The sequence below is a fragment of the Hemicordylus capensis genome, chromosome 5 (assembly GCF_027244095.1).
Source record: "Hemicordylus capensis ecotype Gifberg chromosome 5, rHemCap1.1.pri, whole genome shotgun sequence".
NCBI classification, from domain to species: Eukaryota; Metazoa; Chordata; class Lepidosauria; order Squamata; family Cordylidae; genus Hemicordylus; species Hemicordylus capensis.
The window spans coordinates 96,000,346-96,144,524 of NC_069661.1; the positions used below are offsets into that span (position 1 = coordinate 96,000,346).

The following is a 144,179-nucleotide window of genomic DNA, read 5'->3' on the forward strand; positions in this document are numbered from 1 at the left end:
ATTGAACATTTTTTCCATTGTTACCATCACGAAGGATCCTGCTTTCAGAGCAGGAAACTAGGTTCAGTGACCTTCACATTTTTCCAGTCTTACAGTTTTATTCTTTTATTAAGTAGAAGGAAAATTGGCTTAGGCTTCTGAATTCAGATGACACATGAAGAAGTTGTAAATGGAAAACTGTTCATATTGCCCATAGATTATTATTATTATCATTATTAATAACCCTTGCTAACCCCTGCTAAATGGGCAGAGAGACACTTGTTAAAGCTGTAGTTCTCTGATCCATAAGAAGGGAAGAACAACTGCCTCCAGTCAACAACAGCACACCATCTCTCCCATGGCTGCTGTTGGTGTGTTTATTTTTAGATTGTGAACCCTTTGAGACAGGGAACCAATTTATTACTAGCTTAACCCACGCAGAGCATCTGCATGCTAGTACTCGATTGTTCCCCTCACCCCCTGCCACAGCCCCTCTCACCTCAGAGATCTCTCCACCCTCACCTGAGCTGCACTCTTGCTCCTCCTCCTCCATCTGGTTGCTTCCATTCCCCTTCACCCCTCTTTACTCCATCCCCCTCACCCCTCTTGGTCACGGCTGCAGCGTTGCTGGCTCCTGTTGGTCAAGCTGTAGGCCCTTATCCCCAGAGACCTCCTCATCCAAGCCCCACTCCTGCTCCTCCTCATAGGAGCACCAGCAGCAGCGGTTGACAGGGCCCTTCCTTGTTACTGCCATGGCCGCTTGTTCCCCTCAGGCTGCTGAAAGGCCCAGGCCCATCCCTTGCCTGCTTCCCTCCCTCCGCCAATGGCCTCGGTAGCCCCAAACAGCAGCAGTGATTGACTGGGCCCTTCCTTGCTGCCAATAAGCACCACCATGGCCGCTCATTCCCCTCAGGCTGCTGACAGGCTCGGGCCTGTCCTAGGCCCTTCCTTCTTTCTCTCTTCTCCTCCCTTCCTTTTCTCACTTTCTCTCTCCTCCACTTGCTCTTCCCCTCTTTCATCCCCTCCCCTCTCTCTCTCTCTCTCTCTCTCTCTCTCTCTCACACACACACACACACACACACACACACACACACACCCCCTTCCTGAGTTAACAGATCCCTGTATTTATTTCAATTTCAATGTGGAATCCCCACTGCCCAATCACCACGGTGCTTCTGCTTGTGAACTCTCGCGTGAGTTGCCATGCATGGGATTAGCCACGGGTATGCCTTAGATAATTATATATATGAATTGTTTTTGTTTGGCTGTAATAAATTCAGTTCAGTTCAGTTCAATTCAATTCAAGTGTTCCTTTTGCTATGCAAACCTGTTTTGTTGAAAAGCAGCACATAAATATTAATAGCTATAATAATATTTATATACTGCTTTTCAACAGCAAAAAGTTCCCACAGTAGTTTATATAACAAAAGACAGGAGAAGATGGTTCTCTGTCCCCAGAGAGTTCACAATTTAAAAAGAAACACCGGGAAGGGACCCTATGCTGGGATGTCATTGAAATGAAGTTGATTGTAAACTGAGAACTTCTATGTCCATATCTCTCTTCCCAGGTTGTTGTTTTCAGCAGTTAAGTAAACAAAAGACAGCATGTTGCCGCCGTCTGCTGTCCACCCTGGCCAGTCTCCATCAGCCAGGCCCTGTCTGTCAGTGAGGAGGTGCTCATGGCAGGTCTGGGGAGAGAAATCGTGACTGACTTCAGGACAGCAGGAGGGGGAGAAGTGCCATGGGAACAACTGGAAGCCTCCAGCCCTTTCCTTAATGCCCTTTACATGGGAGCATTTTCCATGAACTTCTGGTGGTTCTTTGTGTGTGGTGTTTAATGAGATTTTGGCTACCAAAGTAGCAGATGGCTGCACAAACAAAAGACTGGGAACTTCAAGTTAAGCTAATGGGAAATTGTTTTGCTTTGTTTTTTTTAATCCCAGTGTGAACTTAAGCTAGAATATTTGAAAATAATCATCTAAGTTTCTTCTTGTGCAACAATCTCAACACATAGGAGACCTTCCTGCAACTGAGAGCATTACTAGAATGCTCACCACACACAACTACACACACAGACAGTTTCATGATCTTGTGGCCTACAGTTCATTTCCCCCTCTCTATACGTGTATGTGTGCGCCTGCGTGTGTGCACACGCCAACTGAGGATGCATCTGATGAGGTGGAATCTAGTCCATGAGAGCTTATAGACTAACAATAATTTTGTTAACCTTTAAGGTTACAGTATATATAGTCTAATCTATCTATGTGGTTGCTAAGAGTCGACGCTGACCTGATGGCACTTAATCAATATCTAGAAAAATGATTGAGAGCCACTGACTCTTGGGGGTATCAATTTTTTTTACAGAAGTTTCATGTTGTATAATAATTTGACTATAGGTACAGATGTGACCCAAATCATCACAATTGCTAGAAAAATATGTAAAACAGATGACTTTATATCATTTTCTCAAAATGGGGGACATGACATATGCCCCCAAATGATTAAGGCTCTTTCATATTAGTAGGAAAGCTGAAATTTAGCACAAATGTAGTCTGACACCTAACTGTTGGAAAATTCTGAAAACAAGACATTTAGGAACATAGGAAGGAACATAGGACACCATATACTGAGTCAGACCATAGGTCCATTTCGCTCAGTATTGTCTACACAGACTGGTAGCAGCTTCTCCAAGGTTGCAGGCAGGAATCTCTCTCAGCCCTATCTTGGAGAAGCCAGGGAAGGAACTTGGAGCCTAGATGCTCTTCCCAGAATGGCTCCATCCCCTAAGGGGAATATCTTACAGCTTCACTTCTAGACTCCCTTTAGTATGCAATCAGTGTGGATCCTGCTTAGTTTAGGGGACAAGTCATGCTTGCTACCACAAAACTAGCTCTCTTCCCATTTGTATGCCTCTGAATCAAAAATGGAAAACATGAAGTGTAGCCCCCAAAACGTTACATTCAGTATGAAGATGATATTTGTTACAAACATAGGCCAAGATCCCCTGGTGGCTAGAATTTTTTTTTAAAAGGGACCTTTGTAAATGTAATAATCAAAACTCAGGTCCTTATTGATGTATTGTTTATAGAACCCCCGAATCTGTGTTTCAACTAAAAGTGCCTGAGACAATAAACACAAAAGATAAAAAATCACAATGAGTTGTGGTTCAAGTTTACCTCATAGGAGAGGCTGATACTCTAGAACAGAGGAAGTAAAGACACACATGGGAGGGAAGCTGGGCTTTGACCTGAGTTCCACTATCCTTTTATATTCTTGAATTAGTTTTTGAGGCATTTCTAGTAGAAGCCAAAAAAGTACCTAAAGGTAAAGTTGTGCTGTCGAGTTGGTGTCGACTCCTGGCGACCACAGAGCCATGTGGTTGTCTTTGGTAGAATACAGGAGGGGTTTACCATTGCCTCCTCCCGCGCAGTCTGAGATGATGCCTTTCAGCATCTTTCTGTATCACTGCTGCCCGATATAGATGTTTTCCATAGTTTGGGAAACATACCTGCAGGGATTTGAACCAGCAACCTCTTGCTCACTAGGCAAGTAACTTCCCTGCTGCACCATTAAAAGTACCTACCTCCATGTTTATTCAGAAATCTGTCAGTGTTCAGTGTGCCTTACTCCCTGGTAAGTGCATAGCAGATTTCAGCCTTAATGGTGGGGACTTTCCTTCCTCCACTCTTCAAAAAAACTTTCCTATTGTTCTGTGTCAGGCTAAGCGTACAGTTTAACTGAAGTTTTTGTGGAGGGCAATATGTATTGATAAAATATATTCTGGAGAACTGTAAGAGAGGCCCTTAATACTCAACATGTTATAGGTTAATGTTTTGGTTCAGAGTAATACCATTATGTTTGTTCTGTAGTTGTATACGTCCTTCAGCATAATGGTTGAAAGCAAATGTTTTAACAGTCATACTTTCCAGAAGTTTGCGCACAAGTGGACACAACCTACTCAATCTTTCCCATGGACCTTAACACCCAAAGGAAGTTCCTGAGTTAGTTTCACCCAGCCAGAATCAACTCCTGTGGAGGGACTGCCTATGTCAGAGATCAGGAATATATTTTGACTGATGCCCTCAAAACGTTAAATGCAGAAAGACCAAATATGCTCACCAGAAATGAGTTCATTTCAAATATTATACCATGGTTTTAATGCTGCATTAAATTCCATAAAGTTTATTAGTCTCTGAGAAGAATCGGGTGATTCTCCTTTTCACACACACACACACACACACACACACACACACACACACACACACACACACACCCCTTATCTCTCTGCCAGTCATGGAACAGAGTGTTATCACGTCTAAGGAATTTAACAGCTGGGGAACATAGGAGGTTTTCATCTGTGCTCATTTGTTTATTTAACTGAGGATGGTGTGTTACACCAAAATGTCTTATGTTTTTTATTTACCAGCTTTTAGTTTTTCTTTCTTTTTGCACAGTAAAAGGTCTTTTTGTTGAGAGCTGGAGTTAATATGAGCATTGCATCGCTGACATATCGACTTGTCTGCATTAACACTTCAGGACACATTTAGAAAATATAGATTGTGAGCCCACTTGGACAAGGAACCATTTTCTCTGTCTTGGTTGCCCAAAAGGCCAAGGAAAGTACATACAGGAGAACCTCATTAATCACGGACTCATCATCTGTGGTTTCGCATATCTGTGGTCAGGTAACAACAACAACAACAACCTTAGTATATGCAGGACAAAAGGTTCTAAAAGGGTTAAATCCACGTATCCATGGGTCAGGCTGGCCGGAAATGACCTCATAGCCATTTTGAACCATTTGACATTGGGAGCCATTTTATGGCTCATTTCCCACAAAAAATGAGTTTTAAAATGGCAATCTGTAACCAATTTTTGGCCAATTTTCTACTCTTGAGGGAATTTCTTGACTGCTGGGGACTCACGGAGCATGGTAGGCCACTTCCCTCCACATTTCAAGGGCCTTTTATAGTATTTTTAAAGGGCACAAAAAGATTATTTCCGCCCGTGTTTCTACTGTTGGGGGGCATTTCTGGACTGCTGGGGACCCCTCAGCATGGCAGGCCACCTCACCCCCCACATTTCTAGGGCATTTTACCCTGTTTTCCACCCCACCCCCCCCAAATGGCAAAACCTGAGCAATTTTTGACTGATTTTCAGCCATTTCTCTCCCTGGGAACCTAACCCCCGCAATCCCATTGCCCCAATAACCCAGTATTTGTGGTTTCCATATCCACAGTAGTAGCAGAGATCAGAATCCCCATGAATACTGAGGTAATCCTGTAGGACTTTAGAGAAGCCTAAGGGAGCAAATTGACTCAACACCAGTCAGAGGAAGACTGGGCCTTAAGTACCTCTGAGTCCGGACTACCCTTCCTGGGCTTTACTTCCCTGCCTGGAGAGTGAAAGCTTTAAATGGATAACCTTCTGCCCGGAGTGTGGCACTCTTTCTCTGCTCTATCTGTTGCTGCCAAGTTTGTTGCCTGGACTGGTGTGCAGATATTGGGGGACATGATGATGGTGTGGCAAAGGCCAATTCCAGTGGACTTGGGTTCTCCATGCCTGCAGCACTTCTCAGTGGTCGCCTCTCCAAGCACCAGCCCCACCTCCAGCTATGGAGTTGTCCGCCAACAGGAACGCTGCCATCTCCCATCCCAGACTTATCAGCCTGTCAAGCAGCATAGTCACACAGGGGCATTCCCTCTTCCCACTCTGTCCCTTGCTTCCCTCTCCTGGGAAGCAGGAGGAAAAGGTGATGGGATGACAGGGCAGGCATTGCTTTGCTCTCTGAGAATGAAGCAACAATTGTTTATGTTCACAAGCACAAACACTCCAGGTGGCAACATAAGCAGGACACCTCATCACAGTACCAGGAGGGGGACAGATGGCTGGGGAGGGGGGTGCCTGAGGTTGGGTTTAAAAGGCAGCCCCAACCAGGGATTCTTGAGCAGTCAAGTTCTATTACCCCCCCACAGAAAGGTTGGGGAAAAGGGGCCCAGCCCCTTCTCTTTGGGGGTTTGCGGTCCATGGACTTACTCATGAGCAGGGCCGGCCAGCAGGATCAGCATTGCCGTAGCTGAGAAGGAAGATTCTTCATATGCGATGATGACAGATGCCGACCTGGGGTGGTTCATGCTCACTCAAGAGAGTGTCAGGCCATGTGGACACCCCCTCACGACTCATGAGAAGAACTGTCAGAGGGGAGGGAGCTGCCAAACAAAATCTCTAATCATGTGTGATGACAAAGCAACCCTTCTTCCACGGACTGCTCTCTCACAAGAGTGACATGCTATTGGGGCTCTATATCGAGCCTGCTTGCTGTCTGGAGGAAAGCCGCAGGGATGGGTACCCCAGCAACTGCTCTCTCTGTCTTGGCCACCAAGTAGCTGTCAAAGCATGTCCCCTGCTGGCCCATGTGCCCATATGGCCATGTGCACCCTTGCTTGTGCTCTGAAATGGCAACCCTGCTCTCCTAGGGTCTCTGGAAACCAGGGCTCCCTTCTCCGGTGATTTCCTGTGTTGGCAGATCTGCATCAGTGTAATGCTGGACCGAACCCGGGAATTTTGAATGGATCCATCCATGCACCCAGGGTCTCCCCTGTCTGCCAACGTGCCCAGGCTCTGACACATGGAGCATTGAAATCTCCTTTGGGTGAAGCAAGGCTTCACAGAGAAGCCAGGAGGGATGCAGTGCTTCTGTTCTATTGTTTACAATGCAGAGTTGGGGGCCTCACACAAGCGGGGGGCCCTTTGTTGGGTTAGCTCAACTTGTGAGTCTGATGGGAGACCTAGGGCTTACAATCCCATGGTCCTCCCCAGTAAACTGGCCCTCTCATGGGATAGAGGGATAGCCCACCAGCAGCAAGCTGCCAGTTGGGGCAGGAGTGTAGTTTGGACTGCATGGACTGCATTGATGGGGGGATTTCTTTCAATGGCAACCAAGGTCGTGGTGGGACAGACCCCCCCCGGGAGCATTTGCCCTCCCTCATATAGTTATCTCCTCCCAGGAAGTCATTTTACTACTATTACTACTACTATGAATATTTATATACTGCTTTTCAACCAAAGTTCTCAAAGCGGTTTACGTAGAAAAATACATAACACATAAATAAGATGGTCCCCTGTCCCCAAAGGGCTCACGGATACCAGCAACAGCCACTGGAGGGATGCTATGCTGAGGTTGGATAGGGCCAGCTGCTCTTCCCTGCTAAATATAAAGGAACCACTAGTGTAAAAGGTGTCTCTTTGCTCAGTTAGCAAAACTGAGCAAATTTTCCCTTCCCTTTCCTAACGGGGGGAAATAGTGCTCCACTCCCCTTGAATTAGTGTTTGTGTGGAACTCTTTTGGTGCAGGGCTCTTGGGGGGTGGGGCAATGCCATTGCTCTCTGAAGAAGCGCTGGCATGGCATGGCATTTAAAGGGATTTAAATGCCCATTCCATGCCAAGGACAGGCAGACCACTCTGAAAGTGTGCAATCGTGCTTGGCACGTCTTCTTCAAGATCGTAGCCAATTGTGGACGGCTTGCCCACAGTCCAGGCGTGGAGCTTGCTGGGATTGGCAGCAAGGAGGGCCCCCCCCCCTCCTGGAATCAGAGGTTGTTGGGCCATGATTGGACAAACATCTGTGATGTGATTTACAGTTTAAAATTGAAACTGCGGGTCCACCAGCTTCCAGTTTTGCGTTTTTTTTCTGAATTCGGCCAGTGTCTCACTCAAGGGTCATTACTGTGATTGGGTGTTGTGACAATCTAGTCCAAGATATTATCATTCCTTTTGTTGAAAAGTGGTATAGTAATATTATAGTACTAATAATTATTAGAGGGATTCTGACAAAACACATTTTTCACCGAAGAGAAGGCAGGCTATAGGAGGTGACTATCTCTTCATTTTTCCTGCCTGTGCAGGAAAGCCAGGAACTGTGGGGCTAACGGTAAGGAAAACCAGAGAATGGGGTTCCCGCTTTCTTTGGGACTTGATGCTCGGGTTGAAGTTCCAAATGAACCCAGAGGCCGAAAAAGGCGACTTGGAGGCGGAGCTAGAAGTTGTCTGGAGGCGGGGCTTGAGGGCTGGACTGGCATGTTGAACTCCTCCTCCGTCCCAAACAAGAGGCGCTGCTGTCGGCGATTGGTTTGCAAAAAACCCTGCTTGACGGGGAAGGGTCTTGCTGGACTGCGGTGAGTGGGAGAGAGTCTAGAAAGGACTCCGCAGCCTTTCCCCAGCATTAGCGCCAGCTGCGCCTCCTCCGCGGATCGTTTGGCTTCCTGACGCGGCCGTATCTGGAGCAAAGCAGGCAGAGTTTGCACTCTTCTCCTGATGTCTGGGCGCTAGTCGAGACGACGCTTGGCGGCGCAGGCAGCCTCACCTGGATTTTGTTTTCTTCTTTGCCCCAGAAGAGATGGAGCTTGCAGCGGGACTTGTAACCGTGCTCTTGTTTGCTGTGGAGCCCTGGCTGGTTTTTTCGGGTAAGGGGCGCGCTAGTCGGTGTGTGTAGGCGGGTGGATGGTGGGAAGCGAGCGCAGGCGGCTTCTTCGTCCCTTCTTTCTCTATCGGTGCTTAACTCGGCATTCACGGTCGGGTCAGCTATGCTGGGGTGAAACAGACCCCCCCCTCCAAACCTGGAGTAATTCCGTGGGATAGAGCGAGCCCACGGCTGCATGAGCAGTTTAGGGGGAGGCAGTGGGGAAGGGGCTGTTTTCGTAGGGAAAGGCGCAAAGAACCAGCTGCGATTCTGTTCTGCGGCACTTGGCGCACAGCCGGAGTTCACCAAACGCTCAGGAGCTGCAGTAGGAATCGTAGCGTGCCTGCTGCAAAGGATCGAGCTCCCTCCCGCTTAAGTGAAAAAGCCGCGGACTGGGTGTGGATCTGACTTCTCCGGGTCCCATGGAGATTTGACATCCCCGAGACGGGAAAAGTATGCAGACGGCCGTTCTCCTACGGGTTGATTGTAGATGCGTGATAAGTGATAACATTCTCCTTAATGTAGGTTGGTACAGGTTGTGAAGGTTGGTACAGATGAGCAAGCAAGCCCATTCCTGACGTGAAGGAGGAGCTTGGGCCCAGGAATGCCGCCCTTGGCTTGCTGTCCGACCAGAGCGAATGGGGCGCAAAGAGGCTGGAAGCCTCCCTCGCGTGCATTGCGCCTCTACGCTTGAGCAGTGAGCAGTCTGGCTTGGGACATGGAAAGCCAGATCAGGTGTTGCTGGAACGTTATAACGTGCCTGATAAATCCGTGCGAAAGCGAAGGGGCTGGATGTGATGGGGAGAGGAAGGAAGAGGCACGATGTGTGATGCGATGTACGTGGGGCTGGGAAGACTAATGCTGCGGCTGGAGTTATGCTGATATATTCTCTGATTTTAGTGTTGCTGGAGATTTGTTTCTTTCATTTGCCACAACTTACTTGTGGTGTTTTTGTGTGTTATTAGTTATTTATATTTTAATATCTAGATTACTCTTTATTTCTCCCCCCCCACCTTGAGCATTTGATTGAAAAGCAGGATATAAGTATTTATAATACATACATATTAATTGATTAATAATATAATTAAACATATTAATAATAATTAACATATTAAGTATTCTGAATTAAGTATACTTGTATACTGTACAGAGGCACTCTTACTTCTGGACTATGGGGCTGAAGTCCAGGGCCTCCACACCCCCTGGGAGTCCCCAAATTGACTTTAGTCTGTCCTGGGAGGTGTGATTTTTGCCCTCAGGAATCTATGTGTTAAAAAATGATGCTTAACTTGCATCGGGGGAGCCTCCGAAGGCCTTGAAGTCCAGGCTCCAAAATTACCTAGGTGCACCTCTGTGTATACTGACCCAAACTCGCATCTCTGGGTGGTACACATCATCCCTGGTTCCCCAAGATATCACACCATAGATTGAGGCCCCTTTCTCTGTTGAGATTTCCTGACACTAACACCTCTGTGTGTGGGGGGTGGGAAACATGTGCAAGGTGTACCCCATCATTTGTGAAGAACGTCTGTTTTGCTATGTGCATGCATAGAAGCAACCCCATGGCAATCACAACAACAAAGGAAGCGAGTGCATTCTTCACAAAGGTTATTGTTATAGTGGCTGTTATGAGGTCATCAATACCTTTGGTGTGCAAGCATAAGTATTTTGTACATGTTTTTCCTTGTGCAGAGGTGATACCTTTATGGAAACCATGTGTTGTGTGAAGTAGTTTCAAATGTTCAGTTCCTATCAGCTTTGTTTCTTGCCTAATCCCCCAGACAAATTGCCTCATTGACACTACAACTGGTGCTGTGCCATAGGATTAAAAGTCAAGAAGCAAAAAGAAGTGGAGACTACTACTTGTTTGATTATGCTAAATCATTAACACCATGAATGTTTAACAATTGTATAAAAAGTTTTTTAAAAAACACCGCCCAAGAAAAATGATCAAAAGCCAAGCCAAGAACACTTAAAGCTGCTTGAGGAAAGGAAGTTTGGGTGATCCAACTAATCATTAGGATCACAGTGAGAGTTATTCAGTGCCAGAGAAAATGACCAGTACAGCATAAATTCTAGAACTGCATGAAGCAGGTCCTTGGGGCACAACCTCTGTATTTACAGCAAGCTTGAAGTCTGCAGAAGGGTGTTTAATTTAATTATTGGTGCTAATAAAGTGGTAAGCAGTTAACTTCAAGTTAGCCTGAATTTAGTACTAACATAACATTTATGTTAGTACATATGTGTCATAGTAATATTAAATTCAGGTGCACTTGTCAGCAAACGATAGTCCCCTTGATACAGTCCTTAAATTTAAAAACCGTTTTAAAATGCCTGAGGCACATTTATAGCTAGCAGGCTATATTTATCTTTCCTGATCAGTTTGAGGCTGTATCCTTGGTTTTGCATCTTTATGTTAGATTAGGATTACAACAACTGTATTTCAGGAGAACAATCAAACAGAAGATCTCTAACTCATTTAAGATTTTAGCAGATGTCCTCTGTTGGTTTGTGTGGCTGTTATAGGAGTATGCCATAGGATTTTAGACGTTGGATTTATTTATTTATTTATTTATTTACATTTATATCCCGCTCTTCCTCCAAAGACCCCAGAGCAGTGTACTACATATTTAAGTTTCTCCTCACAACAACCCTGTGAAGTAGGTTAGGCTGAGAGAGAAGTGACTGGCCCAGAGTCACCCAGCAAGTATTATGGCTGAATGGGGATTTGAACTCTGGTCTACCCGGTCCTAGTCCAGCACTCTAAGCACTATACCACTCTGGCCTAAATTACTAAATAAGTAATTTAGAATTACTTATTTCAGTGCCCTGTCTATAAGGAGGCAAGAGTTAAATTTTTGTTCCTCAGTTTGTTTCTAATTTAAAAAATTGCAATTCTACTTGCAAAAATAGACTTCAGTAACAGAAAGTAGCTCAGCAGTAAGAATAAGGCAGATCTAAATGAATATGTGGGAGCCTGATTGTGATAGACTGTTCTGAAGAAAACAGCTTATGTGCTTATTTTCTTTCATTCTGTTCTGTTTTCTTATCTTATATGGTCAAGACAACAAAGCATTGAGTAACAAATTAATTAATATTAATGCAGCAACTATTTATTGCCTTTCTGATATGTTGGTGCTTTTTGAAGTGTTTAATTTATATTGAATTGTAAAGATAATATATTTTAAAATATTCAAAATGTTTCATTATTGCAACATGGAGTCAACATGCTAGTTTCAGTTTTGTCAACAAACCATAAAGCGGCGAATAAATAAAATAATATAAAATAAAATTTAAAAATAAAATAAATTTATGGCCAATCTTATACAACAATTTTCTCCATAGAAGAATACCATGAAGGAATTCATGGAGCGGGGGCGGGGGGGATCTGTGAATGCAACATTTTGCATGGCAATGTAACTCTTTTCATGTGAATTCTTTTACAGCTATTGCTGTATGCAGGAAAAACATTATGGGTTGTATACTAAGCTTTCCTTCCTCTGGAGGAAACTCCTTGTTTCAGAACAAGCAAAGACTCTGAAGTCCTTCCTTCAGAAAAAGGCTCCTCCTCCTTCTGGAGGGAGGAAACCTTAGGATACAACCCTATGTCAAAATCATTCTTTAATTTTTAGTTGATTCCATCAATATTGTCTGCCAGGCACTTGAAAATCTAGGTTAGCACATAATAAGGCAAAAAGAAAAGAAAAGAATAAAGTTGACGTTTTTCAGTAATGAAGGAGGATTTCCAATGTTACTTGCTGGTTACTTTCACATGTTAACAAATTTAAGTTTACAAAAGTGTCCTCGGGCTCTTTGTCCTGCCACAAGGGTGCTGTGGGTTGACACTTTAGATTAGCATGCATACAAAGTAGAAATGCTATGTTATTATTGTGTTGGTCTTACTACAAGTCTATGTAGTTGTCTAGAGTTTTTAGTCTATGTGCCATAGAATAACCCAGGAGTAGGGGTTTCCCTTCCCCTCTCTCATAATAGTGATCTTTAACAAAAGTTAACAAAATTAATAGATTAACAACATTTTATAACAGATTAGTTTCAACATATGAAGCTGTCTTCTACTGAGTCAGGCCATTGGTCCATCTAGGCCAGTATTGTCTACACTGACTGGCAGCAGCTCTCCAGGGATACAGACAGGTATCTTTCCCAGCCCTACCTGGAGATGCCATGGATTGAACATGGAACCTTCTGCAGGCAAAACAGGTGCTCTGCCTGAGCTATGGCACCATCCTCTGGGGGCATAGATGCAAATTAAGCACCCCATAAGCAATAGAATTTAAGTCTTCTATAATTCTCTGCTCGGATAACAAAGGAAAAGCAACAGGAATAGATCAGATGACCAAGCAGTTATACAGAATTACAGAATAATTCTGAGAAAAGTTAATTCATTTGAAGCATTGGGAACTTATGGTTGTAAAACATCTTTTTATAAGGAGAGATTTAAGTCATTCCCAAGTGAATGAGATCATCCTGTGAGCCAAGTTCACTTCATTTCAATGTCCCATATCCTTTAGCTAGACCTTGAAGTTAGTAGTGCAACAAAACAGGAACTCCACCCAACCTCTGTGAATTGCAGAGCAGAGTTGCTAGCTTATGACCATCTGCCCATTCTTCCTGTTATGACAGAGCTCATGGATTTTTCTACGATGTGTGAAAGGCCATGCTTTGTCTTTTGTAATTTAACCCTTTGAATTCATAATCCCTACATGGTTACATTGGAAGCTGCATTATACTGGGTCAGACCCTTGGTCTATCTTGCTCAATATTGTCTACACACTGATATCTGATGTTTCAGATATTTCCCAGCCGTGCCTGGGATCTTTTGCGTGCAAAGCAGATGGAGCTACGGTCCTTTCCCTAATCCATTGAGGCAATCAGGAATGCATCCTAAATTCATAGGTTACATTAAGTGTTATATGCCTTAAACAAATCACATCCCTACTGAGTGCCCTTTGACATATTTTGTTGTTGTTGTTGTTTGGTATTTTGCAGGCTCACCTGTATCACTGGATCCACCATCCCTTAGCATCCAAAAAGCTGTCCTTACTGTAACTGCAAATGATACACTACAAATTACTTGCAGGTAAGTATGAGGCAGGAGGACACCGAATGGCACAGCAGGGAAATGACTTGACTAGCAAGCCAGAGGTTGCCGGTTCAAATCCCTGCTGGTAAACACCTATATTGGGCAACAGCTATATAGGAATTAGTGATGTGCCCGGACCGGTTCAGAGGCCTCCGTACAGGCCTCCGGACCGATCCGGACACAGGGCGGTCCGGTTCGGAAGGATTGGGGTGGGGGGTTCCATTAAGGGCGGGGGAGGTTTTACTTATTCCTCCTGCGCCTTTTGCAGCCAAGCAGGGAAAGGGGCGGCAGGGAAGTATCCTGCTGCCCGATTTTGGAAAGGAGCCCAGCAGAAAAGGGGCGGCAGGGACCTCCCTGCCGCCCCCTTCCCCGCTGGGCTCCTTTTAGAAATCGGGCGGCAGGATACTTCCCTGCTGCCCCTTTCCCTGCTTGGCTGCAAAAGGCTTCTTAAATCCTTTTGCAGCCAAGCCTGGAAAGGGGCGGCAAGGAGGTATCTTACTGCCCGATTTGAAAAGAACAAGGAGCCAGCGGGGAAAGGGGTGGCAGGGAGGTATCCTGCCGCCCGATTTGTAAAGTAAATACGGCGCCGGAGTGGAGAAAGTGCAGGAGGGGCAAGTAAAACCTCCCCCGTCCTTAATGGAACCCCCCACCTCAGTGCCGGACCGCAGCTCCGCGGTTCCGTGCACACCCCTAATAGGAATATGCTGTGAAAGGCATAATTTCATAATAAGCGGGAGATGGCAGTGGTAAACCCCTCCTGTATTCTACCAAAGACAATCACATGGCTCTGTGGTTGCCAGGAATCGACAACAACTCGATGGCACATTTTACTTTACTTTAAGGATGAGGCACCCAGTTGATGATTGCTATATCTCTTTCATAAACTGCTTTCTTTCCTTCACACTTACTCTGGCTGACTTTACTTCCAGAGGTACATTATACAGGGTTAAATAAAATGAAGGAGACCTTGTGGAATCCAAGAGTGAGCCAAGTATTCCAAATGTCACCTGAGTCAAGTGTTTAAAGCTTAGGGTACAGAAAAGAAACTTTAGGGAAAGAAAGAAATGATGATTTTACTGAGCCCTTATGAAATGTATATGGGTATGAACAATTGTGTTCTCCCTTGCCTTCTCCTTGCATTGTATTAGAAGTAAGGGGTCAAAAAAGACTAAAAGCCAGCTGGTCCATCCCCAGACCCTGAAACATCCACTAGCCCACCCATGATAGATCAGTATTTATAGCTTACATCTCAATGTGCCACAAGCAGATGACGGGTATGTTGCAGAAAGGTAATAGTTAATTTGAGTAAGAGAATTGCAGTCTGCAAGTCAGTTGGACCATTGGTCCATTTTACTTAATGCCTAAGTCTCCAGGATTTCAAAATAAGAAAGGTCTTTGGATTGAACCTGGGACTTTCTGCATGCAAAGCATGCGCTCTACCCCTGAGCCAAAATTCTACTAGTATTTTTAGACAGTTCAGAGTGGCAGAAAATTATTTCCTGACTCTGGAAATGGCAATCATTCAGGGTCCAGCTACATATTCCAGGATACATTTGGCTGTGGCTGCTGCTCCATCTCTTCCTGCATTCCCCCCACAAAGTTTAGCTAAACAAGACACATGACATGATGTCACTGAACACAGCATTTCCCCCTCAGCCCTGGAATTGTCGGCCAGTGTCCAGAGGAAATGCTGAATATAATGACATCACATCACAAAACTTATTCAACTAATGTTTCCAGGGAGATGTGCACTGGTGGTGGCAACCTGTCATCTATAACATAGTTTTGGCCTAAGTGTCTGCATGTACTGGCTGATACTGTTTGTTACCACCCCCAACTTCTTTTATTTAGCAATAGCAGAAGAATTTCCTTTCTTTAGCAGAAGGACCTGATGCTCCTGAGGATAGGCACAGTCCAGCCAAACATTTTTAAGCTCTGTTATTTCAATGGGAGAGAGTTCAATATGTACTCAAATTTTCCATTGGAATTATTAAGACCTAAAAACACGTATTGTTTGAGGATTGTACTCCTGGTTTCCAACCTAAATTGTCAGTGGCTAGCTATTATCTATTAGTTCTTGTATAGCCTTCATTCACTGCATATGGGGGAGAGGGAGAGAGCTTCTTATTTTCTGAGTTCTACAGGATGATCTTTAATATTATCTCCATTCTCTGTGTCTGTTTCTGATTGAACTTGAATATGGGTAATCAAAAGTGGACATGGTCTCCCAGAGGTAGTCTTACCAGTTCTTTGTACAAGTGAGCCAAAACTTCTCCATCCTTAAGAATCAACTAATGGATCTTGGTTTATGCTGACTTCTTTGAAATTGAACAAAATCTGAAACCCACTTCAAACCTTGGGTTAAGATCTTGATTTATTTCAGGAAGTTGACTAGAATAAACCTAGATCAGTCCATTTGGATGTCATGACCAGTCTTGATTTGGCATAATGGTTTTAATGTCAGTCAAAGTAGAATTATGCTGAGACTTGTGGGCAGGGGAGGGAGGAACATGTACTTCTGATGCTTGGGAATAGGGATGTGCAAAAAATTTCGGGCACAGATTGATTATTTTCTGAGTTCTACAGGATGATCTTTAATATTATCTCCATTCTCTGTGTCTGTTTCTGATTGAACTTGAATATGGGTAATCAAAAGTGGACATGGTCTCCCAGAGGTGGCCGAAACGAGCAATTTCGGGTGAATCGGGTCTGAACCGATTCGGTCCGAACTGAATCACCCCCGATGTCCCCTGATATTATTCGGGCCCGGGCCAAATCACCCCTGATTCAGGCCCGAAAAATTTGGGTGATTCGGGCTGACGTCTCTTTGAATTTCCCGCCTTTTTGCCTCCATTGATTTGAATGCAAAAAGGTCTGATGTGATGTCAGGGGTACAGGGTTCTGTTGTTTCAGAGGGATTCTGAGTGTGGATTCTATGATAGCTAATGAAACAATGAAACACCATGAATCCACTCTAATTAGCTATCATAGAATCCACACTCAGAATACCTCTGAAACAACAGAACCCTGTACCCCATGGGTTAGAAACCCATGGGGGTGGTTGGCACCCTATGTGCAGTACACTACCACTCGCTCTGGGCCACCCCAGCACCCCCCAAGTGCACTTATGGGGCTGCTGAAAGCTCCATGCATACCCTATGAGGAAAAACCTTAAAGACGTGTAAACTTTAACAATTCCCCAAAAATCAGCCCTCTGCCCAATCACTCTAAAATTGGGGTGGTAGCCTCCACCCATTAGGCACTACCACCCCACTCTTTTTGCCCAGATCCCACGCTATGCCCCCGATCTGCCCCAAAGACACTAAAACTTCAAAAATTCCCCAGAAATCAGCCCTTTGCCCAATCCCCCTGAAATTTGGGTGGTAGCCTCCAACCATTGGGCACTACCACCCCACCCCACTATTTTGCCCCTGGGACCCATTTTCATACCCGAATCGATTCGGATTCGGATTTAATCCAAATCCGAACCGAATCGGGTGATTCGGGTAGCCCAGATTCGGGCACAGAACAGAACGGGGGTGATTCAGTTCGGGTCCTGAACCGAATCACCGAAAACCCAAATTGCACACCCCTACTTGGGAACATCACATGGAATCAAGATTTACAAAGGGAATCCAGAATGTTGGGGGGCAATATGCTAAATCATTGTAAACCGCTTAGAGAGCTTCCAGCTATAGAGCGGTATATAAATGTAAGTGCTATTGCTATTGCTATTGCTAAATATTGGAAAACTTTTATGAAGAGTTTTTGTGATTGTACACCCAGTATAAAGAAGCAAACATTGCTGCAATCAAGTAGTCTAAGGCTCAGTTATGACATAATGCCAAACCATAGTTAAGAAGTTTTCTCTATAGTATGGTGTGATGCCTAAATTGACACACCACCGTTTCTGATTAGCCAGCAAACCAGAACTGGAAACTGAGGTTTAACTTGCAAACTGTTATTTCTGATAAATCTTGTCTGACGATGTCTGAATTGACAAGCCACAGTCATTGCTCCATCTCTAGAGGCCCCGCATCATAGAAGCAGGAGAGCTGAGCAAATGGAAAAGTTCAGCCATGGCTTGCTGGTATGTTTGGAAGCTTAAGCCATGCTTTGGATTCTAAACTAGTTAGGGCAAGCCATGATTTAGCATGATGTTTGAATTCAGCAGAATTATTTCCGAATTCAGCAGAAAACAGATCTTCATAAAATTAAGGCTCAGAGTGCAGGAGGATTGGTGGATACGTGCATGTGCATCATTTGATGATTGGCAGCTGAAGAGGTGAACCAGACTCTATTAAAGACCATGAGGCTAGATCTTTAATAGGGCAGGACAAGCGTCCTATCCAAGTCTGGGAGCTGTGCAGGTTCCCATTTTGTAATTGTGTGCTTTTAAAAAACAATGTTGAAGCGGGGCGGGGAGGGGGGAGTGATCATTTGTGAGTCTGAGTAAGAGGGCTCCACCCTACCCAGCTGTTTAGTGTGGTAAGAGGCAAAGCCCTCTTACCCAGGGGGAGCCTCACAGATGATCCCTCCCTCCCTTTCTACCTTGTTTTTTAAAAGCACACAATCACAAAATGGCAGTGTGCACAATTCTTGAACTTGGGTAGGACCCTTGTCCTATTAAGGTCGCACAATTCTATTAAGAAATGTGTGAACCAGCCTACTGTGTCTGTGGGGGCTTCAGGTAGTTTGATTTGTGATGGTTCATTCGCACATGCAAGTTACTGCTTGATGCTGCAGTCATCAAATGATGAACATGCCTATGTGAACTGTTCTTCAGCAATGTGGGAAGAGCCCTTTAGAATTCCTTTTGTATCCTCATACCACTATCGTTTCCCCCCTAGTGGTGAACGGGCTTTGGAATGGCTTTGGCCTAACAACCAGAGCAGCATTGAAAACCGTCTATCAGTGACCAACTGTACAGATAACATCTACTGTAAGATGCTCATTCTGACAAAAGTCATAGGCAATGATACAGGAGCCTACAAGTGCTTTTACCAAGACAACAGTACAGCATCAAGTATTTATGTTTATGTGCAAGGTAGGTGTGTGCTGAGGTTTTACTCTTTTCCTGTTTCTGTAAAGGGACCATGCAGTCCCACGTACCTATTATGTTAGGTGAAAACAGACATTTCTTTATTTACAGAAGTGTTTATCCCCATAGATTACACTGAGGTCAATCTTCTCATGCAAGATAATGAGTGTTCAGGGCTTTGCATAGGGCTAGAACTGTGATACAGTAAGATCTCTGTTCATACTGTTGGCCTGGTCAAACTCCATTCTTGTTGCAAGCAGACCTGAAGATCAGTTGACACAATGTGGTTCTGGCATAGAAAAGCTGTGTGTATTCCACTGTGTGTCACAAAATAAATGCCACTTGTACTTGCCTCCTGCACACACTGAGGACATTCACATGGCCAGGTAGGTAGGTGGGCAAGGCTGTGCTTCACTTACCTTCCCCCGCAGATGATCACTTTAGAAGTCTTCGGTGCGCTGCTGCATGCCCAAACAATCCACACTGCTCTGCTGCAGTGCAGATCATTAGAGGCCAGGACTCCTCCCGGCCTCTGGGTATCCCACAGTGCCCCTCATGGCAAGCAATACCCCCACGAGACAGGCACTGTAGGCCTGTCACATGTTCCTGGCAGTCGGGTTAAGGGCGCACCAGCATTTTTAATCTCGGCTAAAAGCTGGACTTGAAAGCAGATCCTAGTGCTGCCCATGACCAGCCTAACTCAGGCTGGGCTGCCCTAGTCTGGGTTAGACCGGTTGTGAGAAGAGTCTTGTAGTAGGTTGTGCATACTGTGTATGCATGGATTTCCTAAACATATGTAATATCCATATAAGAAAACTATATTGTGTGAAGCAGATAACGGTAAAGATTGTGTGTTCCTTCTTCTCAGAAAGCATTGGTGTAGAATTGGACTGATGGTAGTGTGAAACAGGTGTCATTAAACAGTAACTCAGTTTCTGTTCTACAGAATTATATCTTAGAATGATATACATATTTGCCTAATAAAAATGGGCAAATACAAGTAAAGGAGCAATAGTGCTTGTGTCAGTGGAAAGGAACTCTGAAGCAAACAGCACTCTGGCATGCTTTAAATCAGGGGTTTTCAATGTTTGGGTCCCCAGACGTAATTGAACTTAGGAACATAGGAAACTGCCATATACTGAGTCAGACCATTGGTCTATCTAGCTCAGTATTGTCTTCACAGACTGGCAGCAGCTTCTCCAAGGTTGCAGGCAGGAATATCTCTCAGCCCTATCTTGGAGAAGCCAGGGAGGGAACTTGAAACCTTCTGCTCTTCCCAGAGCGGCTCCATCCCCTGAGGGGAATATCTTGCAGTGCTCACACATCAAGTCTCCCATTCAAATGCAACCAGGGCAGACCCTGCTTAGCTATGGGGACAAGTCATGCTTGCTACCACAAGACCAGCTCTCCTCTTCAACTCCCATAATTCCCAACCAAAAGCCACAGGGGCTGGCGATTATGGGAGTTGAAATCCAGTAACATCTGGGGACCCACACGTTGAGAAACCCTGCTTTAAATAGTAGTTCTCAAAACAGTCCATCACGCAATTATGTTTTTATTTTCATGGGCCACCAACAAGCCATACTCTTCCAAAATGTCACCCCTCCATTTGCTACTGCAACATGATTGCAATATCTAGCCTGTGGACGTATTCAGAAGATTGATGGGTCCCATTAGGCTTCAACCTGTCAATGAGTTTTATTTGTAGTCTCCAACCTATCACCATGATATAACTCATTTACATCCCTGCAGATGTATTTATTTATATTTATTTAACATATTTTTATACCGCCCAAAACGTACGTCTCTGGGCAGTTGTATGTGGTTGTCTGTCTGACTGTCTATCTGCAAAGTAGTGATACTAATTTTAAAATCTTCTAGATTTTACAGAGCTTCCAGATTACAGATCTCCATTTTTGACATCAGTTAGTGATCAGCTTGGTGTTATATACATAACTGGAAACAAAACTGTGGTGATACCATGCCTTGGATCTACATCAAACCTCAACATATCACTCCATGCGGTAAGTCTAAGCAATGTCTTCCTTTTGCCAGTTGTTCTTTGTTATCCTGTCTATCAAATTGACATTCCTGACTTCCAGAAAGCACAGCTCATTTTTGAAGTATAGATTAAATAAAAATGATATTTTATGGCACATTGTTCTGGCTTTGATCTATTGAGGTGTCTACCTTTCTCACAGAAGTCCATCACAATTTCCAGAACCAATGATGACCTTGGGTGCACCAATATAGTAAGGGCTGATATGAAGGTGTTCTTGGTCGCCACAAAAAATTGTAGAATTACCTTCCCTTGGAAGTTTGCCAATAATTATTTTCTGCAATCAATGCAATATCTTATTGCTTTCTTTGTCGAATGGGAGGAGGGAGCAGAAGTTGATTGTGGATGCAATCCAGCCAAATTGAAGCACTTTTATGCCCCATTGATTCTGGTGGGAGAGTTAAGGATATGCTTACAATCAGAAGTGCTTCACTTCTGCTTCACATGTATTTTTTTAACTGCCGAGTTTATATATTTTTCATTAGTTTTGCATTAATGCTGCTCCTTAGCTTGAGCTCCCAGGCAGGCTTTCAGGCAAGTTCATTTGAATATGGATGCCGAGACTAGATTCATTGCCTGATTGAACTGCTCCCTTCCATTATCCCTCACATTATTCATGTACGAGGAAGGAGGAGTCAGTGGTAAGAGAAGAGTATACAGAAGGGGGAAAGAGTAACAGAGAGTACAGTGAATGACTGGAACATCCTCTAGCTTGTGTTAAAAAATTCACAGCTATTAAATTTTAACTGGTTGTTGTGCTGATTTTCATACAGAAGTATCCAGATAAAATATTTGTTCCTGATGGTAAATCAATCACATGGGACAGTCAAAAAGGCTTCATTATCCCCAGCAGTTTAATCAGCGACGTGGGCATGGTCTTCTGCAAAGCTAAGATAGACAATGAAAGCTATCAGTCCGTGATGTACATTGTGGTGGTTATAGGTAAGACATATCATATCCTAAGGTCTGTAGACACCTAGTTGGTCACTGAGAATTTGTTTAGTGGAGGAAAAGGCAATATGGGGCTTAATGATGGGAAGAGCAGTGTGACTGCCTTGGTCACAATGGCTCTCAGGAGCTAAAGCATCACCCTCGCTATTCCTGGGACTAAATTCATATCCATTTGAATTGATGGGTCTGCCCAATAGGGCCAAGAGGGGTGGGGAAACACTAATGTTTAGATGAATATGGAAGAACTGTCACCCTGGTACAGGAAACACTTCCTGATTTGTTTTTTCATCTCCTTTTGCATTTTAATTGGGGAGATCTAGGTTCAAAGCTTACTTGGTGACCATGGGACAGTCATTCTTTCAACCTAATGTATTCCACCAAGTTGCTGTGAGGATAAATTCAGGGAGGGGAGAAGAACCACATTTGTCACCCTGAGATCCTTGGAGGAAGGGCAGGGTATAAGTGCAATAAATACATGCCTATTTAGGGTCATTGAGGAGAGAGTTTTGTAATCAAGTTTTGTAATATGAACCAATAATCAAGCCTAGCATTTTGCCAGCTCAGTGGCTTCTTTGTTTATTGTTAAGATGCAGTGGGAACTCAGTTTGTATTTCTATTAGCTTTCAGGATTTCTAAAAATCCTGAATGGAAAGGCTTATGCTAAGATGCTAATATTCAGCCTCAGGTGATAAGGATGTGCAATGGATGCTTATTGCTTGCCTATAAAAAAATTATTCACCATTATGTGTATGCTATGTGTACATTCAAAGATGTGTATATTCAGCCAATATATTCAGAATGGAATTGTGTACTGAGTGAAAAATTCAGCTTATTGAGAAACTCAGTTTTAATATTTTGTTAAAAATCAAAGATTTTAGTCCTTATGGGGGCAAAGATAGGTTGAAAGTTCATAGCCAATGTCTGCCAAAATCTGAGAATAAGAGAAATGTTTGGAAAAGACTTTCATTGGTCAGGGTGAGCTGTCAGTACCCTTTAGCGCCTTGCCTTCAGAGCCTATTTGCGCTAGAAACCAAATAAAGTGTGCAGATCATTGCATAATATGTACAGATAATAGAATTAAGCTTTTGTTTTTGCAGAATTCATATTACCATGGCATGAAATTAAGTCACCCATTCACCTGGAATTTCACTCTTGTGGTTGCCACTGAGAATGGAGGCATTTTTACTTTATTCAGCATGGTTTTCATTCACATTTTTGTTCCTGCTTTGTTTGTTTTTTCAGGTTATAAAATTCATGACCTCACAATGAACCCTCCTCAGCAAGTAGAGCTGGCCGCAGGAGAGAAGCTAGCTCTGAATTGTACTGCGAGGACTGAGCCGAATGTGGGGATTGTGTTTGAATGGGACTACCCATCAAGCAAGGCAATGGCAAACAAGGTAACTGCCTTGGAAAGAAAAATCTGCTTGACACAAGCCTCAAAAGACACTCCTGCATTTGCTTTTGAGCTTTCACAACTGCATTATGTCAGTTTGGGATTAGCAGCATCACATTTAGAATGTTTGCAGAATGACTGTTTGCTGTGGCTGGTGAAACAGCTTTCTAGTAGGACACTGGCCACCACTGTGGAGTGACTGAGGAGAAAGGGAGATCCTAACCCTTATAGGTAGCAGGCAGGAGATGTGGGTGGACCTTTAGCACATGCAAGTGTGCAGTTGATGACTAGCCAGCCATCCCCACTAATTTAGCAGTCTGAGCCTGCTCCAGGGTCAAAGAGCCAGTCAGCAACCAGATTGTTTCATGGTGCTGACTGAGGCATACCTGCTTCTACCATCACATCCTGACTGCTGTGGTAAGGCAGACATTTTCTTCTCCTCTGCCTACTCTGTAGTGGTGTTCAGTGGTTCAAGCTGGTGCACTGTGCAATCATCCGTGTGCGGCTCCTGTGCAGTTGCTGGAAATTGAAGACCTCTTCTAGCATCTGCCTAACCATGTGTATATACCATGAATGGAGGGTAAGAGAAGCAGAGCTCACCTGCTCTCATCCTGACATCCATGCATTGAGCAAGAGGGCCCTACACACATACAACTGTATGTTCTTAAGCTGTCCACATCAGTGGGAACCTGACATGCAAGGTTTGCACTCGTGTGTCAACCCCCCTTGCTGCTGTTCTGCTCAAGGTCTGAATTTCCAGGACTGGATAGCATGTTGGCATAGAGATGTGAAGGGTGGGGAAAAAAACCTGGAAAAATTAGGGGAAAAAACTATTTCCCCCATTTTTCCCTGAAGGACTTTTTTGTTCCTTACTGAAAGATTGGGAAAAAATTGAGTTAGCTGGTATTGTAGTTGCGAACATAAGAACAGCCCTGCTGGATCATGACTTGTCCACTTTGCTAAGCAGGGTCTGCCTTGGTTGCCTATGAATGGGAGACTACATGCATGAACACTGTAAGATATTCCCCTCAGGGGATGGAGCCACTCTGGGAAAAGCAACTGCATGCAGAAGGTTCCAAGTTCCCTCCCTGGCATCTCCAAGATAGGGCTGAGATAGATTCTTGCCTGCAGCCTTGGAGAAGCAGCTGCCAGTGTGTGCAGACAATACTGAGGTAGAAAGACCAATGGTCTGACTCAGTATATAGCAGCTTCCTATGTTCCTATGAAATATTTTTTTTTGGAATTTTGAATAAAATATTTAAGAAAAGGTGCTCAGATATATTCATATTAGGAAAAATGTTTTGGCCTTTACTCTCCCAAGCTTCTTGCTTGCTTCAGATTCTTCCCCTTCTGTAGCATGTGAAAGAAATTGGTCTATGTTTGGAAAAATACCAGATTAAGAAATAAACAAATGTGTGAAAAGGTAGAGAGGCTTGTCTCAATCCAGGCAATTTAGTTTCCATAAGTCATTAAGATGATAAAAATGAAGGATGAGAAGAAGCAGAAACTGATGATAGTGAAACCTACAAAAATGAGACTGATTAGACAAAGTTTCATGTGGCAAAACTGTATTCAATAAGTCTTCCCCACCCCGTTTTCTTTTTCTGAATGTCACTGCAGCAATGAGACAATAATTAATAAGGATGGAACCTCTGCAAGCATGGTGGAAACGAGGACATGGTTTGGGGATGTGTGGAATGAACATGTTCACCCCACTCTTCAATTGGTGGGGCACTGCACTGTATGTAAGCCAGTCCCCCCCACCCCCCGCTTTCAATGTTAACTTTTTGCCTGCTTCTCTTAAATAGTTTTTGACAGTTTATGGGATGCAGGGAAAATGCTGATGTTGAAAATAGAAGGAACTGGCTTCTTTGGAGTTCAGGAGATTGCAGTCCATTTGTAACAAAAATTAAATAACATTTAAAAGTAAAATTACTACATTTGGACTAATTGTCTGAATAAACTATACTTCTAAATGTAATATACCAAACATGACCAGTGTTATGAGCAAAACAGGTTATACATAATAAATGCTCCTAAAGAAACAATGTGACTTTAGACCTGTAAAGGGTGGTTTAAAAAAAAGTATTTCATATATTTCAATTTCTCCTCAAATTTCCATTTTTTTTTTCTTGGGGGTGGAAGGAAAAAGTCAACCCCCGCCCCAATCTTTGAAATTTTCTGGAAATCTTACATCCCTATGCTGGCATCGGGGCAGGGCTCAAAGGCATGGCCCAACTTCTTCCTTCATGCATTCTTTATCTGCATAGAAGCGCATGTAAGAAAAGAGCCTATGTGGTGCTAAGAAAGAGGGTGACTAGATGCCAAGGAGGATGAGGCTCTTGTGCCTCTAATAGTTGTGTAGATGAGGAAATGTTGAACTCTAACCCCCTGCAGTACTGTGACGTAACAAGCCACATCTATTGAAATTCCTTCTTCCACAGAATTATTTAATAGTTTTGCAGATAATTCTACAGACACTGGTAAGTCATTATCCATTGTTTGCACTCCTACATAAATCATTTGTGGCACATCAGCAGCCAGCAACCCTGTTTTCATTCAGCTTACAAAGACTTCTCTGCTCACCTGGATGCAATCCTTGCTCATGCCAGGTGAATGTTGTATTAAAGGCAGGAGGGTGCTATCCTCTTCTGAATCTCACCAACCCAGAGGGGGAAAGGTATATGTCTGTGAAGGGAGGCTGGTAGAGCAATGTTGGAATAAGCTACTTTGAATTCTGTTCTAGAAAAGGCATGTTATGATCAGGGATGTGAAGACAACATCAGGGGCTGAAGTGAAGAAGTTTGTAAGCACTCTAACCATAGAACACGTGACCTTAAATGACAAAGGCCCATACAGCTGCAGAGCCTCCAGTAGCCGTATGAGTAAGAGAAACAGCATTAATGTCATCATCCATGGTAAGGCATTCCTCTGGATTTAGTTCTGCTTTAGTTGTGATAAGGAGATATTGGGAGGGTGAGGAAGAGACACTGATTAAAATAACCCACCAGCAAAATCAAAATGGATCTGAAGCTGAAGTTAAAATGTTTTAATAATTCACTTTCTTTTTAATGACAAACTTCCTTTTTTGTGAAGTGGTTGCTTTGCTGTTGAAAGCAATGAATGGGAACAATGTAGACTTGGGGTGGAATGAGATATTACCAGAAACATAGGGCTACTGTCAAAATCAGTGGCCCTGCGTCTAGTCTGTTTTATTTATTTTCACCTTTTCTCTTACCACAGCTTCCCCTCACCCACAAAGATTCAATGTTCCTAACAACAACAACAACAAAATCAAATTTGGTCAATACAGTGGCTGACATCTGGACCAGCAGTGTGCTGGTCTAACAGTTTTTCCAGGCCTCAGGGACATATTTTTATGATGCACAGTGGGCTTCAGAGGGCAGGAGAAGTCATCAAAAATCATTCCTTTTCTTGTGCAGTGGTGCAGCCTTCATTTAGAAGTCACCATTGTTGCACTAGCACACTGCTCATCTGAATGTCAGCCAATACAATAAGATAAATGAAAATGAATAGTAATTAGAAATCCATAATAGCAGCAGGGTCCAATATTGTATTGGCTGACATATTTGATGACTTCCCCTTCCTAGATGTCAGCCACTATATTGACCAGATTTGATTTATTTGTTGTTGTTAGGAATATTGAATCTTTGTGGTGGGAGGAGAAGCTGTGATGAGAGGCAAAGTGAAAAGTGTATAAAACAGACTAGACATAGGGCCACTGATTTTGATAGTAGCCCTATGTTTCTGGTATATAGGAAGATGCTGAAAGGCATCATCTCATACTGTGTAGGAGATGGCAGTGGTAAACCCCTCCTGTATTCTACCAAAGACAACCACAGGGCTCTGTGGTCACCAGGAGTCAACACCGAATCGATGGCACACTTTACTTTACCAATAAAATGGAGCTTAAGTCTGGAATAACATTCACAGTGTAGTCTTAACTTACTTCCTGATAGTCCAAACTGATGCATTTGCTGAACCTCATTAGGGAGCAAGTTACATAATGAGGATTCCATAAATGAGAGTTTGATAATTCCAAGTGGCACCACTGAGAATTGCCCTGTCTCTTGTCCTTGCCAATCTGATATCAGATTGCTGGCATTCAGAATATCGCCCTTTCTGATGACCTTGCACTTAGCAAAGTTTGCATGAGAGGAGACATTATCTGAAATGCCCTCAGCCTAAGCCTTTTAAAGCACTAGAGGTCAAAACCAGCATTTTTAAGTTTGCCCAGAGAGCCAATGTCAATCTTTCAGCACAGGTATTATGGACTCCTTTCAGCTGATTTCCACTAACAGGCAGGCCACTGCATCTTGCATCCTGCAATTTCCAAAAGTCTTTTGAGACTGTAGAGTGCGTTTCAGTAATCCAGCTTGGAAGTTACCAAAGCTTTCATAACAGTGGCCACATCACCCTATCTAGGAGTAGCTGCAGCTGATGTATTGGCTGAAGCTGACAAACAAAACATTTTTTACTCAATGCCACATAGACCTTCAGATGTTGTTCCCAGTCCCAGAACACATCCAAACTGCACACCTGCTCTTACATAAGAAACATAGGAAGCTATCTTATACCAAGTCAGACCATTGATCATCTAGCTCAGTATTTTCTACACTGACTGGCAGCAGTTTTCCAAGGTTTCAAGCATGAATCTTTCACAGCCATGCCAGGGATTGAACTTAGGACCTTTTGTATGCAAAGCAGGTGTTCTACCACTGATGGGGATATGGCTGTATCCCCATCTAAGGCATCTAACTTTCAAGCAGAGAGCAACCCTCTCCTGAAGAGAAGAACAAATAACTCATAGATCAGTTGGAACATCCACCATTAACAGCTCCATTTTGTTTGGACTGAACTTGACTGTTATCCAGGCCACCATTGAGTCCAGTCCCATGTTCTGAGCTTCTACAGCCTCATCTAGTTTAGATGAAATAGAACTGTGTCAGCATACTGGTCAATATGCCATCTTTGTTGGAGATAAGGTTGAGTAAACCAATCAAAATTCAGTATGCCGATAACACTTTGCCTTAGTCTGTGGACAACATCTCTCAGTAATCAAACGCATGATGTGATTTTGGTATGCCACTCGTTTCCCCTTGTTCAGACCCTCCCATGGCTGTCAGTTATGCAGAGTGGGTGTGGGGAAGGCACACCATGATAATGTCACTTCATACTTTTTGTCACATCACTTAATGGTAGGGGAGAAAGGGGAAGTAAAGAGAGGGCCACTTTGTTTTTGGGCTGCTGTGGTACAATATGTTTCTCTTGTTTATCGATGCTGCCTTTTGCCTCCATACAAAATCAAATCAGAAAGTATACGTGTCTGGAAAAGAAGACATGACATTCATAGTTTAAAATGATTGCTTTCCTTTTTTATTTGGACAGAAAAACCTTTTGTCACTTTGGAGAAGATGCCTTCTTGGGTGGAAAAAAAGCTGAGTGAATCAATCAAAATCCCTGTGAAATTCACAGGGTATCCACCTCCAGATGCAAAATGGTAATTTTCAGAGTGTGTCAAATGGATGAATGAATATATACCCAGTATGCTATGATGGCTAGAGCATTTGATTTGGATGTGAGGAGCCAGATTAAAATCCCCAGTAAGCCAGGGTTGCCATGAGCAAATCACTTTTGTCTCAAGCTAACATCTTGAGGAAATTCTTTGAGTATAAAACATAGTTCTTTCATATACATTGCCTTGAGCTCCTCAGAAGAGAGGTGGGATGCAAATGAGGTGCTATATTTATTCTGTATTACTTTGCTATATTTAATATTTACCTATGCCTACCACATGTCTTTTTGCAGGTATAAAAATGGGAATGCTATTGCTGCAAATCGTACAATTAAACTTGGGTACTCCTTGACAATTACTGAAGTGAGCGAAAGAGATGCTGGGAATTATACTGTTGTGCTGACCAATCCTATTAACAAGGACTCAAAGAGACACACATTTCATCTGGCTGTGAATGGTAAGGTCCTCTCTTCCAAAATCCTTGTTTTTTCAGAGTGAGACTCAATAATGTCAAAAGGGTGAGGCAGGCCTTTTCAAGGAAGAACAAGGCAGTTGCTAAGGATGATGCAAACCCTTCCTTGACCCCCTCAGAAGGTTTTCTGCAGGGACAACTCCACAAAGCAGGCTTTACTGCAAACTCAACATTATCCCAAAAACCTGATGCAAAAAGGAGATTTTTTTGAAACTCCAGATATATACCGGGCTACATTCTAGCATGCAGTGAAAAACCTGAATTGTGTGTGAAGTGCTCTATGATAGCTTGCAGGGACTTTGGGGTAAACCTGCCCAATACATGAATATACAACTTCCTTTCCAGAGGAGATGTGAGCTAAAGGGCTTTAAAAGCCCTGTGTGAAAAACTTCCATGTCTTTGACTGCACTAGAAGGTGGAATTATGTTGCTGCTGCCAGTCTGTGCAACATGGGTCCCAAATTTTATTTTCCTAGGGTGGGGGAATGCTGAAGTTTTTGGTGGTCATATGTTTCTAGAGCACTTTCTAGAGCAGGTCTGTACAATCTATGAACAACCAAACTGAATGCTGCCAATCAGTTGTATATAAATACCTACTGGTTACCTCAGTAAGCCATAGGTCGTCTTTGTACTTCGCCATACCCGTTTCTGCAATCCCAGGCAGGAAGCAGATCAAGGCCTTATTGGCCACCACTCATGGCTACAGAGCTGTGTTCAGCTCGATGGATAATAAGTTGTATATGCCCACCCTGGCCTCGTATTTTGTTTTGCTCCAGCATCCTTCTCAGTTTGTTTTGGGAAATGTTTGATTTACCCAGTACTGCAAAAAGCATTTTTGTTTTCAACTTACTGTATACATATATTTGCCTTTGTGTCCTGCTCCTTTCCTGTTTTCAGTGCTTTTGCTTACACTGTTACATCACGAGTTCTTCCCCTGCTGTTTGCCTCACCCATCCTTCCTGCTCTCCCCCGACTGTCCTGTTTGGTTTCGCCCAGCAAGGTTTTCTCCTCAGTTTGGCTCTCAGGAAATACTGTTTTCTTGTCTATTGCTTAAAAAATAGCCAGTTCTTAGGACAACAGCTGCCCTTTTATAAAGTGGAATCTTAATAGTAAATAGAAGATGTTGGCTGGCCAATATCCATATAATATAACTTACAATAACCATATAACTTGGAAGACACAATGGTTAGTCTGGAGGACAGTTTCCAGAAGCTGCCAGGATGCTTAGGGAGGACTGTCTCACTTACAGCCTACCAAGGAGGTAGCAGTAGTAGGAGAGCTGATCTTGTGAGAGTAAACATGAATTGTCCCCTTTGCTAAGCAGGGTCTTCCCTGGTTTGTGTTTGAATGGGAGACTATATGTGAGCACTGTAAAGATATTCCCCTTAGGGGATGGGGTCTAGGTGGCCAGATTTGGCTTTTAAAAAGCCAAATAATGGCTTATGGCCCATTTGACCCAAGGGTATACCCCTTAGGTTCTGGCAACCCTGGATGGGGTCGCTCTGGGTAGAGTACCTGCATGCTTGCATGCAGAAGGTTCCAAGTTCCCTCCCTGGCACCTCCAAGATAGGGCTGAGAGAGACTCCTGCCTGAAACCTTGAAGAAGCCGCTGCCAGTCTGTGTAGGCAATACTGAGCTAGATGGACCAATGGCCTGACGGTAGAAGGTAGCTTCTTATGTTCCTCCTGCATGTTCCAAGCAGAATGCAGATGCTTGACAAAACCTTTGTTACAGTGCCAGGCAAGCAGCAAAACCAGGAGGCTCATCATTATAGTGATAGGCTGCTACTTCTGCCTCTTATAAGTAGCAACTGAATTTGTTGTCCTTCTAGTGCCAGGCAAAGGCCTTTTTCTTTTCCCAGGCCTCCCAGCATTATCAGCTAGCTGGCTTGTGTTTTGAGGCTTTATATGTGTTTTTATTGCTCTGCTGTCTTTATTTATGATCATACTTGTATTGCTCGTCTCTCAGTTTTATTGTATGATTTGTTAGCTATTTTGAGAGCCTGTGCTGAAAAGCAACTTAGATATTCCATCAAAAATAAATAATGCTATTGATAAACTCTGAGGTATAGCCACAGGAATCTGTACCACAATCACAACATGTGAACAAGCTGTTAACAGCATGTTGCTTAATCGTAGGTGTTCTCGAACCCGCTTGGAAGAGCACACTTTCTCAAAATGTCACTTGCAGCTGTAAGATGCCATATAAATTTAGAGCCAACACATTCCTTTATGGCAGCCTAGCAAAATACCTGTTATGACATCCAGGGTAGGGGTATGTGTCAGGTTTTGCGCCCTCCACAAAAGTATACCCCAGTTGAGCCCCTCTTCTTTCCCCCATAGAAATGAGTAACAGCCACTTGTTTTGAGCAGCCTTCTTCATTGCAAGGCCCAAGAGCCAGTGGTGACTCCCATTGACCCCAAATGCAGCTCCGTGCCTAATTGTGAAGCAGAATACTCTGCACAGCCCCTCTGACACTGCATGGAGGTGGCGGTTAACTCCACATAATGTTGAGCTATGCCCAGCACCAGGGGTCCACTAAGAGAGAAAGAGCCCTGTCAAGCCCCAGCGCCACCTTGAAAAGTGCACACTGTGCGCTTAGGAGTGTAGTTCTTCCCAGTGCTTTAGAAATCTGTGGCAAAAGCACTGGGGTGGACTACTCAGTGTTCAGTGTGTACCTTCCAGGGTGGTACTGGGGCTTGAGGGGGCTCTTTTTTGCCTTAAGGGAGCCCTACCAGCAGTGGACAAAGTGCAGCATCATGTGGTGGAAGCAGAACCTTCATTGGAGGCTTTTGCCAAAGTGGCTCCCACTTGAAAAATAGTGAAGATCACTGATTTAAAGAGAATAAATTAAAGGGCTGCACTCAAGGTCACTGCTGGAGTTGGGACAAAACCTCTTTTCTGCCCTGATGACCCTGCCATCATATATACTACTTTTTGTTTCTTGCCCAGCTGGTCTGAGCATGGTACAGAGTGTTGGGACTGCTTTATAGATAGCTAGGTTTCCACGAAGAGTACCAAGAATGAGATTCTCCAAAGGCCTTATTTTGAAGCACCTCCATCCCTCCCTTCAGAATCATGTAGTGCTCGGTCATACACCTATGAATCTTCCATCACTCATTTCAGTTTTACTCAACATGTGAATTGTCTCCATGAAAGAGTGAGGCAGTGGCTGGTGCTACAGAAGGCTTCAGTGTTCCCCCAAGATGTGCGCATGCACACACGTTTTGAAATGTCCACTCAGTTAATTTTAGATCCCGCTCCATTCTGAATGCCCATATGCACACTCTGCCTTGATACTGGCACCCAGAACAAAAGTTATTTTGTGCTCAGATGAAAAAAATTAGAGGGGGCACTGGTAGGCTGTATCAAAATACAAAAGCTCCATCTGTCATGTCTAATTGGTGATGACTGCTTCAGTTATGCAAGTTTAATCATTTAAAAGCAAGAAATGTAAAGCACAATTTAAAAATTTAAAAACAATATTCTAAAAACAACATTCAAAACAATTAAAACAATATCACTTAAAAGCCTGGGTGAAGAAATGTGTCTTTAAGGACTTTTTAAAGGATGTCAAAGATGGGGAGATTCTTATTGCACTAGGGAGCGCATTCCAAAGCCTCGGGGCAGCAACGGAGAAGGCCGTTTGTTTGATGGAGATGGATGGGTGAACTATCCTCATCTCCATAGACATCAGAATCTGACAGCATCATTGTATGGCTACTGTTTGAACCTGGACACTTATGAGTATTTCGGTACATCTGGCCTTCATTAAAAGTTCTTGCCTAGCGTTCAAGAGGCTGTTAAGTTCAAATCCCTGCCGGAGTGCTTCCCAGACTGTGCCTAGTAAATACATTTGTAGTCAGACAGGATCTTATTCACCCTCTAATGGCTAAATGGCCAGGTTTCGACCCCTCACAGGCTATCGCAGGCTGTTGGAAGGAAGTAATTCCATCACCACCAGACAGGTGGCCAAATTTTGTGTTGTAGCCCTCCATTTGCGGGCTTATGTTTGACAATGGGAAAGTAGGGGAGAGTCTTAAGGTCAGAGTAATTTTTGCAGGTATAGAGTGGATAATTGTATGTGGGCACATAGGTTCTGGGACCATATGCATATTAGCAGTAAAATTAACAACTCACTCTTCCCGAGCCCTTTAAATGTTTAGCCCCCCCAGGAGTTAGGAAGGCAATTGTTTAAGTTTTGATATGTATGTAATAATTTTATAAGTATGAAATGCTGCTGTCTCATTATTAGTTTAACCTGTGTATTTTTAGTTGATTTATATTTAGAAGGATTTTCTTAGTTTATTTGGTTTTATTGGTTGAAGTAGAAGTTTGATTGGTTTCTTTATATTTGTTTTAACTTTGTGCTGGTCATTGACCGAAATAAATATTTGATTTGATTTGACATTTGTAGTCACCCATATTGGGCTGCAGTGATACAGGGAAGTGCTGAAAAGCATCCTCTCATACTGTGCGGGAGGAGACACTTGTAAACGACTCCTGTATTTTACCAAGAAAATCACATGGAATGTGATCACTAGGAGTCGACACCAACTCGACAGCACAATCTTTCCTTTGTTTATGGCTTTAGAAAAGCCTTGAAGGTGATCCTCTGTATATTCCAAATCAAATATCCTTACTAAATAAGGTTCAGTTGTAAGAATCCACTATACAGTTCCTTTATATCTCTTATCTTTTTGCAGTCCCACCTCAAATCGGTGAAAATGCCCTTTTAGCAGCTGTGGATTCCTATAAGTATGGCTCCAGTCAAACCTTAACATGTACAGTATATGCTGTTCCAGCAGTGGCCAAAGTTCAGTGGTATTGGCAGTTTGAGGAAGAATGTACTTTGAATCCACGGTAAGTACAATATGACTTCCCAGTTATTTTGGCACTGACTCATTGTGCTGGCTGTTGTTCTGACATTGACTTCTAAAAAAACAATTCAGCTGCTTTACTATCCATCCTTTTCTGGTTTGAGTCCTACATATTAGAGATACTACCTTATCCTGTAAATCTGCTAATGATCCCCATGATTGGCAGCTGAGAGTGTCCTCTTTTGCGATGCCATCTGTGGGCCACATCAAAACACAGGGCACATGTTGAGGGACACTGATAGAACTCATTGGCTGACCCAGTACTGTGGACCTCCTTTTCCTTGGAGAGTTGCCCAAGTTCGAGCCCAAGTTCCTTTTGAAAATATTGGAAATCTGGCCTTGGACTCTAATAAAGATGATTGATTGATTGACTCCCTGGAAATCCTGTTCAGACCTACCATTGGCTTCTCAAATTTTGCTAGACATTGCCCACATGCTTTCTAGTGACTATCTTCATTTCCATATGGACTAGAAAGCTGCATATTTTAAAAAGGGGGGAGAGAAAGCTGGGATTCTCGGGATGCTGAATTTTGAATATAAGAATTCAGAATTTGTGTGCTTGTGTAAAATTCCAGCTTAGGACTGATCTGAATTTTCATGAAGTAAACATTTTAGTGCAAGAGGAAGACTTGGGCATGGGAAGGGGAGGCATGGGGCACGGTCCTGTCATGTTCTCCAGCCTCCCTGCTTCATTTCTTAATGTTCTTTGGTACCTGTCTGCTGTGCTTCTAAGCAGCTGCTTTGATGCTTTTTAATTATAATCTTCTTGCTAGAAACTTGATCCAACCAAAGATCATTTTATCAGTATGACAATATCACACCATGTAGTCAGTTAGACTTGGCTATGTGATGATGTTGCAAAACCATTTCATAGTGATAGTTCCTACTCTCAGTCTGAATGGGTAATTCCCAAACAATTTGGGATCCAGTTGGCAGTGTGGTGATATTAAAGCACTACACAGCCAATCAGATTTGGCTATGCATAACATCATAAAGCCAATTCAGAGTGAGGGCAGTGCTTCCTGCCTTTACTCTGAATGGGCAAATACTTTTGTCATGTTCTCAGTCCTCCCCAGAATTGTGTGTGTGTGTGTGTGTGTGTGTGTGTGAGAATTCTTTCATAAAAAGCACATTGCACAATTCTAATTGCAGATCATTCCTAGAATACAAATAGCCCAAAGTTTTTTCTCAATTTTATTTTGCTGAACCTTTTTACTGAAAGGGCCCCCTGGGACGGTGAAGCTGTAGAGTAAACCTAACTTTGGGCTAAAAGAAGAGTAGAGGCTGTATAAAAATATTCACTTCCATCTCTTCCTGGCAGTAGACACAACTTCCTCCAGCTCAGCTATGACTTTGTGCATTGGGAATAAGAGTTGGCAACATATGTTGTCACATACACATGGGTGGTGGATGACTTCCTTCACTTCACTTCTCTCCTCTCCTCTGCACTCTCAGTGGCAAAACTCACTGTTTTATAATTTACTGTTAAGCCTTTTTGTTTTGTTTTTTGCTTGAGACAGACCCCTGCGTTTCTGTTCCTTATGGCCATCCACTGTTGAGTGCGTCTTTATGGAAGTGTTCATCAGAGGAAGTGCTTTAATTGATGTTAGGGAATGATAGAAAGAGTCTCTGACCAAGGTCCTCCATACCACTTCCCTTATCTGAGTTTTATACAAGACCAGACTTCCTTTTAGGAAAGGGAAAGAAAAAGAAAAGGAGTCAGTTTTCCTGTTGATGTTTCAAAAACAACATCCACTATCTTCTTCCTTTGGTGCCTCATCACTTCCTGCATAAGGCCTAGCATCCTAGAAAAATGCTTTCAGGAGTCCAGTGATTTCTGTGTCACTCTCTGTCTTCCTTTTCAGCCAAATTAACACAGATTGTCGATTTCATGAATGGAGCTCTGTTCCCAGAATAGCTACTTCCCACCCACCCCCATCAGTATCCTGATTGGGTTGACCTCTTCAGAATAATGAAGGACCTCTAGATCCTTCATTATTCTGAACTATATCCTAGATTATCTCTAGACCCTGGGAATTTCTGTTTTCATATAGCAAAAAGGTGTATTTTAAGATTTCTGGCTGATGTACTGTGCAGTACTAGGCACATGGTGTAATATAACGTTTGTGCAGTTGTGTGAGAGTGCTGTTGTGCAAGTACAAGAAATATGCAACCTGAGTTGTAAGTGTGTGTGTATATATGAAATATGAGGCATCATTGTTGCGTAACTCAGGTTATGCAGTTTTTGCACTTGTGCAACAGTACCCTTGCATGACTGCACAATGTGCCACCATGTGTGTAACGCATGGTGGAATCAGTCATTGATTATACGTCTATTCTGCTTCTTCTTTAGAAAACTCAAAACAGCTTCCATTGGGCTCCCAATAGGCTCTAATCCAAGCATTACTTACCTTCTCACTAGATTAACTTCTGCAATGCTTTAGCATTGGCTGCTCCCAGATTACTCCCTGGGACCATAAAGTGTTTTCAGGCATACTCCTGCCCAGGGTGTCTTCCTCTGCATTCCATGAGCATATATTCGGGACATCTGTTAGTCCACAGAAACAAACAAAAAGGACACTTGAAGATGAACTTTCTGTTGTCTTTCTCTCTCAGGCAAACTGTCCTGGGGAATAATTCCTACACCTGTAAGAAATGGAAAGACATAACTGACAGAAGAGGTGGAAACCAGATTGAAGTAGTAAAAAACCAATTTGTTGCTATTGCCGGGAAAATGAAGGTGAGCCATCTGTCTTTGGTCCAATTGGAAATGCTTTTTATGTGTTTGAATTTTGAGCACATCTCATTTATTTGCTTATTTTGGAAACATAACCATGGGCCTTGGATACCGAACACAATTACATACTGGCTTGTCCACAGAGACACTTGCCTAATCTCCATGGAAACTAGTGACTTCTTATTTACATTAAATAGAAAATAAGTGTCTATAATATTTTTATCCTACTTTTCCTCTAAGGAGCTCTGGAAAGCATACATGTTCTCCTCTTTAATCCTCACAATAACCCTTTGAGGTAGGTTGGGGTGTGAGATGAGTTTCATACTCCAAAGCGATTTGAATCCAGTTCCACCATGTCAAAGCCCAACACTTTCACTGCTATATCACACTGGCTCCTAGATTCCCGCATGCTTACCTACACAGGGTTGTGGCTAAGCACCAGTATAGGCCTGTGATGGGGTCAGTCGAACTTGGAGGCCTGGCTTCAGATCTCACCTCTGTTGTAGATGCTTCTGGCTGGCCTTGGGCAAGTTACTCTCTGTCAGCCTAAGTGAAATGGAACTGAAAGCAGTGTACCTCACAGAGCTGTTTCATAGCAGATGCAATTAAAAAAAAGTAAAGCATTTGCAGATGTGTTTAACATTTTAAGCACAATTGTTACAAGTCCTAAAATGTGTTACCCCAGAAACCTGCATTAAAATGCATGATGCAAAAATTAGCAAAAACAAGACAGAGCAAATACAACAAAATTATGACAATTATATCAGTTGTATAATAATATTAATTATAATAGTCCAGTTCTGTTCAGTTTTCAGTTTCAGAACTGAACTGAAATTATAATAATTATATGTAAGTTATATTTGCACTTTGCAAATTGAAAAGTGTTTATAAATGTTAAATTGATTGCCAGGAGGTCCAGGACCAACAAACGGAAGCAATGTTTCACACAATGCGTGATCCACTTGTGGAACTCTCTGCCACAGGATGTGGTGACAGCCAACAACCTGGATGGCTTTAAGAGGGGTTTGGATAACTTCATGGAGGAGAGGTCTACCAATGGCTACTAGTTGGGCTACAGGCCACCTCCAGCCTCAAAGGCAGGATGCCTCTGAGTACCAGTTGTGGGGGAGTAACAGCAGGAGAGAGGGCACGCCCTCAACTCCTGCCTGTGGCTTCCAGCGACATCTGGTGGGCCACTGTGCGAAACAGGATGCTGGACTAGATGGGCCTTGGGCCTGATCCAGCAGGGCTGTTCTTATGTTCTTATGAATTTATTGAATATTTTATTATATTAAACTTATTTAATATTTTAACCCGGTTTGGGGGGTTTTAATTACTGCAATTGTTTAATTCTTGTTTTAAAATGTTTTAAAATTGTTAACTGTTGTCATATTGCTTTTAATTTTTGTTTTAGCTCTTTATTGTTTTAGTGGGTTTTTTAAAATTGTAAACCGCCCTGAGCCATTTTGGAAGGGCGGTATACAAATCAAAAAAATAAATAAAAATAATAAAATAAATAAATAAAAACTTAGCTGGACCAACTTCTTCGTAATCATGCTGAAGGATTGACCTCCATGATATTGAAGTTATGATGGAAGTGTTTTATTTTCAGTTTTACTTAATTTAAATACTCTGTTTACAATCTTCATTGTAGCAAGATGGCTGAGGAAAGTTAAACAATTTCACTTTTGTTTACCAGAATGGACAACTGGCAGGTCATATAGTTTCAGATGCAAACAGGTTGCCTAGAAGAATGGTGGGGTTGTGTGTGGTACTGGAATTTATAATTGCCTGGATAGTGACATGGTAATTGTGTGAGAGATGTTCAGCTGTGTAAGATTCATTTAAATCCTTTAGCATCAGTATGGCATGGAATTGCTTGATTTTCTCTCTTACAGACTGTAAGCACCCTTGCTATTCAAGCAGCGAATGTATCTGCTTTGTACAGATGTGTGGCTACTAACAAAGAGGGAGAAGGCGAGAGGATCATTCCCTTTCATGTTACCAGTAAGAATAGTTCACCAATGGCACGAGTGTTTTTTGATTAATATGTCTGCCACTGTTTCATTAAGCACAACAGTTTCTGAACCCTTCTCTACTGTCTATATGTAAAAGACACTTCCCAGTTGTATGTAAGACTGCTAGCACCTATGCACTCACTACCTGTTCAAAGTTCAGACCAGAGCAAATGTTTTGAAACTAACGTGTTTCTTTATAGATACACTAGTATTTGTAAGCCCGTTTTAATAACGGGCTCTAGTGTGGGGGGGGTGCTGCTCTTGGAGCCCAAGTCGCGACGGGGAGAGTGGAGAAGGGGAGGCTGCCGCAGCTCACCGTGGGTATAGACGTTGCCCGCCGCCGCCTCACCCGCACTGTTGCTGTTGCGGCGGCCGCCGCCATCAGGGCCAGTCGCCCCACCGTGACCTCCGCCACCTCGGCCCGCACTCTCCTCTGGCGTAGGCCGCAGCCGCTTCTCCTCGGCCCGCCGCTTCTCCTCCTCTCAGCCCTTTCGCCGTGGCGGCGGCCGCCGCCATCGGGGCCAGTCGCCCCGCCGCCGCCACCGCCGCCTCGGCCTGCACTCTCCTCTGGTGTTGGCAGCGGCCGCTTCTCCTTGGGCCACCGCTTCTCCTCCTCCCGGCCTTCTCGCTGTGGCGGCGGCGGCCGCCATCGGGGCCAGTCGCCCCGCTGCAGCCACCGCCACCTCTGGCCGAGGCCACCACCTCGCTAGCACTCTTCTCCGCTTCTCCTGCTCCAACATGGCCGCCCGTGTCTGGGCGGCCGTATCTTTTTGGGCCGATCTGGGCATGCGCTCCGCGCATGACCAAAACGGCCCAAAAAGACACGGGCAGCACGGCCGCACACTTTAGCCTTTTATGATATAGGATAAGTGCATGCACACACACAAAAGATATCCGATGATTGTTGTAAATGCGGAACTCTTATGATTTTAAAAATAGTGTTTAAACAGTTTTTAAGCTGTAAACTGAACTTTGAACACTACCTATTTTGACGTTTTGTGAAAAATAAAATGCCCTAGATACGGCACAACAGGAAATGAGGTGATTACGTGTGAAGTCGTATTAAAGCTGACTGCTCTGATTTCAGTGAGCAAGATCAGAAACAAATTTCTATTCCTGGATCCCCCCTCTTACATGATGTGTAGAAGGAACCTAGACTCATCTGTGGATATGCTCTGCATGCATTGCCAAGCCTGTGGCCACTGCTGGCAGCTCTGACAGTGCTGTGTGTGTGTGTGAGGGAGAGGTGGTGGAGGAGGAGGAGGAGGATGGAGTATACGTAGTTTAGACTTTGTGCAAGGAAGGGGAGATTTGATGACAGGCCAGGCAGTTAAAACTGCAACAAATTAGAATTCTAAAGTGGTAACCAGACAGTAAGTGTAAGTGGTGTACTTAGTGCCTGTAAAGTAGTGTAAGTGGTTGTCTGCCTGTTCCTGAAGTCAGAATTATAGAGGTGGAGGGCCCAATTCACCGTGACTACTTTGGGCACCTGAATATTTATGAATGATTTATTAGGAGGGTGCTGAGTTTCCTAATGTTTAATTTTTAACTTTTGAGTCCTTTTTTGAGTAATTCTTCGCTTGCATACTATACCGTTAATATAGTTTTAAAGAGCACAAATTCAACTTGATTCTTGATTCCATGGAACTTTGTATTCGGTTGTACACAGAATGAGCATAAGACAAGGAGAAGGGGATTGGTGTCCCTTTGTTTTCCAACTGATAATGTTACCCTGAATGTTCCAGTATGACATCTGCTGACGGTAATGATGGCTATGGGCATGACTGATGCATTCTCCCCTAATAACCTCATTCCCTTCATAGGAGGCCTTGAAATTAATCTTCAGCCCAACATTCAGCCTACTGAGAAGCTCAATGTATCCTTGCAGTGCATGGCCGACAAGCTCACTTTTGGAAACCTGTCCTGGTTTAAGTTTAGGCCTCGTGGCTCAGTGGCACGCCTGAACGGACTGCCCATGTCTGATTGTAAGAACCTGGATGCTCTTCAGAAACTGGATACTACAGCTGCACGTGCCAATGGGGAGAACATTACTCTGGAACTCCTTCTCCACAACATTTCCCTCCAAGAGAGTGGGGATTACGTATGCATGGCCCAGGACAAAAAGACCCAAACACAGCACTGCCTTGTCAAACGCCTCACTGTTCAAGGTAATCCCGTGCTATGTGAAAACAAGGCAAAAGATCTTATATTGTGATAGGTGTGAACAGCACATTGTCTTTGGGCTGTAAGTGGCCTTCAGTGGAGTTTCGTGTGTAGCTTATAAGCTCTATCCATAATCTTGGGAGTCCCAGAATAAATGGTTTTTTAATGAAAGTTTTTCTAGTCGTGTTGGTTTGTAGATAGCAGCTGAGTCTGAGGTATATAGTCCCAGAAGCTCAGCAAACAAAGAGGAAGATGAAAAGAAGTACTTCTTAACACAACATATAATTAAGTTGTGAAATTAATTGCTTCAAGATATGGTGAGGTCAGTAGTTTAAATTGTTATTAAAAGGGATTAGACAGATTCATGGAAGATTGTTCTATCAATGGCTGCTAGCCAGCATACAAAGAATGGAGCCTCTCTGTTCAGAGGCAGCATACTCTGATGACCAGTAAGAGGGACTATCATTCTCTACGAATACTTGTGAAAGTACTACCAGGTGCATTGTCCTGGCCACTGCTGGAGACAGAGTGCTGGAATTGATGGAATGTTTGGCTTATATCAACCAGTTCTTGCATGCTTATTTTTCAGCTGTCTCCATCTTTATTTTTCAGCAGTCTCCATCTCTACTTTGATGATAATATTACGATAAGCATTATCAGAGTCCTTCTTCACACCATGTAGTAAACCTGAGATCAGGCAAAAAAATGTCGTGGGGATCTGGATCTCCTGATTGTAGAACAAGGGCTTCCCAGAACTTGTAGTCTGTTCAAGAGGCAATCTAGTAGCTTGGCAGTTGTAGGGAAATACAGAAAACAGTGCCTTATATTAAAACATATAGAGCCGGGTCTCACGATCAGTGAGACCCAGTTTGTGCTGCAGAGCGGGCTAAGCCCGCTCTCCCCGCAGACGACCAGGGAGGGACCCCTGGGTGGCTGGATCGGCCACCCACACGATTGCTGGCTCCGTGACAGAGCCAGCGGGGGCTGCTCCAGCATGTCCTGCGTGAGCGCACAGGGCATGCTGGCGAGACCCCTGGAGCTGGGAGGCGGCTTTTTGCCTCCCCTCCAGGGGTCTCCTCGTGAGTAGCCGTGGCACAGAACCACACCACGGCTACTCATGATGGGGAAAAAACAGGTTTGTGGAGCACTCGCCTGATCGTGGGAATACCCCCGTATTTATGGTAGTACTACAAGTTGTTTTTCCTGATGTAAATATATGGATTGTGGAAACAGTATGTAACAGCCCATGTAATTGCAAGGGGAAAAACATTAAGTTTCAGACTTGGCTGGGTTCACATGTACTACAAAAGCATGATTTGTGCTAACCATAGTTAAGAACCCACACCGAAGTTTGAGAGTCCAGATATAAAACAGGCAAACGATAGTTTAGAGTTGCTTGTCTACTTTTGATTCCCACCTGCTTAGAACTCGGCTTTGTAGTTCATAAATTCACTCCTGTCTCTGTGGTGCAGCAGCCTCTTGAAGTGGAGCAGTGACCAATGATTTTTGAATTTAGACATTATGGGAAACACAATTAGCATAATTGTGGTTTGCGAACCAACTTCAAACCATGGTTTCAGATCCTGGTTTGTAATGTCCAAACAAACCAAAGGCTTGCTTTACTAAACTATGGTTTCATGTTAAGTCCAAACTATACACACTTCATCTACATAGAAACTATCTTTGCACAGAAAAAAAATGTTATTTGTAAAATAGTCTTCAGGTATATACAGATTAGAACCTAACTAATGTTTTAAAATGATAGTTACTTCAGTTCTAGTATTTTTGATATTGTGCTCAGATTTAAGATACCTACTTCTATCTCAATCTTTTAACCACTATGCGACATCAGCTCAATTACTTATCTTGTGAATCAGAGTTCCGTTCTCAAATACTCATATTTTCTATTTTGTTCCTTTGGACACAGAACCAGTGGCACCCACAATTATAAAGAATCCTGAGAATCAGACAACAAATACTGGCGAAACTATAGAAGTGTCTTGCATAGCAAATGGAGTTCCTTCTCCAGTCATCAAATGGTTTAAAAACAATGAATCCCTTATTGAAGATTCAGGTAAGAGTGAATGTTCTGTTCTGTAATTTCACTTGTACAGTTGCTTACATACAATTCCCCACTGATTTTTTTATATCTAATTCATTGCTTATCTAAGAAACACATTTTATATAAGGTGCCTTGTGCATTCCTGAGTATGCATATTGTAATCAGGGTTATTTACCAAAACAGATATATTGATTGTGGAGCATTTTTCATGGAGATAAACTAGACAAGTTTCAAATTCCATCTCACCGTTGCTTAATTTCTATCAAGAGAATTATTGAGACTGAAGCCTGCAGTGAAGTCTAATCTGAAAGGCCTTCCCTAATCACAGATATGTGGGTCGGGTTGTCGTGAATTTGCTCAGAAGAATTGTCATATGTGTTCTGGGAATAAACCCTGGAACTAAAATAGGTTCTGAGGATTAATCCTGAAAAGCCTTGCCTCCAATTAAACCCCACCTCCAAACCCATGGTTCTGTTATTTGAATGGAAAATTCAAAGATTCAGGAGTGTGTAATATAACATTTCCTACATGGAAGGAGCAACTGCACCGGTAATCCCAAATGAATATGTACATAAATCAACATATTTATCTTAATAAAGACTAAGCCTGGAGGCAGTCACGAGGGAGAACAAAGTGAGGTTGAATCTAAGCAAGACAGAGGTATTCATTGCGGGAGGTTGAGACTTAGGAAGTGGTTTAGATCTGCCTGTTCTGGACGGGGTTGTACTCCTCCGGAAAGAGCAGGTACGTAGTCTAGAAAAAATTCTGGACCCAAACCTTTCCCTGATTTCTCAGGTTGAGGCAGTGGCCAGAAGTGCTTTCGATCAGCTTGCCAGCTACATCCATTTCTGGAGATAAATGACCTTAAAACAGTGGTGCATATGCTGGTAACATCCAGGCTTGACTACTGCAATGCGCTCTACATTGGGCTGCCTTTGTACATAGTTCGGAAACTGCACTTGGTACAGAATGCAGCAGCCAGGTTGGTCTCGGAGGTTGCCTGAAAAGGTCATATTACACCCATTTTAAAAGAACTACACTGGCTGCCAATAAGTTTCCAGGCAAAATACAAAGTGCTGGTTATTATCTATAAAGCCCTAAATGGCTTGAGTCTGAGGTATTTAAGAGAGCGCCTTCCTTCATTAACCCCCTTTCTGTTAAGATCATCTGGGAAGGTCCAGTTGTGGTCGCCACCAGCTTGGCTGGTGGTGACTCAAGACCGGACCTTTTCTAGAGTTGCCCCAGGACTCTGGAATGTGCTTCCCTAACGAAATTAGAGTTTCCTCTTCTCTGAATGTTTTTAAGAAGGACCTAAAAACATACCAGTTTAGTCAGGCTTTTTAGTTTATAGTTTTAAAGCTTTGGTTTTAGAGTTTTTATTGTGTTTAAAATTGTTTTAATTATGTTTAATGTTTTAATGGTTTTATATGGTGAACTGTCCAGGGACATTCAAGTTCAAGTTCTTTAATGTTACAGCCACAAGCCAAAACAGCCAGGGACATTTTTGTATGGGTCGGTATATAAATGTACCTAATAACCAAATAAATAAGTCAAATTAACAGCAGCAGCCACACAGGAATAATCAGTTTGTTTGTCTTTATCCTCTACAAGGTATTGTTTTGAAAGATGGGAACAGTAGTCTCATCATCCGAAGGGTGAGGAAAGAAGATGAAGGGCTCTATACTTGTCGTGCCTGCAATGTCCTTGATTGTGCAAAAGCAGCAATGTTTTTTGAAGTGAAAGGTTGGTATCCATGGGGAGGGCCCATTGCTCAGTGGCAGAGCATGTGCTTTGCATTCAGAAGGTCCCAGGTCCTGTCCCTGTTACCTCCAAGTGGGACTGGGAGAGACTCCTGTCTGAAACCCTGCAGAACTGCTGCTAGTCAGTGCAGATAAAACTGCACTCAGTGGCCCAGTGGTCGAACTAGGTGTAAGGCAGCTTCATGGGCATGTGCTGTGGTTGAGTTTTGCAAAGTGTTTCATTCATACTCTATTTCATTTATATTTTCTGTATTGATTGTTTGCTTTTATATATTGTTCACCTGCGTAATAAGAGCTTCCAAGGCCATTCACAATACAGGAGAACCTTGTTAATCACAGACTCCATACCCACAATTTTGTGTATCCGCAGTCGGGGAATTGGCACACAACCTCGTTATATGCGGAAATTGGCAACCAAGGGGTTAATTTTCATGTATCCATGGGTCGGGGATGGCCATTCTGTGACTGAGAGCCTCAAAATGGCTCCTTTTGCAGGAAAAAAGGGCAAAACCCCATGATTCTCGGCAAATGCTTTGCTAATGGGGGGCATTGCTATGCTATTGGGGACCCACGAATCACAGTAAGCCATGCCCCCCTTTTTAATATTTTCCCAACCTCGAGGAACCTAACCCTTGCAATCCCATTGCCCCAATGCCTGCGTATTAGCAGTTTCCATATCTGCGGTAGCAGCAGAGAACGGAATCCCCGCAAATATGGAGGTTCTCCTGTATACCATCTTGTATACCATTCAGTTTATTGAATTGACCATAGATAATGGCTGATATAAATACACTGGCTGACATCCTGACTACCGAAACATGTGCATAATAGGACCTCTGAGCAGGCAGCAGAACTGGCCCCACAGCTCTGTCAGTTCCCTGAAGCACACTTTTTTCTGCCCTCAATGATGTGTTTCTGGTGCAGGCAAAAGAGCACTCCAAAAGAAGTGTCAGCTGGCTCTTTTGTGCAAAGATGTGTGCATTGAGGGATCTGATGGAGCTGCAAGGGTGGTCCGGCTGCTTGCTTGGAAGTGCTGTTTATGTGCACACTTCAGTAGTCAGGATGTCACAGCCAGCATCTCTATATGCATTCTCAAAAGTACTTGTCAAATAGCAAAATAAACCTTGCCCAGGCAATATAATCTATTGCCTTCTTAACAAGCAAGCCAAAACGATATCCTGTTGTTCTCCTAGTCCCCAGCAGGATAGTGGAGTGATGTGCCATGTGACCCTATTTTTGTTGGAAGGAGAGTGTCTGCAAATAGGCCTCATGTAAATACATGTGTTCAGTTATCTAACAAATGTGACTTGCTGGAGTGTAGCCTGCACTGTTTCTTAGAACTGGAAACATGATTTTGATAGATGATTTCATGTGAGGGAATTTTGCAACTCATCTTGCCTCGGGATGTAGAACGATATTAAAACAATGATCCATTGTGAGCCAGAAGTTGTGTGATGCAAGAGCTGAAAGTATACAAGCACATGTGAAGTGAACTTGGTGGCAGAAATGAGCTCCTTTTGAGGCTGACTGCTACATGCCTTTTGTTGCAAGTGGCTCAAGATGTTTGTGCCAGGGTGAAGATTTCATTATAGAGCAAGATCAGGTTTAGTCACTAAGGAAATATTTAAAATGGAGTTGTCCTCTATAGCATCTTGGGCCTATTAGCCCCTTTTAACATCCAATTTAGCACAGTAGTCTGGTAAACCAGAAAACAGAGTAAATTGTTTGTAAACTACAAACAAAGCCATCTCCATCTGTGCACCTTAGGCATGGTCAGAAGAAGCCACTATGTTCTTCTGGAGCCGTTGGGTCATTGCCTTCTTTCAACACCCAGCAGTGAGCCCTGATTTTCTTGTACAGCAGGCTCATCATCCACACACCTCTCATGCTCAGTCCCGGATCACTGCTCTTTTTCCATTTGCTAGTTACCTGGCATGTTTTATACAGTGGATGGGCTCACCTCAGGTTAGTGTGAGATGCTGCAGCCCCAGGAGAGCACACTGTCCCTACTTCCGGTGTTGGTACCGATATGCAGAGATTGGTTGTCTGAATTCACTAGTCTTGGTATATTTTGCCCCACTTGCTGCAGGGAAGCCACCATCTGTCCCTCACTTCAAATCAAAGTTACATATGTTGTGTTCCCTGCAGCAAATCAGGCAGGATAGGCCGAAACTGGTGAGTTCGGCGAACACAATCTCAGCATATTGGAACCTGTTGTAGGTGCGATGTGTGCTCCTGGAGCTGTGGCACCTCATGTGAACCTGAGGTATTGCTGTAGTATGAGCCCATCCAGTCTGGTTCAGTCATTTGTATCCATTCAGACAAGTATACTGTATGTGAGGGAATTTTTCCCCCTGGGGCTGTGCAAATGTAACTGGAGGAAAGGAAAGACATGATTTAGCCAAACTTGAGCACTCTAAAACCCCATTGATTTCAGTGAGAGAAATGTAAGCGTGTAGTTAAACCTCCCATTGGGATCAGTGGGATTTAAAAGTGTTTAACTTTGTTTGGGTTGTGCTGTTTTGTGTTTCACTGCCTGGCTAATGTTGCTGCCATTAATAATAATATTAATAAGTAATAATTAATGAAATGACAAAAAAGTTGCTGCTATGCTTTTATTTCATACAGTTTGATGTAGAAGATGACTGATATGCATTGAAGGGCAAATCTTATGGCAGCTCTTAGTATCATTTCAATAAGGGCAACTCACCTTCATTTACTTCACTTGGGTTATAGTGGGGAATGTGTGTTTAAGCACTGAAGGGCCCAGTCGTCTTAGGTAGAATTTTTCCGTGATGCATTTTTGTCTTAGTTGACTTGCTGCATGTTGGGCTTCTAAAATTTCTTTCCTGAACAAGGAACCCCTTTCAGTACTTCAACGATGACCTGTCCCAATAGGCTCTCAGCTACTGTCTATGAACCATTCAATTGTTTCTTCCCAGGCAAAGATGAGAAAACGAACCTCGAGCTCATTATTCTGGTTGGGACTGCAGTAATTGCCATGTTCTTCTGGTTGCTCCTCGTAATCATTCTCCGGACCGTTAAACGGGTAATGAAACTATTCTCCCGCTGCCCCATCAGCATCAATCTTGCATGACAAATGAAAACTGACTGGCACTCTTTTGTGTTGTTTCTTGCATTGTCCTTAAATCAACAACCACATTTTTCCCCCTTTAGTGCCATCACATTCTTGCCTGGAACGCAGGGCATATACAATATTTGCTTTTTAATTGACCAGGCATTTGGTGGAAGGAAAAATGCCCTTTTAAATAATATTAATAAAGCAAGTACTTAACAATGTTTTTTAGGCACATAACCCGTAATGCAGCTGGAGAAATTGCAGACTTGCATTTCTGAAGACAAAATAATAATATTCCAGACCTCAGCAAAACCAGTTAATGTGACCAACTACACATTACCTAACAAATGACAATTTTATTTAACCAGCATGCTATCACTTTTTCTAGGTCAATGGAGGAGAACTCAAGACTGGGTACCTATCGATCATTATGGATTCTGATGAACTCCCTATGGATGAGCAGTGTGAACGCCTCCCTTATGATGCCAACAAGTGGGAGTTCCCTAGGGACCGTCTAAAGCTAGGTGTGCTTTCTTTTTATGAATAAGTATGTATACATGGGATGGGGCTGTAGTTCAGTGGAAGAGCATCTGATTTGCATGCAGATGGCCCAGGTTCAATCCTTGGCCATCTCCAAGTAGAGCTTGGAGAGACTCCTGTCTGAAACCTTGGAGAGCAGCAGCCAGTCAGTGTAGACAATACTGAGCTAGATGGACCAATGGTCTGACTTGCTATAAGGCTGCTTCCTCTCTAAATGTCCCTCAGCCTTGAAACCAGAGATTGCTTTGCTTGAACACCAGCTTGGGACCACATGACACACACCTGGCACCCAATATGGAGCTCAACATGCAAACTCTGTGCTTGCAGGTCCTGGGGTGGAAGAGCTTCCAATGAAGAGATCACCCTGAATGCACTCGGATTTTTGAGTCTGCAAGGAATTCCTGGACTTGAGTTAGAATTTTCCATAGGTTTTCATTAGAACTAGGTCTCAGCACTGGAATCTGGTCATAGGGCCATAGAACATATGAAGTAATAATAATAATAGCAATCCTAATCACCTTCATTCGATTCCTACTGAGTAACCACAGCTCACTCCTTTACATTTGGAGTTAGTGAGTTGTGATTCCACATCAGAATGTGCCATTTCAAAACAGATAAGCCTTATTAGAACCTGTGCTTTTTAGTAACAGGCCACAGATGACAGTTCTTTACCATGATATTTCTGTGGTATGCACTCTACATGTTCACTCATTGCTTTTGAAGGTGAAGAACCACTGCTTACCACCTCCTTTGATTTTCCACAGAAAGAGATCTCAAAAACACCATCTATGTCATAAGGGACCATCCACAAATGGCACAGGCAGCAGGGGCTTGTGGCACACCAGTTCAGTTCAGTTCAATTTTATTACAGTCATTGACCAGAAAAGAGAAAATAAAGAATACAAATAACAGTGGCACACCTGGATGAGTTCTGAAGGGGCTGCAATCCTGCAGCAAACTTAGCCTACTGTTGCTGTATTATACTTACAATGCTTCTTTATGTCAGCCCTTTCCATTGGCTGAATGTTTACTGAATGTTTAGCTTTCTTCTCCATTCCTTGGATAGTAGAAATGTTTTTTTAAAAATTCCCTTTTGCATGCAGGTAAGCCTCTTGGACGTGGAGCATTTGGCCAAGTCATTGAAGCTGATGCATTTGGAATTGACAAAATAACTACCTGCAGAACAGTTGCTGTCAAAATGCTTAAAGGTAAGGATCAAGAGTTGAGGACTATCTGTGGGTGGTTTGGGGCATTTTGGGTACCACTAGGCTTGTAAAATGAAAAGAATGGAGCATATGTGGTGTTGAGCAATCAACATGTGTTTGTGAAAATGTAAGTGCTGGTTTGATCATAGGTATTGGGTTAAAGCAGGGCTGTTCAGCTTCGGCCCTCCTGCATGTTGGCCTACAACTCCCATAACCCGTGGCTATTGGCCACTGTGGCTGGGGATTATGGGAGTTGTAGTCCAAAAACAGCTGGGGGGGCAAAGTTGAACAGGCCTGGGTTAAATAAACCACATTGTATGCTGTTGCTTTAGAGATTAAAAATGTTCAACATCCTATTTATATGAAACTGGCCATTTATATGTTGCGATTCATGTGAGTTCACTGGCAAATATGCACAAATACTGGCAATGGTGCTCACTCACATGAAGGCAGGGAACATGTGAATCAATTGACCGCATCACCGGGGGATTTCACAGCTTACTTGGTCAGGATGGAGAAACACCAAATTATGTTGAAAATATGAATTGAACAAAGACCATTGGAATGTTGTACATCCCTCAGTTAACAGGCATCGCTGCTTTCATCTATGTTTAGTCTATTGCTGGGAAAATATGCATAATTTCAAAAAGAAGAATACATACTCTAACTGGCCAAGGTACACACTACTCGGTTGCCATTGTCCACTCTTCAGAATCACTTGGAGAGTATGCGTCCTGGCCGAGCAAATCCTCAAACCCATGGTTTTGGTTTGTTTACATTCTCCATACCACAGGGGAATGTACATGATCACTGATGTTTATGCACATTCTTCACTAAACTCCACACATTTATTCTAGGTTTGCTCCTTAAATCTAGGATAAATATAATCTTTCTTCATCTTGGGGCTTGCCCCCAGTCTTAGCCATAATAGGCACACAGCTATTCAAGGGCAAGTCAAATTGTACTTAAAGAGAAGGCTACTTGCTCTAGGTCAAACTGCATAAGAGCTCTTGATGGAGTGACTGTTCCTATAGCAACCAAGCTTTGTAGACATAGGGTCAAGGTTTAGAGTGGACTTCCAAGTTCTGTCACATGAGGTTCTGCAGTTGTGTAAGTGTAAGTATGAACCCCCACCCCTCATTGTATATCATGTATGAACCCATGATTTTGTGTTATTTCCAAGAAGAGGCTTCCCTATAATACGTCACATAAAAGAAGCTGCCGTTCTGGCCTGTTGGGCTTGTGAATGGGTTCCTTCTAGTTTGATGGAAGGCTTCCTTCTAGTTTGATGGAAGATTTACTTTTGTTGAAATTGCATGTGTGTAGAAAAGAAACCTGTTTCTTTTGGTTTACAGAGGGTGCAACGCACAGTGAACACAGGGCACTGATGTCTGAACTCAAAATCCTCATCCATATTGGTCATCATCTCAATGTGGTTAACATACTTGGGGCCTGCACAAAACCAGGAGGTGAGTATTTGAAGACACTTGTCACATTCTGGAAGGAGTATTGCAAAGTGGTAGAAAAAGTTTTGTTTCCTGGCTGAGTTTGCAGAGTCTGTCATGAATGAATTTCAAGCACACCTGCATTCTACCATGTGTAGAGCATACATACTAGGATGCTATGCGAACGGGCCTTCCGTGTACAAAATATCACCAGATATTTTGCATGCACCTCAGCCTAAAAGAAATGGTCAAAACATGATTTTCAGCTATCGGTCAGAGAGAAAAATATCAAACACTTTTGTGTTCTTAATGTACACTAAGGGCCTTCAGAAATGAGGTGGGTGATGACCTGTGACAGAGCTTTTCAGATGTGGCACTCTGACTTTGGAATCCTCTCCCCAGGAAGGCTCACCTGGCTCTAAGCCTGATGTCCTTTCAGTGGCTGATATCTAGACTCATGATATAAGTACACTCACTTAAGAAAATAATAAGTACACTCACTTAAGAAAAAGAATAAGTACACTCACTTAAGAAAATGTGCGAAGCTGCAACACAGCCTTTCTCTTGTCTATGTATTACTACACAAAATGTGGGCCACTATTGTTTTAGCTTTTAAATTTGTTGGCTGCACTGAAGGGTTACTACCTGAAGAACATGATTAAAACATTCGTATAAAACTAAATAATTGGGCCTTTGTTTCTAAAAATGTGGAGATATCATGAAGGTGACAGAAGGGCTGGATCTGTAGTGGGCTGTTGTCATGTTCTACCTGGTCTGAAGTTCTGCATGCTGCTGCTCCTTGTGACAGCTTGCTGCACTGCAGCCATGTTTTGAAGCCTTTAACCTGGGCAAGCACCATCCTGTAGGATCAACCATTGGTTCCTCCTGCAGCAGGAAGAGTATAAGAAGCTTCTTGCTTAAGACAGTCCTTGTCTCAGTATCAGACTCTTCTTCTTCCTGGTGTGGTTCTTCTTGGTTGCTTGTTAATCTGCCTACTTGGCTTCTTTGACCCCTGGTGCATTCCTGACTTTTGGTGACTGGTTTACTCCGGTTTCTTGATTCTTTGCTCATCTTGATCTCTGGCATGTTCCTGGCTACTAGTTCATCCCCTGATTCCTGAGTGTCCTCTTGGCTCAAACTCTGGTTCAGTCTGGCTCAGACGATTTATTGTGCTCCCAGTCTCTAGCTACCATTTAATCCCTGTGTCCAAACTGCTTTCATGGCTCTTCCAGGCCTGGCTTCAAGTATTGTGCCACCTAGCAACCACTGCCCATGGCTCAGCCCTGCCCTTGACCACCTACATGCTGTTTCAGGGAGTGCAGCAGGCCCTTGGAGAGATACCTCTGGAGACCTCAGCTCCAGAGTGCTCTCTCAGATCCTGGTCTAGTGTCAAGATCCAGGTGGGGTGGTGCCTGTCCTGCTTCCTCCGTGTCTGGCTCAGAGTTGCTAGTGTGAGTGGGGTATGTAGAAGGTTAGTCTGGATGCCAGCCATTTTGTGAAAAAATGAGAGGACTTCCAAAGTCAAACATTTCTAAGCACTGTAGCATCATATATCAAATAGAGCTGGCCTGAAGAACTTCTTGTTCATTTAAGCAAAACAGAAGGCAAAACCAAAAGGCTTATTAAGCCCCTGGTTGGCCACTGTTGATTGCTTGTGGGCTGCATTCTTATTGGACATCCAAGTTTCTCAGCAGGTGTTGTACAAGGAGTCTTGCTATAGGGAAGAAGAAGAGAAAACATTATTTAAAAACTAAAAGAACTTTTTCATATATTATTCACACAGGTCCACTCATGGTGATTGTGGAATATTGCAAGTATGGAAATCTGTCAGTGTATTTAAGAAGCAAGCGAAGTGATTTTGTTCCATTCAAGGTGAGGTCATTGTGAAGTGTTAGGAAACAAAGTCTTTTTCATTTGAGAGCCTTTTAATGCTTCTGCTATGAGAACCTTTGAATGTTACTGGAATGAAAACCACGCTTAACTCTCCTTAGTGGAACCTAAGCTTCTGTGGGCCATCGCTTGGTCAGCACTGGCTTGTACTTCCCTTCACACGAGTTCAGGCTGCCACCATTCCCTTTGTAGATTGCTGTATAATCTACTGTATCCATCAGGAAGCTGACAAGTGGGATAAAGTTTTGGGCCTCTTCATAGATTATCAGAGCAGTGTGGCTGTCTCTCCGTCATGGCTCCATTCTGCAGTGCTGCACACCTGTGACCTGAGCCCACCTTAAGTTAGTTGTGACTAAGGGCCATTGAAAGCAATGGTAGATAAGCTAGCTGCAACTAACAGGTTTCATTCATTCCAACAGGCTATAGTCATAGCTAACTTTAGCTGGATTCGAGCCTCTACACAGGAAATCACGTGGGAGAGGCTGATGAGATGGTAGCTCCCTGTCCTGGTGTGACCTGCAATTGCTGGGGCAATTATGGCATAGTTGTAGCCATGCCATTGGTGTGAACTAGGTGAATTGTTGCATGCAGACATAACTGTTTGGGTCCTGGATACCTGAAGGACTGTTTCTGCTCGTCCAACAAGGCTGTCAGAGGGGCCTCTGCTCTGTGTGCCGATGCTGAGAGAGGCTAAATTGTTGTGCATGTGGGACACGACCTTCTCTGTTGTTGCCCCAGGCTCTGTGAATGTTCCCTCTTTGACATCTGTGGCTGCTTTAAAACACACACCAACGAAAGACCTTTTTATTTGATCAGACTTTTATCCCTCAGGGACTGCTGGGTCTCTCAGCTTTCCTACTTTTTGGGGGGGGGGGCGTGTTTTATTATTTTGTTTAACTGATTTTAAGGTTTTAAATCTTATTTTTATGGAATTTTAGTGTATTTTAACTTTTGTAAGCTGCCTTGGGATGTCTTATGAAAGATGGTATAAAAATGGAACAAACAAATAATGGAAGTGGTGTAAGATGGAGTCACAAGGGAACAGTGGTTATGCAGTTCCTGTAATGTAACAAGGGGGCCATTTTTTCTCCCAAATTCAATCTCTCCAGTTGTGGGGATGGTTTAAATCAGGGATTCTCAACGTTGGGCCCCCAGATGTTATTGGACTTCAGCTCCCATAATCCCCAGGCCCAGTGGCCTTTGGCTGGGGATTATGGGAGCTGAAGTCCAATAACATCTGGGGACCCAACGTTAAGAATCCCTGGTTTAAATACAGACACTGAATAAGTTGAGGGCCTTCTCCCCAAAGCACGGAAAGCATGCCACAAGTGGATTTTAGCCATTGCATGACATAGCGCTTTTTTAAAAGTAACAACAGCCTGATATCCTGTCCTCGTGTAACACATGGTTGAGAACCATTGCTGCTGTTGCGCCCCCCCCGCCCCCCGCAGTACAACTTTTTGCAACTTTAAGCAAGATCTGGCTTGATAAAGCAATTCCGGGCAAGAGTTGTACAGCATATCTGTACAAATAATTCAGAACAAATCCTTAGCAGACATACTAGATCTAGACGTTTGCAAAATGAAGGAAGCATTTAGAGGGGTGAGCTGTGTTGCTAGTCACTAATTAGTTCACAAAATGATCCAGTAGGTTCCTGTGCCACTTGCACCAGCCACATTCCATACGGCCGTCATAATAGCAATGAATATGCTGATGGGGGGAATATTACATATTCTCAGGTACAAAATACAGTATTGTACTTTGAAAACTCCAAAAAATGATATCCTGGCAACTATAGGACTATCCCGAAGATGCATGGACTATGCTAAGCAAATAGGAAACAAATGTGCAATTATTGTGACAAACTGATTAGTTCAAAATGGTTTTCAAATCCCCCAGTGAAACCCATATTTGATTACATGGCCTTACTTAAAACTGGCAGTTGGATTTCTGCCCTATTTCTCTGTGCTGCAGTAGGCTAATGATAATTCTGTCCTATCCCCCTCCCCTAATCCCTGCACTTTTTTTTTAATGTCTTAGACCAAAAATACCAGGTTTTGGCAAGGAAAAGACAATGTTGTGGCTGAAATCCCAGCGGACCTGAAGAAACGCTTAGACAGCATCACAAGCAGCCAAAGTTCAACAAGTTCAGGGTTTGGAGAGGAGAGATCCCTCAGTGATGTGGATGAGGGAGAAGGTGGGATATATCTTCCATCATTATCCAAGTCATTAGCATTTTAAAACTTCAATTCCCTGAAAAGCAGTGCTCAGATCTTCATCATCTTTAATTCTAATCAATAAGTAAATCCCTAGTGGCTCTCTAGGCATGTTTCTGTCTGCTGAAATCCCTAGGTGAAATTAAAATTTTAATTATCTCTTTGTTATGTAGATTTTGGGGCAGTATTACTTCTCTGAACTTTCTGTTAGAAAGAAGGCAAGATGGAAACTTGGTTTAACAATCCATCATTCTGATTTGCTTTTCCTCACTTGCTGAGGGTAGTTCCTGTTGTTCAGCTTCAGCACTCTAAACCCAGAAAGCTAAGCAAGGGAATTGGAAGATGAGGGTCCTGTGTGTTAAAATGCTGTTAATGAGCAATGTGCCACATATTATACATTGCATATATGTATACAATGTATAACATTAATGTATAACATTAACACAGCCTGGTTAATCTTTTCCCCTTACAGCAACTTCTGAAGATCCTTGCAAAAACTCCCTGAGTCTGGAAGATCTCATCTGTTACAGCTTCCAAGTAGCTAGGGGGATGGAATTCCTGGCCTCAAGGAAAGTAAGGAATTTTTCACAAGGAAATGACATTTGTCAGATGACCACTTCCTTCAGGAAATGATGGTGCTTAATAGAAGGAAACTGTGTGCTTATGGAGTTGAATGAACCGGAGTTCATTCTGCCTTTTTTTGAACACTGAATCTGAGCTGTTCCTCTTATCAAGTGAAATAGCTCAAAGTAGGAATGTCAGCATTTGTAAAGTCACCACCAGGTGTGTTCCACCATATGGGGAGCTGCCTGGCTGTCTATAGCATCTGGCCACATGGTGAAGCATTTTCTATCACGTCTCCACTATCCTCTCCACAGAAACAAAGCTTGCGAGTACTTGAGCAGCTTTGCTGGCTCCTGGTCTGTTTCTGAGCACGGTTCAAGGGGCTTGTCTTTGAAGCCTTACAAGGCCTGGGACCAGGATACCTGAAGGAATGCATACTCCTACATTAGCCTGCCATTACACTAACAACATCAGAAGCCCTCCTCTAGGTGTCCACATTATCTGAGCTGAGGTGGGGAGTGGCAGAGGAGAGGACTTTTTCAATTGTGACACCCCACTGTGGGAATTTTGGGTGTCAAGCAAATACATTCTTATTTTCTCAAGCCTTGCAAACTGATTCTGGTATAGAATTTTTAATCACTCTGATTTTATGCTGCAGTGGTTCTGCTGTTTAATTAGTTAGTTAATACAAATTGTTTCATTTTGTTGTACTTTTTCTTATTGCACCATTTTGATAGCCACCCTGAGAATATGTATATTGAGGGCAGGATATAAATATATTAAATAAATTCTCTAATGAGATTTACATAGAACTGGGCTGTGTCCTTGCCCTTAGTTGGAATACACCAACTAGCACAAACTTCACAAAACTGGGAAGGTGATTTCTTTGGAAGAACTTTAATAATAGACCTGCTTTTTTGTGTTTGTGTCTTGCAGTGTATCCATAGAGATCTAGCAGCTCGCAATATTCTCTTATCAGAGAACAATGTGGTCAAAATTTGTGATTTTGGATTGGCTCGAGATATCTACAAAGATCCTGATTATGTCAGGAAAGGAGATGTAAGTTTCAGTGGCTAAAATCTGGAGACATTTAATTAGAAATTATACTAATTACCACATCAAAACAGGTTTCCTTTTTTTTCCCCCAAGTATTGCCTTTTCTTCTTTGCTTTGCTGATATACTGTTGCTTCTTAACCATTTAGGCTAGGCTACCCCTAAAATGGATGGCACCAGAAACCATTTTTGACCGAGTATACACAATTCAAAGTGATGTGTGGTCTTTTGGTGTACTCCTGTGGGAAATATTTTCATTAGGTAAGTCACATTTCTTTACTTGCTAAATGTCTCGGATATTAATAATAAAGCTACTGAAATAAAATTTATATTTAGCTTTTCTCTTAAAGTTATGATGCATACTAATTTCACCATGGATGTAGGGCAAAATACCCATTTGAGAATTGGGGCTGAACTGCATTAGTAGAGCAGATGTTTTGCATGCAGAAGGTCCTAGGCTCAATTCCTGGGAGCGCCAGGTGAACTAATGTGAAATTGACTGAGCTGAACATTTTTAGAATTTTTAGCACCCTACTAAAAAGAAATCTGTCATCTTAGGAGCATCACCATACCCTGGTGTAAAGATTGATGAGGCATTCTGTAGAAGACTGAAAGAGGGAACAAGGATGAGGCCCCCAGAATATACAACACCTGAAATGTAAGCTCTTTTAATGATGCAAATATACCTTGTTGCAGAAGTGCAAAATAGATTAGCAAAATCTAGGAAACTAGCTTAACCCGTGCAGAGCATCTGAGCACTAGTACTTGATTGCTCCGCTCACCCCGTGCCACAGCCCCACTTCACCTCAGAGATCTCTCCACCCTCGCCTGAGCCACAGTCCTGCTCCTCCTCCATCTTGTTGCTTCCATCCTCCTCACCCCTCTTGGTCACTCCTCCATCCCTTTACTCTATCCCCCTCACCTCTTGGTTGTGGCTGCAGCATTGTTGGTGCCCATTGGCCAAGCTGCAGCCCCCTATCCCCAAAGACCTCCCCACCCTCACCTGTTCCCTGCTTCTGCTCCTCCCCACAGGAGCAGCAGCAGAGGTTGACTGGGTCCTTCCTCGCTGCTGCCACTGCCATGGCCGCCTGATAGGGATGTGCAAACAGGTTCGAAATCGAACGTGTTGTTCGATGGTTTGGGGTAGAATCAATCCATCCCTTGTTCAGTCCGACCCCAGACCGAATACCCCCCAACTGTTTGGGGGGGGTTGCAGATTAATTTTTTTAAAATGTTTGCGAATCCCCCTCGGACCGAACCCGGGGGGGGTGTTAGATGGGGTGCCGGACTGAACTGGCCCAGTCCAGTTCGGGCCCGGTTCAGACTCTAACCGGGCCAGCCAGTTCAGCGCACACCCCTACCACTCGATCCTCTCAGGCCACTGACAGGCCTGGGCCCGTCCCTTGCCTGCCTCCCTCCCTCCACCAATAGTCTTGGCAGCCCCAAACAGCAGCAGTGGTTGACTGGACCCTTCCTTGATGCCAATAGGCACTGCCATGGCCTCTCGTTCCCCTCAGGCTGCTGACAGGCTTGGGCCTGTCCCTTTCCCTTTCTTCTTTCTCTCTCCCCCTCCACTCGCTCTTCCCCTCTTTCTTGCCTGCCCTTCTCTCTCTTCCTCTCTTTCCATGAGTTAACAGATCTTATTCATCTTGTTTCCTCATCTAATTCACACAATGGCAGCCTTCTCCTGAAGGGGCTTTTTCCTCGCTCATGACCCCTCTCTTCGCAGACTCCTTCCCACTATCCTGTCTGTCTGTCTATATTTCTCTAAGGTGTACCTGTCGCTAATCCCATGTGTGGCAGCTCTTGCGAGAGCTTGTGAGCGAGCTGCTGGCAGGGGGAGAGGAAAGCACCAGTGGAGGTGAAAAACAAAATGGCAGTGGCGGGGGGGGGAGAAAATGGTGGTGACAGGGGCAAGAAAATCACAACAGTGGCAGCAGTCAGGGAAAGAAAGCAGCAGCAGCGGATGGGACGGGGAGAACTAGATCACTACGGTGCCACAGGCTCCTCTTCTCTATCTGCATATGGAATCCTCACAGCCCAATCACCATGGTGCTTCTGCTCTCACAGGCTCCTCCTCCCTATTTGCATATGGAATCCCCACTGCCCAATCAGGGCCGCCTTCTCGCAAACTCTCATGTGAGCTGCCATGCATGGGATTAGCCACGGATATGCCTTAGATAGATTATAGATAGATAGATACTAATCCTGCCACTGGTGACTAGTGGGATACTAGTGGGAGAAATCACAAGAAGCTTGAAACTATCGGATTTGTCCTTGCTTGCTTGCAGAACTATATTGTCTGGTTGACAGCTTTATTCTAAACATCACTTTCACAGTAATAAGCATCTTCATAGTAACATTACTACTATTGTCTTGTTTCTCCAGGTATCAGACTATGTTGGATTGCTGGCATGGAGAACCCAAGCAAAGACCTACTTTCTCTGAACTGGTAGAACATCTGGGGAATGTACTACAAGCAAATGTTCATCAGGTACATCAGTACTCCTAGAAGTACTCAAGACCAAGTGTCTCCACTGATGGCAAACTGTGATATGGTGACATCAAGATTATATGATGGGAAGACATCCCTCTTTCAAACTGCAGTTAATACCCTGAAAAAATAAATACTGTACATTTAATGCTATTTTGGGTTCTCTTTGACAGGATGGCAAAGACTATATTGTCCTTCCTCAAACTACTTTGCTGAACATTGAAGAAGATTCAGGACTTTTGCTACCAACCTCACCTGTTTCCTGCATGGAAGAAGAGGAAGTGTGTGATTCTCAATTCCATTATGACAACACATCAGGAATGAGGTTTGTAACATAATGAGCATTCCATTGGGAATGCTAGATTTCTCTTTCTCCAGATTTTTGTTTGTGTGTGGGGGTGGTGATAGGAACGGGGAAAACACTTATGCTGAGAGAGAGAGAGAGAGAGAGAGAGAGACCATGTTTGCTAGGGCTGTTGGTCAAGCAACAAGTTAGATCAATTGATTTAAAACATTTTGAACTGTCAAATTAATTTGCAAGCAAATTTTAATTTTTTAAAAAATGTTTTAAAATATGAATACTTCTAAAACTTGCAAAAAGCAAGCATCACATAAAAGGCATTCCCTCCTGTATAAGAGAGAGAAAGGAGATACCTCTTCTAAGATGAGATCTGGTATAATACATTCGTGCATCACTCTAGAAACAAAGTGTGCTGTTTTCTTTAACATCGGGGTTTTAATATGCACATGCATGCAGATTTAATTAATTAGTAATCTACTAAAACTCATCTGATTTAACTGGGTGACATCCGTAATGTTTCACTGCTAAGAATTCTGGCTGAAGTCTTGAAGCTGCAGTCCTAGTGATTACTTAGGCGAAGTACATATCCTTGAAGTAAATAGAAATGTCTCTATCAACACGCTCAGTTTCCTGGAAATCAGCGGCACACAGGGCCAAACTACGTGTTAGCAGGGCAGATCCATGCCATTAAACATGCATTGCCTCAGCAGGGAGCACATTCCAAAGCCTCAGGGCAGCCATGAAGAAGACCTGTCCCTGAGACCTCTCCAGATGATCTCACTGAGCGGTGGGGCTCATGGCGAAGATGATGTTCTCTTAAATGCCGAGGGCCTAAGCTGTTTAAGGCTTTATAGGTTATAACTAGCACTTTGTATTTTGCCCAGAAACTTACAACGGGAGCCAGTGTAGCTCTTTTAATATAGGAGTAATATGGTCTCTCCGAGATGACCTAGACACGGACCTGGCTGCCGCATCTTGTACCAACTTCAGTTTCAGGACTATATACAAAGGAAGCCCTTCATAGAGTGCATTGTAGTAGTCAAGTCTGGAGGTGACCAGCATATGTACCACTGTTCTGAGATTGTTTATCTCAAGAAATGGATGCAGCTGGTGTATCAGCTGAAACTGATAGAAAGCACCTCTGGCCACTGCCTCAACCTGGGACACCAGGGATAGGTTTGGATCCAGAAGCACTCCCAGACTGCATATCTGTTCCTTCTGGGGAAGTGTTACCCCATCCAGAACCAGCAGATCCAAAATTCTGTCTCAAGTTCTGACTCTGCACTATAAGTACCTCTGCCTTATCTGGATTCAGTCTCAGTTTGTTATCCCTCATCCAGCCCATTACCGTCTCAAGGCAGGCTTTTAGGGAGGTTATCCTTTCTCCTGATATTGACATGGAGAAATAGATTTGGGTGTCATTAGCACACTGATAACACCCTGCACCAAATCTCCTGATGATCTCTTGTGCTATGATAAAACCGACTTCTGAGCAAAAGTGCTTTTTAAATAAACACTGCTGTGCCTATTCTTAAACAGCTGACAAAATGTTAGCCTAGAGAAGCTTAATTAAATGCCATCATTTTCAATGTAAATAGCGTGGTGTAATTGTGGGCATGTGGTTTATATTTAAGTAGTTGCGCAACACCACTGGGGCTGGCTTCCACATGCGCCGGCCGATCAGGAATGCCAGCATTGCCTCGTGTATCATGTCAGCACTGTTCCTCAACTTTAGTGCTGTCCATGTCCAGGAACATGCTTTGTATTGTTTTGCATAGTGCTCTTAAAAAAACCAAGATAGGAGGGATGTTAAAAGCATTAGAGAGATGATCAAAGCTTTGCAAGTCCTGAATGCCACATGCAACAGGTCAGGGATTGATAATATTTGCCCTGTAACAGGCCTGATAGAACTTCAGAAACATTTGCTCTGGTTCTTTATTTACAGCTTTCCCTCTTCAACCCATTCTTTCCTGTTGTTCTGCAACAATGACAAGGGGGAGAGGAAAGCTATCTAGGGCCTTATCTTTTTAAAGAGACTTCAAACTTCTTTTTAATTCTGATGGGAAATGGTAAGACAGGAAGCAGCTGCAGAACTTACCCTATTAATTGCTTTCTAAAGCACCAAGTGAGTGCCGTACAACTACAAACTTTAAAAATACACATGACCCCTCATTGATTTTGGATACATTTATTTTTCTGGAGGCCCAAGATGATATTTTAGCATCACAGTATGCTTTTTGTTCAAATGCTCTGCCTTCCTTCTAAGAGCTCTTCTGGTCAGATGGGGTAATCTTCAGGTACCACCACTAATGCCTGGGGACAGCTTCCATGTTGTGCCACCTGCCTGATGGCCATCTCTCCCTTTGCCTCCCACTTTGGTGATAGGCTATGAGGTCTTCTCTAATAAGAATATGCTGTGTTGATTGTCACAGGAACTCTTCCAGCTCAGATAGTTTGCTTTGGAGAAAAGACTTTGGGAAAGGAGATTTGTGGAATGTTCAGGGCCAATTTCAACAGTTTGGGAGGAGGAAAGTTTGCTGAGTCTGCTGCTGCTGTCTCCAGTCCAGTTAGGGGTCTCAGAAGCACAGTCCAAAGAAAAATATTAGAGCAATCCAGTCTTCTGTTTGTTATATTTTTAACAAATGGTTTGCAAACTAATATAAGAACTGGAATAACATCTCTAACTCAGAAAGCAACTGACTTTTTTTTTTCAGTGAAATAATTCTCTCTTGGGTTCATTTCAGGTGAAATATTTTCAGCATCAGAAGAATAACGAACTGTTTCATTTAATACAAACACTCTGTCTTGTGACTGGTCAGTTTATTCTTGGCTGCATTAGAACATGCTTGTGACAAATAGGTCACCTGAACTGCTACCTGTAAACACAAACCAGAATGCTACATGTTATTGTTCAAACCATATTTACACAGTTTTAAGTGGCATAATGAATTGTGAGTTTGTATTAATGGCAAGTTATTCAGAGGCCACCAAGAGCATGGTGGAGGAAGAAAATCTGGCCAGTCCAGGGTCATGTCACTTTTTTGCTAAGACTTACCATGTGAACTCATAAATATTCTGAAATTTCAGGCCTGTACACAACTAGTGATCCATAAAACTAAACACAAATGAGCAGTGATGAATTGTGGCCTGTGAAGACACTTGACAGTTCCCTTGGTTTTGTAGTCCCAGGCAGGCAGCAGGTTTATTCAGGCCCTGGTGGGCCACCATCCATGGCTGGTGAGATACATTTGGCTTGGTCACAAGTTCTGGTCTTGGTATAGGATGGTCTTGATAAAAGGCTACAGCAGATTCAGATATCTTCTTCTCTGCACTCTTTTCAGCTACATAAATACAAAGACAATATTTTTGGTTTTTCAGTCAGTCCCGTAAAGGAAGTAAAAGAAAGAGTCGTCCTGTGAGTGTAAAGACCTTTGAAGATGTTCCTGTAGAGCCCACAGTAAGAGTGGTTCAGGATGTAAGTTCATATTGTATTTAGTGCTTGTCCTCTTTTGTTCCTCTTCAAACTCTTCCATTGATTTGATAATTTTGGGGCACCGCCTTTTGTGTTTTGAAGGACAATCAGACAGACAGTGGGATGATTCTCGCATCTGAAGAACTAAAGACATTAGAAGATAAATCTAAACAACTGCTATTGCCCTTTAGGTAAGTTTGTTCACACACAAACAATGAACATTTCTGTCAACAGCGGCAGAGGGGGCATGCCTTCTCTTGTAGGTTTTGCAGAGGCATCTGATTGGCCACTGTGGGAAACAGGATGCTGCACTAGATAAGATTTGGGCCTGATCCAACAGGACTCATCCTATGTTACTTTGGTACTGCATTCCCAATCATGATCAGGGGCCTGTGCAGCTCCTATTTCAGTGTGAAAGGAAATGCCAAATTAGATCATGATGTATTTAACATCAAGTCTACTTTGCCCTTTAGTAACACTTGAGAAGGTATGGAAAGTAATCGAGTTTAGTGTTTATGTACTTTGATTTTGGTGCAGATCCATTGTTTTCTTAAGTCTCTTGACTCATTGCCATGTTGTATTCCAATGGCTATGAAACCCTCATACAATAGTACAGACATACATTTAACTAAAGAACATCTGCTCTAGAAGCAATGATCCCTGATCATATAAATCCATGGAGGCCTGGTTCATATTTTACTTAGGCTGTGGATTCTCTGTACTAGGAGTGTGCACAAACAGTCCGACCATAAACTGGGCTGGTTCAATGGTTTGATCACAAACCAGACCAGCCTTCAGGAAAGGTGGTCCAGTTTTAAATCGAACTGAATCTGGACTGGTTCATGGCAAACCAGTTCAGTGCTTCAAGGGGCTATGCTTGAAAAGGGGAATCCTGGCTTGAAAAGGCTTCTAAGGGCAGCCTGGGTGGTGGTGGTGAGAGGGCCGCCTTTTCAAGCCAGGATTAAAAGTAGATGTAAGTAGATATAAAAGTAGATGTAAGTTGCTTAGTGGTCCGCTGGCGGCTGCTGCCACTCCTTAAAATGTCCCTGGCAAGACTTCCACGCATGTGCGGAGGACAGGTCAGTACTGGAATCGTGTCACCACTGCGCAGGTGGGCTCCTGGGGGGAGTGCCGTTCACTGGGTCCGTACCAGGGTTTTATTGAGGAGCGGCGGCAGCTGCCCTCCGACCAGTTAACACTTTACATTTCCTTTCAAAGGTGCCCTCTCGCCACCCCTTTAGAAGCCTTTTCAAGCCAGGATTCCCGTTTACAAGCATAGCCCCTTGAACTGCCCAACCAGGTTGAGCTGGTTTGGTTGGATGGACCAGTGCAGCTGGTCATTTTGACCGAACCAGTTCACGGACCCGTGGTTCAGTGCAAATTCAGACTGAACTGCAAAAATCGGTCCGTGCATACCCCTACGCTGAATATGAGTTTAAGACACCACTGTACCATGCATGAAATTATGACTCAAATAAGGACTCTGTGCACAGGGCTGTACTCATGTGCAGCACAATCTTCCCCCCATTTTTTGAGAAGGAGGAATTGCCTGAATCAGGCCTATATACATCCAGCTTTATGGATGGAGCCTTCACATCCATTGTTATCTTATTGCATGGTGGAAGGCAGTGCATGCACATTCCTCTGCCAGTCAAAAATTATCCATAATTCACAAAGTGTCTGAATTGGGCCAGAGGATAATCACACTAAGCTACTAGCAAATAAAATCATGTGCACAGATATTTGACTTTAACCTGATCGCAATGATATATAAAACACACACACATTTCCATGCCAATACATGTTTATATGCAAAATGAAAGAAGTTTTAAAAATTAACATTTCAAAGTATGGTGTGGGGTTGGTAATTTTTATTTTTATTTTTCAGTGGTCTTGTCTCCAGTAAAAGTAATGAGTCTGTTATGTCTGAAGCTTCAAACCCAACAAGCGGCTACCAGTCAGGATATCACTCAGATGACATGGACACTACAGTTTGCTCTGGTGAAGAAACAGAACTTCTAGCCCTCAGGGAAAATACTTCTCAGACTTGCTGCACACTGGCATACAACTCTGGGATACCTCTTAATTTACCTCCTGTTTAAGAAAGGGGGATCCTTTCCCCAAATAAGTGATAACTGGAACTTGCTCTGAACATTGCCTTTTTCTTAAACCATTGGTGTTAGATTCAGAGGATTAGAAAAAAAATGTTACCTGCAAGGAGAAGAGGACTATATGGAATACTGACACCAAAACCACTGTTTAAGAGAAAGCTTAAAAAGCTATCCAGGGCCACCAAGACTGTTTACTGCCACTAACAGATCTACTTAGATTGTTTGATTACAATGACAACACTGGGAACTTCAAGATACACATGAAATGTTAATGTTGTCGCCACATTTCTATGCAACTTTATGAAGACATGAAAGTATTCTGACAGAAAACTGTGGGTTTTCAAATCTGTCAGCAACAAAATTCCAACAGTGCCTTTGTTCTCCCTGGGCATTGGTCTTAAGGAAGACAATCAATGCAGTTTGCTGACCTTGAATTCTCTTACATTTCCACTTCTTCACTCAAAGCCTTCATGATCAATGCTGGTGAAACAAATCGGTGAATACTGATGAAAAGCAGACAGTCCCTTTTTTTGGAAAGAGGTAGCATTTTGACTGTGTCGTCCTTGATCAGCTGTGGTTCCTTGAATGGATATTTGTTACTGAAACAATTCAGTTTTGACTTGATCAGTACTGGCAGAATCAGTTAAATGATCCAGAGATTTACCATAAGTTTTCATGATCTTTGCTTTAGGTGATCAACAGTGCATGATTGGCTTGAGATACAGATCCAAACTATTTGCTGGTGTGCGGGGGGCGGGGGGGAGGGAGGGGAAGGATGTAGTTCTGATATAAAGCAGCAAAGGATTTTGTCACTATAAACCCATATGTATCAATGACATATTAAATAACTGGCTGCTCAGATTTTGAGTGATGTTTTTAATGTAGGAATTGCTAGACAGTTTTCTGTTATTTGTTTGCCCAGAGTTCTAACAAGATATGATGTATATTACAAGATTTTTTAAAAGATATTGTAAAGCTATTTTGATTGGTGTTACTTTTGTATTTTTGTGTTTTATTCCATGTTTTTGTACTAAAATATTTCAAGAACGGAGACCCCATGAATGATCAAGAAACGGCACATAAAATATTTATAGTCTGGTTGTGTAGAAAGAAATGTAATATATTAAAATAAATATATATTATATATAATGAAACATGTACTATTTGCATCTTGCTTCAGTTGTGTCATGGTTATTTGTTGCAATATTTGTGCTTTAGAACCAATTCACAGGTGTGGTTTTTTGGTTTTTGCTTATCCACCACAAGTCTCCTGGTCGATACTGTAAAGTCTGAAAGGAAATGCCTGTTCATAGAGTGCTGTGATACAGCAGAGAAACAGTCCTCCCCCGCCAAATTAAAATTGGCATACTCAAGAAAGAAGAGCCACCTAATGGCACAGCGGGGAAATGGCTTGACTAGCAAGCCAGAGGTTGCTGGTTTAAATCCCCCTATATCGGGCAGCAGTGATACTGGAAGATGCTGAAAGGCATCACCTCATATTGTGCAAGAGGAAGCAATGGTAAACGCCTCCTGTATTCTACCAAAGACAACCACAAGGCTCTGTGGTCGCCAGGAGTCAACACCGACTCGATGGCACACTACTTTACCAATAAAATGGAGCTTAAGTCTGGAATAACATTCACAGTGTAGTCTTAACTTACTTCCTGATAGTCCAAACTGATGCATTTGCTGAACCTCATTAGGGAGCAAGTTACATAATGAGGATTCCATAAATGAGAGTTTGATAATTCCAAGTGGCACCACTGAGAATTGCCCTGTCTCTTGTCCTTGCCAATCTGATATCAGATTGCTGGCATTCAGAATATCGCCCTTTCTGATGACCTTGCACTTAGCAAAGTTTGCACACTGACTCGACGGCACACTTTACCTTTACAAGATGGAAGGTATTATTTTTAGATTGAAAATGACCCAACCTTAGTGAAGTGGTAGCAGCAGAAAAGCATATTAGAGGGCACAGAAGTGCAACCGGGGTGGTGGTTGTGTGGGGAAGCATGTAAAGAGTGCCTTTGCAGGTGACCACTGGGCTCGAGGAATGAAGCTGTGGAGCGGGGGGACCTACTTGTCTGTGGGGCACTTCCCCTCCCCATATCCCTCTGGCTCTGCATGCCTCAGAGGAGCCTACCCATCATCTGTGTGATTCAGTACTCTGGCTTTGTCTCTTTCCATTCAGCCTGCCCCTGTGTTGAGAATGGAAGAGCAGGCGAAGCTAGTGCTAGTCTTTAAAGTAGCCTTAGTTTCCCCTGAGATGATGATGATGATGCTAGTATAAATATGTATGCTTTTCAACAAAAGTTCTCTAAGTGGTTTACATAGAAAGATTAAAAAAAAAAAAGATGGTCCCCTGTCCCAAGGGCTCACAATCTAAGAGGAACATAAGGCAGATACCAGCAGCAACCATTGGCAGGATGCTGTGCTGGGTTTGGATATGGCCAGTTGCTTTCCTCCTGCCATATATAAGAGAGCCATCACTTCAAAAAGTGTGTCTCTGTTCAGTGTCCACTCTTAGGCAATAGGCAGTTTTCTGTGTTTTTGTTTCCCAGAGTTCTAACCATATATGATGTATATTACAAGATTTTTAAAAAGGCATTGTAATGCTATTTTGATTTGGTTCTTGTCATTCACTTGCAACACCACAGGTCTTTTTGTTTGTTGGCCACATTCTAAATCCCAAACAGTTTCTCTCCCAGTACATAACCAGGCTGGTAGGTATATTCTACCAATTCCACTAGTATTAAGTGGTCACTACCCATCAAGCCAAACCAATGAAAACTACTATACAAAAGTTTAGTGAGAGACTTATCTTTTCTCAATACGGTTCTCCTGACCTAAAGACCCAGACCTAGAACCCTCCAAGATGTAGCAATGTTCTAATCTAGATGTAAATATTTGTTAGTTAGTTTGCATATAGCAGACACAGTCCACATGGAATGTTATTTGTACATTTCCCATTTCCAGTATTCACATACAATGGGCTGATAAATCAGTTTTCTGCTCTTTGAAATGTCTTGCGTGTTCCTTTTACTAGGCAATCCATCTCCCCCCACCCCACCCCACCCCACACTGGTGCAAAAACATTGCAGAAGTAAGTCAGATGAGAAAGAAGCAACTCCACACCTGGTTCTGAAAGGAAATTGGCCTTGCTTCTGTTTTTATATGTATTCCATTTCAGGAACCAGTCAGAAATGTGTTGATCTATTTAACAGTCAAGTCTACGGTTCTTTTCTTAGGCTTTTTCATTGAAAGGCACCTGGCCTTTCAAAAAATATATATATTCTCAATGCAGTATTCTTGGCAAAGTACCAGTTAAGCTACATCTGGCTCACCAGATGTCAGACTGTACAAGATTTTAATTATGAAACATATGCTAAATATGATCCGATCCAAAGATTGTTGACTGATGACAAACCATCTCACACTCTCTCTCTCTTTGGATATTTTGTTTAGGGGTTTTCAGTGCAATAGTGAGCCATCACCATTTCATTTTCTACCATGATGATGTGGCCCTCTGCATTTATTGTGGCACAGAGTGTTCAGGATTGCTCAGGGAGCAGCCTTTGCTTTCCAGTCAAGACAAACCATGTATCCAGTAACTATGCATACATACTGTAACTGGTTTCCTAGAATGACCCGGCTAGCTACTTTTGGAAACAAGTAGTAGACTCCAGACCAGATTGAAAGTGCTGGTTTGACATGTCAAAACCCTACATGGCTTGGGGCTGGGATGCAGGACTATATTCACCCAAACCAATCTGCCAGGGCCATTTGTTCATCATCTTGAGCCTTGCTCACAGCCCCACCATTGACTGAGATTTGGTTGGTGGGGGCAAGAGAAAAAGCCTTCTTAGTTCTGGCCCCTTGGGTGCAAAGAGCTTCACCATGTTCCCTCCCTTAGGGGTTTAAAAAAACCCAACTTAAAATCTACTTGTTTAGAGAGACTTTAAAATGTGTTTTTTTTCTACAGTGTGATGGGTTTTTAATTGGGTCTGTTTTAACTGATTTTATTCTACATTGTCCTTTATTTGTTTTACTGTTTTAAGTTTTATATTACTTTTTTTGTTTCACTGTTGTGAACATCCCTGAGCAGTATTGTACTGGAGGGACAGGATAGAAATATTTTAAATGAAATAAAAAGATGATGGAATCCCTTCATTTCTCCAGCTTTGGGCTTTGTTGGGGTGGGCACTTTAACTCCCATCTCTCTAGTATTAAAAACTGATTAAGTCCTGGGAAAGCCTCCAGGGGGTCATTTGGTAAACTAGCTGGAGACCTTTAACATATGGTACTGATAAGCATCTCAGCATCTGAGATAAGAAGTTGCTTAATAGGATTTGAGGAAGCTTAGCTTTTGTTACCCCAAAGCTATGCAGTGTAAAGCAGAATCCTTACACAGATGTAATTAGCTGGTAACCCCATCAGATTCTGCTAATTTGCACGACACAGCCTGATGGCCTCAAATTGGTTTAACACAAAGGACTGCAAACTAGCAATTCAAATGAGTATGTTGAAAGTGTTCAAAACTGACCACCAGTACAATCTTCCACTTTTGCCTGTGTTGCAGAGTCTCTGTCTATGCACTTTTACCTCTAATGGGAAAGAACAAGCTTTCAGACATGATCATCTGCCTTGCATGTGCTACAGTCAAGATATTGCTTGCAATGATCATCCCTGGAAGCTTTGTTTAGCATGTCTGGCACTTTCGAGATGTTGTTTCATGTCTTTAGGAACATAGGAAGCTGCCATATACTGAGTCAAACCACTGGTCTATCTAGCTCAGTATTGTCTTCACAGACTGGCAGCGGCTTCTGCAAGGTTGCAGGCAGGAATCTCTCTGAGTAAACCTGTATGTCATTTATGCAATGCTCCTGCATAGGAATAGGGAGGGAAGACATGGCCAAGAGGTTCACGTGGATGAGACAGTAAATCTCTTCTGGATAAGTTTGTATGGTTATGTGCAAAAAGACAAGTGTATCTCTTCTAAACAGCAATGGGACAAATTATGGAAATGGACGTTGGACATAAACACCACCACCCCCCGCCGATTACCTGATGTGCCTTGTAAATCCCCCATCCCCGAGTTACAGTACTGCCTGCATATACTTTATAACCCTGTGGGTTTCCAAATCCTTGTGTGTAAATTTTTGTAGATATATGATGTACAAACAACCACTTTGTTGTGCTTTGGCAACGTACTGTATGCTTTGGTAGTTTGTTGGTTCAATAAAAAAATCTTGTCCTATCTTGGAGAAGCCAGGGAGGGAACTTGAAACCTTCTGCTCTTCCCAGAGTGGCGGCTCCATCCCGAGGGGAATATCTTGTAGTGCTCACACTTCTAGTCTCCCATTCAGATGCAACCAGGGCAGACTCTGCTTAGCTATGGGGACAAGTCATGCTTGCTACCACAAGACCAGCTCTCCTCTCATTGTGATCTAGACGCGTGTTTTGTTTTTGTTTCCAGAAGATGGGATATATTGGGCCCCATCTATTTCTGTGTAGTTCCCCCCCACCCCTGCAGCTTCTCCCTCTCACCAAGCCTTTACCTACTTTTATGGCCAGCAGCAGGGGTTGACATTGTTGGGGGCCTCAGTAGGACCCACTGCCAATCCCCAAGACTACCTCTATGCTCATAGCCTTTGAGTGGTGGTGGTGGTGGTGATGATGATGATGGTGGAGCAATTCTTTCAGCCAAGACAGTCAATCCATGGTTGCCTCCTTCAGCGACATGATCCCATCCACCAAGGTAAAGCCCATAATAAAACTTAGGGAAGAAGTTGGAAGGCGGTTTGCTGAGAGGGCCCCCTGAAGGCAGGAGCCAGTCCTGCAATGCACATACCATATATGCAAGGGTGAGCTGCTTGTCTGCTCCTGAGGGGGAGGGAAGCAACATAAGGGGAGGAGTTGCAGCAGATAAATGATGGGAAACAACACCCCATACTATGTTCCTGCTTCTAAGGGCCCCCTATCAGAACTAGCAGACGTGTGCTCAAATTCCAGCATACCCATGAAACCTGCTGGGCGACCTTGGGTCAGTAACTCTTTCCCAGTCTAATCTCCCTCACTTTGCACAGTTGTGAGGACAGGCTATGATGACCATATATACATTTCATATATACATTACCCTCACAAGAACGGTAGGATACAAATGTGACGAGTGTGTGTGTATATGCTCCCCAAGAGGTCAATACATTTCTTCCCCTGGTTTTTAGAAAGGTCTAAGGCTTATTTTGTCACCTAGTCATGTTGTGGTTTTCATCATCTTTACAAGCCTGCTGCTATTTAATTTGTTTGTTGTGAGGTTATGATATGCATGCTGTTTGTGTTTTATACTATTTTTTATTCTGTAAGCTCTCTGCTCTGAGCTTGGTGAGGAGGGAAAGCCTATATGAAGGGCAACCCACATGTGTAATAGGAGAGCCATAATTGTAGCGTTTAAAGTTTTTAAAAAAATATTTTTTAAAGAGATGTAGGAAATACTCAGTATGATTAGAGCTACAGCACTGGACAAAGGTGTGTCTTCTCTGAAACTGCAATTAGCTCTGCATAGGGGTGGGATAAGAAACAAGTAGCAGCTTTGAGGCGGGCACTTTTGACTGGGAATATGACATGTGGGAAAGGAGTTAAATCCACTCACCTTGTGCTGCTCCGCTGATAAAACCCGAGAGTCCTCCTGTGCCTGCTTTAGAGTTTAAAGAAACTCTAGGTGACAAAATAAGCCTTAGATCTTTCTAAAAACCAGGGGAAGAAATGTATTGACCTCTTGGGGAGCATATACACAGACTCGTCACATAGGTATCCTACTGTTCGTGTCACATGTGGTTTGGCCCTCAATAAGTAAGATCAGATGCCTTTTCTCAGAAATCTGAGAGTATAAGAATGAGTGAGCTTGCTTACCTGAATATTTTATTTTATTTAGTCCTCACTGGCAAAGCTTTCCGTTCCTGTTGGTGATAGTCAGTGGTCGTTTCACGGTGATAGATGTCTCTTTAAGAGGCAAGCTCAGAAGACTCTCAGGATGAGATCAAGTGAGTGAACTGGAGGAACAGTTTCAGTTTTGCAGTAGGAGACTGTATGAATGAATAGGCCTGTATGATCTCAAGGGCCAAAAAAGTCCTGAGCCTGGACAGACCAGAAACTGGAGATGGTCTTCAATGTAAGCAGTGATGCTCCCCCATCCCCTATCCAAGTGGGTGTACTGGGCTTTTCATAAGAACAGCCCTACTGGAGCAGGCCCAAGGCCTATCTAGTCCAACATCCTGTTTCTCACAGTGGCCCACCAGATGCTGGAAAGGTATGCTCTCTCTCCTGCTGCTGTTCCCCTACAACTGCTACTTAGTAGCATCTACCCTTAATCAATGGAAATTGCTTACTAGGGCCTTTCTGGTAGCTAAACACATTATTCTACAAAATTGGAAATGTAAATATCCTTGAGATATTGAAAAATGGATCTTTGATTTACTTTAGCAACCCATGAATGTTCTTTTTAACTAGGGATTTGGTCTGAGTTTTTGGAACTATTTGCATTGTAAGTGTTGCATTGTAAGTATGAAATTTAATAAAATAATTAAAAAATATTTAGTGGCATCTTGCCTCAGAGGTTGGAGGTGGCCTATAGCCAGCAGACTAGTAGCTATTGATAGACCTGTCCTACATGAATTTGTCTAAGCCCCTTTTAAAGCCATCCATGCTAGTGGCCACCACTAGATCCCATGGCAGAGAATTCCATAGATTAATTATGTGCTGTATGAAAAAGTACTTCCTTTTTGTCAGTCCTAAATTTCCTGGCCATCAGTAGAATGAGATGATCCCTGGTTCTAGTGTTGTGAGAGAGTGAGAAAAATCCCTCTCTGTCCACTCTCTGTACTCCATGAATAATTTTATACACCTATGTCATGTATCCCATCGTCACCTCTTTTCCAAACTAAAAAGCTTCAGATGCTGTAGCTTTGCCTCATACAAAAGGTGCTCCTGGCCGCTGATCATCTTGCTTGCCCTCTTCTGCACCTTTTCCAGTTCTATAATGTCCTTCTTAAGATATGCTGACCAGAGCTGTATGCAGTACTCCAAATGTGGCCACATCACAGATTTGTGTCAATACAAATACGATAAATATTTATATACCACTGTTCAACAAAAGTTTCCCAAAGCAGTTTGCATAGAAATAAATAAAATGTCTAAAATGACTCCCTATCCCCAAAGGGTTCACAATCTAAAAAAGAAACATAAGATAGACACCAGCAACAGCCACTGGAGGGATGCTGTGCTGGGGATGGATAGAGCCAGCTGCTCTCCTCCTGTTCAATAAAGAGCTTCACCACTAAAAAGGTGCCTTTTTGCTCATTTAGTATAGTATAAAGCATTATACTAACATTTTTATTTTCAGTCCCCTTCCTTATGACCCCTAGCATGGAATTTGCCTTTTTCACAGCTGCCGCACACTAAATAGAAACTTTCAATGAGCTGTCCACCATGACCCCAAGATCTCTTTCCTGGTCAGCCACTGATAGCTCACACCCCATCAGATATATGTGAAGTTTTTGCCCTAATATGAATCACTTTACACCAGCGTACACTGAACTGCATTTGTCATTTTGTCGCCCAGTTACCCAGTTTGGAGAGATCCTTTTGGAGCTCTTCACAATCTTTTGTAGATTTCACTCCCCTAAATAGTTTGGTGTCAACTGAAAACTTGGCTCCTACGCTGTTTATCCCAACTTCTAGATTATTTATGAACAAGTTATGAACACTGGTCCCAGTACAGATCCCTGGGGGACCCCACTTAATTCCCTCCATTGTGAAAACTGTCAATTTATTCCTATCCTCTATTTCCTGTCCTTCAACCAGTTACCAATCCACACCTGAACCTGTCTCCTTGACTGCCAGGTTTACTCAAGAGTTTTTGGTGAGGAACTTTGTCAAAAGCATTTTGGAAATCTCAGTCAAACATACTATGTCAAACAGTTTACCTTTATCTACATGCCTGTTGACAAATCTTATACAAATCTATGGTACAGCCACATCTGGGGTACTGTGTACATCTTTGGTCACCGTATCTTAAGAAGAATATTGTAGAACTGGAAAAGGTGCAGAAAAGGCAACCAAGATGATCAGAGGGCCTGGAGCACCTTCCTTATGAGGCTAGGCTACAGCATCTGGAGCTCTTTACCTTGGAAAAGAGATGACTAAGGGGAGACATGACATAAGTGTATACAATTATGCATGGAGAGGAGAGAGTGGACAGAGATAAATTTTTCTTCCTCTCTCACAACACTAGAACCAGGGGTCACCCCATGAAACTGAAGGTCGGGAAATTTAGGACCAACAAGAAGTACTTTTTCACACATCGCATAATTAATATATGGAATTCTTTGCTGTGGGATGTGGTGATGGCCACCAACTTGGATTGCTTTAAAAGGGGCTTAGAGAAATTCATGGAGGATAGGTATATCAATGGCTGTGGGCCACCTCCAGTCTCAGAATGCCTCAGAATGCACAATGCCTCTCAATATCAGTTGCAGGGGAGCAATAGCAGGACAGAGGGTGTGTCTTCACCTCTTTCCTGTGGGCTTCTCAGAGGCATTTGGTGGGCCACTGGGTGAAACAGGATGCCGGACTAGATAGGCCTTGGGCCTAATCCAGCAGGCCTATTCTTATGACACTCTCAAAGAACTCCAGAAGGTTAGTGAGGCAAGAATTGCCCTTGCAGCAGCTGTGCTTGTTCTCCTTCAACAAAGCCTGTTCTTCTATATGTTTATCCTTAGGGATGCTTTCCATCAATTTACTGGGCACAGAAGCTAAGCTAAAAGTAAGGTAAAGTGTGCCGTCAAGTCAATTTCGACTCCTGGCACCCGCAGAGCCCTGTGATTTTCTTTTGTAGACTCAGTACAGGAGGGGTTTACCATTGCCTCCTCTCATGCAGTATGAGATGATGCCTTTCAGCATCTTCCTATATGGCTGCTGCCTGATATAGTACCAGTGGGGATTCGAACCGGCAATCTTCTGCTTGTTAGTCAAGCATGTCCCCACTGTACCAAGTTAAGCTAACCCACCTGTTATTTCTAGGACTGTTCCCCACCCCCACCCAGATCCCTTTTTCAAAATTGGAATTACATTAGCTACTTTCCAGTACTCTGGTAGAGAGCCTTGTAGGGACAAGTTCTAGAGCGGGTATAAGGTCAGTATCCTTCACGGTGAAGACAGATGCAAAGAACTCATCCAGCTACTTGGCAATCTCCTCATCCTCCTTAATCCTTTCACACCTTATCATCTAAGGGTCCAACTGTCTCCCTGGCAGGTTTTCTGCTTCTGATAGTTTTAAAGAAGTTTTTGTTATTTCTCCTTGACTCTTCTAGCTATATGCTTCAATATATTTCCAGGCATCACTAACCATAAATAGCTGACTTATCACAAGAAGCCTGCTGTGTGCTGCTGTTGTCACATATTAGGCTGTTTACATGGCCAAAAATTGTGTAGGATGAGCATCCTACCACACTTTGTGAGCTGTGTGAGTTCCTGATTTTCCATTGTGAGGGAGCAAACAGCTAGGTAGGTGGGTGAAATGATTGGGTGTGAGATAGGAGCTGGGTAGGATGGCGCCTTCCTACTTAGCTCTTGTACCCAGCATTTTAACAAAGCAGAAGGAAAAGCTGCCTACTCAGATCCTCACTCACACACTGTCACTCCCACTTCCTCCCACCTATTTGTTTGTTTGTGCACAATTGGAAATTGGGAGTATACACAGAACCGATGCTGGGTAGGATGCTTGCACTAGCCAGTTTTTGGCCGTGTGATCAGCCCTGTTGCATAATCACTACTCCATATTGTTCAGTATACTGTGAAAATATTGAGTAAAATTTGATCCTGCTAATATTATTCTCCCAAACCCCATCCTAATAGAAGGATCTTAAACATTCGGTATATGTGGTGAACTGCTTCAATATCATTTTAATGAAAAGCAGTATATAAATCAAACAATAAATAAAGAGTGGATTGGATTGAACTATAGATGGGTGAAAATTTCCTGTTTAACAGAAAGTACTAACCATGGGTACTAATAGATGCAGGAAGTCAATTTGATTTTCATAGTAAGTGCTTAAGTGCAATGATGAGGAATTAGCTGCTCCCAGCAATGATTGCCCTGAAATGCATCCTATGCCTGATTTCTGGAAGCCAGAACCCTCTGAAATGGACCTCAGGAGCAAATAAATTAACAGTATGGAAGTTTGGAGAAGAGACATTCACACAAATGTTATTTCCCCCTCTTTAAATATATGTAATTCTTATGGCAATTGTAAAAGAACAGAAATCACATATTTAGTACTGCCCCACCCAACCAAATCTTGCAGGATTACTTGCAAAATTAACCTGCATGCTTGGTTGTCTTGATATACATCTGCACTGAAATGGACCAAATTGGGAAGCCTGAACTATTAGAATGGAAAAATGCACCCTTTCATTTGCTCTAAAAATCACTTAATGAGCTTTGTATTGAGGCATAAAATGTAATGCATTGGCTGTGTGGGAGCCTTTAGGAGATAATTTTACAATAACAACTCTTTGGGGTACTTAAATGTTTAGTTTTAAATTACAGTCTCCAAGACTTCTATAGATTTTCTGATAAAACTATTAAACTGCCAGCAACTGTTTAGTGTCACAGCTTGGTTAAGTACTAAACCAGTATGGCGTATGCAGATAAGGCAAATGCAATTATACACACAAAGACCAGTCATATTAGTCAATCAAGGCCTTTTCAACCACGTCCTCACATTAACTCTGCTGTTTCCTTGATGAAGATAATTAGGTCTTATTAGCAATTTGCAGTTCACATTAATTTTATGGATATTGTCGATAGTGCTGCTGCATAATGTTGATTTGCCACAATTATTATACCATGTTCAACGCCATTTTAAATCTGTAGATTTATGCAGAAACACTGATGCTCAGGAAGGTGAGAATCAGCTATGGAATTCCAGATTGAGCATGCATGGTGAAATGTTACAGATGGCTTCAAATACAGAGAGCTGTTTTAGAGTTTTCTATTGTTTCTATATTCTGCTGCATTTCAGTGCTCATAATTCTAGAAGTGAGCTAGAGTGGATGTGAAGAATTAACCTCATATGTTTACAGTGGTGTTACAAATAGAGTCTCTTTGCATGTTATGTGCTGGGCCAGCATCTGCACATGGAACTCTTGTGCAGCTGCTGGCACCAAAGCATCTTGGAGAATATGAGAATGTATGGACTTTATTGCATGGAGAGGTGGTTTATCTGAGCTGACCCTCACTACAAATATTAGTTTTACTTATATTTGTAGCACATGCAGAAGAGCAGCTTGGCTAAATTGTAGCCTCCCCCCACCCCCATGAAATTAAGGAAAAGCGCTCAGACTTTTGGTGGGAGGAAGAATGTGCACACTTATGGGGTACAATATGTCTTTATTGCATGTGGTTTGGCTGTCAGATGAAGTGTCATTTGAATGGGCTCCATGTGTCCTTATCTTAACTTGTGAAGTGTTCAAGGGTTTGCACTGGTACAAACAAAACTATTCATTATTTTATAGCAGTGGTTTTCAGTTCACATGGGGTGACATTAAAGCCCAAAGGGCAGGCCAGCACAATGTGAAGAAAGTTTGAAGTTTGAAAAACCCATGCTACAGCTTTTCCTTAAACAATGTTTAACAGTTTTACATCCAACAAAATGACAGGTATAGATTTCACGCTGTTTTATCATGGGAGCTAACTATGAAGGATCCAGTTATTTTCTTTGCTGACTGAGAAGCTCTAGCTCTTAGTACATCTGGTAAAAGCATTTTGCCCCAGATTCCCCCTCTCTTAGCTGTAAACGGACAATACATTCTTAACATTTCAAATACACAGCAAGGACATTGGGGCATCAGTAACCTTCAACAACTGATGTCAAAGGAAATCTACTACAGACTCAGGAACCACTAAGTTTCCCATGCACTCTAAACAGGTTGAGAAGAATGCAATGGTTCTAACTATAGATATCCTGTACAGTTCTACTGTCTTGGCAATGCTGTCTATTCTTTTTCTTTTTAAAAAGAAAAAGAGTAGAGGAGAAAAACATGAAACTATTACTGCAGGCATACATTGCTTTGCTAGTCATCCTACATTTTCCTCGTAGATTTTTAACCAACCAAGAAATATTGACATGCCCCTTTCTCAGAAATGTAAGTTTCTGAGAAATAAAATACAATTCCAGCTCCGCAAAGGCAAACAGGTCTTCTCTCTAAAGGCTTAAGGGAGTCCTCAGTAAAGAGCCCTCCTGGGCGGGTGGCTCTCCCTAAGATTTGTGGTGAAGTTTATCTTGGCATTGTTTAGGGGAGTTGGTCATAGGTGGTGGCAGCAGCAAAACGTCTTTGTCCCCTTCCTCTCCCTCTTCTTCTCCCTTCCATGAGCTCCCTCCCCCTGGCACCAACAGAGTTGCACTCCATCACCACCTCCTCCTTTTCCCATCCACCCCATGCTGAACTGAATGCACTATGGCACGGTCCTCTGGGCCCAAGCTCCCACTGACGGAATAGAGGAGGTGACGATGGAGTGATCTTCTGGCCAAGAGAATCATTCCATTACCACACAAAGCAGTTCCACAATCCTTCCATCACCATACAAAGCACTATGAGCACTTTACACAGGTGGTCAGAGATTGGCAGTGGGTCCTCCTCCTGTGGGTTGGGGCCCTCAGCAGCTGCCTGCAGACACCAACCTCTGATGCTGACCCTGACTCCTGTTGATTTCCATCTCTTTTAAAGAGTCTCAGCTTGTATGAAGAGTTGTCATAAAATAACAGATATTCATAAAACACCTTTGTAGGCCACTCACATACCTCCACTGAGTGCAGAGCTTGAATTTTTTTGCGGGGGAGGCTTAATGAAAAGTACTAGCCCCACTCTCTGATTCTCACCAAAGTTACCCAAATCATGGTCTTCCTGAAGCAGCCTTTTGAAGGAGGGCCTGGGGCCATAATTTGAGCACTGGTGAGGATTAGCTTGACACTGAATAAACTATGTGCCAGCATGTTTGAAGGAGCAGTGCATGCTTGCCTATGCATGAATAGATGACAACAAGTGATGACTTGCATGGATGAAACAGCAACACAAATCAAAGATAAACTTTCACTCTTCACCACAAATTTAGATTTTTGGGTAGAAGCAGACCACACATTCAGCTCTGCGTGATGAGATCTTGAGTGGTGCATACATATGTGTGAATCAGTCCTATGGATAATGTGTATCTGTTTTGGCTTTTCTCCTCAGTGGTTGGAAGATAATCCTTGAGAAAAGGCTGTGCTTTGATTTTTCAGCAGTGTCATTGATTCCACAAAGTAAAGTTGGGGTTTTTTTTTGTGGGGGAGGGGAGTGGAATCCCAGGGGCATTTTGTGTGTGTGTGTGCACGAGTGTGTGTGTGGAAAACAATGAGAGAAAACAATATCCTAAGTGCTCTTACTACAAAACGGCACTGTGCTTCCCTATACAGTTAAAGGAAGCAACAGGCAAGATGAAGGTGAACATCAGAACTAAAGTAAAAAACTTTTGGTATCTATAAAAAGCAGAGGTTCACACGGAAACTGGATTACCCAGCAATCCTCCTAAGTCTTTCTGAGGATATGAAGCAGCTTGCTGGTTTTCACGTAGCAAGTTTATTCTGGTGTGGGCTTTGTAATATATTTTGGCTTCTTAATTCTTCATTTTGTAAAACTGCCGCCAGTAGTCTGTGTTGTTGCTATTGACAGCAAGTTAAGCGGCTTACAACATGAGGAAAACATTCTGAGTTATAAATAAAAGGCATTGTTTCATTCACAAGGGAATTTTGCGTGAGGCATGATACAAACATTTCACACATACATACTCAAAAGCAAATACCAAGTCATTATTTAGCACACCCTCCTGCATTAGGAAGGGTGAGGAAGAACTTCCTCGAGAGACATACAAGACTGTGCAATGTGTTGTGCTACATGTTTCCAACTTGTGCAACTCGTGCTTTTATTTTCATTGGGACTACTTTGAGTAATTTCCCTCATGTCAGCCAGTATTTGTTGATTAAATAGTATGCAAGCGTTTGAGTCTTCATAAAGTGCCTCTCTAGGATCCATTTGGACTCCACAGATTTCCCTTTATTCCATCAACACTCTCAAATCCATAGACTTAAATGGATGGGTGGATGCTGTTGATGTGCTCATGATGAGGACACACTACAAATTATTTCCCCATATATGGATTAGGGCTGGCCTGGTTCAGTTTGAGTCTGGATCAGACTTGAACCCAACCAAGCCAGTTCGGTCCGGCACCCCCGAACTCCGCCTCCCGGTTCAGTTCGGAGCTGTTCGTGAAATTTTTATTTTTATTTTTTAAAGTTTTTATTTTATTTTAATAGAAAGGTAAGATAAAAACATAGCTAAGTCCAGCCATTCCAAATTACAGATGGTATTACAAAATGCCAATACATCACCATCATATCGCAAGACTTCCAGATAACAGAATAATACAAGTGTATCTATGAAATTTAAGGGGGAAATCCTCATATAAAGAAATGTAAGATTACAAGAAACAAAGGAAATAGAGATATACAGCTAAAAACATTAAAAAGTAAACACTAAAATATTCAAAAAAGTAAAAAAAAAGAGAGAGAAAAGGACAGAAGCAAAAAGAAAGAAAGAAAGAAAGAAAGAAAGAAAGAAAGAAAGAAAGGCCACCGTGCATGTGCAAATGGCCTCTGTGAGGCCCTGAGCCATGCCAGGCCCCACAGAGACCATATGCACATGTGCAGCGGCTGCCATTTTGGCTGCTGCACCATTTTACAAAGGGCCGAAAAGGCCCAAGGGGGGCATTTTGAAGTCTGGTGGGGAGAGAGGGAACCTCCGTGGACCCCCCTGCTGCCTCAAAGAACAATTTTAAGGTTTTTTTTAAAAAAAAACCTTTAAAAATTTTGCGAACCCCCCCCAAACCATCAAGGGGGTTCGATTCTAGGCCAGACCAAACTGGGGTGTGTGTGTTCAGTCCGGTCTAGAATCGTTGAACCGAACTGGTTCGCACATCCCTAATATGGATTCAGAATGAAAGTCAGTATGATATGAATTGGCCCTAACCCTTTACTTTTTGACTAGCACATTTACTGACATTGTCAGTTACCAGCTACACATTTTTTTCCCATGAGGTGGTGCTGGAGAGGAAACCCAACGCCCTAGAAAAGCTTTGGCATGCTATTCTAGTTGTGAAGGATTTGTCTGGGCCTAAAAGTGGGCTGCTGGGCTTTTAAACACACACACACACACACACACACACACACACACACACACACCAGTTCATCATCTTTTAAAATAAGAAGAGCAGAACAAATCCCTTTGCAGTAAGTCTTTGTTTATTTGTGGGATTTTAGCTTCTGTACTGCAAGAGTCTCAAGAGACCTTTTTTCTGCTTGGGATCCTGATTCGTGTCCTCCAGTTGTTTGTTTTGAAAACAAAACTGTCAGTGAAATCCTCTGAAAAGAGAGCAGTGTGTTTTAATCATGTCATTGCATAGTTACTTGATATTACAGCCAAAATGAGTGTGCTTGCTGGTGTTAATTGAGGTCAGATTTAAACATGTTTTATTAGTTTCTGGTTGCTCCCATTACAATTGCTTGTACCACTGATGGTTCCTAGGTCAGCTTTTCAACTGGGCACTGTAAACTGTTTCTTTAACAGGATGGTAATCTTCAGGCTTTAGCATAGTTTTTCTCCATGCTGTGAAAAGCTTCATCTGATTATTTCTTCACATTAAGAAGCACAAAAGCAAGTCTGATTGCCCCCCCCCAATCAGTTGGCAATCACTGTTAAAATGAGCAGTGGGTTGATTCAACATAAAGGCAAAGAGATAACCAAAAATGTACAGATTTGCAAAAAAATTGTCGTTAAATAAATGAAAAAATTACCCCATGGTACAAAGTAAGCATGGGAGTCTTTGTGGTGTATTCCATCATTTCTGCATGTTGTATATATCCTTTGTTATCTGTATAGTTCTGAGTGAGCATTAAAACAATAGCTTAACTAGTTCATGGGTATGTGGGATGGGGTGAGCTAGGTGCTAGATGGTAACTGGACCTCCCTAGACTTTAAAATTTACTTAAAAGGGGGTGGGGAGGGGTGTCTATGGAAATCTAGAGGGGAACTCTTGTAGCTCTTATTAGTTAGCACAAGACTAGAATGATCTCTGAAAGGATGAGGCCATTTATAGTTAGATAATAGTTAGCAGGCTCTGGCTGCCGGAGCTGGACTATGTACTGGAAGAGGGCTTAAGAGAGCAGCAAACTATTCAAATGAATGTTGGTAGTGCAGCAGAACGTCTCTAAAGATGCTGCTTCTCATCAACTCTTTAGAGTCTTACAAAATCTGGACATTTGTTGCAGCAAATTCCTGCACTGAGCAGGGTGTTGCACTAGCAAACCTCCAAAGATGCTTTCCACTTTGAGGACTCTTATTATTTTAAACCAGGAATACAATGAAAATATATACATGAGGCCTTGGTTTGCATAATCTGTTACAATTTAGTTTTAGTTTCTCTCCTTATGGTTATGGATGCAGGGGCATAACTAGGGAAGAGGGGGCCTGTGTTCATCCCTCTCTCTGGCGGCCCCTTGGAATGAGGGAGATAACAAAGAAAATGGGGGGGGGTGGAGTTAGGGGCCTCTCAGGAGCTGGGGGCTCCGGGTTCTTTGAACCCCTTTGCTCAGTTATAGCTTGAATGGATGTGCTTCAATAGCCTAGGCCAGGTTTCCCCAGGCCCTGGCCAAATGCATCCATTTATCCTCCCTCTGGCTTGGGCCTTCCCAAAGGCCTTTCCCTCAGGCTGCTGTGACTCTAGGCCTCTCAAAGCACAGAAGAAGAGAGGAACTGCAACCGCCCATTTTATTTGCACTTCAGAGGCCAGCCCAGGCACCAGGGTGGGGCAGGATATAGGGTGGTGGTTATTCAGGCAGGAGCATGGAGAGGGAGGCCAAAGGAGTAGAGGTTTCCAGTTGGGCAGTGTATGAAGCAGACAGAATAGTTGTGCAATGGCCATTAAGCAGAATGGAAGGAAGGGGAAAGGCAGCAGATGAGGTGATGGGTTCTGGGAGCTCATAATATAGCAAGATGGATAAAAATCAATGATTTTTAACAATTAAAACCCAGCTATTTTAAATCTTGTCATTTATGCTCGCTGATTAGCTAATGGCTCAGATAAGGGCTCCAGAGACTTTGCTGAGCCAACTTCCCTCAGCTTGCTTCAAAGGATGCACTAGACCAGGGGTAGGCAACCGTGGCGGCTCTCTAGATGTTGCTGACCACAACTTCCATTATCCCTAGCTACAATTTTATGGGATGATGAAGTTGTAGTTCAGCAAAAGCTGGAGAGCCAAGATCGCCTCCCCATGCATTAGACCAAGAGGCAGTGAGCTGTATTTAACAGAAAAGAAGTCCTTCCCCTTGGATGCCTGTCTCTTGATAAGCATTTCATGTCACATGGAGTTCAGCCCTTAAGATGTATGCGGACATAAGAAGCATAGGTAGTGTGGATCTGTTTTCAGGTGAAGAGTCATATGCTCTAGAATGGCTTCCAGCCATTTAGCTGAATGGGCAATTTGGTAGGAAATAGAGCTCCCTGCCCCCGCCCCAAGTTAACAAAGTTTGGCTTAGGGTCAAGCTACACATTTACCTACATGTCCTTTTAGAGGCATGACCAGCAGTGCCTCTTTTGTCACAAAAAGCAGTTGCGGTGGTGGTATCTGATTCTGACTGGGACCATGGCAAACTGCAAGGTTAACTCTTTCTCCTTGAACAGCGTTTCTACTGAAAATCACCCCCTTGTGGTTGCTCTTTGCCCCCGAGTGGCTGTTTGTATAGTCACTTTGGAGGCAAACTGCAGCCTTGGTGGTGACTTTTGGTGAGAAAACAGTTCTGGAGGAAATGGTTAACTCCTCTCCCAACCCCGTGCAATGGGCCCGATTAGGATTGGGCTCCCATGGCTACTTTTTCTGAAAGGAAAGGTGTTTCCAGTTCCACATGTAGGCGATTATGCAGTTTGGCCCTTAGAGATGGGAGATTCAGATTCTCATTCAGCGATTGAACTCGTTGGATGCGGCTGGGCAAATCATTGTCCCTCAACCTCTTCTACCTCACAGGGTCATTGTGAGGAATGATGAAGTTTGAGTAGTGTTTTATTATTCTATGTTCATACAGTACTTGCACACAAAAACCCAAACCTTAAAATGCTTAAACATCGTAAGAGTATTATTATTATGGGCACAATCCACAGAAGGGTTATTCTCTAGAACATCCCACTGAAATCAATGGACCACATAAGGCACACTTACTTGGGAGAAGTCCCATTGGATTAATAGGATTTACTAACAAGTAAACATGCTTAGGATCTTATTATGGGCTCCCATTCCATTGCTTCTTGTAGGATGCAGTTGCAACAAACCTTAGTTATACTGCACTTTTTGCTTACATGCATCTGAAGGCACTTTAAATGTAACATAGAAGAAAGATGTATGCATAGCATAGAAGAAAAACTGTGCTGGACTGACACCTCGGATGTTTCAGCCATTTTTATTGTCTCCATACTTAAGAAAAATAACAGACTGTGACCTGACATCTGCTTATGTGACTAATAATATTTTCTGAGCAAATATTTTGACTGAGGAAAGGTTGTAACTAATGGCAGCAGGCCAATGATTCTTTTACAAAATTGAGCGTAAACTTTCAAGATCAGCTCCTTTAACCTCAACCTGTTGAAAGATTCCTTTTAAAAAAGAGTCCCATTTATCTTTAAAGTTGCACTTCTGTTGAGTGGAGTTACTTTAAAGATCATCTTTCTGTAGGTAAACAAACTTAGCTTATGAACCGCTTTAGCCAGCATTTTTCCAAAATAAAGAGAGAGGTATAGATCAGCAATTGATTTCATGGGACATTAGCCTGTCTTTCCATAAACTAACAAGGTAGTAAGTACTGAGTAAGTATTTCAGTTTGCCATAGCAACAGTAGTTTAGGGGTGGTAAGAGGACTTGCATGGCACAATAAGCCCAGAAGAATCTGAAATGCTGAGAACTATTTTCCAAATGAGCAAACACTAATAGCCTGGTTCACACAATGATAAATAGGGAAGGGTCCTGGACATCCTGGGGAAGAATGGTAGCTGCCACAAAAACATGATGGTACTTATGTGTACTTATATGTAATGGTTTGGCCTGCTGGAAGCTGTACAGTCTAAATTTATTAGAGCTATTTTTCAACTTCCCCGCTGCGTTCCCAATTCTCTTACCAGATGAGAAGTATGTCTCACTAGGGTTGAATCAGTTTACTGGACCTGTATTATAAAATTTTGGTTAAAACTGGTTTTTGCCCATGTAGGCCTGGCTTCCTTGGTAATGGCTGATGACTTTAATCATAAGTGGAAGACCTTGGTTAAAAATAAACTTCTTCAATTTGGGTTCTCCCATGAGGAAATTCTTAGATTAGGACATGATCAGGCCTGGCAGGTTATTAAGCAGCGTATTGCCGATACAGAATTACAAGTGGATACAGCCTGTCTAAGAAGTGGTATCTATCTGGGGAAACAACTTTTCAATTCCAAACTGGCAGCATATTTAGATCATATTCTTATCCCTAAATTTAGGCGTCCATTTACTCTTGCCCACCTAAATGCCCTTCCGACAACTGTTAGGGATGGAAGATATAAAGGGATTCCGTTTAATTTAAGGATTTGTCCCTGTGGAATGGTTGCCGTAGAAACTAACCCTCATGTTATTTTATATTGTAAATTTTATAGCGATGCTCGTTTAAAACTAATTTCTCCTCTTTTGGGGAAGTTTCCAGGTCACTCTGATGAATTTATTTAGAGCTTTTTTGTAATCTAACTTTTGTAAAGAGATCACTTTCAATGTGGCTAGGTTTTGCTACATAGTTTGTATTACACGCTCTAGTCTTATGTAATGTTTTTTGTTGTACTGTCTGATCTATGATTATAATAAAGTTTATCTCTCTATATGTAATGGTGGTATTATTATTATTATTATTATTGATTTGATTTCATTTATTTGCCACAGAGCCCTGGGGATTGTGGACTGGGGCATTGTGGTGGTGGGGAGTAGGGAATTGCAGCTCAGTTGCTGTCACTGGAGATCTATCCTCCTGGGGGCGGGGGGCAAGGGCCAGTACTGAGCCCCTGGAAGCTGTCCAAGTATGCCATAAGCTGACCCCATGCCTGAATGTAAGTTGGGAATGGGAAAACCCACTCAAAACCGCTGGGCATACGGAAGATTAATCTGGACTCTGGATTGAGACCAGGCTGCCATGTTCCAAATTGGGTGATATCAAGACTGAATGCCCAGAGGCCTCAGTCCTTGCCATAATCTTTCTGTTGTTGCCCCCCTCATTTGCTTTACTTACTGCAAGGGAGGAGGGATAGCAGGGAGGGCTCTCCACTGAGCCCCTGGTGGCGCAGTGGTAAAACTGCCGCCCTGTAACCAGAAGGTTACAAGTTCGATCCTGACCAGGGGCTCAAGGTTGACTCAGCCTTCCATCCTTCCGAGGTCGGTAAAATGAGTACCCAGAATGTTGGGGGCAATATGCTAAATCATTGTAAACCGCTTAGAGAGCTCCAGCTATAGAGCGGTATATAAATGTAAGTGCTATTGCTATTGCTATTGCTAATCCTGGCAATGAAGATTGCAGCAGGAACTGAAGCCCTGGACATTGCTGTCAATTAATAGTATACTACTACTACTACTGCTACTACTACAAGTATTTCTATACCGCTCTTCAACCAAAGCTCTCAAAGCGGTTTACATAGAAAAATAAATAATACATAAATAAGATGGTCCCTTGTCCCCAAAGGGCTCCCAATCTAAAAAGAAACATATGGCAAATACCAGCAACAGCCACTGGAGGGATACTGTGCTGGGGTTGGATCAGACCAGTTGCTTTCCTTCTGCTAAATATAAGAGAATCACCACTTTAAAAGGTGCCTCTTTGCTCAGTTAGCAGGGGTATACCAATTAATGGTATACTCTTTGGGCTCTAGAATGCATTGATGCCATGATGCAGTGATGATGTTGCCATTTGACAAGGAGTCAAATAGGGCCTAGAGAGGCAAATATCCCAAATGAGACCTGGAGCCCAAAATCTCTGGAGTCTAGTCTGCAGTGGAGTATACTACCTGTATATTAAATTCTGGACTGAAAATCAGTCTGGGCAAATTTTACTAGCATCTGTAAAGGCAATAGACTGGTACCATCTCAATCTCTGTGATCTCAGGCACATTTTTTTCCTCCCAGCTGCCATGCTCATGAAAATGGCTTCCATTTCACTGTGCCTGTAGCCTGGTTCACAATACCCCCACCCCACCCCACAACACACACACACACACTTCTTACCAGTGTGCACAATCTAACGGAGGAATTTAGCAATGTGAATTGGCCCTGTGTCAGAACTCCAATGTATTGTACTGTTGTCATCTCATGTTTTTATAAATCAATTCCTTAAGCAGTTGGGTAGGGTGAACCTGAACCTTGCTGGTTGCTTTAGTACAATGAACCACCAATAGTCCTGCATGCCTTGTGCCTTGTCATAAGCACCAGCTTTAATTGCATTCTTCATTTCACTCCGGTGCATGGCATCAAAGCTACTCTTAATTAAACTTCTCCTGCTTAGCCATAAGAAGTAGTTGAGCGAAAGCAAAAGCTCAGTCTCCCTGGGTAGAGTTTTTGACAATAATTAATTATATGTATCATAACTGGAATAGTTCTCCATTCGGTAATCTCCTGGTCATGTGAAGCAAGTAACCATGACTGATGAGAAAGAAATGTACAGTATGGCTCAATTACAAAGCATACGTTAAAAGTCAGAGTAACGCTGCTCCTTCTGCTGAAAATATTTGCACCCTATGCTTTTCAGCAAGTGAGCTTCTTTAGAAAATGTTTCAGGCCTGACAACCCATCTAGGTCCATCTGGGACTATGCTCCCCCCACCCACCTTTCTCTTCAAACCTCAGCATTTAAACCATGCCTCTATATTGAAGCCTTTTAGCTCAATAGCCAACTCAATGCAGATCCCTCACTTCATTTGTTCCCATGCTTCACTTGCTACCCTTACCCGCATCTGCATTTAGACTGTAAGTTCCTGGAGACAGTAAAGGCAAAGTGTGCCATCAAGTCACTTTCGACTCCTGGCGCCCACAGAGCCCTGTGGTTTCCTTTGGTAGAATACAGGAAGGATTTACCATTGCCTCCACCTGGAGACAGTGGACATTTCCAAATGGAGATGGTTGGGTTGTTTTTTTGGGATGTGTGTGTGTGTTGCACAACATCCTGCAGGCATGTGCAAAGAACTATATGGAGTGCCATAGCTTGGAGTCTATACCTTGCAATTCTTGCCCTAGCTCATCTACTATTTTCTGTCCACATTGGGGATGAGTGTGGAGGAACACTGTGGGTTGGGGTCCTCCTCCTGCCCCTCTCACTGAAGTTTAATTTGTTGTTGTTGTTGCACACTTCTGGCTTAGCAAACTTCTCCAGTATTCCCAGCAACCCACTTCTGAGGCAAATCCTGTGGGGCTGGGAATGGAAGAAGCCACATTTCAGTGATGTCTTCTCTTAATAAGTTGCTTCCTGAAAATCCTGCTTAATACATCATTTCCTGAAATTGCGCTGAATTTATTTTTCTCCTCTCCTCCTGGCTGATAGTCTGAAATGACTTGGCCTTAATCCCATGCACAGTTTCCTAGGAGTGAGTCTCATTGAACTTAGTGATACTTACTTCTGAGTAAACATGCACCACAATGGCTGCTTTTGCACTCTTATTAGTTACGAGTGGGCATGATATAGCAGAAATACTTAGATACTTAGAAATACTAGTCCTACTAACTGAGCAGAGAGACTTTTAAAGTGGCGATGCTCTTATATTTGGAGAGGAGAGCTGGTCTTGTGGTAGCAAGCATGACCTGTCCCCATAGCTAAGCAGGGTCTGCCCTGGTTGCATCTGAATGGGAGACTTGATGTGTGAACATTGCAAGATATTCCCCTCAGGGGATGAAGCCGCTCTGGGAAGAGCAAAAGGTTTCAAGTCCCTCCCTGGCTTCTCCAAGATAGGGCTGAGAGAGATTCCTGGCTGCAATCTTGGAGAAGCCGCTGCCAGTCTGTGAAGACAATACTGAGCTAGATAGACCAATGGTCTGACTCAGTATATGGCAGTTTCCTATGTTCCTATATTTAGCAAGGGGAGAGCAACTGGCCCTATCCAACCCCAGCACAGCATCCCCAGTGGCTGTTGCTGGTATCTGACTTATGTTTCTTTTTAGACTGTGAACTCTTTGAGGACAGGGGACCATCTTATTTATGTATTATTTAGTTTTCCATGTAAACCGCTTTGAGACCTTCAGTTGAAAAGCGGTATATAAATTTCCAATGTAGTAGAAGATAGAGATGTGTGTGTGTGTGAGGGACACAGTCATGGAGGAGAAGGTGATGGACCACTAAGGTGTTGAGCCTGAAAAGGAAGGCACAATGGCTAATGCTGCACAGCTGTCCGTATACCTTCCCCTGATGCTTCAGCTATAGGCTACAATGCAGAATCACTAAAATGTTTATGGTTGGTTGGTTGGTTGTCAGAATAGAATGAAAATAGGATGCATGGTAGACCCTTGTTAAGCCATTATACCATATGAATTTCATGTACATATGTCCTGGGAATTTCATTTATCTGTATGCACACTTTAAGGCTTGAGGCTTGACATCTGCCATTTAAATCCTTGCATATTTGCAGCAATGAAATGGTTACTAATGACCTTTGATGTGGCTTAAAGTTCTTCCAGATGCAACATTGGATTAAGAGCAGCAACAATCCTTTGGAGGGAGGGAGGGAGGGAGGGAGGGAGAAAGAAAGAGTGAGGGGAGGCTAAGGACTAAACTGGCTTCTTTCTCTAAAGAAAAGTGCAACTGTGAAAAAATATCAATAAAATAAAGAAAAGGGGGACTGAAAGACGATGAACAACTAGCTTCTGAGGATCCCAGGGGTTTTGTTGTTTTTGTTTAAAAGGGATGGCACAAGGTGAAAACCCAAAGAAAAGTGAGTTCAAGTACGGAAATGAGGAGCCATGCAGAGGTAGACCCCTGGAAGCCAATCCTCCCAAACACCACCACCTATGCAAGTAACCACTCCTCTATAGGTTGTGCTATGGTCCATCTAGACTTCTTCATCCTCCCACAATTTCCCCCACTTCCATACTCTAGTTAGAATAAATATAGTAATGGGAGAAAAAAACCCTTGTCTTTCACTGATATCAGGCAGATTGTGCAAGGAAATTACAGGAAGTGCAAAATTTTTTGAAGAATCATTTTGCAGAAATGTTGGGGCGATGGGATGATCTTTAAAAAATATCCACCAGTTTCCTACAAACTGAATCTCACCTGAGCTTCTTGCTGTCTAATGCAATCCAATGGTCAGCTGAGAGACTTGTGTCCCTTATCTTAGAACATCAGTCCTATGAGGCTGTTGCTTTTGAGGACCCCAGGGTTTGTAATGTAAGCAGTTCCACGTGTGTTACTCAACATTGTATGCAGTGCCTATATGAAGGGGGTCAATAAAGGGTGCTGGCTCTACCCCCAATCTCCAGACATTAAAATGATATTTGTGTGAAGTCTGTACATGTACGATTTGGGACCCTCAGATTTCCAGGGCCCTATGTCATACATACAGGAGCCTTTGTGCATTCAGACAGGTGCACTTGTGCAGGCTTCAGGAAAATGGTACCTTCTGAACACATGGAGGGGTAGTGAGCACAACTGATCACTCCCATGTGTTGATATGTGCACAAATGAATATCAACAGAGGGCATAGTCACTCAACGCTGTAAGAGTTTTAGTTTGATGGAGTAAAAGGTAAGCAACAGTGGAAGAATGCAGGAAAAGGTGATGCGGTAGAGCAAGCAAGCGGGGAAGAAGATGTTTCTGGAATCACAGCCTTGGGTAGATGAGTAGGGAGGAAAACAACTTTGGGCATATCCATAAATGATATAAAGAAAACAATTTAGATTGAAATCCATGAAGTAGGTAATTACAGGAAAGGTGGGAAATATCCATTTTGGAATAAAATATACAAGTGTTATTCCCATGTCAGTTACTTCAAAGAAAATGAATCACAGGAGGCTTCTATGACTGATAGAACAGTTTTACTTAGCGGTAACTCCCATTGAGGTCAATGGGATTTATTAGGAATTAAGTATGAAGAGGTCAGTCTGCAGCCTCAGGAGACTAATTTAAACTCTGTGGTTTTGGAGACACCTAGTGTTTGAGAAGAAAATCTGCTTAGTTTAATTCCACAGCCAAAAGCATTTCCCCCAGTTTTATTAATTTCTTCAGTATTAATATGTGCCTCTTAATATAATCTAGCCACCTAATGGCGCAGTGAGGAAGTAACTTGCATAGGGAGCAATAGGATGCTGGTTTGAATCCTTGTTGGTATGTTTCCCAGAATGGGCAGTAGCGATATATGAAGATTCTGAAAGGCATCATCTCATATTGCACAGGAGATGGCAGTGGTAAAGCCCTCCTGTATTCTGCCAAAGAAAACCACATGGCTCCGTGGTCACCAGGAGTCGACCAGGAATGGTCGCCAGGAGTTGGCACAACTTTACGATAATCTACAGTGTCTGCTGTGCTATTGAATTTTGCATATAAACTCTTAGATTATTTCTCTCCTCTGAGAACCGTTGGTTTTTTGGTTTTTTGTTATTTTTTTTGCTGAAAAGCAATTTATAATATAAATGTTAAAAATAATTATATTAACAAACAGCAATATGTATGTACTTATATTTATATTCCACCCTTCCTATATACAGTCATTTTTAAGTCTCACAAGAAGCCTGTTAGGTAGGTAGAATGGGAAGTTGTACATGCCCAAGGTCAACCTGTGAGCTTCACAATGGCTAATTTTCCCCACACTCCTAATTTTTTTGCATGGGTGAAAAATTAAGAAAAGCTCCCTCAGGGCCCTTTCTGGCATCACTTCAGTGGGATGGGAGTTGCTGCAATGTGGCTCCTCCCCTCACAACTCCAAGATGTCAGAAGCTCAAAGTCATGTAGAAGGGATCCATTATTCAGCCCCTTTGCACACCAGCATTTCTGGGAGGGTGTGTGTGATCCTGGCATTGGAAGGAGGCCCACGTGACTGGACTTCCATGTTGATGGGGTAGTGCAAGAAGAAAACATGCTGGAGCACTAACATCAGAAGGAGCCTACCATAAGAGCAGATTGATTTTTTAATTATTTTCTTCCCTTTCCCCCTTTCAGTTATACATATAACCTCTCCTTGATTGTGTTATATGTAATGCTGTAACCCTTAGCTGAAATATTCTTAGAAAACCCACCACACACAAAGAATCAAAAACCACCCCCATAGAAGCAGAGCTCTGCAGCTATGGAATGCTTGAATGAAGGTTCTGAAAGGAGGTTCTCTTCCTGATAATCAGCAGGGCACAGCCAATAACACTGGAAGTTTGGGGGAAGGAGGTGAGAGAGAATTCCATTCTGACAAGACCCTGTGCCAACCCCACATTTCACCTTCCTGCTGTCCATCAATGCCCTATTCTGTCCCTTGGCAATATAAAACATGAGGTTTCAGCTCTGACATGACATTTTTGTCATGTCATGATACTAGCTGGGTGACTCTGGGCCAGTCACTTCTCTCTCAGCCTAACCTACTTCACAGGGTTGTTGTGAGAAGAAACTCAAGTATGTTTGTGATTAATTATTATAATTATACCAATTGGGTGGAATATCTATTTGAACTTTTATCATAGGACTGAATTTACACATACTGTATTTTTTAAAGGAGATTGTTTTTATGTATGATTATTTGTTAGGATTTTAATAGTGTCAATGATTATGGTTTATGAGTTGGATTGATGTATAGGAATCATATGGGCTTGATTAAATGAGATACTTTATTATTTGAGATTTGTATATTAGGATTTTCTATTTCAGGTTCTTTTTTGCATCATCTATTGTTTTTTGAACCCTAATCATTGTTATGTATTATTATTGTTGTTGTTATTATTGTTGTTGTTGTTATTAATAGACAAAAATGTTTTCAAAGAGGTTTATAGAGAACATGAATAACAACAAAAAGATGGTATTCTGTTCCCCAAAGTCTCACAATCTAAAATGAAACACTAAGTAGATACCAGCAACAGCCACTGCAGGGGTGCTGTGCTGGGGTTAAATAAGAATAGCTGCTCCTCCCCCTGCAATATATAAGAGAATTGCCACTTTGAAAGGTGCCTCTTTGTCTAGCTAGAGGGGTTTTCACTTGTCCTAAAATATCAAAAACTCTGAACAGAAGTGCAGCAGAGAAGAGCAACAGCAACATATTGGAGAATTTTTAAAACACTTTTAAATACCATGTATAAAAGTATCTCACTGTGAATGAGGTTACCTTCCCAACATGCTGAAATTCAGAAAGTGATGTTCTCCCTGGCATGGATATCAATACTTAGTCGCCTGCACTCAGTGAAGCTTCCTGCAGTCAGGGAACCTTTTCACATGCATTTGTCTGCTGAGGAATGAGCCCCTGAAAATTTGTCCCAGAACTGTAGCATGTTGCAAAGAATGCTGGGACAAGTTCCTGAGTGCACAGTCTGTTAATGTTGTTGAGTGTTGACCTGTTGGGCTTCCACTTCTCTGTTGCCTCAGCTGAAACAAGAATGTGGCCTAAAACACCCAGTCCCATAACCTCCAACATTTCAGTGACAGAGATAAGGATATACCTGTAACATCTCTATTTGAATATCAAGGATCACTTCACGAGCCACACACTTTCCTTTACTGGGCAGCATCCTGACTAGTAGTTCCATGTGTGGAAGATATTCTGCTTGTGCAAGGAAGCAGAATATCTTCCACACATGGAACTACTAGGCATCCCCCAAAATGCAAAAATAGGGACAGTGATTTTGTCAGAGACAGGGACAGGCACCAGGAAACAGGGACCATTCTTGGTAACATGGGACAGCTGCAGGGCATGCAAGTGTCTCCCACAGGCGCTCATCCTAGGGGAGAATTATTATTATTATTATTATTGCATTTATATCCCGCTCTTCCTCCAAGGAGCCCAGAGCGGTGTACTACATACTTGAGTTTCTCTTTCACAACAACCCTGTGAAGTAGGTTAGGCTGAGAGAGACGTGACTGGCCCAGAGTCACCCAGCTAGTTTCATGGCTGAATGGGGATTTGAACTCGGGTCTCCCCGGTCCTAGTCCAGCACTCTAACTACTACACCATGCTGGTGAGCTGCCTTGCATGGGAACTTGGCTAGCATGACTGATCTCCTTCTGAGGAATCCCAGGGTTTCCTGGAACACAGTTTGAAAACCATGGCCTTACAGAGCCTAACCACAATTACCTTTAAACAAAATCATATCTGTAACTTCTAATTTCTACTAAGCAGCTGTGTCCACTGGAGGGCTCTGTTTGCCAGGCTGACACAAGGGAGGTTTAGCAGCCTACATGAAACATTAATCTAAGTGTGTGCTAAAGAAGCAATTCCTTAATGTAGCCTAGGAGGAAATCTTTGAAAAAGCTGCCCACCTGATCTTCTGTAGCTGACACAGCCCTCTCTTTCCTTGAGGTCCTGTTGCTTTTTCTTCAGTCTTGCTGCTTATCAGTGTGGGATTTCCTCTCTTTCTCCCATGTTCCTAAAATCTCGTTCTTCCTCTAGAAAGCCCAGAATGGCTTGGATGTTCATCCAGGAATAGATCAGATCCATAACACTATTGTATTTAGTGTTCTCCAGCCATTCATAGACTGCCTATGTCCAGAGGTGCACCTAGGTAATTTTGGAGCCTGGACCTAAAGGTCTTTGGAGACCCACCTCCCCTGCAAATTAAGCATCATCATGCTCTGCCAGGTGACCCCACCACCCAGGAGAGACTAAAAAGGATTTGGAGGGCCCCAGGGGCTGTGGAGGCCCTGGACTTTGACCCTGAAGTCCAGAGGTAAGACTGCCTCTGCCTATGTCTGTGGGTTGTTCATACAGCCACCACAATATACACATTGTTAGTTAGTTAGCCCTTTGGCTGAGACTCCTTCTGTCTACTCATATTTGACTCATATTTGATTTGTCATGGCTTCTAGGTCTCATGTGGGTGGGAAAAATGCATATGGTATCCACACAACCACACTACAAAGGATATATACATTTCACACTCTTACCACATGGTCCAGAAGCAGAAAATGCAGGACATAATCGTCACTGGTTCACATACTGCTCGCAGCTTCCGTGTTGGGGTTCGTGATTATTTAGCAAAGTGCCAAAAGAAGCTACCCATTTCAGTTACAGAGTAGTGTGCTGAGTTTAGTTGTTGCAGGTTATTTAAAGAACACGAATGGAGATTGTTGTACAGTCTAAACTAAATAGGTTTATTGGTGAAGTACATTTGAGATAGGAAAGGCCTAATCCTGTCTATCAGCTACATAAAGAATAGGTAGGGAGAGAGACATGTTTCAATTTACTCTCTAAGAGGAAAGGGAGAGGACTGACTCATTACAAGAAGTACCTGAGAAGTCAAGGTAGGGATCATAGAGTACAGGCAAGCAGGGACTGGTAAGGAGACCCTCACTAATTACTTCTACTCCCAATGCCCCTAGTAGTCATTAGGATAGTCAGTGCAAATGGTCAATGCACTGGAACTGCATCTCCAATACCCCTTCTCATTGCATGTTGCACCGGCTCATGACTCCCATGTTCTCCATGAAGCATCTGGAATCTGTCTCTGGGCAGTGACTTAGTCAATCCATCTGTCACCACTTCTTGTGTTGGGCAGTACTTCAACTTGGCTCCCCCCTTTTGTTGCATGTCTCGAACACAGTCACACTTTATGGGAATGTGCTTAGTTTGAGACTTCATTTTCTCCATCCGAGGGATCTGGATGTGGCTTTGGTTATCATCACTGTGGGTTCTTGCATCTTTCCTGCTTTGGTGAGGAGTGAGAGTCTTTTGGAGGGAACCCCTTTGTGGGGCCTCTGTGAGCAGCTCAGTTCCAGCTCAGGCTGTACAACCCCTTCTGAATCTGTAGCTCCTTCTGAACATGCTTCTGGTTCCGACACAGATTCTTTGGATTTACTGTGTGACTCTAGCTTCATGAGAGTCCACTCATATGGTTCCTCTTTCACTTGGATCTCTAGCACAAGTTCTGGTACATCATCTCTAGTTGGCCCTTGTCTTTCATCAAAATTCACCACTTTGCAAATTCTGACCTCTCCATTTGTAGGATCAACGATTCTGTATTCCTTTTGGCCAGGTGCATATAGCAATAGCAATAGCAATAGCACTTACATTTATATACCGCTTTATAGCCAGAGCTCTCTAAGCGGTTTACAATGATTTAGCATATTGCCCCCAACATTCTGGGTACTCATTTTACCGACCTCGGAAGGATGGAAGGCTGAGTCAACCTTGAGCCCCTGGTCAGGATCGAACTTGTAACCTTCTGGTTACAGGGCAGCAGTTTTACCACTGCGCCACCAGGGGCTCTTTTTCATATCCAACCAATACTCCCAGTTTCCATCTGGATTGAGTTTGGTTCATTTGGCCTTTGGGACATATGCATAAGACTTTGATCCAGACACTCTGACATGGTTTAGAGAGGGTTTGCACCCATGCCACAGTTCAAATGGTGTCTTGTCTATTGCTTTAGTTGGCAGTCTGTTTTGCAAGTAGTTTGCAGTCATCACAGCTTCTCCCCAGAATTTATTTGCCAAGCCAGCCTCATGTAACACGCTCCTGGTCATTTCTAATAGAGAGCGGTTTTTCCTCTCTGCTACACTGTTAAGCTCCGGTGGAAATGCTGGACCAGCTTCATGTGAAATCCCTTTTTCCTTTAGGAATGTTTTAATGGCATTGGACAGGTATTCCCCTCCATTATCTGACCTCAAACACTGGGGCTTTCTTTCAAATTTATTATTCATAAGTGCAGCATACTCTTTAAATTTCTCAAACACTTGACTTTTCTCTCTCAGTGGATATACATAAGTAAATCTTGAAAAATCATCAATAAATGTGAGTATGTAGCGATTGCCACCCATACTATTTTCAAGTGGACTGGAGACATTAGAATGTATCAGTTCCAAAAAATCCTGTGATTCTCTTTGTGTCTTTCCAGAAAAGCTGGGTCTTGCCCCTTTATTAAGCAAGCAACACTGACACCTTGTGGTAGCTTCTTTACATGGCTCTCCTTAAAATCCTTAATCAGTCTGTTTTTCTCAAGTTCATTTGTCACATTTATTTGCCTATGCACTATCCTTTTATGCCATATGCTAGAACAATTCTTGTGCTTGCATGAAGCTGCAAGCCTTGCCTGTTCAGTTACACAGTCCAGTTTGGAAAACACCATCTTTATGCATATAGGCCGTCATAATCAAATCATAATCTTTGGTGATGTAGCTAACTTTGTCCTCAAAAGTTACTTGGCAACCTTTGTTGACGCTGTGTCCCACAGAGATCAAGTTACACTCCATATCAGCAACAGAGAGAGCATTTTAAAGTAAAATCTCTTTATTCTGCTCATTAAGACCTTTGCAAATTACTTTTGCATCTCCTCTTCCTCGAGAACAAACTTGATGCCCACTAGCAGTAAAAACAGAAACTTTTAATTTGTGTCTAAGTCAACAAACAGTTCTGGAGGATTCAGGATATTCTCGATGCACTGGAACTCCATCTTCAACATTCCGTGCCCCCTTTAAACCCTGCTGGCATGGCTTGGAAAGGCGGAGAGGCTCCTTCCATACTGAGGAGTGTGTGCTTGCACTCCTGCTGCTAACTCCATTATTCTCAATGGAAGTAGCAGCAGGAGTGTGAAGATGCACTGCTTAGTAGGCACAGAGCCTCCCCACCTTAGCAAGATGGGCTGGTGGGGCTTAAAGTAGGGTACAAAAGCAGTGAGCATGCTTGTTTCTTATACAGGTGGCTCACTGTGCAGTATGTAGGCTACTACACTTCCTCCGTCACCATTTTGGAAGAGCATCTGAAGCCACACCAAGCCACTATAAATGCACAGATCATGGCAGACAGATCTTCTGTTATCTTCTGCCATTAGCTGTTCAACAGATCCCATGTGGAGGCACCACTTTATATATGCTTGGCACCTCCATGCATTCCTGGCCATGCCATGAGCATGCTGGTCCACACAATCCCAGCTGTGATGGAATGGGGTATTAGCTACCAGGTGTATTAGCTCTACTTCCCCACAGAGTCTTAGTGCCTCTGTAATCCTGTTATTACATCAAGGCCATGCGATGTAAGGAGGCCTGATTAGATAATCTGATGTGATCAAATACTCTTGGGCTAACTGACAAAAAAAGTCTCATTTTTCCTTCAAAGGGAAAGTCAGGAGTGTATGATATCACCTTTAGTGTGTGCTTCAGAGCCCTGGCGAATGTGCCTCAGATAGCCACAGAAGGCATCAATTGCAGAAGCCTAGCTGTGTTTCTCTGTTGTAACCAACCAACCCTGCTGCGGCAACTTAAAAACCAGCAATATTTTGGTGACATAAAGGCTTTTGTAATCTAGAGCCCATCTTGTCAGATGCATGCAGTAGTTTAGAGAGTTCACTGTAAGAGCAGGTCAGCCGGTTGAAAATCAACACAGACTTTTGCCTTTCAGACAATGTCAACAGCTAATGCATATGAATCAAGCCAGTAATAGCCCTAAGCCGTGTGGCAAGGAAGCTTCCTTCATTTCACTACACTGGAATGCTGTGATTGCTTGTACTTATTTTGGAACAATCAGAACATCCTGAATTAATAGAGATGATCATCAGCTGGTTGAAAGCTTTCCTGCTCTTCTGAACGTTTGTGCAATGGCATAAAAAAGGTCCAGTCATTTTCAACAAACAGTGACACCTCATCTTGGGGATTCTTCAGGGTTTATACATTTTTATCTGTATAATATATGTGCCGACATCTGAGCCAGGATGGCGATTTTCAGCAAAGGGGTAATGGGGCAAAATGGGAGTGAAGAAGGGTGTTGCCTGCTCTGGAGGTGCTACTGCTCTGAGTGGCTGGAGACTGCAATATTTCCCCTCCATAATTATCCTGGGAATGCTATGATATTATCATTTAATGTTGTTCCCAGGAGACTTTGCTTCTGGGGGAAATCAGCTGCTGCCAGTCACCCAGAGAAGCGGTGCTCCAGTGCTGGCAGAAGGAGCATGAAACGGGCACAGTCAGTGGTGAGCTGAGGGTGCAGAATTATTACAACTTCTGTGCCCCCTTTCACCTTTATCAAAATATTTTTAAAACATAGTTAGAGGAAGCATACACCCACAGGAAAATAAAGATTTGAACAATCTCTCCCACACCCCCACCAAAGAAATCCAAGAATATTTAAAAAAAATAAACTTAAGGTGGTGCTTTAAGTCTAATTGAATGTTAGAGTGTGACTGGAAATGAAGCATGCCCACTAATTAATTAATTTGCTTATTTACTATCCCACTCTTCAGTCCACAATGATTCCCACAGCAGCTTAGAGAAAATTTAAAACAAAAATACAGTAAAAATAAACAACAACAACAACAAAAATTAGCTGAGCAGTCTAAAGATCTCAGTGTTAAAACAAAATAAAAGCAAACTGATGACTGTCATGAACTCTGAGCCTGACCCCATAGTACCTGGGCCTGACACAGAGGACTGCCAGGATGAGGCAGGATTCAAGGGGCCTCCGCCTCCTACACCAGGGTCCCCTGTACCTTCTGAGCTCTTTGACACTCCCCTGCCCTCTGACGCAGAGGACGAAGCAGAGGCACCACACTCCCTACCTGCAGCTTCCCAACTCTGCCAGAGAGCCAGCACTTGGGAAACAGGGCAGACGCCCTGTAAGACCCAGGATATTCTGGGCTCAGGCAGGGCTGCATTTCTGACTGCTCTGCTTCAGTTTGTCTCTGCCTTCTGCTGAAGCAACTTTGTAGATGCCCTTGGGTTCTTTGCTCCCTCGGATTCCTGGCTTCTGCCCCACTGCTTGTTGTGACCTTGACCTTGCTGGCTCCTGCTGGACTGATTCCCTTACGTACAAGAAGGTATTCTCTTGAACACCAGGCACAAAGGTTAAGGTGACTATCTTAAATGTCAATTTTCATGCTATTTAGAGCATGGGGTCATATTTTCAGCACCTTAACTTTCAAGTGAAACTGAAGAGTGTTTAGCCTACTTTCCTTAAGGAAAGTAAGCTTGTGAGATCACCCAGCTTTCTGAGTGTGTGTGTGTGTGTGTGTGTGTGTGTCAACTTTACAATGCCTGGATTAATTTGAACCAAATTTGGTACAGTTGTAGGGAAACTTCAATGCTATAGTTTGTGATGATGTCATCCACCCCAATTCAAGATGGTGGACCTGTGAACATTTGAGGTCCATGTGGGCTAAACTGTGAACTGCCTAACTGATTTGGACCAAATCTGGTACTGTTGTAGGGATAAATAGGGACACCTTGACAGCATAGTTTGTGATGATGTCATCCACCCCAATTCAAGATGACAAGCACCTGAACATTTGAGGTGCAAGTGGGCTAGCTTGTGAAGTAGGGATGTGCATGAACTGGTTCGGAGACCATGTTGGAGGCCTCCGAACCAGTTTGAAAATGGACCGGTCCGGCGGTCCGGCACTGAGGGGGGGTCTACCTTTAAGGGCAGGGGGGTAGAACTTACCCCTCCCGCTGCTCTTCCCCCTCCGGCGCTGTGTTTTAAATTGAAGTCTTCGGGGTGGCAGCGTTCCTCCCTGCTGCCCCTGCCCCCGTCATTGCCCGGAAGAAACAGTAATGCAAGCACGCATGCGTGTGTTGCATTGCACGTGTGCCTGTTGCCAGCGTGCGTGCGTGCCGCATACATAATTCGCAGTGTGTGTGTGACGTATGCTGCGCGCGCGCGCATGGCAGCGACAGGCACGCGCGCGCTGCGACACACTCATGCGTGCTTGTATTACTGCTTCTTCTGGACAACGACAGGGGCAGGGGCGGCAGGGAGGAACACTGCCGCCCCGAAAACTTCAATTGAAAACACAGCGCCAGAGGGGGAAGAGCGGCGGGAGGGGTAAGTTCTACCCCCCTGCCCTTAAAGGTAGACCCCCCCTCAGTGCCGGACTGCGCCGCTTGGTTCCGTGCACACCACTATTGTGAAGATGGTAATTATCAATTAAGATTACAGTGAAAGGAAAGTAGGCAGATTAGTTCTTTCCAGAACTTCTTGTTGATATTTTTATTTGCCTTCAAGCGGCAGCGAGGACTGCTCAGTTTCAATGAGCCTTTGGTTCTTCTCACTGAAGTGCTTAACTGCTCTGCATTGTCTGTTTTTATCTATTTTATTTCATTGTTTTTTCTTAGATGATTTTTATTGATGTTTTAAAATTGTTAGCTGCTCTAATTATCACTAAGAAGAATGGAAAAAAATTGACAGACATGCAAAACTGAAAATTTGACAGTGTCTAACAGGTGATAATTGGCAGGAGTCAGTATCTGGCTATCTGGCAATGTCTGACATGTAGTTGTGACTACCAGACAAAATTTAACATGGTTTTCCAAACGGCAATTTATTCTTGCTTCACGACACATAGAGTAAAGCGGGTAGGTTTCATTCAAGGGAGGGATTTACAGCAACCTCAGTCACTATCTGAAAAAATGCACCTGTTGTTGGAGATGGAGTTCCAGTGCATTGACCTTTTGTATCAACTATCCTAAAGACCACTAGGGCCATTGGGAGTAGAGATAGTGAGTAAGGGTCTCTCTAACTGTTCTTCCTCTCTCTACTCTATAACCCCTGATATTACTCTTCAGGTATTTCCCATTGAGCCTCACAATTCTTCCTTTCCTCTTAGAGAGCAGATGGAAACATCTCTCTCCCTCCTTACCTATTCATTATGTAGTCCTTTAGATTAGATTTAGATTCTTTCCTATCCAAGGGTGATTGATTAAGTGCTGTCAAGTCGGTGTTGACTTTTAGCGACCACATAGATAGATTTTCTCCAGGATGATCTGTCTTCAACTTGGCCTTTAAGGTCTTTCAGTGGTGCATTAATTGCTGTCGTAATTGAGTCCATCCACCTTGCTGCTGGTTGTCCACTTATTCTTTTTCCTTCATCTTTCCCCAGCATTATGGACTTCTCAGGGGAGCTGGATCTTCGCATAATGTGTCCGAAGTATGATAGTTTGAGCCTGGTCATTTGTGCCTCGAGTGAAAATTTTGGATTGAGTTGTTCCATGATCCATTTGTTTGTTTTCCCGGATGTCCATGGTATCCTCAAAAGTCTTTTCCAGCACCAAAGTTCAAAAGCGTCAATGCTTTTTCTATCTTGCTTCTTCCAAGTCCAGCTTTCACATCCATAGAGTGTAATGGGAAAAACCGTTGTCCAAACGATTCTAAACTTTGTAGGTAGAGACATGTCAAGGCATCTAAACTCCTTCCATCTCTGTTTGATCTTCGCTGAATCAGTTACTATCTGTCCTTTGGCATCCCTTAACATATCAATTGGAGGTTGGAACTTCCCTCTGAGATCAGAGATGTTTTGGAAAACTTGCCTTGTTTTTCCATGTCTATTTCCATCCTCAAAGTCTTTGTAGATGCCATTGTAATACTGTTCTTTGTCTCTTCTAACAGCTTTCTGAAATTCCCTGTTAGGTTCCTTCCTGAGGTCTTTATCTTTCTCGACTTTGGCTTCTCTCCTCTTCTTGGCAGTTTCTACCATCTGTTCTGACATCCATTTTGTTTTCTTCTGTTTCTTGGTCTTTGGCAGTCTCTTTTCACATTCTTCCTTAACAATTTCTTTGATTTCATTCCACAGTTCCTCTGGTTTAGGAATGAGGTTCAGAACTTCAAAGCGGTTCCTGATGTTCTCCTTGAAAATGGTGGGTACATTCTCAAGATTATATTGTAGAAGCTGGATAGCTTTGTTTTTCCGCTTTAGCTTGACTTGGAACTTGCACAAGAGCAGTTGATGATCTGTTCCACAATCGGCCCCCGGCCATGTCTTTGCTGTAATAACTGAGCTCTTCCACCTCCTTGCACCAATAAAGTAATCAATTTGATTTCTGTGTACTCCATCTGGTGATGTCCATGTGTATAAGCGTTGCTTTGGCTGTTTGAAGAATGTGTTAGCAATGAAGAGATCATTGGCTTGGCAGAAACAAATAAGTCATTCTCCTGCTTTGTTTCTGTTTCCTTGGCCATATAGGCCAACTGTGTTTTCCTCCTTACCTTTCCCAACTTTGGAATTCCAGTCTCCAACCACCAGCATCACATCTTGCTTGCAAGTTCTGTCAATTTCAGATTGAACGTGAGCATAAAACTCATCAACTTCCTCTTCTTCTGCTTCTGCAGGTCCGGCACTGGGGTGGGGGGAGGGTGTATTTACCCCTTCCGCCACCCCCACCAGCATGCATTTTTTGCCAAGCATTTGGGGAAGCAGGATACCTTCCTGCCGCCCCTTCCCCCTCTCGGCTGCAAAGGGCTTCAGAAAGCCTTTTGTGCATGTGCATGATTTTGTGTCAAAGGCATAATGGAAAAGTTAGGTTTTGAGAAGGAATTTGAAGGAAGTAAAAGAGACTTTTCTGCACAACTAATTATTATTATTATTATTTTTAAAATCTATGTAATATGCATGGTAATCTATGAAACTCATGGAGTGTTTAGAACTTTTTATTTAGGACAATGGCATGTTATTGGGCAGTTACAATGGAAAACATTAGAAGGGCATGCTATAAGATAGAGGAATAAAAATACACAGAAACAGCCTCCCCACAAAGGACCATTTTTCCAATTCTAATTATCTCCTTTAACATCTTCAGTGTTTCCCATTCTGGTGAGATGCATTACCAAAAACTGAATATTTAGAAATATAACCGAATTCTTGTTTTTTTCCTTTTTGAAAGGGAAAAAGGCCCAAACTCTCATCCTAATGTATATTCAGTAATTCAAACTACTGGAAATATTTCAGAAAAGTATTCTTCTGCATCAAATCACCTTATTTCTGAGAGGCTATAATGTGCCCCAAGCAGATTCTGAAATTTTGCAGTTTTTTTTCTGGCTGTGGCATTAACACATACAAAACATGAGTCAGTTTTGTTTGGGTATATTGCAGTATTTAGAGGCAATGGAGGAAGAACCCCTTGTGCTTTCAGCACCTCAGTCTTTTGAATGTTTATGCAGAAGTAAGTCCCATTGAATTCAATTCAATATGTAAATGTACATATGATTTCTGCCTAGAAGTTATAACTTCTGCCTTATCAGTTTCAGGATATTTAAGAAAGCATCTTCTTAGTCAGGAACCCTGCCACCTACTGAGATCTTGTGGGGAGATCTGGTTACAGTTGCCACTGGCTCATTTGGTGGTGACTTGGGACTGGGACTTCTCTGTGGCTCATTTGGCTCATTTGGTGGTGACTTGGGACTGGGACTTCTCTGTGGCTGCCCCAGGGCTTTAGAATGCACTCCCTGTCAATATAAGAGCTTCTCCATCTCTGGCTGCCTTTTAAAAAAAACCCTTAAGCCCCACTTGTTTTCTCAGGCTTTGTTAAAACTGTTTTTAAACTGCTTTAATTGTGGGTTTTTTTCTTGTATTTTAAATGGCAGTGTTATACACTGCCTTGAGATTTATATGTTAGACAGTTTATAAATACAATAAATAAGTAAATGTAATAAGTAAATGAAATAAGGCAGAGTTTAAAAAAGCAACATTTGCTGAAAAGCCCTCTTTTGTACAACCATATACAGCCACAGTCAGTGCTGAGCTTGTCTAATGACCACCGAAGTCAACGGGTTTTAGTATGCTTGACTCTTTATTGGATTCTGCCTTCCACATATAACATTTGCAGAGTAGATTTTAAATGCCCTCAGCATATTCCTAATATCATTATGAACAACTAAATAACACTTCAGGAGTGTTTACAGTCATATTGATTTCAGCTGGACCTGTATTTATTTGTTTTTCAAAGAAAAGTACTTATCAGATCAATAACACCTAATTTTTAATGTATTGATCCAATAATGAGTAGAAGGATCAGAGGGTGCCAACGGGAAGAGCATCTTGACTGCACTTCTGCACCATGTGCCTTAGAGATAAGAATCCTACCACAAGGGGGCAGCCTCTACCCATGTGAATGAAACAGCAACAGCGTTCATGGGGAAGGAACACATCCATGGGAAACTCCTGTAGCCGGTAAGACTGGATCCATGTGGTTTGTTTAAACAAATCTGTTTTGGAAGTTTATGTGCGTGTATGCACTTTTGACAATGTCAAAACCCACGATTGGGTTGCACAGATCTCATAAGGAAATCAATGTTCACACACCCCAACCCTGAGCATGTGTACTTGAATGTACATCCCTTTTCTTTTCATGACACACGCTTCCAGATAAATGTCTTTCAGAGAGGGAGGCTCCCCCACACCCCGCCGCCCCTGTAGATAGCAGACAGATTGGGCCCTCCACATAATGTGACTGTGGCAAGAAGTAGGGTTAAAGCCTCCCCCGGCCCCACCATCCAACTGCTGTTAATAAATAAAATCCTATGCTTGTCACTTGTCAGGGCTAACCATGCTACACCATGTGTAGTTTGGCCTTTAGGATTGAGCCCCAAAGGGCTGTGTGTTTTGCTAACATTTTTTTTGCTAACATCCCAGGTTTGCCAGGTTTTTTTTGTGGGGAAAAAAAAACATTTTAGGATATTTATAGGAGCAAACACATTTACCCTGTAGCTTCATATCATCCATTGACTTCAGCTTCTTCTCCACCCAACAGCCATGCACCCTCCTTCATTGGTTTTATCCCAACATATTTTTTTAAAATCCATTTGCAGCCTCAATCAACTTCTACTTTAAGCAACATGTTAAAATAAGAGATAGTCTTCCTAGAAATAGTCTAGCTACCATGTAGCCAATCAAATCAGGTCCCCTGAGAAGTCTTGAATTATAAATATTACCTCAGCATCATTGCTCTAAGACACCCAGCCAAACATGTAAAATGCAAAATATTTAACGGCTTGGGTCCAGGCTATTTAAGGAAGTGCCAACTTTGTCATGAACCCTGCTGCCTGTCACAATGTTCTGGAGTGGTCCAGTTATGGTTGCCACCGGCTCGTTAGGGGGCAGCCCGGGATCAGGCTTTCTCTGTGGCTGTCCCAGGGCTTTGGAATATGTTCCCTGCTGAAATATGAGCATCTCCTTCTCTGTTTGTTTTCAAGAAGACCCTCGAGACTCTCCTGTTCCTGCAAGCTTTTAATTAGAATTAATTTTAGTAATTTTAATAATTTGTTTTAATAATGGTTTTATACTTTTTATTGTGTCTTATGTATTTTAATCTGTGTTTTAAATTTTGCACACCGCCTAGAGAGGCACATATCAGGTGGCATTAAAATATGAGAAATAAATAAATAATAAAATGTATATAGTATATAGCAGGGAAGTAACTTGCTTAGGAAGCCAGAGACTGCTGGTTCAAATCCCCGCTGGTATGTTTCCCAGACTATGGGAAACACCTATATCGGGCAGCAGCAATATAGGAAGAGGCTGAAAGGCATCATAAGAACAGCCCTGCAGGATCAGGCCCAAGGCCCATCTAGTCCAGCATCCTGTTTCACACAGTGGCCCACCAGATGTCTCCGGGGAGCCCAGAGGCAAGAGGAATGTGCATGCCCTCTCTCCTGCTGCTGCTTCTCTGCAACTAGTATTGGGAGGCATTGTGCCTCTGAGGCTGGAGATGGCCCACAGCCATCAGCCATCTCAGACTGCACAGGAGATGACAATGGTAAACCCCTCTTGTATTCTACCAAAGAAAACCATATGGCTCTGTGGTTGCCAGGAGTTGACACCGACTCGATGGCACAACTTTACTTTACTTTAGTTCTATCTGTACTGTTTTCCCTTATCTCTGTTCATTTCTATCCATGATGCAAACTCTCTATAAAGCTTATTTTAACATATCAAGGATATGACTTCTAATACTAACTGGACAAAGAAGCACTTTTTGAAGTGGTGGTTCTCTCCTATTTAGTAGGGGGAGAGCAACTGGCCCTATCCATCCCCAGCACAGCATCCCTGCTGGCGTTTACCTTATGTTTCTTCTAGATTGTGAGCCCTTTTGGGACAGGGGGCCATCTTATTTATTATTGTTCTATGTAAACCACTTTGAGAACTTTGGTTGAAAAGTGATCTATAAATATTTGTAGTAGTAGTATTAATAATTAAAACCCTAGTGAACATGACTACTTAAGTGTAAAAATTGTAACCTTTAGTGCAATTGCTCTTCATACATATAAACTGACCAGCTGGTAGGCTTCACCTGAGATGCATTGGATGACAGGTACAGTAATGTGATGTGAATTTCTTTTTAATCAGGGTTTACAACAACAACAACAACAACAACAACAACAACAACAATGTATAGGCTGCTTTTCAACAAAAGTTTCCAAAGCGATTTACATAGAGAACAAACAAACAAACAAACAAACAAACAAGATGGATCCCTGTCCCCAAAGGGCTCACAATCTAAAAAGAAACATAACTAGATTGTGCACACCATCAAATAACCTGGATGTGGGGAGGGCTGGTGGGCAGGCCGCCTCTGCACACAATCTCCCTCCCTGCTTTGCTGTGCCGCTCGCTGTGGTGAGCAGCAGAGCAGGGAGCTGGAGGAGGAAGTCCTCTGGCATCCCTCAATGCATTGTGCCCGGAGCGTGGTGTATTGAGGGATCCTTCCTCAGCCAGGTGCTCTTGCCACCTGACTCAGTGTATGCTTGGACTGCGTGCATACACTGCACGTAGCCCAAGCATACTCACAACCCCGGCACTGGGGTTAAGGGCCTGCTCGCATTAGGGTTAGGGGGTCATGAGCACCGAGTGATCCCGGTGCTCCACACAAGGAGCCTAACCCAGGCTGGGCTGCACTAACTGGGTTAGGCTGCTTAACCCTCACTGGGTTAGGCTGCTTAACCCTCACTGGGTTAGGCTGCTTAACCCTCACTGGGTTAGGCTGCTTAACCCTCACTGGGTTAGGCTGCTTGTGAGAATAGCTTCAACAAGTCTCTTTCTGTTTAATAAACAAAGTTCTTATTTATTACAAGAATAGCCAGTCTGACTGTCCTCAGTAACAAATTCTACAAACTGTTAACTCTGAGCAGTTTCCTATCTGGCATTAGTTCCATCTCTATCTGTCCAAGACACAGAAGATGAGATGAATTAAGGATCAATGTACTTCCTATAGCAGGCCAGTGACCTAGAAATATGTATATACTGCCTTTCCATATGTACTGTCCTAGGATGCTAGGACAAGTGAACTAGCATCCTAGGACAGTACACTGAAATAGTACTGTTCCTCAAAGCTAAAGTAGTTCTTATGTCTATATGTCAATAATTGGACTGCCAGTATATCAGCATTGGGTCATGGGTAGCCACTGGAAGATGTGCCAGAGCCTGAAGTCAGGAGCAGAAGAGTCCAGCAGAAAGCCAAGACTAAGGGAACAGGTCAGGAACTGGGATCAGGAACCAAGCCAGGAATCAACATCAGAAACAAGGGGCAGAGCCAAGTAGACAAGCCATGAGTCAGAGTTGAAGCCAGGAGTAAAAGCTAGGCAGACAAACAAGAACTAGGAGAGAAAGATAAGCTAAAAGTCAGAGATAAAACCAGGGGTCAAGCCAAGCAGTGATCAGGAAACACACCAGGACGAAGGACACCTTGAAACAGAGGCAAAGCCTAAGCTCATGCAGGAAGCCTTTACATCCTTCCTGTCTTGGAAGGATCTAATGAACAGCTTGGCTGGACGAGGTCAGTGCAGGGCTTGAGAACTCAGTGGCTGGCAAGGCTGCTGTAGTTGTACTGGCTGCCACATGGGGCACCAATATGGAGGCCCCCAGATTGCCAGCCTTAGAGCCAGGCAGTTCCTGAGGCAATGGTTGTCTGTTCTGCAGTATGATTGGCCCAAATAGATGTGAACACAGCTAGTCCTGAAAGGCTGTAGGACCACTGGCAAAGAGGCTCTGATGTTTTCCTGACACTGTACCAGCCACTGTATCAGCTTCAGAGGGAGTAGGAGGCAGCAAGGAGCCAGGCAACCAAGAGACAAGCTGGAACAGGAATCTTCACAGGTCCAGGGTAGATTCTGTGGTGGCTCAGAGACCACAGGCATACTCAGGGACAGGCAAGCAGAGCCTGCAGGAAGCTTCCAGAGTAGCCAAGAGGACCTTCACCCCATACCTAGGAGAAGTCAGGAGCCTGTCACTCTCCTGGTGTAAGAGCTATGTCAGAGGTGGTGGTTGCAGCAAGCACTTGGAGGTGGAAGGGACCTTTATGACACTCAAGGTGAGTCTTTTTCTGCACTGAGTGATAATGGGGGTCATTAAGCCTTCTCCAGGCCTAGGAAATTCGAGGGGCTCTGCCCTCTTAATTTAACCTTCTAAAAACCTGGACACTACACTACTCAGTGTGTGAGAAACTGGGTAGGGAAACATAACATTGCTCCTAAGTCTTAGGTAACACCATCTATGTATTTAATTCACTAAGACATACCTGTGGCTAATCCCATGCGTGGCGGCTCTTGTGAGATTTCACAAGCGATGGGACAGGGAGAGGAAGGTTGCTGGCTGGCGAAAGGAAGCAGCGGCAATGGCTGCTGAGAGAAAGTGCTGGGCAGTGAGAGGAAGCGGCGGCCAGGCCAACCACCACCGGGCGGCAAGAGGAAGCACTGCCCAGCGAGAGGAAGCAGCAGCCAGGCTGGCTGCCAGGGAAAGCACCACCTGGCAAGAGGAAGTGCTGCCTGGTGAGAGGAAGTGGCAGCTAGGGCCGGCCGGCCAGCTGCCAAGAGGAAGTGGCGGCCAGGGCTGAAGGGAGGGGGGGGGGAACAAACTGGAGCTGAAAGTAGGAGGGGAGAATGGCTGAAGGGGTGGGGGGAGACAGGGAGAACTAGGGGTACAGATACTCTGTGCCAGGTCAGCTAGTTCTTTTTATCTCAACACGGGTGTGTGTGTGTGTGCTTGGATGCAGTGCTGCTACATCCAGAATTACGAAAAACATAGTCCTATCCAGACATTATGCTGTATACAGATGTCTGTAAACTCGTACACATGTTTGTGAGAATGACCATATCTGTATTCATTTTAAAAGTGAACCTGGATATAGGCCCCTCAAATGCATGGTACAGATAGGAAGTGTACTTCTGTCAAATTCAGAATGCAGATTCAGGATAACATGCGGACGACTGTACTGGTGTACATAACTGTACCTGTGTACACCGTACACTTGTAGTATGGGGTGGAACAAAACATTTGAAAGGACGTCATATCTTCTAAGAAGTTCATCTTGTCTACCTTATTAATGCATTTCTGTATGCCCTATATGTATGACACACAACAGGAAACAAAATCAGGAATAAATCAATATATTCTGAGATCACTGTATTATATTGTTTTGATTGTATCAAATATTGTATCCGATAATCAAACTTCATAATATGATTTGCTTGGATTGGATCAGGGAGAAGAGCTGGTCTTGTGTTAGTGAGCGTGAATTGTCCCCTTTGTGAAGCAGGGTTTACTTTGGTTTGCATTTGGATGGATGACTACGAGGCTGTTCTCACGCTCAGCCAAGTGCGGGCTAAGGCAGCCGAGTCCGGTCTTGTCTGCATGTGAGAACTGTCGGGATCCTTAGCAAACCCGCTTAGGGAGCCTGCCGCTTAGCCAGGGTTAAGGATGTGAGGGAGCCCTTTACTCAAACTAAGTACTCTTGTATCGGTGCCACGTGGCGCCAACACAGGAGTAGGCTGCCGGCCATTGCCAGGGAGATCCCCAGGGATTCCCACAATGGACCACATACCTGTGTGGTGCATTGTGGGAGTTCTGGGGGCCAGGATGACGTATCCCAACTCATGCACCTTTACACAGCCGGAGGAAACAGCAGACAATCTGGATACCTGGGATTGCGCACTCTGACTTTCCCAGCCCCAGTAGCCGGATGATCGAAGGGGAAGGTGAGTTTCTGCCGATCTAGTGATCGTGAGAAAGGGCTCCAAATGTGATTACTATCTCCTGTAAGGTTTCCCTTTGGGAGATGGGGCCATAAAACTTCACCAAACTTCAGTGGTAGAGCAACTGCTTGCATGCAGAAGGTCCTAGGTTCAGTCCCTGGCATCTCCAGGTAGGGCTTGAGCAACCCCTGCTTGAAACCTTGGAGAGCTGCTACCAATTAGCATAGACAATACTGAGCTAGATGGACCAATGGTCTGACTTGGTATAAAGCAGCTTCCTATATTCTATGTTCAATCAGCTTTTCATCATCTAATTTTCACCTCTAATGCAGGTGAAATTATTTAGGACTACAATAACAACTTCCTTTATCTGCCAGTTTTATTGCAATGGAAACATCATTTTGCAAATCTGTAAAATAGCTCGTTCCCTCCAAGTCAAATTGTTCCAGAAAACTCTATGTTATTCTACAGATCACTTAGAACTAAGTATTCAGAATATTTAGGATTTCTGCTGGGGGCTGATGATAGATTATGTTTAATTGACAGGATTTCCAATGAAATCCTGGAAAAATTATTTTAGATGTAATAGTCTTGCAAATCATATTTATTTTGATCAAACCCCCCTTCAAGTTATAGCAGCATCTGTATATTCTGAATTAAGCTCAAGGATAGAGACCTGCTGAGTGATTAGTTCTGCCCCAGTGAGATGTTTTATTAGGAAAACTTTTTTAAATTTAATTTGTTGTGACAGGAACTAAGAAATCCATATAATAACCACATATTTGCTAAGTTTTTATATACATGTATTTTTTGGCTAAAAGATCAAGCCAAGATACAGCAGTAGCTGTATCCCAATACTATGCAGAGCAACAATTAAATTAATCAAACAACTTTTATCCTCCATCTTTCACCTTAAAATAGGACTTGCAGTGCAGCTTACAAATCATATACAACAATGCTATTAAAACTATAAAACAAGTCTTCATACAAAACAAAACACCATCACCAAATTGCTATCAAGAATACCGCAATAAAATCTGAAAACTGTATACATAAAAACTAAGAAGTACTGCCAAGAAAAGTGCCAGAAAAGCTTGCTTGAGTGAACAATGCACAGACTGTTGTGCAGACTCCCCAGATGTCATTGGACTGCAGCTCCCATTATCCCCAGCCACAATGGTCAAAGGCCATCTGGAGACCCAAGGTTGAGAACTCCTGATGTAGTGAGATAGCAGAGTTTCCTGGGGCAGAGAGTTCCACGGCCTGGGCTCTGCTACTGAGAAGGCCCAATTGCATGTAGCTGTCCTCAGAACCTGAAAGGGTGGCGGGATACAAAACAGGGCCTCCCCGTATGACCATAGCATGCAAGTAGGTTCACTTGGTCTTTCAGAAATCTCAGTCCCAAATAAGAACTAGCTTTAATGGTAAGAACCAGCACCCTGAGTAGGGCCCAGAGGCAGCTGGGAGCCAGTGCAATTGATGTAATATTAGTATTATATGGTCAAAAGGCCAGGTTCCTGTCAGGAACCTTGCTGCTGTATTTTGCATCAAATGAAGCTTCCATGTTGTTCAAATGTATATATCCATGAACATATTAATATATGAAATGGTTGGGTTGACCAGCTTACTGAGAGTTCTCAATAATTTGGTGTGATCATTATACCTACAGTATGAGGACTGTTGGCTGCTTCTGGTTGCCTCACTTCCCCAAGCCCTGAGAAGTCCCAGTGGCTCATGGCATGCCTTGCATTCTGGTTTGGAAGGCGAGCCCTTGCACAAAGCACTCCACGAGATGTCTTGAATCCTTTGATTGGTTGTTATTTTGTTAAATTTTATGTATTATCGTAAACCAAGATGGGACAGCAGAAAACTATTGAATCAATATAAACAGATAAATAATTGCAGACTCATGGTGTCTTTGCACTATTTAGCTTATTTACACAACTTTACAGGTTGAGCATTGAAAATAACAATTACAGAAGATAACATGTTTCTTAGAAGTAATAATAATAATAATAATAGTCTATATTCTGCGACGATATCTATAACAACAGCAACAACATTGACAATAAAATTCCGGCATCCCAGGTCCATGGGAAGGGCTCGATGTCTGGATAAAACAAACCAGTCAGTAACACCTGTAATTGTGTAAATAAATAATAATAATAATAAACAATATGGTGAGACGTAACTTTAATAAATCTATACTGGATCGGTCGTCACCCGGGTCAACAAGGACCATGCCAGGTGCTATAGTCCCTGGACATCTGGTGGCAAGTGGGCAACAGGACTCAGGATCTTCAGTTGAGCAACCAGGGCTGGAGACTGCAAGGTTACTGGAAGAAACGTCGCTTAACCGAAAAAAATATACGAAAAATGCCAACAAGGAAATAATGATTAACAACAGCAACAACATTGACAATAAAATTCTGGCATCCCAGGTCCTTGGGAAGGACTCGATGTCTGGATAAAACAAACAAGTCAATAACACCTGTCTGACTGTGTAAAATAACAACAACAACAACAATAATAGTAATAAACAATATGGTGAGACGTAACTTTAATAAATCTATACCGGATCGGTCATCGCCCGGGTCAACAAGGACCGCGCCAGGTGCTGGACATCTGGTGGCAAGTGGGCAACAGGACTCAGGATCTTCAGTTGAGCAACCAGGGCTGAAGACAGCAAAGTTACTGGAAGAAATGTCACTTAACCGAAAAAAATATACGAAAAATGCCAACAAGGAAATAATGATCTGCTATTACAAGTCTAGTCCAACTAGAAGAGGTTATTTAAAAAGAATGTACCAAATTTGGAAAGAGAAGCATCCAGATACAGAAATAACAGAACAAAGGCTAGCAGACCAGAGAAGATACATAATAAGAAATAAAGTATTCACAGGAGTTGAGCTGGAAGAACTGCAAAGAGCAACACAGGCTCAATATATGGAAGAAGAATTACCACCAATTGAAGAAGTTGCTCAGGTGCAGGTGGAGGAGGTGTTGGAAATCAAGGATGCTACTGTTACTGAACTGTTTCAAAATCAAAACCAGGCAACCTCCCCTTTGCCTTCACCTCAAAAACCCAAATGCCGTTTAACAGAAAAGCAACAAGAACTAAAGCAAAAAATAACAGAGCACATGAACCAAACAACCACCAGGGTTCGACTTCCAGCTCTAAAAACAGTTGCCAAAAAACAACTCGCTCAGGCATTAAAAGATGTCAATGCTGCACTTGCAGAAATAACAACCAAGAATTTGCAAGAAACAAACCAACTAATGTACAGTTCAGCAACAATAACAACACAAGAGCTCGGATATAAGATCAGTGGACCTGTAAAAAAAGAAAGCAGTACATCACCTAAATGGAAGATTAGATTCAAAAATAAAATCTCCAGGCTTAGATCAGATGCTGGTAAATTGAAAGATATGAAAGACAGGAAGCTGAAGAATGAAAACACCAAAGAGTATCTGATCGAAAAATACCACCCCGATTCAAGGAAAATTAGAGAAGTCCTGGAAATAATAAAGCAGCAAATAACAGCAGTGTCAAAGAAGATTAGCAGATACGAAGCCAGAATTATACAACACAGGCAGAATCTCCAATTCCAGTCGAATCAGAGACGTTTCTACCAAAGCATAGAAGGAGAAACTGCAAGAAACCTAGAAACACCAACTAAAGAAGAAACAGTGCAATTCTGGGGAAAATTATGGGACAATCCAATAGATTATAATAAAAAAGCAGGCTGGATGAAAGAGGCCAAAAAATGTAACCAACAAATGCAAGATCTAATAATAACACCAGAATTAATAAGTGAAAGAGCAAAGAAAATTAAAAATTGGACTGCGCCAGGCGACGATGAACTGCATGGCTTTTGGCTTAAACACCTAACAAGCCTTCATAAACAACTATCAAAACAGTTCAATCACATTTTGCAAGGAGGTGATATTGAACAATGGCTAACAACTGGGAAAACTCATCTCATCATGAAAGACCCAGCAAAAGGTGCAGTTCCAAGTAATTATAGACCAATAACCTGTCTGCCAACTATCTTCAAATTATTACCTGGAATAATAGCAGATGAAGTGATGCAACACTTATTAATTAACAAACAGCTTCCAGTTGAACAGAAAGGAAATTGCCCGAACACCAGAGGCACAAAAGACCAGCTGCTGATTGACAAAATGATTTTAGAAAACTGCAAGAGAAGAAAAACAAATCTAAGTGTTGCATGGATTGACTACAAGAAAGCCTTCGATTCATTGCCGCACACATGGATACTAAAATGTTTAGAAACAACTGGTGTCAGCATAAACATTCAGATATTTATTTAAAAAGCAATGAGCATGTGGAGTACACAGTTAACAATCAATGGCGAGACACTTGGACAGGTTAGCATTAGAAGAGGCATTTTCCAAGGGGACTCACTATCCCTTCTGTTGTTTGTAATCGCCATGACCCCACTTTCACAAATACTCAACAAAACAGGCCTCGGATACCAAACATCTAAAACATCAAGTCAAATCAACCATCTGCTTTACATGGACGATCTGAAGTTGTATGGAAAGTCGCAGTCAGAAATCGAATCACTGCTAAACACTGTCCGTATATTCAGTAGCGATATAGCAATGGAGTTTGGATTAGACAAGTGTGCTGCATTAATAATGAACAGAGGGAAAATAACAAAAATAGAAGGAATAGAACTGCCCAATGGAAGCAAGATCAAGAACCTGGAAGAGAAAGAACATTACAAATACCTGGGCATTCTCCAGGCTGATAACATCGCACACACTGAAGTTAAAAGAAAAATTGGAAGTGAATACACCAGGAGAGTTAGAAAAATCCTCAAGTCCAAACTCAATGGCGGGAACACCATACAAGCCATAAACACCTGGGCTATACCTGTTATCAGATACACTGCAGGAATAATAGACTGGACCCAGGCAGAGTTAGAGACACTAGATCGTAAGACCGGGAAAATCATGACCATCAATCATGCTCTGCACCCCCGCAGTGATATCGATAGGCTATACCTCCATCGCAGCTCAGGTGGAAGAGGAATGCTGCAAGTCCATCAAACAGTAGAGGACGAGAAAAGAGGCCTTGAAGAATATATCAAGGACAGTGAAGAAGATGCACTTCAAATGGTCAATAATGAGAAACTATTCAACACCAATGAAACAAAGCAGGCCTACAAGAAAGAACAAGTCAAGAACCGAGCAGAAAAATGGAGAAATAAGCCACTGCATGGTCAATATTTGCACAATATAAGTGGAAAATCAGACATCACCAAGACCTGGAAATGGCTTAAGAATGGCAACTTGAAGAAAGAAACAGAGGGTTTAATACTGGCTGCACAAGAACAGGCACTAAGAACAAATGCAATAAGAGCAAAAGTCGAAAAATCAACAACAAACAGCAAGTGCCGCCTTTGTAAAGAAGCAGATGAAACCGTGGACCACCTAATCAGTTGTTGTAAAAAGATTGCACAGACTGACTACGAACAAAGGCATGACAAAGTAGCAGGGATGATACACTGGAACATCTGCAAAAAATACAAGCTACCTGTAGCCAAACATTGGTGGGACCATAAAATTGAAAAAGTTGAAGAAAATGAAGATGTAAAAATATTATGGGACTTCCGACTACAAACAGACAAACATCTGCCACACAATACACCAGTTATAACTGTAGTCGAGAAGAAAGAAAAACAAGTGAAAATAATCGACATAGCAATACCAGGGGATAGCAGGATAGAAGAAAAAGAAATAGAAAAAATCACCAAATACAAAGGTCTACAAATTGAAATTGAAAGGCTGTGGCAGAAAAAGACCAAAATAATCCCAGTGGTAATTGGCGCCCTGGGTGCAATTCCAAAAGACCTTGAAGAGCACCTCAACACCATGGGGGCCACAGAAATCACCATCAGCCAATTACAAAAAGCAGCTTTACTGGGAACAGCCTATATTCTGCGACGATATCTATAACAACAGCAACAACATTGACAATACAATTCTGGCATCCCAGGTCCTTGGGAAGGACTTGATGTCTGGATAAAACAAACCAGTCAATAACACCTGTCTGACTGTGTAAAATAATAATAAATAATTAATAGTAATAAAGTTACATCAGAGAGGTTAAACCCTGCATCTTTCTGAGATGCTCAGGAGCCCATTCCTGAGATGCTTAGTCAGGATCCTATTCCTGAGGTTCAGGCTGTTCCATTCAAGATTCTCTTAAAAACTCATTTAATCTCCCCCATTTGGCAGCTTGCTTGTTCTTTTCTTCTGGACACACACACACACACACACACACACACACAGGTAATTCTACATCTTCCCCTAACTCTCTCCTAGTATAGGAGGCAGGATTATGTGCCTTTGTCACCAGGGGCATATCTGGTGTAGGGCAGGCAGGGCATGTGCCCCGGGTGCCACTTGAAGGGGGGCGCCATTTTGTAAAATTAAAAAAAAAAACTTAAAATGGCTGCCAAAAACAAAATGGCCACCGTGCATGCTCAAATGACCTCTGTGAGGCCCTAGGTCATGCCAGGCCTTGAAAAGGCCATTTGAGCATGCGCGATGGTCATTTTGTTTTCATTGGCCTTTTTTTTTTAAAAAAAAAATTATTTTTAGAAATGGCCACTGCACATGCTCAAATGGTACCTGCGACGCCCTAGAGGCCAGCTGGGTCAGGGGGAACCTTTGCAAAAAAAAAACACCCTAGCCTTTAGGAAGCCCCCCAAAGGGGCTACAGGTAAAAATAAAATAAAAAATAATAATATAAGACACTGTACACATATTCAGATTGGCACTATGTACAGAGAATCAGGGCTTGTGAATACTGAGCTGATGCTTATGAGCTAGGATTGTATTCATTTGCTCTTAATTTGCTTCTTGTGATAAGTGAGTTAAATGTGATGTCTTGCTAATATGGCTATTAATGGTGAGTTTGTCTTTGAATCAGTGTGAAACCCTTAATATGAAGGCCCACTGGGAGTTTCTTGCTCTCTTTCTCTCATTTTAACTGTCTTTCTGAAAGACTAGAATATATTCCAAGCAGTGACACAGTTTACTCTGCATATCCTTTAATTATTTTCAGAGTATCTGGGAAAAGTCAAATTTTAAAACTTATGAAATAGTTATGCTACAATGCATAGTAGGGAATTAGACAGGCACTTCTGTTTAGTTTTTCAAGTACACCTCCACATAGTATTTGGGTATTTCATGAGCCCCAGCGTACTGAAATTTGTAGTTTTCCAGCATTTTTTGGTCTGGCCAAGTCCACTGCTAAATAATTTTTGAAATATTAAAAGATTAACGAGCCTGGCTTGTATTTTTCAGCTGATATTATGGTAAAGTTATATGAAAGATGGGTGTCAGATGCTTGGACAGGGGGGGTACAATTTCAGTGTTTGCCCTAGGCACTATTTTCCCTAGATATTCCTCTGTTTGTCACACTTTTCAGTGGGGACCTTCCGGGAGCCTTAAGTGTTGTTAGCAAAACATCCTCTTGTAGGGGAAGACTGGCAGTTCAGTCCCCAAATAGCAATGCAAAACCAGTTTGGTGAGAAAGCAGTAAAGCAAGAGGTCTTGAGACAGTTCTTTAGCACTGAAGAACTACAAGGAAAAGAATAGGTTACAAACATATGTGAAAAAGCCTGCAGCTTAATTTCAGCGGTAGCTCATGGCTGAAGAGAGAGACAAAGAACAAACAGCCATCTCTGGAGAGACGAAAGACTAGAAGAACAGAGAGGGGAATAGTCCAGCACTTTTATCCATGACTCTACCCCCCACCCCTGCCAGTGGTCACTATGAGACATTGCAGCGGAGAGCTGATGCTGCCGGGGTCCTCGCTCCAACACCTCTAGGCCCAGGCCAGACCTTAGGGCAGGGCAACCGGGGTGGTAGCCCTGGGCCCAGCATTTGGACAGGCTCTGCTGTGCCAGCGAGCAGCGGAAGGCCTCGCAGACTGCCTGTGCACTCGGCTCCTGGTGGCGGCCTCTGCAGCTGCCTGCCGCCACCATGTGTGCTTGCCTGGGGAAGGGGGGTAAGCAAGCCCCCACGCCCCCTGCGCCTGATGCAGGGGGAGTGGCTTTGCTCTGAAACGGGGCCACGCACTCCGTTTCAGAGCAAATGCCGGCTGCGCTGCGTTTACAGTGTGACCGGCACCTACTCTCCTGGCGGGGAGAGCAGCTCCCAGCCATGCTGCATACACAGCACTGGCTGTCATTTGCTCTGAAACAGGGTGTGCAGCCCCGTTTCAGAGCGACGCCATGTCCCCTGCTGAGTCTGATGTCAGACACTGCTGCTGTCAAGACGCAGGGGGCGGGTCCCTTCGTCTTTTTGCCCCGCACCCCACAAGGGACTGCGCTGTCTAGGCCTCTTCACCCATTACTCAGTGATTAACTAACAAAACAATAGCCAGTCAGCTAACTACCTTAAACTCATAATTGTTTGTTTGTTTGTTTGTAACAAAGACCTAGTCTTGTATACAGTTATGAATGATGTGTTGTGGTTTTTAAAAATCATTTTAAAAATAATTTGTTCTGTGTATTTTCATACTCGTTGTCTGTGTTGTGAACCAATATGGTTGGAGACTTTCTGTATGAATACATTTATGCTACTCTGTCTGGGTTTCTTTCTTTCTTCTTCTTCTTTTTAAACTTTTGGAGCATGACCCTTTCTTTTATTTTTACTGGTTATCTCCAGCAACACAGCATTGGCAAGTGTCAATCTGGAGACTATGCCTTGTCCAAAGCAGTGAGTGGACTGGAGGTGTACCTGGTTCACCTCCATCCTGATTCTTCCTGGTCACTTCACACACTCTCGTCCCTTCCCTGCTGGAGCAAATAGAACCTGAGCCTTTCCAGAGGAGATGAACGGAAGGGTGGAGCAGAAAGGCAGGCACCGTAGCAGCTGTATCCTCTTTCTTGGCTTTGGATCTTATAAAGCTGCAAGTATGATGTCTGCCTTGACATACAGCAACCTGACCCCCCTCTTATACATTTTTGCCTTTCAAAGCTTTGTAAAGTGTATTACAATTTGACTCGGTAAAGAAGCCTTGCTTCCCTGTCCCCAGTGCATGTCAACCACTTTGTCACAAGTTTTGTCCAAAAATTGTTAGGCCCAGTTATGCAGAATATTTTCATATGTACAAAGACAAGGCTGACTCCAGGTCTGAGGGGCCTTTTGCCTCTCTGTGGGCCCCCTCCCTAAGGTTTGTGGTGAGACTTATTTTGGCATTGTGGAGAGGCTAGTCATTTCCCCCTGCTTCCACAGGCAGCAGCACAGATCCCCTGTTCCTCCTCTCCCCTCCCATCTTCATTCCTCCCATGGGCTCCACCCAGTACCAGTGGGGCTAAAAGGTATGTTAAAGAGTTGTGCTCCAGCACTACTTCCTATCTCCCAGACACCCCATCCACAAACAGGGCCTTTTGCATCATTGTAGGGGCCTTTGGGAGCAGACTCCCATTTACAGATGGGACAGATGGAAAAGAGGAGGTGATGATGGAGAGATGCTCCCTCATCACCTGATGGGGACTATGGAGACGTCCTACAGGTGGCCAGGGAGAAGCAGACCCCTATGAGGTCCGTGGCCCTCAGTTGCTTCTTGAAGATACCAACCTCTGCTGCTGGCCCCGTTAAATAACAACAAAATACAAGGACCTTCAGATTGAAATTGAGTGGCTCTGGAAAAAGAAAACAATAGTAGTGCCAATAGTTGTTGGTACCCTTGGTGCAGTAGCAAAAGAACTTGAACACCATCTTGACACCTTGGGCATTGATAAAATTACAACACATCAGCTACAGAAGGCCACACTACTCGGGACAGCATGAATACTGTTATGCTATCTTTAATTTTTCTTCAGTTATCCTAGATCTTTGGAAAGGGTCTGATAATTAAAGTACCAAATCCAGTCAATAACATCTGGTAGACTGTGTGTAAATATCACCACCACCACCACCACCACCACCACCACCACCACCATTATTATTAATAATGATAATGATAATAAATTTAGAGCAGTAATGATGAGAGGTAGTGGCTTTTGGTTCAAACACAATCTGGAAAGCAAATCCATCTGCTCTGCAGAGGCCCTGTTAATCAAGATAACGGTCAAAATTTAATCAAGATGTGATCAGTTTTAGTCATATAAAATAAAATGTTTTTTGAAAGTTGTTAGAGCTATTCCCTATATGTAATGCTACATCTCTCATAAGAAAATAAGAACAGCCCTGCTGGATCAGGCCCAAGGTCCATCTAGTCCAGCATCCTGTTTCACACAGTGGCCCACCAGATTCCGCTGAAAGCCACAGGCAAGAGCTGAGGGCACGCCCTCTCTCCTGCTGTTACTCCCCTGCAACTAGTAACTTTTTGATTTTAAATTGTCTATATTGTGTTAAGTTTCTTCTTCTTCTTCTTCTTCTTCTTCTTCTTCTTCTTCTTCTTCTTCTTCTTCTTTCCCTTTTATTTTTCCCCTTTCTTTTTTTTATGTTTTTAACTTCTTTTTATGTCATTGTTAACCACCCAGAGACGAAAGTTTGGGATGGTGTACAAATTTTATAAATAAAAACAAATAAATAATATTCACAGGCATCGTGCCTCTGAGGCACCAGACTAGTAGCCATTGATGGGTTGTATACATAATGTCCTAGCCAATAGCAATTTTGAACCTTTATTAGATAGCCTTATCACCCATGAGAGGGATTGGTTGCAAGGCAAAATATACTTCCTTCCTAAAGCATTATCAAGACTGTGGTCCCCTAGAATAAAGAACTGACTGTCCCTGATCTAGATTTTTCCCATGCTATGGCTTTGCACCATATCAGCCTGCATTTCTTGTTAAACACAGGAAGAATAACATAATACTTTTTGTTATTAACAATATTGTTTAATCATTAACATATGGAGTCATGCTCCCTTTCCCCCACAAAAAGATGGGAAAACTGGCATCCATGAAGAGAAAGCCTCAGAGTTCCACCTGCAAATCAAGGATGTTTTTTCTTCTTCTGTGTACTTAATTGTATCAGTTAGGTTTATTCATTGTTTCAAAATGAACAAGGAACCGTTAGCACACACTGATGTCCACTGATTTTTTTTTTTAAAAGGAGTTAGGTAAATAAATCCACATACAAATTATCCGTTTCAGCAAACACCAGCTGCACAGGAAAAGGAAAACTGTTAGCCATCTCTCACTGATGTGTTGTGCGGATCCAGTTGATGCCTCTTAAGTAACCAGATCGCGGCTGCAAACTACGCTGTTCGACCCTATACAGGAAAGAACTATGCAGGAAAACAAAGTTGGTGAAACAATGGTGTGAATTCAACCCCCTCTTCTTAATGCTGGCAACATCTGGTCTCCCAAAGTTTCATTCATGCACTTATTTATTTATTTGGCTGAAAACCTGCCAGAGTTCATTAATGGGAAGAAAGGTTGTGGAATTCAATGGAAATGCCTCTTTTTAATATTTGACCCTGACATGGAGAATTTGTCCAGGGAACTGACGTATCAGAATCAGAATTAGATCAGAGATACAAACTGATCAGGAACTCCCAGCCCCAGCTTGACCCTTTCCTCTGCCTTTAACAACAACTTGACCTGTGGAAATCAGCAGGTGAAACTTATAAACATTATCACTTGCCAATGTTTGCCCATCAAGCTGCTGCTAAAGGTAAAAGAGCAACAACTGGTACAAAGCTGGCAACTCTTATTGAGATTGGTTTGGATATACAGTTGTGACCATAATAAAAACCAAACAATAGTAAATATTGGCTGCTGCCCTTTGGATTCCCCCTAGATCTGCTTTTGATAATCCCAGGGACTATCAGAGGTGCACCTAGGTGATTTTGGAGCCTGGACTAAAGGCCTTCGGAGGCCCACCTGCTGCAAGTTAAGCATCATTTTTTAACATGTAGGTTCTTGAGGGCACAGATCACAGCACCCAGGACAGACTGAAGAGGACTTGAGGGCCTCCAAGGGGTGTGGAGGCCCTGGATTTTGGCCTGGACTTCGGCCCCGAAGTCCAGGAGTAAGAGCACCTCTACCCCCAACCCTCAGGAACATATTTTTCCAGGACTGCAGAAGGTGGACATCTTGCATTCTTGGTGAACATCTTGCATTCACAAAATTACTAGGGCACTGTCCAATGTTGAGGGTTCTTCACTGCCTGCTGTATTCATTCTCTCTATAGCAGCCTGTCTTCAGGTGAGTTTAATTGTGCTTTTAGTAAAGATATACTTAAAAAGCACAATTATCCTACAATATGTTATCAACAGTTTCTATATGTATATTATGCAATAGCTGCAGTGTGTGAAATGTCAAGTTATGTATGGCTTAATACTTTAGTGTATTTGCATTTACTTTCATGTGTGATTTGCAAAAACAACATTTTAACAAGACATTCCCCAAAATGCAAAAAACAAGGACAGTGATTTTACCAGGGACAAGTATCAGAAAATAGAGATTGTCCCTAGCACATAGGGGCAGCTGGAGGGTAAAAGGTAAAGTGTGCCATCAAGTCAATTTTGACTGCTGGCACCCACAGAGCCCTGTGGTTTTCTTTTGGTAGAATACAAGAGGAGTTTATCATTGCCTCCTACCGCACAGTATGAGATGATGCCTTTCCGCATCTTCCTATATCACTGCTGCCCGATATAGGTGCTTCCCATAGTCTGGGAAACATACCAGCGGGGCTTCAAATTGGCAACCTTCTGATTGTTAGTCAAGCACTTCCCTAATGCAACTATTATTGTTCTGATGATAATCTCACTTATCACTCAGTTATTCTCAGCTCAATGTATTACCATTCTTTACTTTTAAGGAGATGTTTGTGGGATATGAAATCAATAACTAGTTGCTGGCACAAATTATATTTGCATTAGCATGTAGACTTGCTCTGGGGGAAAATTGAGGTGTTCGCCATCATCTTGTGATTTTTGTTACAGGATAATTCCTGCAAAACTACTCTCATGTCTAATAGCAGGAAAATTGAATTGGTTTTTTAAATTTTCAAAAATTAGACCCAGTGATGCCAAAATGCTACAGGATAACTGACTGAAAAGGGTAATATGTAGATGTGCATGCCCTGGTCCCCCTCACCTGAAGGGGTCACCACTCTATTGCTGTTTGGGTGCCCACACAGTGCCCACAAACTTGGCTAAGTGGTGTGTGTAATTAAGAGCTCTTCAGCAAGCTCTCCAGTCTGTCTGACAGAGCCCTGTTTAACTTTAAAGTGAGTAACCATTCACCATCAGAAGCTAGTCCAGTAAAGAGATTACCTTATTAATTACATGATGTTTCTTGTTTCTTTGGAATAATCTCCTTTGCTGATCCACCCCTATTTCTTAGACTGTTGTAACTTTGTCTAAGAAAAGACTGTCTGAAGCCTGGATCATTCTGGATAATTTGATCATATCTGTATTTCAAGTTTACATTCTGTTTTATACCAGTTTCCCTCAAAGAATCCTGGGAAGTGTAGTTTTAGTTTACTGGCTAAGAATTCTCTGTTAGAGATCCCTAGCCCCTTCACAGAACCACAGTTCCCAGGATTCCCTGGGGAAAGGAAAATGCTATGAAACCAATTTAAATCTATAGACATGCTTTTCATCTCAAGGATGTGAGAAAATAGAAGTACTGAGGATGTCTGCAAAGTGCAGCATTGTGAACACAGAGCTTTATGAAATCCGGCATTCCTCCTAGAATGGATTCTTGCTGATAGATATATGCAGACGCTTTCTTTGCTGAAGGGTTAATCAGCCGACTTCCCTAAGAAAGACTGATTCATTTTCCCTAGATAACATAACAAAGCCTGGAAATGCAACCATATGCAGATTAAAAAAAAAAATCCTTTGAATGAAAACATTCTGAAAGCTATTATGTTTCTGAGGCTTAAGAAAAACCTGTGCTGTTTACTATAAAGTGTTTGTCACCACAGATGCCAATGAGGGGCTGACAAGTTTATTTTAAAGATTCCAGGCAGTACATTTTGCTGGTTGTTGCTTCTACTACTCAGTCACTTCCTCTTTGCAAAGGAAAAGGATTAAAGTGATGCATTTCTGAGTCTGTTTTCCTGTGGTGGGTTAACCCCTGGACATTACTAGTTGGGAAGCCCGTATTGGTCTGCTGAAATTAATTTGACTGCTCCTAAAGATCAAAGCCAATTGGCTGCCATTGTGTTCCACTTTATTTGGCTTTAAAAGGTCATTTGGGTTAAGTAGGCAAGTGAAACAGCGTTGAATTTCAGAGCACTTTTTCTAAAGACTCCTCTGCTTGTGGAGTCCCTCAACTCTCTCATGGTGGGGTGTGAGGACTGGCTCTTAGGGATGCCATATGTGAGCACAGTGTCCCCAAGTTCCAGAATGACCGGACAGGGCTAGTGGGAAAGTGGGCCTTTGTTAAACTGTAGCTCAGATGATGGCTAATATATGTAAAAGCAAATAGAAGTGACCCCTGCAAATTGAGCAAATAGGCACCTTTTAAAAGTGGTGATTCTCTTTATTTAGCAGGAGGAGAGCAACTGGCCCTATCCACCCCCAGCACAGCATTCCTCCAGTGGCTGTTGCTGGTGTCTATCTTATGTTTCTTTTTTAGATTGTGAGTCCTTTGGGGACAGAGAACCATTTTACTTGCCCATTTATATCTATGTAAACTGCTTTGGGAACTTTGTTGAAAAGTGGTATATAAATATTGCCGGGGGGGGGAGTAAATATAGCAAATATTAATTCTGATTAAATTGTGTCTGTTCCATTGAAATCAATGGAACCTATATCACAATCAAGTCTTTTCTGAGACCTATCAAAGGCCTTTCCATGTATTTATTTTTTAAAAATTTATACTCTGCTTTGCCCCTCCATATGAAGATGCCCAATGCACCAAACAATAAAATAATAATAATAAAAGGATACAAAAGCAGCCATGAAAACAGCACATAAAACAGGATAACATCTTCAAGAGAGAGCAAATAGAGCTTAAATAATTAGCTGAAATGGAAGCATTTTTAGATGGCAATGGAATACTGCAATTGAGATGAAATGAACTTCCTGTGACGGCATTCCACATAATGGGTGCCACCACATTTTCACACATTTTCAAATATTCACATTTGAAAACACACAGTGAACATGCTCTTGAGAATGATTTCTAACACATCTTTTGAGCATGTATTTCCTGTGAAATTTTCAGACGTGAGAATGGTCTCCAAACATTCCAGGAAAGATGACTAAGCATCTGTTGGCTATCTCCTTCTCTATGTCCCTTCACAACTAATATAATTGACGAAAAGCAACCTTTTAACAATACCATGCCCAAGCAATATGTCCAGATGGAAAGGCTATGTAAATATGTTCTTGTGAATATTTCCATATTATTTAAGGACACAATCCACCAGAAAGTTGCACTGTGCATATTCCATTGAAATGAACTGATGATGCACAAGAATATTGCTTAGCTCCCATTATTTTCAATGGAGCACACGCAGGAGAATTTTGGACTTTATGCCTGAATGCTTAGGGAAGGGCTGAATATTGACTGATATTTATGTTTCCCAGTTTTTTCAATGTATTGTTTGCCTATTTGTCAATGATGTCTCTGAAAATCTCATTGCTTCTGACTGGCTTAGAGGGATACATCTTGGGGTGGTGTTTTTTTTTTTTTTTTTTGAAGACATTTAAGTATTATTTATCCATGAGTTAGGCTTGTATGGAAACACAAAGAAGGAGATGTGTATCCACAAACATGACCTTTCTGGGTGTGTCAGTTCAGCTACCTAAGTTTATATGCATAAAATTACTCAAGAGAAGAATAAATGCAAGTCACCCTGTGAGTTAGGACAGCCAGTGTACCCAGCTTACATTTTTCTGTCTGTCAGTTAGGAAAGAATCCCACTCTCCTCCTTCAGTCAAGAGCAGGGAGAATGCTCGCTCTTTGTATGGGATCTGACTTGCTTTCCCCAGTGTGTGCCTGGTGCCTCACCATTGTGCTTCCCAAGCATCCTATGATTATCACAGAGGAGGGGTTGTTTATTTTGTACCAGTGGGATGGTCAGGGGCACCAGCAGAGAGAAAAAGAAAGGCACCTTGCAGCTGACCATTCTCAACGCCATGTTCAAGATGAGAATTGTGGCACTCCCCGTTCAGGAGGCTCTGTTCTGGCCCCCTAGCTTAGTGACCTGTAGCACCAGCCATATGAATACCCAGGATTCTGTTTTACTGAATCTGTTTCAACAATATAGATAGGACAGGCCTTTTCCATCCTCCAAAGTACTGTACAATTTCTAGCAGTATAAAGAGCTGATGTAACCCTCTCTAAAGCCATTGGGAGTCTTTCGAAGACATTCAGTAGGACTTGGATTAGACCTGAAGTGAACCATTATCACTGGGCACCGAAGAGGATTTTGTGTGCCAAGCTTAGGCAGTCTAGAAAACAAATACCTCATGTCAGTCTTGGAGTATAATTCTGTGTAATGCGTATCCCTCAAGGAATAGCCTCTTCCCACAGTGGTAAGTGAATGCCAATGCACTTAAGAGTATGAAATTACGTTTATGTTCAAACATGAAGGTGAGCTGTAACTGCCTGCCACAGTGAACTAAAGTGGTTGAACAAAAGAGCTTAGTTGCCAGATGACATTTATCACAATGGCGCACAGGGGAATATTGATAAGAATGAGGGTTTCAATCGCACAAACAAGTGGCATAGAAGGGCATCATCCTTTGCTATCTTTTCCTGTTTCCTTTGGAATATGTGATGTCATCTTGGGTATGCCAATTATGGGCTTTTATTAATGCAAATCCTTGGAAAGCTATTGAGATTGTTTGCTGAATTTAAGGACAGTCAATTTTTAGGGATATCCATCTATTTGTATCCCAAATAGGAAAAGTAATTTGGACAGAAATTTTGTGTTTTTCTAATAGCATATTTTTGTTTATTTATTTTGAAAATAATTTACTGGTTGTAAACTACCACAGACCTAAACCACTTTTAAACTAGTAGACAAACTTGGCAATGGTGTTTTTGAGTGTTTGAATATCGTGGAACTGGATCAGAGTGGGCACCTTGATTTTTCCTGACACAAATTTTAACCACTGCATGACAGGCAGGTGTGTGACTGGTACCTGTTAAACATTTCCCATCATCACAGTGCCATAAGAAAAGCTACACATGTTTTATTTCTGTTTGTTGTGCCCTGTTAAAAACATAGGAGCACTGCCCCGCCCCCTGCCTCCCAAGGACTAGAAGGTATTTAGATCACTTGAAGCTTTACACTCCTGTGGTTTTGTCAACATTAACATTCTAATGGGAAACAAGCCACACCAACACCTCCCACTGTAAGTGCACTGGGTCCACTGTCGCTCAGGACAACAATAAGTTGATACCCATTGTTGTCCTGGGCAGCTGCCTAGATGGGTTGAAGCCAAATACAATTTGAACACCTGCAGTTTTGCAGAGGATGCTATGGTTCAACTCTTAGAAGCTATGCATATGCTTCAGTAGCCTCTGCAACATTGCAGTGAAGCAGTGGCATAAACTTTGTGGGGGTGGTGGGGCTTAAGCCCCCTCCGGGATAGATGGGGGCAGTGGTGCTCAAGCCCTCCTCTGGATTTCTTGGGGGAGGCAATGCCCCACCCCCGGCTGCCAGGTCGCATCAGCAAGCTCTCATGCTCAAGTTCATCAGTCAGTTGAACAACACAGTTAGTTCTGGGTTGTCTTTGTAGCATGGCTGCCTCTCAGGGCCCATTCCCATTTGGGACAGTATACTCGAGAGTATACCATCCTTGCCTTTTTAATAACATCTGAATATTTCTATTGAGTGGCAGAGATCAGGGCTGAAATTGTCCTGCCTGCCTGAAACTGTGAGGGAGTTTTGTGAGACTGTGAAAAGGGCCACCTCCAAAGGTACAGGAAGAAAATATTATATAGGCAAGAGTATTTGTGTAACGATCACTGTTTTGTTTAAGTTGTATCTTTATGGCCACTGTTATTTTACCTTAAATATGCTTTTTACTTTTGCATATTAAATTCAGATAAGCGCTAAAGGTGAGCATTGAAAACAGACCTGTTCAGCCAGACTTCTAGTTTATTTTTTAAATGTAATTTTAATTTTTAATTATTTGATTTATTTATTTATTTATTGTTTTATTTATTACATTTCTATATTGCCTAACCCTCAAGGCAGTTCATATGAATACCAAGTCGTTCTAGTCAGAACTAATCTGCTTACTTTCCTTTCACTATCCCTACAACTGGACTAAATTTGGTCCAAATCGGTTAGGCAGTTCACAAGTTAGCCCACCTGTACCTCAAATGCATGCATCCCCCATCTTAAATTGGAGTGGGAGACATAATCACAAACTATGCACTTGAGGTGTCCCTATGTGTTCCTACAACTGTACCAAATTTGATCCAGATAGGTTCCCTCAAAGGTTTACTCAACCACCATCTTGAACTGGGGTGTATGACATCATCACAAACTATGCTATTGAGGTGTTCCTATGTCCTGACAGCGTAGCAAATGTGGTTCAAGTTGGTTAGGCAGTTTGCAAGTTAGCCCTCTTGCACTTCAAATGTTTACACATCCCCCATCTTGAATCCAGGTGAATGACATAATCACAAACTACGCCACTGAGTTCTCCCTATGTGTCCTTACAACTGTACTTGATTTGGTTCATATTGGCCCAGGTGCCAGGTGATTTCATAAGCTTCCTGAAAAGTAGGCTAAAAACAACAAAAACCAGATAAATTAGCTATTAAAACAATTTAAAATTAAAGTAATTCAAAACCATTTAAGAGTCACTAAAAACCAGGTTAATGTGTGTTTAAAGTAAAGTTGTGCCATTGAGTCGGTGTTGACTCTGGCAACCACAGAGCCATGTGGTTTTCTTTGGTAGAATACAGGAGGGGTTTACCATTGCCATCTTCCGTGCAATATGAGATTATACCTTTCAGCATCTTCCTATATCACTGCTGCCAGGACTCTTTTAAATGCTGGTAATGATGTTAAGCCTTGAATATCTATAGGGAGTCCATTCCCTAGCCCAGGAGGGACTACAGAGAAGCCTTGTTGATGACATATGAGCAGGCGGTAGCCTGAGCCAGACCTCCCTTGATGATCTTAATGTGCATTGGAAATCATGCTGAAGAAGGCGCTCTCCCTGGTAGCCTGATCTTAAGCCATTTAGGGCTTTAAAGGTAATTACCAGCACTTTGTATTTTGTCCAGAAACCTATTGGCAGGTGGAGCAACCCTTTTAAAACAGGCACAATATGGTGTCTCTGAGAAACCGCAGAGACCGATCTGGCTGCCATATTTTGAACTAACTGAAGTTTCCGAACTACACACTAAGGCAGCCCCACATAGAACACATTGCAGTAGTCTAAACTAGAAAGTGCACCACGGTTTTGAGATAATTATCATCAAGGAATGGATGCAATTGTCATATCAACCAAAGTTGACAGAAAGTGCTCCTGAGCATAGCCTCAACTGCAGAAACTAAGGTGAGGCCTGGACCCAGAAGCAATCCCAAACTACATATCTGTTGAGGGGAGTGCAACCCCATCCAGAACCTAAGATTCTATAATGTCCCTTGAATTATGACTGACCACTCACCATGGCTATCTCCATTTTGTTTGGATTCAGCTTAAATTTATTATCTCTCATCCAGCACGTTACCATCTGTAGGCAGGCATTTAGTGGGGGCTATGCCATTTCCTGATGATAATGCCATGGAGAAATAGATTTGGGTATCTATCATCAGCATATTGATAACACCCTGCTCCAAATCGCCTGATGATCTCACCTTGATGAGTTCTCACCTGATGAGTTTGGTTTTCATATAGATATTAAAGAGCATCAGAGATAGATGATGAGATCATTGCCTGATGATCTCACCTTGATGAGTTCTCACCTGATGAGTTTGGTTTTAATATAGATATTAAAGAGCGTCAGAGATAGGATGGAGCCCAAAGGGACACCAAACAATAGATCTTGTTTCACAGAGCAATTATCCCCAAGTGACACCATTTGGAATCTACCAGAGATTTAGGAAAGGAACCACTGCATGGCACTACCACCTGTTCCCAAGTCCCCCAAACGATCCAGAAGGATACCACAGTTGATGGTATTGCAAGCTCACTGTTGATTTTAATGCCTATAGATATTTTGAATCAATTGTAAACCACCTTGAGACCTGGTTACAGTGGTATATAAATATGTTAAATTAATTACATCAATGAATTTGATAGATCTCATTAATTTCTGGGAACCCAAGGACTCATAACAATATCTTGGGCCACCCTGAAAGCATCAGCATGCTACTTCATATTAAGGAACAACTGATATTTGAAGCAAGAAAAAGGAAGAGCAACCCTCCTTTTCCAGTTGTACTAATTTTTATGATTGTTGCAAGAAGAAGTACATTGTAAGGCTGAGTACAGACATACAGACGTAGTCTGAGTGGTGGCTTTGGGATCAGCACTCATCCCTCTTGGGTCAGATGTGCAGTCTTCTTCAGGAACACAAGGAGCAACTGGTTCTTCCGGTTTCCAGAAGAAGATAGACATGAAGAGTACTGCTTGGCTGGCCCATGTAGCAATCATGAAGCCACATAAAACTGTCAGTGCCTGACATTTTGTAAAAGCTAAAACTCAAAACCTGCTGAAGCATGGAAGGAATAACAAACATCAGAATTGATTTTGAGCCAGGTGAATGAGAAGCAAAGTGGAGATGGGGGAGCAGAGCCCACCTTATAGTAGAAAAACCCCATGCTGGTTTATCTGTCTACATCCTAACTGTTCCAGATGACTATGATGAAGAAGACATCATAGTTGATGGAAAAGGTAGTAAGAAAGTTGATTCTATGACGAGCAGAGATGCAGCGGGGAAAGAAGCCGATGCTAAGACTGTAAAAACCTCTGTCAAAAGAAACTTTGTTTAAAATGTCATTCTTCCTGGATGTCACCAAGTGATGGGCTACTGGCTTCTATCTAGTTGATTACAGAGGCACAGAAGTTCATCAGAATTTTCATCATTTTCATTTATTTTGAAATAAAAAGGGAAACAGCATTCAGTGTTCTCTCTCCACTCCTGGAGATCCTGCCTGGTATTTAAGGCATGCTTGTCTCAACATCTTTTCTCTGGCTTTTTCTCCCTTGTGAGTGAGGGAGAAGAAGGAAGCACCATCCTAGCTGGTTAAGAAAGTGCTTTGCTAGCTGGACAGGATGAGGAGCCACATGTTTGTACCCAGCGCTGGCCATGCCCCCTGTGTCAGCATGCTGGAAGGGTGTGGCTGGCATAGGATAGTGGCTTGGTGGTGACCTTGGCGGCCTGTCCCAGGACCACCAGCAATTTTGCTATGCCCCTGCAAAGGCTGATTTATGGAGAGGTGGGCCCTCAGTCATGCGAATTACAGGTCATATCAGAGTTGTCCTTATCACATGTCGCTGTGATGGGAGGCGGGGAGTGGAATCTGTAGGGCATGTCTTTTTATATTGCCATTTCTAACAAGGTATTCACTTAGTCTTTATTACATCCATATTAGAAAAAATCCCAGGTAGATCAGAGGAATTTTATCTTTTCTTCTTCTTCTCTCTGATCAGAACTCACAGATTACAGATAAAATGGCTGTTTTGTGTAGCTGCTTGTGCCTGTCGCACTGTTGGTTAAGTAGCACTGTTGTAAAGGTTGTAGTAAATGTATTTGATGCTTGATGATGATGATGATGATGATGTAATTGTATCATCATCATCATCAATATATTATATGTGATCTGAGCTGTTATTTGTTTTGCTTTCAATGTGGAGGCCAATGATAGTAATCTCTGTATGTTTCTTTTTATATGCTGGTCTATGATCGTAATAAACTGCTTACTACTACTACTTCAACATGCAATAATGATCAGAAACAGCACCTTGAATAGCGCTTGGAAGCACACAAGCAGCCAGTATAACTGGCACAGCAAAGGAGACTTTGTCTCCTCTGTTAAACGGTAACCAGGTGGTGGCTGACCAGGAAATTGGTAATCTAGACCCATTTCAAACTGGCTTTAGGGCAGGCAATGGGGTTGAGATGGCCTTGGTCGGCCTGCTAGATGACCTTTGCCAGGGAATTGACAGAGGGGGTGTGATTCTGCTGGTTCTTTTTGAATCTCTTTGGCTTTCTATACCATCGACCGTGACCGTGTTTTCTTTCTGGAGGGATTCTGGAGGCACTGTTTTTCAGTGGTTTACAGTGGTTTTGCTCCTATGTCTTGGGTAGATTTTGGATGGTGGCGCTTGGTGCTCTTCAAAATGGGAGCTACTATATGGAGTCTCCCAGGGCTCCATTCTGTCACCAATGCTTTTTTATACCTACATGAAACCACTGGGTAAGGTCGTCAGGGGATTTAGTACTGGGTATTCTCAATATGCTGATGACACCCAAATCTATTTCTCCATGTCATCAATATCAGGAAATGGCATTATCCCCTTAAATGGCTGTCTACAGGCAATAATGGGATGCATGAGGATGCATAAACTGAAGCTGCATCCAAGCAATGTGGATTCAGCTTCAGATTGCTGGGGGTCATAATTGTTGGAGGTTGTAATCTGCAAGATGGGATAGAACTTCCTGTTCTGGATGACGTTACACTCCCCAAGAAAGAACAGGTTCATAGCTTGGGAGTGCTCTTGGACCCGGGTCTCATCCTGGTGCTTCAGGTTGAGGCTGTGATCAGGAGCACTTTTTACCAGTTCTGCGAATGATTTGACAACTCCACTTGTTCCTTGAAGAGAATGACCTGAAAACAGTGGCACACCAGCTGTTAACCTCCAGGTTGGACTACTGCAATGTGCTCTACGTGGGGCTGCCTTTGTACGTAGTTCAGAAACTTAAGTTAGTTTGAAATGCGGCAGCCAGATTGGTCTCTGGGGCATCCCAGAGAAATCACATTATGCCTGTTCTTAAATAGTTGCACTGGCTGCCGATATGTTCCCACACAAAGTACAAAGTGCTCGTTATTACCTGCATGGCTTAGGTCAAGGTTACCTGAGAGAGTGCCTTTCTCTACAAGATCCCTACCACCCATTAAGATCATCAGGAGTGGTTCATCTTCGGGTGTCACCAGTTCATCTGGAGGCAACGTAGGATTGGGCCTTCTCAGTTGTCAGCCCTGCGTTGTGGAACACACTCCCCATAGATATGAGGGGATTATCTTCCTTGGAGGCCTTCAGGAGAGCCTCAAAAAGCCACATTTTTAGCCTGGCTTTTAATGATGTTTGTTTTACCTTTAATTTGGTTTAAATTGTTTTATTATGTGTGTTTTATTTTAATGTAAACCACCCTGAGCCACTTTAGGAAGGGCAGCATATAAATTGAATGAATAAATAACCAGTCACATTTTGCACCAGTTGAAACTTCCACGTCAGCTTCAAGGGCTGCACCTTGTAGAGTGCACTACAGAAGTCCAGCTTGGAAGTTACAAAAACATGGATCAATGTGATGAGGAAGGGATGGAGCCTCTATAAGAAGTCCTGTTGGTAAAATGCATTGCTAACAATGGTTATCATCTGCTTATCAAAAAGCTGGACAGTATCTAGGAGTATTGCTGGGTTCCACAGCTGATAAAATAGTTATTGCAGCTATCCCTGACGTATCAATCCCTTCACACCCCAAGCATTTGCTACTAGTATCGCCATTATCTTGTCTGGATTCAGCTTTCATTTGTTTACCACCAGTTTACCACCATTTCCAGCCACTGGTTCAAGACAGCAGCTCCTGTACACTCTATAATGAAATATGGACAGAGGCGTATCTAGGGGAAATAGTGCCTAGGGCAAGCACTGAAATTGTGTCCCCTGTCTGACATCTGACACCCATCTTTCAGATAACTTTATCATAATATCAGCTGAAAAATACAAGTCAAGCTCGTTAATCTTTTCATATTTCAAAAGATATTTAGCAGTGGATATAGCCAGGCCAAAAAATGCTGGAAGACGACAAATTTCAGTATGCTGGGGAGGTGTACTTGGAAAACTAAACAGAAGTGCCTGTCTAATTCTCTACTATGCGTTGTGGCATCACTATTGCATAAGTTTTAAAAATAAATGGAGAATTTGGCTTTTCCCAGATACTCTGAAAATAATTAAAGGATATGCAGAGTAAACTGTGTCACAGCTTGGAATATATTCTAGTATTCCAGAAAGACAGTTAAAATGAGAGAAAGAGAGCAAGAAACTCCCAGTGGGCCTTAATACTAAGGATTGCACACTGATTCAAATACAAACTCACCTTTAATAGCCATATTATTAAGACATCACATTTAACTCACTTACCACAAGAAGCAAAGTAAGAGCAAATGAATAGAATCCTAGCTCATAAGCTTCAGCTCAGTATTCACAAGCCCTGATTCTCTGTACATAGTGCCAAACTAAATATGTGTACAGTGACTTATATTATATTATTTTTTTAAAAAAATTACCTGTAGCCATTTTGGGGGGCTTCCTAAAGGCTGGGGGGGTCTACAAAGGTTCCCCCTGACCCAGCTGGCCTCTAGGGCGTCGCAGGGACAATTTGAGCATGTGCAGTGGCCATTTTAAAAAATACTTTTAAAAAATGGCTGCTGAAAACAAAATGGCCACCGTGCATGCTCAAATGGCCTCTGCGAGGCCTGGCATGGCCTAGGGCCTCACAGAGGCCCTAGGCCATTTTTAAAACATTTCTTAATTTAAAAAAATGGAGCCCCCCTTCAAGTGGTGCCCAGGGCACGTGCCCTGCCTGCCCCACCCTAGATACCCCCTGAATATGGAGTCATGGATTTCTACAGTGGGTGGGACAAGAGGGGAATGGTCCAAATGGATCCATAGCCCGTATTTACATTTCTATTTGCATATGTTATGTATGTCTTTGTATGCATAAACTTCCCCCACCAGAAAGCTCTTGAGAGAACTGATGCATAGAGCTTGCTGTTATCAGCATATTGATGCTGCCCAACACCAAAGCATCATGATCTCACCCAGTGACTTCATATATATGTTAAATAACATTGGTAGTAATGTTATTTAAACTAAATCTTGTGGAACTCCATGCACCAGTTCTCACAGGGCTCAGGTGGAATCCCCAGATAATGTGACCTCCCCAACCAAACTGACAAAAAGGAGTGGAACCACTGAAGGAGTGAAAAAGGAGTGGAACCACTGGTTGAGACATCCCAGATGTCATCCTAGATGTCTCAACCAGATGCTCGAAATGTTTCAAGAGAGTGGGTGATCCACAGTATCAAAAGTTGTGAAGATTGAAGATGTGAAAATAGGTCCTCCATGTTTATTAGAAATTGGGGGAAGGGGTCACTTTAATCTACATATAAATTAAAGTATTTAATGTCAGTAATAAAAATAAAAATAAGCATGGAATACTCACTGTGACAAAAATATCACAAAAGACAAGCAGTCATGAAAACACAATACTGACACAACTTCACAATATAAAAATGAAAATGTGAATGTTTTCTAGCTGCACTTACATTTGAATTGTGGACATATCTTCTTCCAAAATATGCAACGGATTCAAAGAAAGAGACCCCGGGGAATTCTTCAAGGCCAGGCAAGCAGGAAACATAAAGCATAATATCCAAGACGAAGAGAATACACACTTACTATTCTGAAAAGTGTTACAAGATTTTCCTGCCTGACAGTACAAGGTAGTCTAAAGTTTCCTTATCAACTTCAGACACAGAAGATGTTTTTTACAAGATCATACAGATAGACTTTTAAAGATGGAGGATAATGGGGTATAGATTCGGGTGATGTTTGGAAGGGAGCAAACTATGAGTTTGATGATGTTTGGAAGAGAGCAAACTGTATGGAAACTATGAGTGTTTTTAAAAGAAGAATATATTTCTGCTTTTTATTCTCTTTTTCTAAATGAGAGAGAATTGAATAAGCTTACTGTATCTTTTTGTAGCGGCAAACATGAAAATATAAACTGCCTCCCCTGTTTATTGTTTGTTTGTTTGTTTTATTGCATTTCTAGACTGCCCCATCCAAATGCTCTGGGTGGTTCACAACAAATTAAAACACACACACACACTAAAACAAATACCATTTAAAAACACACTGCTAAAAACAATATAAAAACAATTCTTAAGCAATTTAGAGACATTAAAAATCAATTCTAATACTTAAAAACAATGTAAAAACCTTGGAAAGCCAGGCCAAACAAGTGCATTTTTAGGGCTCTCTTATAGGCCAACAATGAGCCTAAATTACGGATACCTGCTGGGAATGCATTCCACAGGTCAGGAGCAGCTACAGAGAAGGCCCGGCTCCGAGTTGCCACTTTGCTAACTTGGCAAAGAGGCACCTTTTAATGTGGTGATTCTCTTTTATTTAGCAGGGAGAGAGTAACTGACCCTATCCACCCCCAGCACAGTACCTCCACTGACTGTTGCTGGTGTTTATCTTATGTTTCTTTTTAGATTGTGAGCCCTTTGGGGTCAGGGACAGGGACCCATCTTATTTATTTATTTATTATTTCTCTGTGTAAACCACTCTGAGCCATTTTTGGAAGGGCGGTATAGAAATCAAATAAATAAACTAGAACTCTGCAGATGACTTCAATGTGCTATGGGGATCATACAGAAGAAGGTGCTCTCTAAGGTAGCCCAGACCCAAGCCGTTCAGAGCTTTAAAGGTAATAACCAGCACTTTGTATTTTGCCCAGAAACATATCGGCAGCCAGTGCAACTGTTTCCAAAACATGCATAATATGGTCTCTCCAGGTTACCCGAGAGACAAGTCTGGCTGCCGCATTTTGAACTAACTGAAGTTTCTGAACTATGTACAAAGGCAGCCCTACGTAGAGCGCATTGCAATAGTCGAGCCTGGAGGTTACCAGCTCACTGGTTTTGAAACAGTGCTACACTTTCCCAAATGAATGCCTGTTGTACAATCTAAGTACTTTGGGGACTGGAAAAAAAGCTCTTGTGTGGACCTGCCCATCAGCTTTTGAAAGACACTGAGGCTGACACTGACACTCACAACCACTCGAAAGCGGGCTAAGGGAGCCCCGCTAGCTTTCGAGCAGTTGTGAGAACTACTTGGCTCACGGGCTTGCCCAGTGGTTCAGTAGGGGCTAATCCACCTAAATACCACTCCCCTAAAATGAGGTTGTCGTAGCGAGCGCTTTGCTAACCCCATTTCTGTGATCATGAGTCACTATGGTGCAGCTCCATGCCATGGCAGCTCACGAGGAGATCCCCAAGCAGGAGGCTAAAACAAGCCTCCCGGCATTGGGGGTCTCCCCAGAATGCCCCCCACACTTGCGTGGGGCCTTCTGAAACTTCCAGGGGCTGGGCTGCCCCTGATCCTTGTAGCCCCAACCAGCTCCGTGACAGAGCCAGTAATCATGTGGGCAGCTGATCCAGCTGTCCAGAGCTAGCCCCCTGATTGTCTGTGGGGAGAGTGGGCTCCCTGCGGAACCCTCTTAGGCTCTACACACTGATCGTGTGTAGAGACTCACTGTCATTGCCAGACACAGTGACTTAGTCAGAGAATCTTTGATATTGTTAGTTATTTCTTTGGCCACCACGATACTTAGATCAATTCCTAGGCAACCGCTTTGTGTATTCATGCTTGTTTTTCACTTCTGTGATTAGACATCTTCCTAATTTGCCCATGGATAAGTCAAATTATTCCATGAAAATAAGTATGTTGTCCAATTTCATGTATACTTTTTTGTGAAAGACATTTAAAAATATTTGTACATATTCAGACATAAGTCCACTTAAGAGAGTAGAAGTAGAGAGAAAAGAAGTGAGCAATGTCAAATACCACAATGAAGAGATGCCTGTAGGACACCACAATGTCAGTTTTAAACTATACTTGGAGCCACTGAAAGCTTTTTCAAATGGGCTAATGAGAAGGCCTTGCCTTACAAAAGCTAACCACATCCTGGATCAGACAAAATGTGGCCTTATTTAAAGAACAAGCCTACTACACAAACCAGGGGCATGTAGCACAAAATCATAGATGCATTTTTTCATACTCATTAAGAATTTGTAAGTTTAGTCAGGCAGAAGTCATGCTACAGGGCCCCTAATGCCCTCAGTCTGAAGCTCGGAATATTAGCTTGTGACCATTTTTGACATGCTTCCCTTAAGCATCATGAGACAAAACAATACTCTTTTCTCTCCTTACATCTACAGTGAGTGAGTGAGTCCTTCCATATGACAGCAGGCTGTATTGTATCTGAAAACTCACCACCCAGGGCTGGTTCACACACTTATCTAGTTGCAGATCCATTTTGTGTGGTGAAAGAACAGGCACATGTCCCTCCCTCTCACCATGCCCACAATGTAACAGGAGCCGTAGGTGATCTATGCAGAGGCCCATACAAAAGAGAGCCTGGTTTTTAGCATTCAAACACGGCCCCCTGCCCACACACACACACAAGTCGGTGGGGAAAGAACACACAAATTGGCCATATGCATGTATACAACAGGATGTAGGAAGCTTGTCTCACATATTGCCTTAGGTGTGTTCAGGAGAGGGGGAGAACATGTGAACCTGGGTAACGGCGTGAACCAGCATCTAGAATAGGCCCATTGTGTGCAGAGCCTTCATGACAGCATCCTAGTGGTAGCTGGCATGGACCTGTATGGAAAGCCTTCCCGCAATTCAATCCACTCACATAGTGAGTTACTTGCAAACATTACGGCCTATTTAGAGCCCTTGTCACATGAATGCACATCTCTGGGTAAAACTAGATATTCCACAAAGTTCCATGTTACTTTCATCCATGTTTTAACCAAAGAGCAATCTCATGCTGCCAGTTTAAACAGAGGAAGGTGATGAGAAAGGGCTGCTTAACCCTTGGTCTTCCAGCTGTTTTCCAGCTCCGTCATCTTCCTCTTCATATGTCTTGTGTATCATTCCCCCTGCAGGTGAGAAAACTACTGGGAGCAGGTGATTTTGAACTTGAAAATGATCACCGAGGAAGGAAAATGACCAGCTCTTTCCTACTTAGAGTAGCAGTCATTACAGCAGCTTCTGGCTAATAATAATAAATAAAAAAGATAGAAAAGTAACATGAATCCTCTAGTTTGGCCTTCAGTAGTCTCTGCATGGCTGCCATAAACTACAAAGCACCCTTTAGTTATTCTTGGGAGACTCAAATCATTTGATTTTGAGTTGGCAAAAGGCTTATAATGACATCGTTTTAGAAACTCTGGTTTAAAAGAAGTATACCAGAAAAGAAAATCTCCACAGGACAAATGTGATCCTGAATTTTCGAACATCTGATGAGATTCAACTTTGCTGAAAGTACTAAGTTCCCTGGGGGGTGGTGGTGAGGGGAGTCAACATTTTAGTTTAGTAGGCCAAACATTTTTTGTGTCAGCTTTCCCATTTGCTTGTTCAACCATGCTATGTTCAGACAAAGGGCCCTTTGCTCATTCACCAATCTAGAAATACTGATGTGCCCCCCTCACCCACATCAAATGAGGCCCCTTACTTTCTGTTCTCTCATTGAGCAAGCCTTCTCCGACCTCCTCCCCTGTCTCATTGGATACTCACAGCAGGCAAGGGGAGGAAAGCAAAGACGCCATGCAGTGGGGGATACTATGTGAGAAATCCTCCAAAGGATTCTGAGATATGCTCTCACTTTGCATAGGAGTGGCCCAGCCAGTTGAAAATGGTGTGCAAGTCTCTCCTATTCTGTGTTTGGTCTGGGTGGCACCACTCCCTGAAGAAGTGCTCTAGGAGAGCAGAGCTGGCCAGGTGAAAAGCAGTCCATGAGAAACTCACGAGCAGTTTCCAGCTTGGCTCGCTCACCTCTCCATGTCTTGCCAAGCTCAAGGGCACAGCTTTACTTTACTATATCAAGCCTGCCACTTGCTTTGTTGGCAACAGCCTCACTTGGCAAGGTCTGCAGAGGGAGTGAGCAGTCTAAGGCCGGCAGGCAGTTTGGTCACACAGAAGCATATACCTATATTATTGGAGAGTCTGTTCATTTTCTCTGAAACACATGAAACTGCACTGACATATATTTATGGGCTTCTCGGAGTTTTTACACAAACAGAGACAGACCTGAACAGACAGGAAATCCAACATACTCTGAAGTTCTATAAACTTGTAGGCATATTATGAAATACTGTATGTTTTCCACAGTCTATTATCTCAGCACCCACCCCAATGCACCCAGACAGTCCCACTTCCATCTGTTCTTTTCTTTGCATGAGCTTTGTGAGGGTCAGTCATGCCAAGTACTTTTGTTGATTAAAGATTATGGCATGTGAATGGCAACATTTTGTCATGTCCTTTAGAACAGTCAGATTCCTGGTCAAAAATACCTAAATAGGTTTGAATATTATTATCCTACTAGCTGACCCTGCACAGAGCATCTGTGCAGTTGTGCACTTAGCCTGTGGCATCCCGTGCAGTGCTCTTGCACACTCTCCCCCCGCAGCGTGCTCGCTCGCTCGCTCCCCCCACAGCGCGCTCACTAGCCCCCTGCAACTCGCTTGCTCGCTCCCCCCGCAGCTCGCTCACTCACTCTCCCCCTGCAGCTCACTTGCTCCCCCCGCAGCGCGCTCTTGCCCCCTGCAACTCGCTCGCTTGCTTCCCCCACAGCTCACTTGCTCTCTCCCGCAGCTCACTTGCTCCCCCCCACAGCTCGCTCGCTCTCCCCCCGCAGCTTGCTTGCTCTCCCCATGCAGCTTGCTCACTCTCCCACCTGCAGCTCGCTCGCTCGCTCTCCCCCCACAGCTTGCTCGCTTGCTCTTCCCCCTGCAGCTCGCTTGCTCTCTCTCTCCCCCGCAGCTCTCTCCCCTGCAGCTCTCTCTCCCCACAGCTCTCCCCATTGGGCGGGTCAGGGCCAGGCCATCCTGCCGCCGCCTCCCACCTCTTCCTCCCAGCTGGTAGGGCTTTGCCCACCATCTGCCCACCTCCTTGCTGCTGCCATTATTTCTCCCCGCCACTGCCTCCTCTTCCTGGCCGGCGGGGCTTTGCCTGCCGGCCCTCCACCTCTGCATCCTGACCACCTCCATTATTTCTCTCCGCTTCAATGTTGGAACTCTTGCACGCTCTAGGGCATCTGAGCATTAGTACTTGATTGCTCCCCTCACCTCAGAGATCTCCCCACCTTCACCTGAGCTGCACTCCTGTTCCTCCTCCATCTCGTTGCTTCCATCCCCCTCACCCTTGGTCGTGGTTGCAACACTGCTGCCGCCTATTGGTCCAGCTGCAGCCCCATATCCCCAGAGACCTCCCCACCCTCACCTGAATCCTGCTCCTGATCCCACTCTTTCTTCCCCCTCCCTTCAGGTTTTCTCTCCCCCCACCACCGAGTTAACAGATTTTGTTCATCTTGTTTCCTCATTTAATTCACACAATGGCATCCTCCTTCTCCTGAAGGGGCTCTTTCCACCCTCATGACCTGTCTTTTTGCAGACCCCTGCCTGCTATCCTATATATATATATTCTCTTCTCTGCAATCAAGAACATCTTCTGACCAGTAACAGTTGCATTCCAACTGACATTAACCATCACAGGCTCATCCTCCTTATCTGCATAGGGAATCCTCACTGCCCAATCACCACAGTGACACAGGCTCCTCCTCCCTATCTGCATATGGAATCCCCACTGCCCAATCGGGTGCTTCTGCTTGCAAACTCTGTCAGCCAATCGCCTCCTTTCTACCACGTCCCCATGCATGGCCTGTCTTGGAGAATTAATAATATAGATTTAATAATAAATATTATACATTAGTAAAACCACAATAAAGCCATACCTTATGACTTTTTTTTTTTAAAAAGTATTTATATCACATTCTTTACCCAGAGTGGGGAATATAGTTCATTTTATTCTCACAACAATCCTGTGGGGTAGGTTAGATTGAGAGGTAACAGCTTGCCCACAGCAAATCGGTTAGCAACCCATGGGGGTGGTTGGCACCCTCACTCTGGGCCACCCCAGCACCCCCCAAGTGCAATTATGGGGCTGCTGAAACCTCCATTCTTTCCTATGGATAAAAACCTTAAAGCTACTTGTGGGGTGCTGGGGTGGCCCAGAGTGAGTGGTGGTGTAGTGCACAGAGGGTGCTAACCACCCCCATAGGTTGCTAACCCATGGGGTACTGGGTTTTGTTGTTTCTGAAGTGTTCTGAGTGTAGATTCTTTGGTAGCATATAAGATTTTCAATGACAAACCATGAATCCTCTCTCATTGCTAACCTTAACGACACATAAACTTCAAAAATCACTTAAAAATCAGCCCTTTGCCCAATTCCTTTCAAATAATTCTGATAACTTCCTTCCCCCACCCTTGGGCACTACCACCCACCACATTCTGCTCTAGGACACCCCTTTCCCCCTGACGTGAAGCTATACATTTGCTGCAATCCTCATTATTCCCTATGAGGAATTCCAAAATAACTTTAAAATTCACCAATAATCAGAGGAGTGTCCAATTGCCTTGGGGCTTTGCCCCTGGGTGTCTACCACCTACCCCACTTTTGTGCCCCTAGGTGCTCCACAACATGGGATAATGGGCTGGTTTGGTCCCATTATACCCTATGAGAAAAATAATTAAAAATATTTCAAATATTCATAAAAAAATCGTAGGAGTGTCCAATTGCTTTGGGGTTTGGGTGGCACCCATGGGTGCTCCACAATAGGGATTAATGGGTTGGTTTGAGTCCCATTATACCCTATGAGAGAAAAGTAAAAATAATTTTCAAAAATTCATAAAAAATTGTACGAGTGTCCGATTGCTTTGGGGTTTGGAAGGTACATACCCATGGGTGCCAGATACCACCCCAACCACTTTTGGTTTGAACCAGTTAAAACCAGTTAGAACCGGTTCGAATCGAACCACCCCCTGTTTGGTTCGAATTCGAACCTGCAGCTCGAACCTGATGGCTGGTTTGTTTAGAATTCGAACCATTGAACCACCCTGGTTTGAATTCGAACCAGTTCAAGTTTGAACTGGTTCGCACATTCCTAATGCTAATATTTTTCTACAAGGATGAATTTTAAAGGGAATTTATTTGATTAAAACTGTTACTGTAATCCAGCTCAGTCTATACAACTTTGATATTCTGGCTCCACAGGATATGGGACACACCTTATTAGAAAGTGTTATATATATTTTTAGTGAAAAATCATGCATTTGAGGTGGTCTTACCCTACCAGACTTAAGGTTGTAT

General features: G+C 42.9%; 1 protein-coding gene across 2 annotated transcripts; it reads left to right on the top strand.

Annotated features, from left to right (window-relative positions):
* Positions 1-8,145: 8,145 nt before the first annotated feature.
* On the top strand, positions 8,146-66,135 carry KDR (kinase insert domain receptor). 2 transcript variants are annotated; one of them, XM_053258391.1, is made up of 30 exons: positions 8,146-8,442; positions 13,446-13,536; positions 18,390-18,586; positions 20,462-20,604; positions 21,413-21,581; positions 22,833-22,987; positions 25,730-25,901; positions 28,393-28,504; positions 28,813-28,976; positions 33,697-33,853; positions 36,487-36,610; positions 38,506-38,614; positions 40,449-40,793; positions 42,716-42,862; positions 44,462-44,593; positions 47,553-47,659; positions 48,078-48,213; positions 49,333-49,437; positions 50,790-50,903; positions 52,663-52,751; positions 54,810-54,966; positions 55,458-55,558; positions 56,486-56,608; positions 56,753-56,864; positions 57,162-57,261; positions 58,992-59,097; positions 59,271-59,422; positions 62,777-62,873; positions 62,973-63,061; positions 64,759-66,135. In XM_053258391.1, exons 1-30 carry the CDS (start codon positions 8,376-8,378, stop codon positions 64,970-64,972), a joined length of 4,086 nt encoding a protein of 1,361 aa, XP_053114366.1. In that variant the 5' UTR covers positions 8,146-8,375; the 3' UTR covers positions 64,973-66,135. The 2 variants fall into 2 exon arrangements, with proteins under 2 accessions (XP_053114366.1, XP_053114367.1); XM_053258392.1 differs by lacking the exon at positions 8,146-8,442 and adding an exon at positions 8,839-8,891.
* Positions 66,136-144,179: the final 78,044 nt, after the last annotated feature.

What these genes read in the sequence shown, in the direction of transcription:
- KDR (XM_053258391.1), top strand. Translation starts at nt 8,376, where the DNA reads ATGGAGCTTGCAGCGGGACTTGTAACCGTGCTCTTGTTTGCTGTGGAG. An exon ending in CAAACGCCTCACTGTTCAAG is followed by an intron (nt 40,794 to 42,715) that starts GTAATCCCGTGC and finishes CTTTGGACACAG; the next exon opens with AACCAGTGGCACCCACAATT. An exon ending in TAGGGACCGTCTAAAGCTAG is followed by an intron (nt 48,214 to 49,332) that starts GTGTGCTTTCTT and finishes TTTTGCATGCAG; the next exon opens with GTAAGCCTCTTGGACGTGGA.